Genomic DNA, 115,223 nt, shown 5'->3' with positions numbered 1-115,223 from the left:
TTACCACAAACAGAGCACTTCACATCACACTGAATATGCCATCGCTGCAGATTTACTGGTGTGGGAGGGGTATCAGAAGCAGCTCGCAGGATAAAGGAAAGGTGACCAGGATGACACCCCAACGAAAGTCTGTTCCAAGTTCTACGGCAAGATTCCAAACACACAGAGTCTTTAAGCTTACACTGAACAGACAGAGTATCCAAATGATCATCAGATCTAGGGGTTAGAGCGTTCATCAGCTGCTACCAGTTTCAGTCTTTGAAGCAGATACAAAGGATGAGCCATTGGAAAAGATGACAACTACAAATGAGCCTTGGATAAAAGTTGATAATCAGATACTTGCAATTGGGTCTGTAAATAAGCATCACCCAGATGAAGCTGTAGCCCTAACTGCTGGAGCTGGGGGTCTCCAGATGTGCTGATGCAAGACAGGAGACTAACTTGGCCTCTCTGGACACCACTGATACACTGGGACAGCAGACACCAGGGTAGTAAAGTAAGCCCCGGGAAACACACCTGGGAAGTTCCAACTACTTCTTAAGGTAGAGGGTAGCCAAATTCTCCAACTTATAATTACCAATAGCAGGCTTAGTATTAGCATCCACATGCAGACAAATGAAAACGTAGCTAATAATGAAACAATATAGTTCCTGTATAGCCATAGCTCATATTCACTGCGGATTGGTAGCGGGTCTGCACTATTCTTCCAGCAAATTTCTCGGGTAAGTTCGTGTATAGTTAAGTCATTGTAAACGACTATATAACCATGGCAGGGGCGGATCCAGGGGGGGGGGGGGGGGGGGGGGGCTTTGGGGGCTGAAGCCCCCCCTTTCATATTTAGGCTTTACTTGATCAATATGCTGAGTATTATAATGAAATTTTGTCTTAGCATAATTATATGATCACTAATAATACAAATACTCATAAAACCACCTTATAAACATCTTTCCAAGGTATTATCAGTGGATTTATGCTAAAGTTTATGTAACAAGGACCCGGATCAGCATTGGAGGTGTACAAGATCGAGATACTCTAATAGAGCAGTCAGCTAACTACTCTAATAGAACATTCACTGGAAACATGTAGTTGGTTCTGTTATGGAATTTTTCCAAATCTGCCTGCACCTATGCATATATACAATGAAGTGCATTGGTTTGTTTAAAGGGCTTCATTCATCCACTTGTGTAGTTAATATATATGGCAATACTTAATTCAGGTACACAATTTTCATTGAAAATGCTCTCAGATTCAATCTTGTATTGTTCAAATTTCAAAATTTTCCACGTTCAACATTATATTATTCTAACATGCACGTATTCGGTGTTGTGCAATTGTGAGAGGGGTGCATCGTGTACTTGGTTGTCTGTACCTACCCAAACATTTTGATTAGCGAAATGCTTTAGAAAGCCATACCTATAATCTAAAGGCAGTATATGAAATATCTACAGGCAGAAAATATTATGTGGAAATGTTTCCAAATTGCAGTATTTTAGTATCTATTTTTCAAAAATTTCCTGGGGGGGCATGCCCCCAGACCCCCCTAGTTCCCGCTTTGCACACCTCTACCCAACAGATTAGTACCTTGAGTTAGCCCCCCCCCCCCCCCCTTTTATAAATCCTAGATCCGCCCCTGATAACTACCGTCGTATTTTTAGACAGGAATCTCCCATGCCATAGTAGCTTCCTGGGATTATATACTATGCTTGTGCATGTCAAGGGGGTGTCACTCAGACTCTTGCTGTAGGTCGATCTGCGACCGCGGTCAAACTCTAAGTCAACGATCAAGGCCACAAAATAGCTCTTACAGTGGATCAAGGGTCAAGACGATACGGAAGATTTGAAACCCACAATCGAAAACTATACGTAGCTACTATCAAGTTTACGGAATTATACGTAACTCACAAGAAGTAAGGATCTCCAAGAAGATGTTTTATTGTAATTATAATGATTTTTCTCTCCCAGCTGCTGGTAGCACACACTAAGAAAGTATCATACTAGGTTACAAGTGCTGGTGCGTATAGGAAAATAGAGAGTGGAGGTCAAAAGTTCAACAAGAAACGCTCCAGTCACGATGATAAATGCTGCAAGTCAAAGATCAAGGTGAAAATTGGTCAAGACTTTGACCACGGTCGCAGATCTACCTACAGCATGAGCCGACGTGACACCCCCTTCCAGAGCCTCATAGCTGGCTTGTTCTAGCTGCGTGGGTCAGACCGCGAACAAGTTGAGCTGAACCCTGAGAAAACAGCTAAAAATGAATGAGGATATTTTCTCAACATTTCAACCAACCAAGATGGTTGGTTGGTGATGACAACAAAGATGTCAAGAGCAAACAAGTGCTTCCACCAACAGTTCAGGAAAGGTATAGGCTATATCCTATAATGTATGGTGAAAACTTTGGCTATAAATAATGTGTCAGGCATTTGAATGATTAGCGGGTAAGTCAATACTACAAATGAGTTAATATTTTTGAGGACTCAGCTCAATGCGTACATACAGTAGGCCATAATTACTATGCATCAATTGATTGATGTGATAATAATATAAACAGATCTGAGACAACCATGGACCCTACTATATAGTAACTGGGCAGATATATAGAGTTATGTATACTCTGATATAATTGTTGAGTGTTGTAGTTTGCCAATAGTCAAAGCTAAATGAACCATTTTAGACAGCTTTTTGTGATGTTGAAGGTGTCAGGCCAACTCCAGTTAGGGGCAGGCAATAAAAGATTATTTTTTTAAAGCAGGAGAGGAACATGCTTAGGCCCGCAAGGTACAGGCTTAATCTACTTACCCCAGTAGATGCACCATATTATATATAATGCACATATCAATGTATTTCCCTACTAACCCCCCTCCCATCGGGCATATATAGGGCTATAGTGGGCACAACCGAATGTTAAATGCCCCATGGTAGGCAAACCTATTGTGTCAAATCCCCACCATTGGCTCCAGTTGCAATGTGGGGGATTTGACATAGCGTAGAAAAAATACTTGGGTGTTTAATGAATGATTGTCAAATGCCCCATAGTGAAGCAGCAGTTTCATGTCAATTCGCCTTGTAAAGCCCCACTTACAGGCATTACATCCAAGGGGAGAACACATTGGTAGGTGCATAATGAGTTTACATGTTAAAATTTAGTCTGTCTTGCTTTTTTCATGCTTATAGCAGCTAATGTGCTTATTCTCAAACAATCAGGACTGGAAATACTACAAATGGTCTTCTATACTTTTATCTATCAACTATCCAATCTCTGCTAGTTTAATTAAAATTTCCTTTGCTGTTGTGTAACTTGTTTACCATTATGCTATAACCATTAGTCCCTCCTAGTTTATATGTCTCCTAGCAACAAAAATTGTTATGTCAACAATGTAGGTGAGAACCACAAAACAAAGTCAAGTAATATATTCCAAAATTGGGTCATCAACTGCTGCAGTATGCTGAATACATCTTGGGAATGGCTATGTGGGATGCTCACTTTCACAATAATCATAAAAAAGTGGAATTAAGTGTTTGTTGACATGTTAATCTGACTATATGATTACATGGTTTTAGTTGCTGTGCCTTACCATACTGTATCCCTTTCTGTATATGCAGGGTGGATACTGATGTTGTGACTGTTGGTGGGTGAGTTTATGATCAATGAACAAATCACGCAAATGGTGAAGAAAAATTAATATGTGGTAGCTACCAAGACCCCACTACTATATTATGAACTCTTGGTAGTACTTCATATAGCCAAACGCTAGTGTATCTGGCTTCTTGTGCTATTGTAGTCATTTTTTAAATTTTATGGGATCATCATAATGTAATTGTTTACTATTACAGTATATTCATGCTAGCTATCATTAAAGAGTTTCGGTCTATACTGAATTGTGGGTTACTGAAAAGTGATGCGCCGATGCTGGCTTTTTAAGTGAACACTGAAGTTTCACAGGCACTGAAGGGCTGGGGCGGGATTAAAGACGTGCACGGGTAATGTAGCAGTAAGTTACTTCTGGCTATAGCTATGTACGGTCCTGCATGGGCAGGAGTCACGCTATAACGAGTCAGTGGAAGCATACCGTGGTGAATTTAAAACAAATCAGTGACTGGACTCACAATAACCAAGAGTTGACAGCACAATGAAATCAGCCAGCTCGCTATGGCTAACCACTTCCACACTGTTTGGGTTTGGGAATTTAGGCGGGCGCCCCACATCTCGACGTCATGGCGGCAGGTTTGAATCTTCAAAGAGCACAAAAGCGATCTCATAAACCAACGAACAACTCTTAGCGAAATTAAATGTACAGATACATTGTGTAAAAAGCCCCTGATAGCCGCAGCCTTTTTACAATACGACTTCATGGTTGAAAGAAAATCGCTCCAATGGGATGCGATGACGAACTGGAAAATGAAAAAAAGAACGATGCGCATTTGAATGAATAATTTCATTAATGCATTGTAAATGGGTGGGCGATGGAACAAACCACTCCAACAATTCGCCTGACTTTCCGTGTAGTAGTTACTCATTATACAAAGGTTACATGCCCTTGGTTTCAAGGTGGAATCTATTAGTAAGGCTGAGATTTCGCCATGCGGATTTTAAAGGATTGCGTAATCAATCCCTCATGTAAATGACTCACAGTAGTGGTCGCGTGTTTATTGTTTTGTGGGCGCGCGCTTCGTGGCCTCGCGACTCACTACCGTGAGTCTTTGTATTACGTAATATTAGACTCGTTACAGTAACTTTATTACTTAGGTAACGCGTTACATTTGTAAGTAAAGCAACTTGAGTTATATTACCCATTTTTATAGCGTATTTCGTTATATTACCAAAAGTAATAATTAACGCGTTACTTATGTAATGTAACGCGTTACTCCCAACCGGCACTGCTTAGGACTAAGCTACTCGTCTAGTTGTCGTTTCATGGTCTGCTCAATGATTGACACGCCCCTGTACAGTGGGTAGAATATGCATCCACGAATCACCCAAGCAATTATTTTACAGATCATTCATCTTGGAATGTAGTTTTAATAGTTACTGTCAAATAATCTAAAATTAGCAACTGCACTGAGCCTTGCCTAACGTGTAAACTAAAACCCACAATAAAATACTCTGTAGTGCTATAATATACCACTTTAGCGTGGGCGTTCAAAAGCACCGCTCAGAGTTTAACTCTCATATTGGGGTTTAACTTGCATATTCACCATGCAATATCTAGATATTACCCAGGAAATATCATGGTAACGTGGTTTGCTCATGGCTTTGATGCCCAATCAGTTCAAAGATACGAAATGCTTTGACTCATTTTACTGAGCAAAATGAAACATTTTATTGTGGGTTTTAGTTTACACATTAGGCAAGGCTCGGTGTAGTTGCTAAGTTTAGATGATTTGACAGCTAGTAACTGAACTACATTCTAAGATGAATGCTCTGTAAAACAATCGTTTAGGCAATGCGTGGATGCGTATTTCTACCCACTGCGCGGAGGGCATATCAGCCATTGAGTGACCATGAAACAAGAATGTATTAACTTACTGTACTTACAGCGAAGGTTTCCTGTAGTATTAAAAACTTTACACCCGAAAACTCAATCCCACAATCAAAAGTTCCTGGTGTGTGTTGAAACATAATGACATAGGAATTGTATGAAAGAAATAGGGAGAGTGATCTGTAGTTCTCATAGGCTGCTCCAGGATTTTTGGTGACTGGTTTCTGATCAAGAGCTTAGGTAAAGACCAAAAAAAAAAACTGCCGGCTGAGAATAACTGCCCTCCACTAACTATGTAATAATATCACTGATAAAGTACATAACATCCTTATTTATACCTACATTGGCTTGCTACACTGCTGTTTAGAATACCATGACTGCTTTATTAGGGTGATTGACTGCTCTATTAGAATATCTTGATATAAACGTGACCAGTTTCCAGAAACCTCAGGGAGCCACCCCTGGTTCTTTCACCTATCATGTGAGTGTGCCCTGAGTTACATATATCACTTATACCATGGCTGTTTCGGGATTTTGCTGATATTTAACACCTTATTTACCCCTCGGGCCTGTGAACCTTAGGGTTTGGATGTATCATATCAGCAAATCTCTCACAGCCATGTTATAATTATTACTTATATGGACTAGTACTGTAAAGTGAAAGTGATTTTTAAATTGCATAAGATGTCACTAGGATGGTTTTCAAGGCGGATTTTTGGCAGAATGCAATTTTTTTTTCTACTTAAATGGTACTACTGTACCGTTTGATAATTAGATTTCCTTAATAATTCAAAGTGCAATAGTAACACAGCAAAAATGGTGTTCCAATACTACATATTCTAACCCCGTTTTTATTCAGTATTGGAACAACTATTTTAAAGAACTCCTTATAACGATACAAAATGAACCTCAAATCTATAAATGACTCTAATGTTATTAACTATTGGGGGCTGTGTTCTGTTTTTGTTTGAGCCAAGGTAGAATATTTGGACTATTAGTTCCAACACTTAAACATAGATGGAATAAAGTCAGTCAGTATTTGTGTATGAATTATGCTGTGTAAGTTTAAATGAAATTGCATAAGTAATTATGAAAACTTTAATATCAGATATAATTATGAATGTGCATCGTACGAGTGGTAATTTTTTCCTGAAATCTCTTTTGCTAAGGAAAACTTTTTTCAGCAAATTTTATATTTTTATCACCTGCAGCTGCATGCGTACACTAACTTTCTGTAATCAAAATACACTATAATAAAATTATTATTATTATAAGTAGTTTTATAGCATGAAAGCCTGCATGTTTATCCTTACTGCTTACTGTAAAAACTGTAACTAGCTATCGCACATGAACTATACAGTGGAACCTAAAAGTTTGTACCTCTGTGTACTATGTTATACAAACTATTAGGCCTGCGCCTATTATGCTCAAAATTTTACCTATTATTTCTTCCAGAATTTCCCAAAATATTCTCCTATTATTCTTTTTTTTATTCTTGTATCTTTCCTATTATTCCATAATAATTCTCATTGGCTAGTCGCTTAGTTTTCAAGACGCCAGAATTAGGGGGCATCTCCAAACTGATTTTGGTATGCTTAACGTCATAATGATGTTAAGGGGGGGTTCAGCCCATGACATTATTAAAGCAGTTATTAGGCACCGGCCAATTATGCTGGCATAATTTAAAGCATAATAGGTGACCAAAAGCATCAAGCATAATGCCAGCATAATAGGAACAATATTTGAAAATTTAATTAAAATGCGCTATACGCGTAGCTACCTGAAAGAAAGCAAATATTCACTACCAATAGTATTATTAGTACATTTCATATTTAAAAACACGTAATATAACTTATTAAACCGTTTCTTTGTTGGTTATTCACACTTTGCAGAAATAAGATCGAGATACTCTAATAGAGCAGTCACTTGCTCTAATACAGCAGTCAGGAAAGGCTGATATACTCTAATAAAACAGTCAGTTCTAGAGCATAATCTTGATTTTGAAAGCATAATTTTGAGCATAATAGGCTTAATTTTTGAGCAATGCTCAAAAGCATAATAGGTAGCATAATAGACCGGAGCCTAGCAGTTATAGTGTAAACAGCTAGGAATAGAGGAAATGATGTGATCAAGTAGCTATACTGTTTGTAGACAATGTTTTCAGGTAAAGAATATAATGTTTTGTGCTTCTATTGCCAATGCATTGTCTTCATAGTGTGACTGAAGTTTGCATCATTATGACGTTAAGCATACCAAAATCAGTTTGGAGATGCCCCCTTAATCAATAGCCATACATGAAGAATTCCATCTTACACATCATTTTTCTAGCCAAAAGTATAGACTTAGAATAGCTATGTCTTGATTAATAATTCAATAAAATTAATAGTGTAGCTATTAAAGCTACATGCTAAGGATAGATAATGATATCAAAGACTTGAAGAAGATGTATAAGGTGTATAGGTTTCAGAATTGCAGATAATCATGCAGTTATATCCCAGATGCTGGCTGCAGATTGTTAATCTGACTGCTCTATTAGAGTATCTGATCGCTCTATTACAGTAGCTTAACTCTTTCTTCTAGCTAATCAAGAATAGACACACACCTTAATTACCCAATTGTTCCCATAGACATCCAATAATTCTAAAATTATACTTGTAACCATCCTATTATATTCTCACGAAATTGGTGACTTATTATTCTCAAGGTTATGCCGGCATAATAGGCGCAGGCCTACAAACTATTCATTTTCTACTATGCATTGTCAGTTACCATTATAAAACAGCCAAATTGAGCCAATAGAATTTTAACATTCAGTTTACCAACTGAGGTTCCAATGTACAGATAATTCACCTGTGCATGAGTAGTCACTAGTCACATGTTGCTGACTTTGTTGCGTTTATAGTGACCCACCTATACTGGATCGTAGTGAAGAGCATAGGATAATCAAAGCAATGATGAAAGCAGATGCTGTTCAAGTACTCAGTGATGATCCAATATATTTAAAATATTTCACTGTAAAATTAGGTGCTCATTTCAATTGTAAAAAGTGCACCCAGCAATGGTCCTCACACCATGTGACTATCAAAATTGATCTCTTTCTCCAACATGTCCAGAAAAAATACAAACAGGCATGTATACAATGTAAAGGAAAGCCACGCACATGGGTTACTCCACTATTAACTAGTGTGCAATTCAAGACTATCATTAAAAGAGTTATTCAACACTATCATGAGAGAAAAGCAGCAGGAGAAGCACAACCTATCATCAACGATGCAAGTCATAAAGATAAATCCAAACCCCATCCACAAGGGCTTTGTGAAAGATACTTAGAACTTAAGAGACATGGAGGTGAACGCCAGAGCTGTGTGGGATATTTAGATGTATGCAAAAGAATATACTGGTACATGTAATTTTGTTGATAGCATAGAATTACTATAATTTTGAGCTATATAAAAAATATTTTTTCGTAAGTATACCAACTGAAACTGTTTACACTTAGAAAGTTTTGGCAATATACATGGCTACTCTTTATTGCACTATACAGATATTCTATGACAGCAGATGATGACATGGTACACAAAACTATCACTCACTGTGTAAGCTAGTTACCTAGTAGCCAAAATATTAATATTATTTTGTATTAGTAAACAGGTGGGTTATCCGTAAACTTCTCACTGAGGTGCTTTCCAATGCATATCCATTCTATTCTCTCCTCTGTAATGGTCAGTCTGATACAACATCCTGTCTGCAACAGTTTAAATTTATAGAAACCTCAGTTATCTGAACCCCCTGGGACCAGGGGTGGTCTGTAAGTCTAATAACTGTAAAATAGAAAATTAAATTACCCTAATAGAACAGTCACTGCTCTAATAGAGCAATCATTTCCATAGTTCAGTTAACCAAGAATCCAGGTAATTGAGGTTCCACTGTATATACAAATAAGATGTGCAGATATAACTATATATACAATACAGATTACTATTACACACAAGGAGAATTTCAACAAGTTCATCAAAAATATACAAGAGTTAAGGTACATAGCTATGCAGGTGTACTGAGGTATGTCTGAATTCCTGGAAGGCCACCTGGTGTTGAGACCTAATAGAACATGTAACTAAACAAGTCAACCTCAACTATTCTAATAGAACAACGATTCAGATTATATGATCAAGGTTAGTTGACATTCTATATTGATCAGCTAATACAATCATGGTCTGTATACAGCAATACATAGTACATATTAAATCATGGTAATTTATGAGCCAATATACAAAAAAGAAATCTGCTAAACTATAGGACCACATTGTGCCCAGATACAACCGGTGACATTGCAGGTATGGACCCACCAATGGTATTAGTAACAGCAGTAATGTCTCTTGACTGTAGCACAGTCTTCCCATTCAGTTCCATGGCTATTTCACTAAATGGGGGAAGGGTACGTGGCAGTGGTACACCAACTTGGGAATTTGCCATAAAACTACCACTGATGCCCGTTGATGGCTCCAATGACACCAGGTTTCCTATTAGTATAGAGCTATGTGGTGTGGACCCTTCAGAATACTTAGATACTGGGAATACTGGTGGTCCTATCACTGATACACTGCCTGGCATTGCTACTGGGTTTCCTTTTGACTGGTGGTGGTGGTGGTGCAGCTTAGCAGACTGCTTTTGATGTTTCATAGTTCTCTGCTTCTTCTTTTCTGCAGAAGGTTGCTCCTTTGGTTTAACACTTTCAACTGCAGTAATAACCAGTCTGCTGCTCCCAGATGATGTGCTACTAGCTGTACATGTAGGCAAACTCAATACATCAGCATTAGAAGCTTGCACCAGTACACTACTAAGACCAGAAGTGGTAGCACCAGTAGTAGCAGCAATTATAAAACTAGAACTGTATGTAACATTGGAGGTAGTTGGGTTAAAGTCAGTTGAGGATATAATACTCGACGTAGATGTGGTTGTTGGAAGATTCGGTACACTATCACTAGACTCAAGTTGCATACCGTAAGATGGCTCAGTAATGCCATTGGTTGTGTGCTGTTGTTGGTTCTGAGATTCAGTTATGATGCTGCCTAACTGTGAGTTGGTGGCAAGAAGGAACTCTCTTTGGGCGGCTAGGTTAGTGATGCGTTCCTGCATCTGCTGGTTCTCTGTTTGAAGTTGATACAATCGAGACAGCATTGTGCCAGCTACAAGAGATAACCACCCATTACAGTCATACAAGATATGTGGGTACAACCTTACCATTACTCTGCCGTGATGACTGGTCCATTACAAACTGTGCTGTCTGTTCCCACTGTCTCTCCAACAACTCTGTCAAGCTTGTGGGAGGTGGCAGTGTCTGCTGCCTATAAATAGTAATTATAAACATGTTATTCCAAATATGGATAACGTACTGTGATTGCTGTCTTGATGAGTTCTTCTTTGATCCCTTGTTTTGAGAAGATGAAGCGTTTCTTTGTTTAACAGTGCTTCTTCTCCGAGGCACACCAGACCCACCATCTCTTTTAGACATCCCTGCTGTGGATTTTCTCTTGCCCCGTTGAGAGGCTGGTTTCTTACTAGGAGCAGGTGTTTCCTGCTTCACTACCATAGTACTACTATCATCTACGATAGCTTCTTCAATACAGTCAGCTGTGACAACTTCTTGTTCTACTGGGGGTACACTTTCTTCCCTAACTGATATAGTCTCTTCAGTTTCAATCACCGTTGTCTTTTCTTCTACCTCTACTAGCTGAGTATTAGACTCGACTGATTTAGGACTTAAGATAGGAAGGTCTTTTTCATCCTTCTCAATAGTAGATATGGATGGGTTACGGCTATTAGTGGTACTAGAGCCACTGGCATTGTTACTACTACTTGTAACCACACTTAATTCTTCAGTACTTAGTCCTAATGGCTGTTTGACCGAATCAGTATCTTCTACACTGTCAGCAGCTGGTGCAAAATCTTCTGACACATTACTTTCTGTCGACGATGACAGCTTCCGTCTTTTTGCCCTTCTTCGAGGTGGAGGAGGTTCGTTGGCATCTCTATCTCTCTTGGCAGAGGTCTTGCTGGTAGTTTTTAATGATGGTACATTGGAATCTTTCTTGGTAGGAGGAAAAGGGCTAAGCACCGGCGATGCAGGAGCTGGTGATGATAAGTTCTGAGATAATGACTGCCTTCTCAAGTTGCTGTAATTATGCTTATCCTATAATATACATTTAAAAAAATTTTTTTTATATTATACTTTGACACTGTTGACATACCAGTTTACTGCGATGATGCGGACAATATCCAACATAGAGGACATTGTTGGGATCTCTGGGGTCCTCCTCTTCACTTAACAAACGTGCCTTCTGGGCACTGAGAAAACAAAATTAACAACATATAAGAACATGATAACGCAGAAGTATATGTCGCCTGTTAAATGCCAAGTGAACAATAAGTCACTCTACATAATTATTTGCTTTGTTCAATAGTGGTCTAATTAGAGTAGGGAGAAATATATTCCTTCTACAGGTGTGTCTTCTTAGACAATCACCGTGGCTTGGAGTTGATCACAAAAGCAAGAATGTAAGATAATGGCTGCATAAAGTTGCTATACCAATAAAGCCACACTAAACATGCCTTAAACTTGATGTAGGACAATAGGATAGCCGGGTTTCTGAACTGCTGTTAGCCTGTAGAAATGTCCTAACACTTACCACCCTGTGAAGGTACAAGTTCAGCCAAAGATAAGTTCAGCCAAAGATAAGTTCAGCCAAAGATAAGTTCAGCCAAAGATATGTTCAGCCAAAGATAAGTTCAGCCAAAGATAAGTTCAGCCAAAGATAAGTTCAGCCAAAGATAAGTTCAGCCAAAGATAAGGTCAGTTTGAACAATTAAATACCACAATATCTTTTGAATAATCTAACGCATACCATCAAACACAAAAAACCTGAAAGATTTGTAAAATAACATGCAGCCTATATTCATCACAAACCAGAAGCCTTCAACTTCACTTGGGCACAGACTCAACTATACACATGCCACACAGTAATGATCTCAGGAAACAGCTAAACTAGTTAGAACAACTTGATGTACAGGTAACTTTGATACACAATCCTCATTGGGTAGTTGTACTGAAATTACTTGTCTTACAGGTGACAGCTTAATCAAGTGATCTTCAGTGAAAATTATTAACACATAACTGCACACTGCTTCGTAAATGAAGAGGGAGTGGATAAAACTTAATAACTTCACTTAACCCTTAAACCCACAGAGAACTTTTAGGCAATGCATGTTTACACAATATAGGCATGCATGGTGACAATAGTTAACTCCTATAGTACACATTTATCAAAAGTCTGTTCACTGACTACTTGGTGAAGTTTAAAAAAAAACACTATAACTACAGTAGCTTACTTGTTACAAAGCAACGCGACTCTGTGTTTCAAAATTTTTGCTATGTGTTTAATTTAGATTGGTGGTTTAATCATGTAGGTCATATATGGCCTGATAGAAAATTTAATTGTGAAGCAAATGGAACTTTTGCAAGTTGATAGGAGCAACCATCATTGAGTTATGGATCATGTTAGGGTTTGCATGTTTCCTTACTGAAAATTTACTTACACGACTAGTTTTGGCTTCACCATTTAGCGTTAGGGTAAAACCCTAGGTATCATTTTAATCCATGTTACATCACAAGTAGAATGATGTAAATTGTGTAGCCAAGCCATAGGACATATGCTCAATTCATAAGTTACGGCACTGTGTAAGACACACGTATTTGTTAAGTTTAGATCCAGTTTTCTGGTTCAAGGGTTAAATTAAAGCTCCCCTAATAAGAACAGTCACAACAAGTCTGTTTCAAATTGATTGTCACACTAGGCATGGCTGCACTGTTTGTGCTATGCTGTATCACAATTTAACTTATTGGTTCAGTCTTAGCTAATTCAATGACATACACCATCAGCTTACCAAGTAACATGAAATGCCATCTTACAATGTGGCTTGTTACATGTCATACAAGCACCGATTGTTGCCTGGTTCTCTGATCCATGCTCTTCACAAATACAGCACACCTGTATGCACACAAAAGTTGTATAACAAACAATTCTTGCTCTACAGAATGACTACATCATTAATAGCACCACCTCTTTGTAGTGGTCACCTCTTAATTTCAATATATTCAAGGGATCTCCCTTTACTGATGGCTATATACAATATTAAATCCTTTATATGGAGATGACCATAAAATAATAAAAACATGGTGTAGTTAGTTTAAAGGTATAGAAAAAATACTTGCATTGTACTGCACTACAGTGCATGTAAATATAACAGTGTACTACATTTACTTCAAAGGAATAATTATGCACATAACTCATGTACATCATACACTCATAGACATGGGAACAAAACTCAGAGGGGCTAGGAAGTTACAAATTGGCTTGTAACTGCTTGTTTGAGTTATAAGCACTACTAGTAAGTACAGTTCATGGCATAAATACTTTTCATTGTCATGAACACTGGCAACCCTAACGGCTTACATAACATTATGTATGTCCATATTTCCACAAAATCATCATAACAAGTATAAGAAAAATTAGGAATTTTAAACTATAGTAGGGACAATGTAGTACCACTGCAATAAAAAGTACTAAAACAAACTGAATTGGAGTAGTACGTAATGTCCAGATACTGTAAAACAAGAAGTGAATATCCCTACTGTGCATTTTGATTGTAGAATCTCCATAGCACAGAAGGGATATTCACTTCTTATTGTTTTACAGTATCTGGACATACGTACTTACTCCAATCCAGCTTGTTTCAGTACTTTTATTACAACGGTACTACACTGTCCCTACTCTAGTTTAAAAACATTGTCCTGTACCTTAGAAAATCGATCCTTTGGGATCTTAGAGACAATGATGGGTTCCATGGAGCTATTGTTGCCAAAAGATGCCTCAGGGATGTATAATGCACACACAACATGCGCCCAACCTGCTGATGATTCAGCACATAATGAACATGTAGTTGGTGAATGTGCTTACCGCTAGTGTCCGTCCGCTTGAAGGCTCCATCTTTCTTGGGACAGAGATCACATTTCTAAGAGGTAAGATACATACCGTTAAAATTTCCAACTTGCATAAATCTCATATGTACTACATACAGCTACTGGCATATCCAGTTGCTGTTCTTCACAACATGTTACATACAATATGTGACCAAATTTTAGAAATGTCTGCACGTTTTTCAAAATTTATTTTATTGGTTCTCTGTTATCTATAGGTACAATGGTATAAACTGGCTAAGTTTCAGCCTATCTTAAGTTGTGAGTAATGTGGAAGATATAGCACTGGATAGCCAGACGATCTTATTGAAAAAAATAATGTACAGGTTGTTAAATAAACAATCATAACTTATTGATGTAACGGTGTACGAATTGAAACTTGGCTCATTGTGTTTGCCGTGAATTTGTGAATTTACCAAAGTAAACAAACACATGTAACTTAGAAATCCATCTGTATACAGAAATAAAACAAAGATTATCAAACTCCCCATAAGCAGGCAAACAAGGAATGGAGTGTTAATTCACTATGACTAGTGAAGCAATAAAAGCTACATTGTTTCTTTTTGTGGAACTTGCATTTTTACCCATTGCTTTTAAACACAATTTATCAAAACTACTATTGTGCAATGTGCATACATCAATGATTTTCTAAAATTTGGTCGCATATACACACTATGCTGTATATATCACACAACACACATGAAAGGAAATGAGCACAAGCATACCTGCACATGTAAAAAATTTATTTCCTAGACTTGAGCTAACATCTGCCATAAATATACTGGCACACCACACTTCCAAGACACAACATACATACATTCTACACTACACATACATACACACTTCACTACACACACCCACACACTACAGATACAAACACACAACCAACGCACATACCACTCTGGCTGCTCTCTCTTGTGATTCACACTTCCGACAGTACCATACTCCTGAGGTAGGTGGACTAACAATCCCATAACAAGCTACAGATAACAAAGCAACCACTGTGTACCACAGGACTTGCTATTAGTCTGACACATACAACCACAAATACTTAATGGATGGATAATCATGTGTACCACACAATAACTAAGCAGCCTATCTAGTTTGCAGTGTATACAGATAATTTCTTTGAATGTTAAGTTACATCTTTTCTATCACATTATACAATACCTTAATGAAATAATTTCTTAGAATGATAAGTTAACAAACTATTAGTACACATAACCAGAACCTACTATTCTTTAACATAACACAAATGTAGTCACTGTACCAAACCAACAGCTACTGTAACTGATTTTAGCACTCACAATCCATGAATTAACAGATTCATCCATTGCTATCTTGTAATGCACCTATCAATGTTAAGCCCCACTACCCCCCTCCCGGGCTTACTAAGGGATTAGTGGGGGATTTTCGCCAATTTGATCAGAAATTTTGCCCCACTAGTGGGGCATTTGACCGTTCGAAATTTTAGGCGTTTGATTTAGCTTGCGAGCTATAAGAATTGATCTGTTTCCTAAAGTTTATTCCAGCGATACTACATGGAGATTTGACCACTAGTTGTTCCCCAGTGGGTGGAGAATTTGATTTTTCAAAAAGTCAAATCTCCACCATTTCCCCCACTACGCCCGGGAGGGGGGAGGTGGGGGATAACATTGATAGGTGCATAAGCATATGCACTCACCACGCAGTACATGATTAATTGACTTTGGTGCTACAATATACTCACAAGGAAAGTTCATATCACAACTAATGATGTCAGTTGTGACTTACTTTTGCGCGAGTTAGTTCAAATCGATGAAATTCTAAATAATGCCCACTATAACAATTGAGCATCCTATTGCAGCTAAACAATAACCGAAAAGCCAAACAACGAATTTACTTACACTGCTGTTACAACACTACACGTACAGGTGTGATTTTAACACTTTACGGTCAACTAACCTTGGTGTACTCCAACATGACAGCCTCTTCCTTCGCAAATAAAGAGCGAATTTTCAGGACTGTTAAATCCTTCTCCACATACTGAACACACTTTATTCATTTCTATTCGCGCCGAAAACAGCTTTACTTGTTCATTCTAATAAATGCCCAGCACCTGGACTTTTTTTTTTTGTTCGGATTTGTGCGTAATCCCCTGCGTAATCAGTCATAACATCAAGAAGACTCGACTTGTTTTGGCGAGGACTGGACGAGAGCTCTAATTCAACTGGTATGGTGTGTTGTGTATAACGTGTGCTGTAGGAAATATAGATCATCATTTGGGTATGCCGGCCTGTAACTCAGCTGGTAATAAAACTTTTCCTAGTTTGTAGATGATCGGGTGTGCTTTTAATATAGGTTTTGCGTGTGTATGCAACACGAGGCATTTACTATTCACAGGTTTGTATGATTGATTGATTGATGGTTTGTTTATGATTGCAGGTTATTTTGCTTGCTTTGTCCACTTGGGGAAAGCATTATGGCCAGTCCAGAAAGAGTGAACTCAAACTCTGGAGATCGAGTGAATGTCGATCTCCCACCGTTCTCAAGAGCTTTTGTTGTTTGCAGCAAGAACAACACTGAGGAAGAAATCCGTGCTTGTTTTGCTCCATACGGTTTTATAGAGGACATCTGGATGGTAAAAGACCGCATGACAAAGGAAAACAAGGGGATTTGTTATGTTAAATATGACAAAGCTTCTTCAGCTGCTCTTGCGATCGAGAATTTGGATGGGAAGGTCCTGGGTACTGATCAAAAGCCAATAAAGGTATGTAGTATAGTGTATGGTTTCTCCCATAAAGTTCTTGTATGCTGTTGCTCTGAACAAATATTCTTGAAATAGTTGGGGTTAGAAGTAATATAGTTTTAATGGGACCATTTTGTAAGAATCACTGCGACTGGCCATTGGGCAATAGCTGTAGTTCCTTGTATTGTTAATTTGAGATATGGTGTGTACATGTGTACATGTTAGTTAAATGGGATATTTATTTGTGGTTGTATCCACACAATAGGTGTAAACACAATAATGGGTTTGTCTCTGTGTCTTGCACCTTTACATTTCACTTGTGGTGAAGTCACACAAATTTTACTTTCAAAAATTAGGACTAAGTTTAACTCCATATGCTAGTGGATTAAATTAGACTCGCTGACAAGTACTGGTGGCTTTATAAGGCAGACGTGGTCAGATATTCATTACCAATTTGTTGTTTTGTGATACTGTTCAAATTACTTCTATTAGACTTTAACCCAAGTGTGTGTGTGCATGTAATAAATATACCCTTTACTTACCATAATTATTATTATGTTTGTGTCTGGCTGGTCTTCGGTCTATTATTTTTATGCTACCATATTCAGTATACTAATTATAATGTTATTTCTGCAGGTTATGATTGCGTCTGCAAAGAACGCTGTTGTCAAGACAGATTACAGTGAGGAGAGTACAAGAACAAGATTATTTGTGGTTGTTCCTAAAGACTACACTGAGGATGATTTGAGAGCCAAGTTTGAGCCTCATGGAGACTTTGAGTATTGCAATATTGTTAGGGATCGTAGCACAGGAGAGAACAAAGGCTTCGGCTATGTGAAGTTTTCGAAGGCATCAACTGCTGCTGTAGCTATGGAGAATTGTGACAAGAGCTTTAAGGCTATTCTCGCTGAACCAAAGTCTGCCAAGTTTGCTAGAGAAGCTGCTTATCAGGCTGCTCGAGAGCGAAGGAGTCTGCAGGACAACTATGCAATGATGAGTGGTGGTAGTAGCCCCACACACAGCACAATGGATCTCCTACAGAGCTATGCCGCCAGTGATGGAGGTGTCAGCACAAGGCTGTTCGTTACAGTAGCCCCTAGTGTCACTCAGGAACAATTGATCAGATTATTCGATTTAGTTCCTGGTATGGACTACTGTGATTTAAAGCATAACCATATTACAGGAGACTCCAGAGGTTTTGCATTTGTTACTTACAGCTCAATTGCCTCTGCCATGTATGCTAAGGAGAAGTTGAATGGTTTTGAATATCCACCTGGCTATAAGATTTTAGTGAAATATGCTGAAGATCCTCCCGGGACTAAGTACGGCCCTGGATCTCCAACTGAGCTAGCAGCTCATTTTCATTCTGCTCCACACTCACCAGTCCGTTCTCCTGTAAGATCTTTGTCTCCCGTACGTCCGATGGTCACACGTCAACGACGACACTCAATTAGTTCAGAGTTGGACACTCGAGTCTTCTTCATATGTCATCCCAACCCTCCAGCTGAGCATGTACTCAGAGATATCTTTGGGAGGTTTGGTATTCTCACCGATGTATGGGTGGTGAGAGGTAAAAATTATGGTTATGCAAAGTTTACCAATCGAGCTTCTGCTGAGGCTGCAATTACTGCATTACATGGAATGGAAGTGTTTGGTGTGAAGCTTCGTGTGATGCTTGCTGATCCACCACCGCAAGATCAGTCACGTAAACGGCAACGGACGTGAAAACAGACAACATGACAGAGACAAATAACACTGTACTACATAGTATATATGACAAGTGACGACAACTCAATTTATAAAATTAGCTACTATATTAATGCATGTATGCATTCTGTATAGACCTGCACGTTTGCTGCACCAGTAGTGTCAGAAGGGAAGAGTGAGATGTTCACTTCATGTACAGACTGTGTTGTTCAATGCTGACTACTAAATAATTCGTGGTTTTAAAGAATCCATTGTGCTATCTGTATCACACAAAATCAAACCACGTAATTGTAATTACATATGAAAGTCTTGGTGAATCTTCATTACGTTCAGTCTGGTCGCAGTACGTCAGCACTGATTGCTTCAACAGTAGTACTAGTTACCAATCACTGCACCTCCGTCCATATCCTTCCCCACCACTCCCATTGTCCTTTTCAGTAGCCGTCCGTGACTGTAGCTTGTTACATTAGAACCTCGATTAGAAGGCTGTGTAGACTAGTCTCCCAGCCCACATTTGTGGGCGAAACTATGTGTAGACTACAGTTGCGTGTTACTGTACGAGCTACATCAGACCTATAATTTTAAAAAAAGTAACTGACTTAGGAAAAACCCTCCCATAGTTTTTTTTTTCCAAGTCTATAAAACCATAGTATATATTATCTATGATAAAACAAAGAGGCGTTGATATACCCCCATGATCGAACAGGCTCGCAGACGTCGACCTGGCAAGTGGCAATTTGGATCCGAGTGCATGATCACGTGTATAAACACGACTGGTTTGATTGCATTGTGGTACAGTAAATTGCAAGACAGTTGTCAGTTACAATTCCTTTCACTGGTAATATCACGTGAAAAACAGCCAATCAGATATTTCGTAAGAATTTGAAAAAGTCTGGCCACCTATCGTTGGTTGGTTTTCACGTGAGTCCCATCAGAATTTTTGTACAACTGACAACCGACATGTAATCACTGTACACTGTATTTACAGTAGTTTATCAACGACATCAACATCACATGTGTAGCTGACGTTAAACGCTAGACCTATTTTCTCAAACCCATGATGTAGTGTTAGGACTAGCTACATATCTCCATGCCCAGTTCACCTCATTGGCTGAACACAAGTGCCTAACATGTTCCAAACTAAATAAGAAGCCAAAACTTTAAGATGTGGCAAGTTTTTCCTTAAAACACAGCAAATTTTCTGTGAAATTTTACCCTTGTGTAAGAAGCACATATCATGGTTCCTCAGTACACGTGCAGGGCAACATTAAGAAATTTTGTAGGAAATATTCCCGCACTGTTGAATTTTGTAAGAAAGATTCCTACACATGACATATTGTGTAGGAATAATTCCTACAAGTGTAGGAATTATTCCTACATTTGTAAGAACAATTCCTACACTTGTAGGAATGATTCCTACACTTGTGGGAATTATTCCTACACTGTAAGAAGATGTCTCACACTTTGTGCCATGTGTAGGAATCTTTCTTACAAAATTCAACAGAGTGGGAATAGCTATTTCTTATTCTGCAAAAATTCTCAAAAAAGCTCTACACATGTAGGAATCATGCTTCCTACAAAAGTGTAAAATTCCTTCCAGCACTTTACCTCAAAATTATGATTTCTTATTTAATTTGGAATATGTTGTGTTGAACTATGAGGAAAAGAAGACTTGTGTCAGAGTTATTCGGAAAACTGTGTACATCCTAGGCTATGTTCAGTAGTTTCAAAGTCTAGATAGCTCTCTGGTAGCTAACACCTATAAACTTTAAAATTATAAAAGTAATTAAAAACTTCAAAATAATGAAAAAGGCTTTGTATATGTTTGGCACATGCTGTGTTTTTTTTGTGTCTGTACATAGCTAACTTTTACATGTCTTTTCTGTTTGCTTTTCTCCCTACTGAAAGTTGCAGCAGCTAGCTACATCCTTGACACACCTTACACCTTAGCTAGCTTGGGTTGCCGGGAAAGCACTTCAGTACTCCTGGCCAGTGTGTCTAGACTCTACATGATCTGAGTGTACAATTACAATCTCTCAACAAGAGACATGTCATAGGGGATGCCCCTTAATTTAACTACCAAAACACTGGGGCATTCTGAAGATCCACTTTGTACCAGCAGTGGTAACTAATCTGCAGAACTCATCAGGATACACTACCTCTCACAAAGAGCTGGGTAACACAGTTATAAATTTACTCATATGCAGCTACAGGAGCTATATATAGTGAAGTAACCACTCACTGGTCTATTTTTTCACTGATGCATGTTGTTTTTCCACACAGCTGCTCTAGAGCATCACTGTCTCTACCAGTGATGGTGCATTAGTGAGCCCTAATGACAGCTCTTGCAGCTGATGGTGAACAGATAATGGTTCTTATCAGTGCACGTGAAATCTGCCACACACATGGGCTAATAGCAGGGGCGGATCCAGGGAGGGTTCAAAGGGTTCCATGGAACCCCCCTTTTGAAAGAGCCTCTCTTACTCGAGATACACTAATAGAGCAGTTAAATCGAGATACTCTAATAGAGCAGTCACAGTAGTCTTTCGAGAAGCAGTGTAGGAAACTATGTATCTAGTTATAAATAAGGAAATATAGTTGGTTAGGGACAGCTATTGTCAGCAGGTGGTGACCTTTTTTTTTTTTGGTCTTCAACTTACAGCTAGGCTGAAGTTGCAATTCCAAAGTGGAACCCCCCTTTTTATCCCCCCCTGAATAGCCCACTTTCATTTCTCTGATTATTGGGAAAAGTAGCAGCAAGTTACCTCACTCTCACTAATCAACATTGCAGTGTCTCTGAGTGTGGGCCCCTCACCTTACTATATGGTACAGTGTCCCCTAGCTACCATACAAAAATGTCACTAATGGGTGGCAATATATAGATGGGAGGCCAGTACCTTAAAATATACATGCATATATATATAGTTTGATAGCCAGTGTGTTGATGTGCTTTGCTTTGATGTGTTTTTTACAATAAAAGTCCAAGCCTTGGTGGGTCTAGAGCATGTCATAGAGTAATCATTGATACCATATTAATTTTGATGTCAAATACAGTAAAAATGTTAGTCACATGTCCCTAAACGAGAAGAGACTATGAAAACATTTACATGCGGCAATTGCAAGTTCAGTACAGAAGATTTCACATGATCAGGAATCGAATTTTTTGAAATTTTGATGCAAGTCATTTGATCTTTTATCATTCATATTGCTCACCATCTAATGAATTCAATTAATTTTATAATTAAGTTGCACCTTGCCAATAAAAACCTGTTTCAGTGAAAATTTCCACTGCAAGTATATAAACACGCATGACTTTATTGGCACATTTCAGCTGGCTAGGTAGTGTAATTGAAATTCACTCTGCATGGAATGCCACAAATTATTTTGAAAGACATAAATAGAAATCGAGCTTGAATTCTGTATATCCTAATAAAACAGTCATCTTCCCATCCTAACAATCCACATGCAGCATTATAATTATATAAGCAATCTTGTTTTAGCAGCATACGCATAATTACATTGTTTGTTGTTTAACTATAGCTGTACCTATATAATGCAGGGCCGCCCACAGGGGGGGGGGGGGGGGGGCAACTTGGGCATTTTTCCCCGGGCCCCATGCAGCCTGAAAGGGGCCCCATGCCAGGGGCTCAATCAAGGGCCCCTTGAATACCTGTTTAAAAAATCGATATACTCTAATAGAGCAGTCAAGATCTATAGATACTCTAATAGAGCAGTCATAGTATTCTTCAGAGGAGCAGTGTGACAAGCTTATAAATAAGGAGATATAGTTGGTGAGGGGCAGCTATTGTCATTGTCTGGACGTAATGACCTTTTTTTTGGTCTTCAACTTACAGCTAGGCTGAACATGTGATTCAGAGTGGAACCCTCCTTGCCCCTGGGACCCCACTTTAACTCTTTGCCCTGGGCCCCTTAATTTTTTCTGGGCAGCCCTGATATAATGTGAATAATAATTATTACAGCTGCCCTATGTGACAGGTGACAAGGATTGCATTGAGAGATTAATTATTAAGCACAATTTTATAAACAGATGGGTGGTAACTTTGTACACATGCAGCCATATTATGGCTGCATGAATTACACACGCTTCAGTACTGTGTGGTACCTAGCTAGTTATACTCTTGTGTCATTCAGCATCATATTTAAACTGTGATCATGCAGACAGTATGGTACTGTGGTGACTAGTAATCAATTTCAAAACTACATATACCTGCTTATCTATAAACCTAAAATAAGAAATTATTTAGGCAGACCTTCTCTACAGTCTGCATCACCAAGTTGTTGCTTCTCTGGCCTGTATACTGACTGTATCATGATATGCATGCCCATTCATTCATTATTACCAGCTATTATGTATTCTGACATAATTAGAGGAATATATTATTGTTTATCGTGTACAAGACTCTGCCATAAAAGTTATACGTTTTCCTATGCAAAAATTAATAGTAATGTCTAGTAAATTATGGCAGTGTAGCATATAATTTTATCTACGTATGTATGTTAGTGTTGTTTTTGTAGAGTTGCAATTAGTGTTCACTACAAAATTACCAGTTTCTGGCAAAACCATATTGTGTACATCACCATCTAAATTTATCATCTTTGCAGTACCAAAGGCTCAGAGGAGATCTACTATTTTTGTACCAAATGATCAACAATTTCTATAGCATAAATACAGAGAACTTTTTGTCATTTTCCACCATCATTACAACAAGAGGACACAACATGAAATTATTCAAGCCACATACAAATAGTGTTGGGCCAGTTACTTTTTAAAGTAACTAGTTACATATTACTTGCAACTGAACTATTTAGTTACAGTTACATATTACCCATAAAATAAAGTAACTATAATAATATTACATATTATATTACTTTGTGTCCACAGCCTTAAGCTGTCACATGTGAAACTACCACCTTATCACGTGACATGATTTCGTTGTTGGCCGGGCAATGTGCAAATCTTGGTTATAAGTAAGAAGCTGGTGAATAAGCTTCATTCAGTAGGCTTCAATGCTTTGTTGTGGCTAGGCGTTACTCAGTGGATAATATTAGACTCATTACAGTAACTATATTACTTAGGTAAAGCGTTACATTTGTAAGTAAAGCAACTTGAGTTATATTACCTGTTTTTATAGCATATTTCGTTATATTACCTAGGTACCACAAAAGTAATAATATTACGTAGCGCGTTATTCCCAACACTGCTTATCAAGATCATCCTTCTTTACAGTTAGAGTGATTAACGATTGGAATTCTTTACCCCAATCAGTGATTGACTCCAACTCCCCTAATCAATTTAAGAATCTGCTGGACAGACACTATAGCAATATAATGTATGATTTTTAATGGGTATAGCTGCTTTTTGTGTGTGTGTGTATGATTTGGATGTACAGGCTACGCCTCTATCCAAAATTTACAATTACAATCATGTGGCACAACAGTATGTCAAATTTCTACAGCATTGCTAGTATTGTCAACTATAATAATACCACTACAAACACGCTCAATAGAAAATTTGCAGTAAAGATGATGTGAATTAGTCAGATTGACTTCATTTATTTGATTGAAAATGCTATCCAACATCTGCTAACAATTATATTGGTGTAACACTACAATCAATGATTTAATATTGATTTCTTGAATGAACAATTACAAAAAAAATTAAACACAATTACTACACTACAAAAACACAACAGGATTGAAAAAAGTATTACATCAATTGTCACAGTTGTCTGTTAATTAATTATCATACTAAAAACGTTACTGTCTTTGATGTGTGTGTATGTGTGTGTGTGTAGACTATGTTCGTAAGAATGACCATAAGGTACACAATAACACTATCAAGACATCTGCTGTAATAAAAGTGATGTAAGATTGTGTTGTATGGCTTGCTTAGACTTCAGTGCTTATTGCTGGTTGTCTATGGGAAGGAAAAAAACACAAATAAACAATCATATTATTAGTAAACAACACACAATACAAATTGTGGGGCTCGTAGGATTTTTAATAATTACAAAGTTGAGCAATTCAATACTACACCATAGCTGGGGTTTGCCATTTTACACATTGGCTATCATAAATCTGTTGGAATTTAAAATTACATATACTATTATGCTATTGAAATTTCTACAATCAGTGCAGTATTTATAGTTGGGCAATTATACATACTGTTTAGTGTCCATGCGTGAAGTGGTCAGGGAGACAGACTGAAGATTATTAATGGTCTCTTGTTCTCGTATTCTCAGCTCTGCTTCAGCGTGTGACATACTTAACAAAGTGGATGATTGCTGCAGACCTTTCCAATATGATGCTACATGGGAGAAGTGGTACATTATTATACTATATATACACAATACATGTTGCTTTCATATTGTGGATAATTTCCATGTTACCATAAAATAAAAGCGTAGGAGCGGAAAGCATCATGCTCTTTTGTTGTACCAACATTTCCTCAGAGTATATTATAAGGAAATGCACAGTAATTTTTTATATGGGGAAACACAATAAATTGTATTAGTCAGGCAAGAGCAAGGGTCTTCTCTAGACCAGTAATGGGGTTCACTGAAATCAACATCAGCCACATTATTCGGTTTAGCATACTATAACAATATACAATACTTCCTCTATTAAATTACTCACTATGTTAAAAAGGAGTTAAGCAAACAGATAGCAGACCTAATCATGTAAGATACTTTACAATATACTTACAGTGACAACGGATGGTTTGAGCAATGCTTTCACAGGCGGCCACATTAGGGGCCCTTTGTAGTGATGAACTGCTCAACTGGGGTAGCTATGAGAAGAAAAGTAACAGATAAAAATATTTATCACAAAAAGAGCACTGTATTATTAGGTGAACCCAAACAGGACATCCTGACTATCTGTACTATGGTAGCCCACTAACAACACTAGGATACACAATTAAGTATTAGATCATTGAGAACTAAGAGTGTCAGAGTGTAAAGTATATATACACATGTAGTGTGTGTAGTAGAGTGTGTGTGTGTGTGTGTGTGTGTGTGTGTGTGTGTGTGTGTGTGTGTGTGTGTGTGTGTGTGTGTGTGTGTGTGTGTGTGTGTGTGTGTGTGTGTGTGTGTGTGTGTGTGTGTGTGTGTGTGTAGGTAGTATGTGTAGTGTGTGTGCGTGTGTTGTGTAGCATGTGGCATTGTCCTTTGTAATTAAAGCCAGGACAAATGTCTTTTAAATTTTAAAGAGGCTGTCCACAATTCACTAGTGCCCTTAACCACTGTACAAACAAACAGTTGGCTAATCTTAACAGTGGGCAAGACAAGACACCACAAACAACGTGTACTCTAGACTTCCCAACCCAAAAAACGAAATCAGTTCACCAAATGAAAACAAGTTATCCCACTCACTAAATTGATTATAAAAATAATAGGAATAGGTAGTCACACAACAGCATCTCCACATGTTATCACATACCTCATCACCCAGTAAAGCTCTGAGACAGGACTCTGATGAAGCACACAGCGTGCGCAGCTCATAGCTACAGGAAATGGCAATAGATCACAATACAATCTGGTTACAGTAATTTGTCTACTTACCCTCCTTCTAAGGCCATAGCTACTCTTCCATTGCCAACATTCATCAGCATGCGTGTTAAGTGACCAAAACCTGTGTAGAAAAACCAACAATAGTGTCAAAATTAATCACAAGTACATAATGTATCTTCCCTCCTTCTAACAAATACAAAAGTCAAAAAACTCCATAATAACAAGGCCTCTGAGGGAGATAACAGGCACCAAAGCGTTCCCCCAAATTATAAGCAACTTACAGGCTGGAGTAACAGAGTATCCACCAAGAGTGTTCGGATGTCCCTCAGTGGCATTGAAGCCAGCTGACACCAGAATCATATCAGGATTAAACTCGTGAATGATTGGGAGTACTACACATCTAGACAAGGAAGGTAAACACCAATTAACACAGGTAATCTTCAGGTTACAAGTCTGATATAGCTGCATGAAGGAATTTATTAATACTAATTAAAAGAAATCCCAGATACAATCACTCCCCATAACCAAAACTGGAATACTAATATATACCGCATGTATGGCAACCTTATTCACTTAACACATACTACAAGTTTGGTGACATACAACAGCATACCAACCTGAATGCAGCCAAGTATTCAGCATCTCCACAGTTGGAAACTGTAGTAAAGAGAAACAAAGAAATATAATAATGCTAAGCCTTACAATGGCATCACACTTGAGGGTTGGTAAGCCTAACAAGTACATGAAACATAAAGTCCAAACACTAAAAATGGTATTTTGGTGCAGTTTGTGTTCACAAGTGGTCTGTGTTATATAAGACCTTCATTTTTCAATTGCGTTTACACGGACGCACGCACGCACACACACTGCTTACCTGGTGGTCTTTGCATTTGGCTCCCAGACAGTGCAATGTTGACATTGTAGCCTAGTCCAGTACCTGATCCTACCTATAAATTTTCAGACATGTACAATTATAATAACATGCAATATAATTTTTCAGACAGTATACAATTATCATTATATGTAATATAAATCTTATACCTCTTCTGGTCTTCCTGTGCCAGGAAAGAAGGTACCATTGTCATAGCGATGGATGGACATGGTCAACACTTTTGAATTATCATAAAACATCTGCTGAGTTCCGTTACCATGGTGAATATCCTATCAGTGATAAGATCAAACAAAATGAAATTACAGATCGTAATGTGTATGCTCGTGGTACATGCATGTATAATGTGTGTGTGTGTGTGTGTGTGTGTGTGTTGCGTGTGTGTGCATGCATACACATGTGACTTGTTCAACAACAAACAGGTGGGCTCTAGAGTTAAACAAGCTAGCAAATGTTTTAAGTGGCAAAATCATCAGAGCATTTATTTGGTGAATTCTAGCAAGGCATACAATTACCTTACAACAAGCCATAGACTACATACAACATACCACTACTTTAAAAGTGCTAACTTGGTTACAGGCCCACACACAGTTAGCAGGTGACAGGCTAAAACCACTTACCCAATCTAACACTAGAACAGTATCCACGTAAGGACTACTTGTAAGTGATTTAGCAGCCAGTGCAACATTGTTGAAATAGCAGAAGCCCCTATATACAGGAAATTATGGTATACTATGCAATATACTAGACAGTATCCTATCTTACATTGCTTGATTGGGTAAGGCATGGTGACCAGGAGGTCGAACGACCGCAAATCCATTTTGCACCTCGCCCTTAGCAACTTTGTCTGCTAGTTCAATAACTGAGCCGACTGCCTATAAGAGTAAAGCACATGTTGTTTACAGCTGTGCTAATGAGCTGGTCAAAGGTATACAACACAAGGTGGACAATTATCAACAAGTAAAGTTCCACTAACCATCTTAGCTGCATGTGAAGTATGCTGTTCATTCCAGTACGTATCAGCATCAATCTGAGTAATGCAACAAATACAATACATGGACAGAGTTTGCATATCATAAGCCCTATACTCAGCTTGGTCTAGCATACATGTACAGCTTCCTATGTACATTAGAGAAATCACATTACATTCTCTAGACTATGGTCTAATCTGTCAATTCAGTACCTGGCTGTGTAATAAATCATATCACCACCAGAAGCCTAACAACCAATGCCCATGGCTTAAAAACACCAGCACAGTCATACCTCAGGGCCTCCATAAACCACCACAAAAAAAAATGTTACAAATTATTAGGTAACTATGTATGCTAAACAATTGGAAGCTCTTTAAAACAGTGGCAGCAAGCACAGACAAAAATGTATGAAGCTGGGCCCAACGCTATAGCTGGATTTTTATCATTTTCACACACACAATTCCCTTTTAAGAGAATTCCTAATTTGTACTAGACAATATTATTTATGAGTGGCAGACTTACCCCAACTCCTCCACACTGCATGTGAACAAAACTTCTCATTGGTTGATCTGTAACAGTACGTACAACAAGTGGGTAACAATGGTGTAGATTACTGTAGCAATGGGAGTCATAATCTAATAGTTATCATGTATATCAACACATACTTCGCCTACACACATTAGAGTGTGTGCACTTTTACACCAGATCAGAGTTTAATGAATGATGTAATTATTTGTATATTCCCAAATAGCTCGCTCGCTCGCTCACTCATTCATATATACTCCATACACACCTTTCTTGTCTGTTGAACTCTTTCTACTGACGCTGTGCTTGCCGTAAAGGCGGACATGATTTTCACTGTGTAGAGTCTGCAATTCTTGGTGGTAGGCCTTTCTTGCTTTTAATCTCTGTACAGGACAAAGAAGTATCTATGAACACTTACACTTATGCAATAGTATTAGGTAACAGGTGATAACATGAAGCCTTGCAAGATAGTACCAGAGTTCTTGGAAAGGCTGTGTATACATAGTGTGCCCACTCTATAGCATCTGTTCTTACCTGGCACCTTTGTACTATGCCCATCTCATATAGTCTAGCCCAAATACTCTGCAGTCTTCCTTGGTGTTCGGGATGGGACCCTCCACAATTACACTGGTGTTTCAACATCATTGTATCGTACACAAACCCTGTACTACTGCCTTCTGATGATCCACCCAGGGTAAGGTTGGATACTGAACTTGCACTAGAGCTTGTGGAGCCGAGACTGCTGTGTGTAGCGACGCTAACTGTGCTCATTAGTGGGGTGATGCTCGTGTGTCCACCGGCCAATGATGATGCTGAAGATGTGTGGCCATTGCTATGTGAATGCTGGTAGTGATGCTTCTGGGCTGTAAATGCACTAGTTCCATTTGTTTCAACAGTTCCTGACTGTCTCACTGCTGCTTCTTCACTACTTCCTCCTACATTAACAGTTCCTTGCTTACCACTTGTTGAAATGGGTAACATTACTAAGTCACTGGGGGTGGGTGGTTGGGAGATTCTATGTAGGGGTATCAGATTTCGGTTCTTGACAGCTTGCTGTTGCATTTGAGTATTAATTTGTTGGTATTTCTGCATCTCTATCTGTCGGAATATTAATGCCTGGTGTTGTTGTTCCAGTTCTCTCAGCTGCTCCTGCTGTGCACGTCGTAACAACTCTTGCTGCTGTTCAAGCTGCTCTTGGTGTCGCTGATGCATCAATGCAATCCCTTGCAGTTGAACCTCAAAATGTTTCCTATCTTTAACCTGCTGCTGCATGATGGCTTGGTGTTGCTGGAGGTAGTGCTCATATAGTTTTTGCTGCTGCTGTAACAGATTTTGGTGTTGAAATTGGAACTGTTTTAATACTGTATCATACTGTGGTGCTTGTAGGCCCTGGGGTCCATTAGGTGCGGAGTTACTCTGGGTAACTGGCTTTCTACTGCTGCCCAAGTCAGTTGTACTGGAGTTTTCAGTAGATAATGATGGATAGTTTAGTGGGATGTTAGAAGTACTGCCAGGACTTGTAACTTTATTAGTGTTTGATAGTGGGCTTGTATTGCCCAGTAGCGATGCCATAGGTAGAAATGCTAGCTGGGCAGATTGTTGTTGTTGTTGAAGAGCATCAGTAGGTGATAACAATAAACGATTTTGCTGCATTAATTTGGCAGTGGCTTCAAGTTGAGCCTTCTGCATGGCCGCTTCTAATTGTGCCTTCTGCAATGCCTCAAGCTGTTCCCGTGTCGGCATGAAGCCAGCAGCACCAGCGACCAAGTTCCCAGCAGCTAGATTACCAGGTGTGAGACCAAGATTTCCAACATTCCCAGTAGCAAGATTTCCAGCTGCTAAAGCAGCTTGCAGATTCTGCATTGCTTGAAGATTCTGTAGCATCTCAAGTTGTTCCTTAGTTGGCATTAACCCTGCAGCCTGCTGGAAGATTGGCATGGCTTGCTGGGGCAGCCTGGCTGTGGAGCTAATCATAGGACTCGTAGCCTACAACACAAAAGAAGAACACAGAGTTTAAATACCCTGGGTGTGTGCGGTGAACGTATACAACACATTCAACCCCAGCCCACCACTGGAAGCTAAGTATGTACACATACTTAAACTGAAGACATAATGATAAAAAGGATTCTATTGAGCAAATGGTAGGCGTAGTGAAATAACATGTATCATTATAAGCAACCTAACTCAGCCCTTGTACAATTATACATGATATCTAAATGACATCACAAATTAATGGTATCAGATGTACAGTACACACAGAGATGTGTATGTACTGTTACAAGTGTCAGTGGCCAGTTAAAACAATACAATATTCATAGGAGAACCAAATGATTATTTTTGTGGGATATTCAGTCTTCAATAACAAATATAAAACACAGACTTTATGGTGCCAAAGTTGCCCACGATGAAACTAACTAAAGCTACCCACATCGAATAAAAACATTAGGAAAGCAAGGAGGAAGAAGTGTAAAAATCATAAGATTCACACGCAATACATGATGTAATTTTATGGGACAAGCTAACAAAGGAAAGTGCACTACTAATGTGATATTAATGCTACAAGTGATTTAAAAAAAAGTCATCGAGGGTACAAGAGTTGATATCACTGTGTAAGCTGAAGTGTGACTTAACTGAGTTATTTTAAAGTTGAAAGATAAATTATTTCTTTCCTGTGACTTAAATCATACCACCACTAAATTAAAGCACTTGTGTGGTCAGAAATAAAGGATTACTTCAACTCAACATCATTCAAGACAAAAGAAAGTGTTTTTGTAAAGCTAACAGCCACAAAGAATAAGCTACAACTCTTGTCAACACTAAATCAATCAGTACTGAAGTGTCACTCATTGAATCACTACTTAAAAAAAAAAAAGCACATCAATAACTTTGGATATGAATAAATTGAGCACATGATGGGTACTGGTAAAGATAAACAGATCAAATAGCATATGCCAGCTAATGTAACAGCCAATTCATCTATTCTATGATAATAATATCCATGGTAATGTTAGGAAAGGCTTCCTGGCTTTGGGAGTAGCTAAGGAAAACATCTGTCTTTAGTGTAAATAGTTGTGGGGTTGGCTAAATAGATAAAACCAGGTCTTAAATGGATTATCAATCACCATTCAGACCTGGTAAAAATATTTTTTCATTTTACCCACCCTGATATCCTAAGCTGGTATGACTACAAATAATCAGTTTAATGTATATATACAGTGACACAAACACTCACTTCAAAAGTGAGAACAAGTCATCCATAAATGGGTTAAACTTTAAAAGGCCAGCAGCACAAGGGACAATAAAAGCTTATGGTACACTCTCCAATATTTGTAGGGAAAGTTTACTTAAACTGTGCAATTCATTTATTTTCTTCACTGGCAAGTGTACCTTAATTAGAATATTAAATACCATATATGCAAATGGTACACAAGTACACACATACATACTAACACATGCATGCTCACACTACGCAACCACACACCTCTGACGACTCAGTTTTATTATTATCTGCTGACATGGCTGGGCTTGGTGGTTCCACAGTCTTCATAGCTATGGCAAACAAGTATACACAAATGATGACAGGCCATGTCTCCTTATACGACGATAACACACACAATAACATATACTGACTGTGTAGTATCACATTACAAGTCTGATAAGATTTCATAAAATTGTTTTAAAAGGAGCCACATTTAAATCCAAAGATCACACACATAATGTACATACATACATTTACACTATTATATTGCTCACTTTCAGTGGTTGAGGATGGCTGGTACTGTTGTGCTTTCCCAGTTGATGCAGCAGCCCCCTCGTTCTGCTGGCTATAAGGGCTGACATGATGGGTACTCTGTACCTGCCTACTCAAAGGCTTCATCTTGTAGTTTGGAGGCTCAGACACTATACAAATTGAAAAAACAGGAATTCAAACAACCTGCTATTCAGAGTTGAGGTAATTGGATTGGAGTTCGTTAGCAGTGAATGTACAACAACAAAGCAGAACTTACAAGTTTTTCTAAGTTCTCCAGCTGTCATCATGGTATGGCCAAAGACAGGATTAGTTCTGTTGTTTCTATTACAATCAGAGGAGCAGCATTAGTAACACACAAAACCACACTAGTATGCAAGCAGTGACACACACTCCCACCCACAAACTTACTGGCTGACACTAGTCGACTCCATAACTTGTACGTCATCGTCATCACTATCAACTACATCCATTGTACTGGAGCCTTCAATAAAGACACACACAATCAGAGCCAATAGTCACAATATAACCCACTTATGGTGGGTGGCTATTGAAGCTTTACTTGAATAGGTTTCAAACAATGACAGCTGTTTAGCACTATGCACGCAAATTTACCACATTAGGTCCCCACAAAGTGAAATGTAACTAATGTTATTGCTACAAATGGCCTATGCCCCCCAGCACAGGAGGCCTGGTAGTCAGTTGTTATCTGAATGTGTAGGAGGGTAATGTTAACAAACACATCCAGCTGTTGTTGACATGGTAACTATTATAAAATACTCTGTGAACAAATTGGTTTTCAACATCTCATAAAGACTGGCCCAGCCTAATAATGCCTTTTGGGGCTGTACAAAGCTAACTAGCACGGGAACAACATGGACGCAATTCCCAGGTTTTAAGCTAGTCAGAACATTTGTTTTACTCGTATATCTTACTTGACACATTACAATAGAGAAACTGTACCAGTTATTGTATGTATATGAGAGGACGGTCTTGGATCCATCTCCGTTCCGCTATCACTACTGTCATCGTCTTCCATTCGATCTGTACATTGAGACACAACAGAGTCTACATCAAACCCTCTGACTGTCAATGTTTATTCAGTCTCCCGTTTATTGCTTATATTAAAGATATCCCCTTCTATACTATTAACCCGTACACCTCGAGTACGATAAAGTAGCACTCCTATTTCCACACCAACTTACCGATTGCCACGCGAGGTACCGCCATTTCTAGCAAAATTTGCAACAGCCAGAATTCAGCTCGGGGATTAAATGGTTTCTAGACGAATCAAACTATATATAGCTGCTACGATGTGAGAATCTGAGCCGACGCAAATAACACACAAAACAAGTTTTCTATGTAATCAGAAAACCTACATCCGTAGGCGCCATCAACACCCCCGCTTGCTTTTGAAGCGTAGGCGCTACTCAATCATGTGGGCGCAAACATTACAACACATTTAAAAAGTAATATACAGTGAAATGAACATGTGTTTGAGCTGTAAATGTCCCCTAGTGAACTCATTTCTTCTTCTCGCACTTTGGACAGTACCTGAAGAAACAAACAGAGAAAAATCACAGTAAGTCATATAAATAACTTCAACCTATACCTAGTAGGCAAAATTCTTATCATTGTTCTATTATATACCATCTGAAACTACAAACACTGTATGTATTGTGTCTTTTACTAGGAACAAATTAATTACAATGAAGGCCAAATTATATAAATATTAACTATAATATTTCAGCCCACTAAACACAGAGCCATACACTGAAGATATATAACATGCACTCATGAAAGGATCTGGTTTTATTCAACCTGGCATTTCACGTTGCCTGCTGTTCACTCTCCTAAGTGACTATAAAAGATATTACTTTAACTAGACCACATCCTTTCATGTGTTTCATTACCACTGAAATTCTACAAGTTATGTAACTATACATATTTCATGTAAAGCAAAGAGTGGATCACTTGTAGGTTATAATCAAGACAACTAAATACTAGCCTAAAAACTTATGCCTGCATGCCCAAATCACACAGAAATATTTAACATGCACAAAGTCAATCAGACAGTCCCTTTGCCCACACATTGTTCCAAAAATATCTTCATGCCACACATGTACACAAATTGAAAAGGCCATGGAATGTCATTGAATTACTTTACTGTTACAAACTGCCAGCTGTGATAACAACACTAATAACACATCTTCTATGTTGTGCATACTATAGTTGAGTATTGGCACGATCATGACATTGTGGTCGATCATAGATTACAGTTCACAATGGGATGTTATTGTAAATTGTACTACAAAAGTGTCTCAAGATTTGTTTGCTATTTCACACACTGGCTACCCACATAGAGATGAGTTGAAAATAAATTTGTGACCAAACGGCTGAAACACCCAGTTTGATATACTCTTTAACTTCTATGAGGATGATTGAACAGGTAGCTTCTATTATGTAATCACCGCATGCAATCATTGATTTGCTTTATATTAATTTTTCTTAACATTTTTGTGAAGTGATGCAGAAAACACCTGCTCACAACCACCTACCATTTCCCTTTTGGCTTAGCTGCTAGCCCCACGCACTGAAAGTGGAACCACTCGATCGGACACTACATAGAATTCAAAATAACAAGTAAAAACATTCACAATCTTGCTAATATAAACATACATATATCAAACCACATCCCCTCTGGGAAGTTGTGGCATCTTTCATTCAATATCGTCACCTTGTATACAAACTAACTAACCCATGCCACATTCCTTGTTGACCAAAGAATGGTTTGATTGACCAATAACGTCCAGACTTATAACAACAAACACATTTTTTCGTAATTTTATTTTATCAGTTTTTAATTTTACAGTTCAATTCAAAGTTGATACAAAATCCTTTTGTTGAAGTTGTTGATTTTATTACAAATGATTTTTATCAAGAGTCCATATAATTCTTCTCCTGAACAAGTAAACAGATAGCACAGGATACATAATTATGACAGCTTGAAAGAAGTTCACCGAAGGTTAGGGTAAGGCATGCTTGTGTTTACACTACACTAGTGTTTTCTATTGTACTTCACTAATGCTATAGCCCAGTATTATGTACTAAACCAGTTACTGGTTGTAATATGACAAAGGATACACATATGTACTGTGCACATGTGGTCTATTGAATGTTCAATAACTTCATTGTGTATAAATTTTAACGTCTAAAAAACTAATAGTAAATAGTCGCAGGTGAAGTTGCAACATGCAATTGTATCTATACGTGTTGTTGGTTTGAATCATTATGTTTCCTTATAGCCAGTGAAGGGTAAATGAACTACCTAAAAAGAAATGGCCTTCTACAACCATTAATAAAAATGATGTATTCTTGGAAATCTCTATGAAATTCAAACTGTAACATTCTTGGAAGCTGTTATAAGTTGACACACACTATAATGTTTAAAATTACAATACCAGAGCATATGTCACATTTGGACAATAGAAATACTACAACTATAGACTAGCAGTATTAAATACTTAATAGGATATAAGTAAACATTTATTCTGCTATAGATTTGGTTAGTGGAATGTTCTCAAATTAGATCCTAGTAAGTAATTCCACCTATTTCATACACTAGTGAGCCCATTGTTTTGGATACACACAGAAACTGGATACAACAGCAATAATATTGTAGTGATTTAAGTCATCATATTTCTACCACATACTACCTTACACAAAGGCCACGGGTAAGCATACATAGTAGTACTCAACCCTATATGCTGCTAGTATCAAGCCATACTCTAAACTGAATGGTAATGTAGCTACATGTTGCAATTACTTTGTGTGAACATCATCAAGTCACTCTGTGAAGAATTTTCACAGTTATAACTGTTACCTGAGATTATGGATTATTACATATTATGTGCAGTTGCTTTTCTAAAAAAAGAAAGAACCTTTTCGTTGCGAAGACACCCAATTTGTTCTAAGTAACAAAATGAGTTTTAATGTCATGTATATAAGATGTGCTGCCTGTAGGTATCCAAAGAACTGAATGGTACTGGCTTGTATAGTAAAGAGTGAATGTAGTGTTGGTAGGAGCAGTTATACATCATTATTGGTATTCTTGGAAACTGTCAATCTGGTGATATCAATACACTTTCAAGACATATAAAATAGGCTCCAACTTTTTAAAAAATATATGAAGAAGTACACAGTTGTCCACATATTATATAAGTCTTAAGTCCTTAAACCATGTAAGTCATGTATTGTAGTTCTAAACCAGTGACAGAGGTCACTGATTTGTCAACATGGAAAAACAGACTGTTGATTTGATTATCATAATTTGTGAGGTAGTTACTCAGTACCTTCCCAATACATTCCTATAACCACACCTCAACAGCTGGCAACACACAGGTGTGCTGAAATTTTAAATCATTATATGTATGATCTTCACTTGTGTATGAGAGAAATGTGTTACAAAACAAGATTTTAAAAGATCATTTTGCATGTGTGTTTTGAGGGACGCCATTTAGTAGTCAAACTGAATAAGTTGTATACAATAAATATAGGCACCAGTAATAACTGGATTAGGACTGTAGCCCCATCAAGACCCTGTACTTTAACCTCTGTTGTTTACCGCCATAACCCACTCAAACATGGAGATCACTGTTAAACAGATACCCTGGTACTGTGTGCATACTTGAAAAATGGGATAGGACATTTAACTGTACTGTTATCACTTCACATTAGAAAGTGACAGATATCAAACATCTTTACCTCAGGATTATCACATCCGATCATCTCACCATATGATACCTAAAATACAACAAAAATATAATATAATATTGAAATATGTGGTGTTGCTCTGCAATAAAGTTATGAAGCCTTAGAAGGTTGGGGCTCTCCCAACATATCTTATCCATCAGTATTCTAAAGTAGAAAGTTCAACAGATATTTTTGGCAAGTAAGCAGACTAAAACCATTGAAATATTTATACCAGTTTCCTTATAGTATACCACACAAACAGAGCCCTCCAACAAGCCACATGGGAATTCTAAAAGTTTCATTCGAAGAAAAGCCAAGAGTCTACCTGAACTTAACAGTCTTTCAATCAAAACAAAATTTATGCATCACTTAAGAAACTATATTAGGGTTACATAAAAACCTTAAATTACTCAAATGGTCTATGCCATTTTATGTCACATTACGTTACAAGTGATTAAGAGCATCATCATATCTTGAGCTCATTGTGACCTCATTGACTATGTATTTCTATTAAATCAATTGAAGAATAAAGTTAACCCATGTATGCCAGTATAGGCAATGTATAGCCAACAAACCAACAACAACACTCACACGCGCATGCACACACACACACACACACACACACAAAGTATTTATATACATCACACACAGTAACATCCACTATTCCTCATGAATATAGCTGTGTTTGCATGAACACAAAAACATCTCAGCAGTTGGCTGAGTTAGGTGGCATCACCTAGACACTTAACACATAGAACCTAATCCTTCTATATATTGTTGTCCCAAGCACAAACACTCACACACAGTCACAGGTGCATGTAACATTTCTGATCACATCTGCACATACTTGCTATTCACTGACCTACTACCAATAGCCACACACATGCAATAACAACTCATCCAACACATTCAGGATTTATAGGACCACACAGTATAGGCTGTTTACAATATACACCCCCAAAATAGAGGATATTAAGTTAAGACAGAATAATAAACTATATAGCCAGTGTTATAAACTATCCATTGTGTGTGCACCTGTAACAAAGAGGAAAGACTGATAATAAGAATTCTTTTAATAATAATCTATTTTATTTACATTTATAACTGACGGGTTGCTATATATCACCCAAACAGTATTACACAATACTCTATTAGAACAACCAAGGTGTCTGTGTGGAGTTGAATAGTAAAATCTCAATGCTAAATATTTACAAGAGTTCATGATATATATATATAAGAGTATCCTACTCTCATAGAAGGGTGTATCGTAAAATTATGATGTAATGACAAGGTGTGGTTTGTGACGAATGAGCAGCCATAAGAGTAAAATAAATTATTAGCGTTTGCTACACTTGTGAGGTTCAGGAAAGCTAGCAGGAAAGTCATATTCGTGAATGGCCTGGCAAGAAATGCTTACGCAGTTGTCAAAACCCATGAAGGTACGCTTGTAGTTCAGTGAGAAATGCTGAGAGCTTGAGTTGGTTTGATTGCTAGCAAGGCACGCATTCAATCGATATTATGCTTAATTAATGACATCGTCAATTATACAAAGAGAAACGGGGAAAACTTTTACGTCATAACTTCATAATATGCCCTTCTACAGGGTATATGAGAGTATCTCCTCACAGTATATATATATACATAAATGAACTCTCTTGATATTAGGTATCTGGATATGCCTTAAAGGGTAATATTACAAGCAGTAGAAAGCATCGTACAACAGGTTATCAAAGTGGCAGATCGAGACTTCTGAACAAGGTGGTTCAACCATCATGCCTCACATAATCTTCTAGTACATGGTCTACAACTATGTACTAAGTTATCTGTGTGTGCAGTGGTGGAGTTGCAATGGTTTCAGCTGAAACCCCCTCTGAAAATATTGCGTGTGCCCCAAATTTATTTATGATTCGTTCGAGTAATTAAATCACTAACAGTTATACATAGTATATCAGATTGGGACTTTTACTACTGGCCAAACTTCACACTTTTGCCTTTGAAATCACTGATAATGCCACTACCGCGTTTAAGCGTGTTCAGCACCCCTAAAAATAATTATCACTTTAATGAGCACAAGTGCTGTTTTGCTTCAAAATTTTGTGTGAAGGCCTGGATTAGTAAGATTCAACTGCGAAACAGTGTTCAGGAGTGAATTTTACTGATTCATTGCTAAGCTGTAGATCTATGTAACTACAGACCACAGAGCTGAGTTAACATTCACACCAGCTGGACTATATACAATTCTCAGTCTGGGTCATAGTTATTAAAAACTTCCTGAACCTGAAACCCCCTCTGAAAATTCCTAGATCTGCCACTGGTGTGTGTCTGTGTGTCTGTACTTGTTTATAAATAGTGGTCATATCTCAAAAATTTCCAAAGTGTATCACACAACCTCATTGACCTCATTATAATGGTCTATCCCATAGGTGGCTCTATTAACATAACAAGGCATACACTTGCAATTTTGGGATGCATGCAATGCAGATAAGGTGTAAATAGGGGATAGCCAATGTAATGAATATAATGAGGTTAAAAAAGATTCCATAGCTTCCTCGTTCATGAATAAGAGTTATGTGTAAAACAAGGAAGAATCTGTAACGTGGTAACATTCATTGTGTAGTCAAATCAAATCCCAGCAGATTATAAATCGGCAGTTTGTAGTTGTGCTTCAACTTCAAGAGTATTGGTCGGTTTTACAAATTAAAGATTATTAGCAATAGCAGAAACAGAAAATTGACCTGTAACTGGCTTTGGCTGAGTCAGCTGAATTCAAATTAACACAAGCCTGTCACAATTACATGCTAACCAACACAATGGTCACCAGTCACCCACACACATGTGGTCTTCTATGGGATATCACTGAAGCCCTAACACATAGCAGGAAGCTATATTGTGATATCCTTAAAGGTGTGTGGCAATAAAATCACACCTTTGTCTAATCACTTTCTATTATTAAGTTACAATGAGTGCTCTAATCAAGTCTAAATTGTTCTACCATTCCAAACCACAGAAACATGGTCTAATATGTGACGCCTTTAAAGTATTGATTGGACACTACAATACAGATACAGTACATCATTCAATTTCAACATGTGTTCAAGATTGCACCCTGAACAGAGATGCAGTAAAACCTGGAATACGGAATAACGGAACAGCAGAATAATCAAACATTACATTCTAAATATTATACTATTATTTATGCTCTCTATAGCATTTATACACTCCTCACCTCAAAAAAGCTAAGCTAAACTACTTTCTAAGACACTTCAGTACACAATTGCTACAAAACTATAAGTTCTTTCTGCTATACTTGCTTATACCAGCTGTTCACACAATTAAGTGACTGCCCGAATTTATTAGAGTAATGCAACGGGAGTTTAAAGTAGTATTTGACTTCAGAATCTATTTTAAACATGTTTGGCGATGGTTGACTAACAGAGTTAAGAAATGTTAACTAAAGTAGATTACTCCAGGGTAGATTTTTTGGGATAGAATGTTTTGTCATTAATAAATTCAGGCAGTTACTCGTGTGTGACAGCTGGTATAACAGAAAGAATTTTCAATTTTGTAGCGATTGTGTTTTAGAAAGTAGTTAGTTTGTTCTACAGTTGATAGTTGTGTGCATTCTATTTAATGATTGTCCCGTAGCATTATTCTGCTATCACGACTGTGTTGTCAGCAGACTTGCTATGAAGTGAGGAGTGTAAAAACGCTATAGAAAAATTATCCGCTATTCTGGGTTTTATTGCTTCCCCCATGGACATATCTATTCATCGATGAGGTTCAACCTCCCACCAGTTAGGTGTGCTAACTGGACATGGGATAGTGTGACAGAAAATCTGTGCAATGTGTAGTAGTGATCTGGTTGAGTTGTGGCTATCAGGGTCCAGAGTATCACAGGACATGTATAGCAATATGGAAAGTGCAGATATGGTTTCAAGTAGCAAGAGTACAGCTTGTAATTAATAGGGAATTTCCAAGAATTACACCAAATCATATGAACCTCAAACCTGAGATGAGAATAATCCCTGCCATACATGAGGTATGTATGTAAAATGGATCAATAGACTATAAGAAACTTTCTGTAGCTAAGTATCATCTTGGTATAATGTACCTACTAGACATAAACAAGTAAAATACGGGGTAATCTTTCTATTCCATAGTAAAGTATGCTCAAACAAAAATGATCTATTAGTAATACAGTTAAAAACACTTCTTTTCTCATAGTTTTGATCCTCTAATTGTGTGTCCTGTGAATGTGAAGTTAGACTTTGGAATGTCTTATACAATGTTCAGACACAAAGGAGGTTGGAAGTGGCGTGCATGTGAGCTTGATGGGTTTGTACTGGTAAGCATAAAGAACAACTCTGGTTACCTGGATTAATGAAATATAATGAGTATATAACAGTGGCATGGTTAGTGTTGTACTGATAATTGGTTGAATGATCAGTAACAGCTGATATTAGCTAATTTTGCAAATGTCGGTATTGGTAACGAACCCAAAATAATTAGCCGATTAACTGAAAGTCACAATTAATCAGTAAAGATGGTAATAAACATGACAGAAAAGAAAGCACTGAACACAGTGGTCAATGGTAAAACATTTATTTGTTGTAACTGTTCTATAACTGTTTTGGCTTGTTTATCTGTGTAAAGTATGGTTGCAAGGGTTATTGGCCACCCACACAATTAGTCAATTGCTCATCTGGAATCCCACTAGAAAATATTGTTTGAAAAGCCAGCTTAGCTGTTAGTACTCGGCTTCCTTTTCCATGAAATGGGTTAGTGGCAAGCTGTAGCAGACACAGTTGCCCACACAATTAAATGCATTGTCATTACAAATGCAAACTTTAGCTACTCTTCCTCCCCTGTTCTGAAGAATTGAAGAATATCAGTTATAATATTGGCATATTGGTTACAGGAATGAGCAAATAATCGGTATCGGTAAATGTGAAAATATACATATCGATGCAACACTAGACATGATAAACCCTATTAAATACTGATTATCTCCAGTTCACTATAGATCATACAAGCCAGGTCATTAATGTCTTTGTTGGTGAACAAGAAAGATGAAGACGAGAGTCTTAATCAAGAAAATAAAGGAGTTCTCAGAATCTCCTATGCGCAAAGACAGCAGTTTTGTGTGTACAAGTAGGAGAGCACATGAAACTGGTCACTACAAAGACATGAGAACTAATGAGCCATACAACAATTGATTGCCACCAAGATGGTTAGAGAAATGAATCCCATGACTGACAATGCTGGCCACCCACCTTAAGAACATAATTTCCACGAATTTTATTTCATAGTACTTATTATGCTTCCGACCTTGTCTGGTTTAGACAGACACAAAGGAAACAGCTTGGAGGAAAGTGTTTAGAATCACTGCTTGACTCATCCAGTATTACTTAACTACACATATTATATCTCAAACAGAGCACTCCATTAGCTGAAACAAAATCCCCACATGGATGGACACTCCCATGAACCTGAAATAATATTGACAAGATTCCAGAGCCACCTGCATAGCCAGCAATATATACCTGACCTAGTTTAAAATTTTCTAGTTAACTAAAAACTACAATATTTATTCAAATCATGATATAACCATATAAACACATTGAATAGAAATGACAGGACTACCTTAACTATTTAATTAAACATCCATTAACAGTAAATATTTAGTACAACCCCAATCATTAGTAGTACTTTAACTCACATGTTTATAAAAACATTCTCTATATTGGGGTAGCAGGAAATATACAGAAGCCAGAGAGAGTATCCTGTAGGGATACGCATTTTCTGTCATTTGAGCTATAAGCTCCCACTGGTATGATGTAATGGAGAGAGTACGTGGGCTATAGTGTATATATCTAAGTTGTTAATAATTAAGTGTTTCTATCTAGCTGAGTGCTTTCTTTGCTTTGCTCTGTGTGTTAATTTGTCTGAGATTTCGACCGAGCCTGATGTTCCACCTACAGTGAAACAAGTTGGTGACCTGCTTACCAAGCTTCACCAATTGGCAGCCAATTGGCAGCCAATTGGCAGCCAATTGGCAGCACAAGATCGACCAGCTCCAGCAAAATGTTGCCTCAGAGCAGAATGACGCAGCACAGCTAGTGGTCAAAAAGTTTTTTAAAAAACAATTGAGGGGTCATCCTAAAGAAGAAGGCCACAAAGCCCAGTATCAATTTAACAACGATGCTGAAGACCACTTCGGCCACACCTTGACTGAATCCACGAAGCTCCCACTTAATGAACACACTAACAAAACAAAAGAAACACTTCAAGAGGAGCTAAGAGCAGGTATAAGAGCCATCACCAATACACAAAAGCTGATAAAGATTGCAGACCGCTCAGAGTTTGGCTGAGTGGTGGTGAAGCGACGGCCTGGCTAGCAACAGTGAGGACGAGAAGGGGATGAGCAAGGCAGAAAGGGATTCCAAGAACAAAATGGCGTAGACCTGCTGCATACCTTGAGTCATGCACTGGGACATGAAACCCTTCAGGCACATGTTTTAGCTAGCGTCATTGGCAAGATAATTTCCATGTCCATTGCTTTGGGACCTATAGCACATTTCGTGACCTGTAGCCTCTAATCATTAACAGTATGAAATTATGATGTAGCACAGTTCCCATCTCAGTAGAAGGCAGGTATAAGTTACACTTTTGGCTGGAAAATTTTATGGCTAAAACCTTTGGCGTAGCCCCTCAGCTGTGAGAGTAGTGTACTCTGATGCCAGTGCAACTGGCTTTGGTGGCTTACTGTTGAGCATGGCCCACATGTGGCACGAGCTTAGGGTAAAATGTTAGAATATTTTGCCCCCAAGTTAATAAATGAGTGGCTTAGATGGTTTACTGACAATCAAAATGTAGTACAGATACTTATAACTGGTAGTAAAAAAGCTTGCCTGCATGCTGAGGCACATTTTTTCAACTTGTTTGCACAACCAGATATCTTTTGAGCCTAAATTCCCAGAGAAGCTAATGAGAAGGCAGATTATATTAGCCGGATACTAGATCTAGATGATTGGAAACTTTGGCCTATTTTGTTTCCAGATGAAGTTAACCCAGCACACTTTGTACAGAGACTACGGGAGCTATAGCTGGCCATTCTTGCTCTTCCTTATTCATACAGTCACTATATTCTTATCAAATTTCAGATCAACAGGACGCAGGGTCAGAGAGCTCATCAAATCACAGAAAGCCTGCATAAGCCAACAGTGCTACAGGTGTTTATCTTTTTATGTTAGAAAGGGAACAGTGCTCATTGGCATCCTCAACTAGAGCTCTAAGCATCCCAGCTGTAATCTTGTATCTTGCAGCCATCTAGCTCTGCACCTTCAACACATTCCAGAGGCTACTAAATCAAAAGCTGCAGTGGGAGAAATAGCGAATGCTGTCTCAAGGATCCATGTGGCTGCAGGCTTCCCTCCCCGACTAGTAACCCCCTTATTGTATATTGATATTGAAGAGTGCTCATAGATTGGGTAGATGCCCAGCGTTTCCATCATTTAAAGGATCCCAGGTACTTCCCTGTGGTATTTGCAGCTCTACCCTTAAAAACTGCATTAAGAAGTTCCTCTGCAGCTCTGGGTCCTGGAGGTTGGCCAAGAGGGGCCACATACCATGAGGAGATAACTCTGCAAAGAAAGAAAAATAATACATGACAGAGTTAAGGGATTACACTAATACTGTCCTAATTATTGTCTCCCATGCATAATCATAGCAGCTGTCCCATGGCCAACAAGAGGCTAGCAATACTCACTAAACTGAGCAAGTTATGGTGGCTAACACCAGCAGTCAGCCCTGCTGGTGTGCTCAGGAATCACATATACACAATACATTAGGTACAATAATATGATTGGAGTCTAGTCATAAATAGATCAGTATCTGTAATTTTGATTGTATCAGTTGGTAGTATGTTCCAGTCTTTTATTGTTCTTGAGAAATAGCTGTTGTGGTATGCCATGGTGGATGAAGTAGGTAAGACATAGTGAAGTTGATGGTATTATATGAGACTACATCTACCACTTCATAGGGACATCAATATTAAGGATTTGGGTTATAGCTGCCAGTCCATGACCTGTGACCTTGAGGATGGCAGCCCCCCCCCCCCCTCATGGCTCAATACTCACATTAGAATACCGTATAAGTACATATTTTCGAGGGACATAACTTTCACAGATCAACAAATTTCAGTGGTTTTATTTTCAAAGATCACTCGTTTTTTCACTAAGTTAGAAAGCATAGAGCTAACCCATAATTCTTAATTTTCAAGGATGAAAATTTCGCAGAAAGCCAAGCAACCACGAAATCTGCAAAAAATATGTCCCTCAAAAATTCGTACATATACGGTACATCCATTTTGCTCAGCATCCCAATTGGCAGTAATCTAGCACAGAAGGCAATCAACGGCCATATCAACCAATTAAAACTGATTGACCTTAATTTACTTACTAGCTACTAGTTGTGTACAATTTACCACAAGGATATTAAATACTACATGATTCAAGTTACATGCTATTGTGAGATTCACTAACATACACATACTTCTGTGTTGTGCACTAAACGTGTGAGCTCACTTAACTATCATGCCTATCAGATGGACCACAATTGGTATGTAGGCCTTCATCTGCCTCAAAAATTATAAATATTGCCAGGACTTTGGCATTGAGAACTCCTGTAAAAAGGGCTATCACTGAGGTAATGTCAATCCCTTGATCAGTGGTGCAAAGGGAATGATGTTGTTTTTGCAAGAACCAATAATGTCACTTGCCCAGTGGGTATGCTGGAAAGGTATATGTCAATGGGCAATATTGATCCGCAGGATTCCCAACGGCTTTTTCATGGAATATCCCATTCCAAGTTTGGAGAGAAGCTGAGAGTATCTGGTGGTCTTTCCTATACCAGGATGTGGGAGCTCCTACGAGAGAAGTTGCAACAACTAGGCCACTCTCCCAATTTATTTGGTGTCCATAATCTTCGTGCTGGTGGCACAACTGCAGCAGCTAATGGTGGTGTCCAGGACCGCCTCTTCAAACGTCATGGTTGGCATTTTGAAGGAGCCATCCTATGTTGAGGATTCCCTGGATAGCCATCTTTCCGTGTCCAGGAAGTTGAGGGTGTGAGTTGTGTATACACTATGCACTGCTTGCTCTTTGTGATCTAATGAATGTTGAAATTTAATTACAATAGCCTGCACTAGTGGGAAGCTATGTCCTCAGTGCTGTATGGCTGATCGTGGGAGTGTTAGAGGTTTGGATTATGGTTACTGTAATGGAACATGGCATCATTGTAATGACATTTACGTGGGAGCTACAGGTACTATAGTCGAGAATAAATGCGCAACAATCCTGACGTCTATGAAAACAGTACCAGAGATACAAAATGGGATACTACAACATCCAAAAAGTTATTTGAAAACAGGCTATAGGTCCAACATACGGTAGAATTCTAGAAAGTTTAAATTATTGATTTTAAGAAATTGAATAACAATTATCCCTGTATAGCCTGTAGCTAGAAAGTGTTTCTTTTTATTGGGTGCTGTTGGCAGGAATGCATTATAGTTAAGGACCTATACAAATTGGATTCACTGGCATACAAAGCAAAGGCAATCATGTGCATTGAAGAATGTGGAGATGTACACAGAAAGGAAAAGCAGCCACAACTTTTGCAGAGCATACAACTAGATGATAAGTTGGTAACGGATTCGTTGCACAAGGCAGTTTAGTTCCATCAAGATATGGTCTTGTGTGTGTTTGCTATTCATATAGTGTAATTCAGTTTCCAGGCACTGTCAAATTCCACTAACCATAACTGCAATATATGGTGTACACATTCATGTACTTAACTACATACAGCAATTTACACACAAAAGCAAACACACACGCACACACTATACTACACACACACACACACGCACGCACGCACACACACTACTACTACTACTACTAGACACACACCTGATGACAGAGACAGTAGGTGGGCTCATTGGGGTCCACTGGCATATCCAACACATCAGTACCGGCAGTAGTGAATGTACCAACCGGGGGAGGAGTGGTGATACCTGAAGGACTACACACAACATGAAGAGCTACTGAACAACTACCTATAGTATATACCCAACAAACATTAATAGGACAAGCACTACTTAGATCCCTAAGTAGTGTATTGTGTACTCCATATTTTATCAACGTATCAGGTTGATGGTTGAACACTATTGATGAAGAAATTAAATATTCTGGTGTGTATGTACCATACATAAAAAAGAAGACGACTTTTGAGCCACCAATTAATCATGAGCCGGTTTGGATTCAATCATTCTTATGAGACCTATATATACTTAATATGTGCCTTGTGGTACAAGCCGATCTCACAGTTGATTTTATTTCTGAAATGTATGTTCACACTGGTGTATGCATGTGGTCTATTCAAGCCATAATCACATTACTGCAGTAAACCCTATATGATATGATATAGTTTTTGTTATACATAAGAGGCTGTTTCTCTCTCTAGTTTGTATGTCTAACTAGGCTTTAATACATTCACTCTATTGATGGACTTGAGGTGAATCTGACTCGCTACATGTGGCATAGTTGGCAGGATAGCAAGTAAAATTAGAGAGCAAACTAGAGAGAGTACCACACGTCAACAGATAAGCAGGCTTATGATATTTCGGAAGAGGGGTCCTACAAAAGTAGATCAATTTGAGAGCACAACAGAAATGTGGCTGACAGTTTGCATCACTAAGAGAGCTACAATGGCTTACAAGAAATTTCCTACTCTAGTGCATGGTTCCTTAAAGGAGTTTAGTGAGGATGTGACAGCATTGGTAGATAAAGCTCAGAGCAGTGTGGCTCAACAGCAACTGGCTTTACAAAGATGGATGGATAGAGCAGGTGACACACAGTGTTGTTGTGATTAACTACTACCTACACTGGATCTGGCTGGATCAAATATCACAGACTAAAGTTTGACCAGTTTTTGGTACAGCAGACACTTGGCTATCCATACCTCAATGGCCTCAAGCAATAATAATAAGTGTTCAGATAGTGCAGAAAATTGAAGCCCATTACATAGTTTCATTCAAATACTCTAATAGAACATACACTTACTCAAGACCAGTGATCGATTTCAAAAAAGCATAAAATCTCTCCAATCTGAATTCAATATAAAACTCCTTAACATCCACAATAACAAAATCAAGCAAAGGTACAAATTACATAATTTCTGGGATACTAGTTGGCAGTGGGTTTGAATTTGTTAACTGAAATTACACTGAAATTATTTACTTTGTCTGCAATATAGAGAAAAATTGACCAACTGCTCTATTAAATGATTTGCACAGCTAGTGCAGCAACAGTGTTCACCCAGTGGTATACCATACACACTTTACCAATATAGATATTAAACATTTATAATGTCATTGTAGCTTTGTATATAGTTGCAGGTCTTGTGTGATCATTCTGTTAGGATATGTGTGACATTAGGATATGTGTGACCGTAACACAACATAATCATTTTACAGTATAAAGCATTGTTTACAATGGGTGAAATGCACACGTATCATTAAAAAATTCTGTAAATTTTTTAAAATGCTTTGTTCTTTGTGAATGAAGGGACTAACGATAAAACCTTGACATCTTATTTGAAAGGAATCCAAAATTTCATTGCAGGTGGGAATGTAAGTTACAGGCATTTGTTTAGATCACATCAAAAAGATAGTATGCAATTGATCTTTCTTCAATATTTTCTATGGCAAAGAAAGACGATACAAGAAAAAACTTACCCAGCAATGGATTCACCTATTCATGACAAATACCATGGTGGAAGTCTGAACTCTGCACATCGCTACATTCGTAAGTTACAACCATCTTAGTAAGTGCCTGCAATTTATTTTCCTATACTTGCTGTATAAATCAATCTTTCTGTTGTTGTTATGTTGTAGGGCTGTAAAGTTCTTGGCATATAAGCCGAAACTTTACTAGAGCATACACTAGGCTAAATAGACTAGAATTTGTAGAATGCATGATTACGTAAGTCAGGTTTTCAGATCTGGTCAGATATGATCATTTCAGGAAGCACTGCTGATATACTAAACAGGGATGCAACCAATAATAGCTGATCCGATCATCAGCGCAACACATGGTATTCACTCACCCAGGCTCCTCTTCTTCACTGGGATTATCAGGAGTGCTGTGAGTGCTATTTCCTCTCTTTCTTCTCTTGGCTGATTTTGTTACGCTCGATGACCTCCGCTCTACATACCACAAACAAGCAGCCCAGTATGATGACCAACACACACTACACAATGAATCACTTACTGGATGATGTGGTTGTGTTCTGGTCTGTAGGGAAGTAAGAAAAATATTTATTATTGTATATGAAACCCTATTAAGTAGTTGCTTCTTTAATAAGACCACCTCATTAGAGTGGCCATGTCTCAAACATAACTAATAGGACCTCATTAATATATTAACGGTATCAAGTAGGTCTCAAACATCACTAACGCATACATATTTTGAGGTTCTGTATGTGGCCCTAATACTGTATACATATATAGGCTTTTTTTGTGTTTAATTTTTGTCATAATTTTATTTTGAATTTCTCCATGAAACTGAAAATAATTATTATACTTTTATCATTTCCAATTACTCTTAAAATCATTCATAATCCTTAACTTTCACCTCACTTTTGTAATCAGAATGTCAAAACTTGCTAAATCAATTGGCAAAAAAGATAGCAAGATGATTAGTCTTAACAGTGGCTGTAATAGAGTAATAATACAGTGGTCCCTCGATTATCCAGCCATTGATTATCCAAATTTTCGGTTATCCGAACTATGGATGTGACTGTTCTATTAGAGTATTTTGTCTAAAGTGTGTGTTCTATTAGAGTATTTGTACAGGACTCTGTATATAAATAAATGCATTATCCAAACTTTTTGATTATCTGAACACCCTCAGGGCCCAATGAGTTCGGATAATAGAGGGAGCACTGCAAACTATTCCATGTTCCATTAAGTGACTGCTGTATTAGAGTATCACAATCTTGTCAATGTATTTTTATGCTAACTATCAAATGGCTTTAAAATGCCTCTCTATTCTTTTACCCCATCATTATTCACTAGTTAGGCATAATTCCTAATACATACAGACTCTTACTGAGATTTAGAATGTAGCATACAGAGTAGAATATAGCCACCATCTTTCTTTAAATTTATCAAACAATCAGTTAAAAAGGGGATTCTCCACAAGTCTTTATCACAAACACAAATTTATACGTACAATAATGTGCCAGGTACATGGTATGTACCTATCTTTAGTGGACACAAACTTTACAGAAATTTACAATATGTTGTCCCTTTATCCATCCCAGCCTAGCAGCTGAGTGGTGCATGTATAATACCAAGAGTATATAATGGGGAGGGAGAGTGTCGAACTGCACTATACGCTGAGAAAAATGAGCCCGCAAAGTGCTATACGCTGAGAAAAATGAGCCCATAAAGTCCTTTGGCATCATTCAAACGACTCGGTAATTTGTGTTGACTGGTGACCAACTATAAGTGCAGTGGGTGCACTTTGTATGCAAGACCACTGAGTGAAAGAATGTGTACTTGAGAAAAGTATGGCACATCACACAGAGGAACTTACCATACAAAGAGAAAGACACAAAAAGCTAACCTGGAAAGCAAACATCAAGGTTTCATCATGGTCAAGATTTCATTCGAAATTTCACCATGGTCGAGATTTTATCATGGTTGAGATTTCATCATGGCCGCCATCCCCTGCCTTGACAGTTCTACTAGCAAAAGTGACACGATATGCAGACCAACTGTCAATTAAATCTGAGCAATCAACAGCGGTCTAGTTTACGAGAAGAAACGAAGGTATGGGGATTACTTTACGGGCTCACTTTTCACAGCCAATAGTGCAGTTTGACACTCTCCCTCCCCATTATATATAATACCTATGCACTTTGAAAACCCATATAGTGACAATGCAATATGATTTCAGCCTCTGTCAAGCATCCACTGTGTAACACACTTAGCCTATTTATACCATGTATATGAATTTGTGTAGGCACACAAACTGTGATGCATATTTTGTTTAAAAATAGTTTAGTTTTGAAGCATTACAGCACAATTTCCCTCCCCCTCATACATGGAGGGTCTCACATTCACTGTTAACCCTTTGGCCCCTAAAGCCAATATTTTGGCTTTGGTTCTTAAAAACGAAAGCTATTTTACGAAAAATACGCGTTTTGACATATAAATTTGGGCTCCTGTTACTCCATGTAGGAACACCCTATTCCTTCGTGGTTTGTATTAAACTACTCACAAAGGATAGATCTACAACATCATATAACTTTTACTAACCTTCTTTATTCCGTCTCTCCTTTATGACAGGTAGTATCGTAGCAATTATCGTCTTAAAAACGGCCGAAACTTCTTTCAAATGCATATTGGCCTTACTTCACACTCGATCGTGCTACAATGTTCGGATAAAGCTTAGGGTATTACCCATTAACCACAGAGTAGCGTGGTCCAAACCGTATATTAATAGGATATTTCGTTTACGAGATATGTGCGTTTCAATGCATGCGTGTAACAAAAGCCAATATATTGGCTTTCGCGTTTAACGGAACACTTTTTTTTATTAACATAGGGAACATCAGAAGTTAATGAAACACTACCTCAATATCTTCAAGCTCTTTATGCATCATATACTTGTTCTACCAAACAAACATCCATGAATTTGTGTAGACATGATGTGTACTTCCTTTCCATCAAAATATTTTACAGTTCAATAATTCTATAATTATAAAACAATTTATGTCCCTCAATCCCTCCTCTCTCCTTGCCATCCCTCCCCTCACCCCTCCCCAATCTCTCCTACACAAAACTCACACACTTTACACACGTACCAGACATGGAGGCTCTTCTTCCTGCTGTTTCCTTAAAATGAATCTCGGCCTCAAATCTTGCCAAATCTCCATCAAGTCTTCTAATATGTTTGTCGACCTGTACAGAACACCCACCAGCAATTAATGAACTGACAAATTTAAGAATGGCAACTTCTTAGCAACAACATTTACTACATACATTACACTTACATCTGTACATATGGCAAACTATTGACTGATACAGTTTTGGTGGGCATATAAAAAGTATTCAAATTCCTGCTGAAGCCTTGCGGGGAAAGTGTGAAGACTTCACTGGTGCCACTAGCTAAATACATCAGTATTTTATAACAGCTGAATATTTGTCAACTTCTATACATGTGACATTAGCTGTTGTTTGTCTAACAAGCCATTGAATTGTTATAAATCTAAGACAGAAGCAGTCTCCACTACAGGTGTACAGTAGACATGATATGGCCAGGTGTACACTGAGTTATACCTCAAGACAATCAGTAGGATTACAATAACATTGCTACACATTCGGTAACTGTTAAATGATCACACTTCAAACAATCCCAAATGCCAGAAGTGTACAGTGTATTACCACTACAAGTCGAACATTTATAAACTAGACAGATGCTAAAAGCACATCACGGGGCAAGACTTTTAAACATGACAGAGGCTTAGTTGAGTATATGTGAACTATTGTATACTATAACAGCTCAGTCAGACTCATATGCAGCTGTATCAACATCTAAAACGCCAGTGAAAGTTTAAACATTTGTGTGTTCGGCAGAAAGTGCAGCAAGAATGGTGCATGGATCTCTGCAAGGATCCTTTACATGTGATCTCAGTGAACATGAAAGTTTTGTGCTGTATTCTTCAATGTGTAGCTAGCTAGAATTGTGTAATATTTGTTGTGCTGATAAATTGATTGAACAATTTTTATCAGTATCTTTTTAACATTAAAAATTGTATTAATGTAGTGTGCCAACATGCAAGGAGCTCTGATGGTTAGCTATTAAAGTGTACAGAGTATTTGTAGGCTGGCAAACTTTGTACAGTGTTCTATGAAATTAGTACTCACCTTTCAACCAACCAAGTGTTAGCTGTCGTGCAAAGTGACTGCCATGTGCTTCCAGCAAGTCTTTCAACTGCCAAGTTGGTTTTGTGACAAATGGTAAATCGTTGGTTATTGTTTGTGTGACAAAGGTACATATAGGCCTTATATGGAAGCATTTGTAAGTCATCCATGTTTTCTTGTAATTGTCTGTGACCATGAGGTATGTACCATTGGCTCCCTAGTGTGAGACTTGCTCAGGCTCCCCCAATAATGCATACAACATATACTGGCCACACTGCTAAACATTTACTATCTAGTAAGTCACGTAAATAGTTACCATTTCATAAATTTGTACAGCAATCTGCACTTTGTTGTCTGTGTACTCTTTAGCCTTCTGGAACAAATCATCGATCTTTTTTAGCTGCTTCTCCCTCTCCTCTTGATCTATTTCAGCTACCTGCTCCTTATAAGCTTTCTTACAAGTGTCAATCTCTTTTAGTGTATCTACAACAATAACAACCACCACATTTAAAAGCTGTTCCATTGTATTCTCAGACCCCTTCCTCAAAAGACACCCTGAAATGTGAACATGTTGACTTGTCCATGGTCCCACGCACACACACTTTCACTACCTCTAACATCAGAATATTACAATAATCAGGATACCTTGTTAAGCCAAACACTTGTCACATTTAGACCCCTGTCATCAGGACACCTTTCTAACAAGGACACTTGGAAAGGTATCCTGTATAAATAATCAGTAAAAAATGAATTAGAGGTGTTGTACATACATGCAATTCAAACTTCAAACAGTGGGATTAAAATCATTCCATTTTACAATTAAGAAATAACAGGCCTGGGTAGTTTACAATAGAATATCACAGAAACTGCAATAAAATCCTACACTTCATGTATCCACTATATCTTTTGTAGCCAAAATATTGTTGCAATTTTCATGGCTTGTAAAAACATTATGAATGTTATTGCTGAGAGAATTTCAACAACATAGGAAAAAAGTCTTACTGTTTGTATCGCAACATTTATTACTGCCATAGTAGTCATAAAAATTCTGAGATACACGATACAGTGCTGCATGAACATCATTAAAACACTTATTAGGACATCATGTACATACAGCAGTAGCTCTAGGTCAGGTACAATTGATATAGTTCAGAGAGCTGAGTCATGATATTTAAACAAAATTTGTAACTTCCTACAATCTGCAGTATCAACAATGTGTATTGTGTGTAATTGCTAGTCATTGTTGAGAAATAACTTACTACTAACAATCTGATGATACGCTACGTCATATAACTTGCTATTAACAATCTGATGATACACAGCAGCAAATCACGAAGTCTAACAACTATTTATTAGCAGTATACTGGTAGTATTATAGCTTGTTAGCACTGGATGACAAACACAGAAGGCATAGTCTTTTCCACTAGCCTAGGAGCCTAAGCAAAAACCTATATATAAGGCAAATGTGAATGACTGTAAACAAAGCACTATAAATTTTGAAGTGTACTACCTATGGCTACATCATTCTACTCGTGATGTAATAAAATGATACCTAGGGTTTACTACAGCACGAGGCCAAAACTGCAGTGTAAGCAACTTTTTGTTGAATGAACACACAAACCCTTTACATACCTTTATAAAATGATCCATAACTTGATGGTGGGTGCTCCTATCAATTTATAATTAGTTTGATTCACCATTAAATTTTGAATCAGGTCATATAAGACCCATCTGACCAAACCCACAATCAAAGTTGAACATGTGGCAAGAAGATTGAATCACGGAAAACCTGATTGTTGTTGTTCATTGCTCCATAACAAGTGAGCCTCTGTAGTTACAGTGTTCATTTAAACTTCCTCAAGTAGCCCAGTAAATAGATTTCCATTTAATATGTAGTTTTAGGTTAAAGGAATTAAGCTACCCTACCTAATGTCACCATGTATACCTGTATTGTGTAAGGGTTAAACAGAAGAGAAGGGCCAACCCATCATGACTTGATCTGCAGGCCACCTGGATTCTGGCCAAGTGCTACACTTAGTGCCAACAAGGGAGGCCACCTACAATAATATAAGTAGCTAACTTAAGACTATGTATCCTTGTACAATGGAAACTTTCCTTATTGTGTTGACCATGTCAAGTAGGTCCCAAACATGGCTACCCTTTTAAAACCCCAAAATTAGAGAAGCTTCATTCTATGTACTCTCCATTACATACTTCATGAATTCTCATCACTCAGTATATTCACGTGGCTACTATAAACTGCCTGACATGTGCAACATGTGCGTGAGTAGGCGACAAAGAAGAAAAAATGACGTATAAAGTAATGAAATGTAGTAACACTTAACAAGCCTACTGGTGATAGTATGCCTACGGCTTATAATAATATGTCCACTACTTGTAATATAATGCCTTACTGATCAGAATGTAATGCCTCATATAGTTGAGTGGTACCAAACAGCTGTTGTACGCATGCAGTGTTTGTTTGTATGTTTGTTTGTATGTTTCCATAACAACACTACCAGACTGTTTCATCCTTACCAAGACAGACATCGGAACCTGTTAATGTGCATGCACAAAAAGAAGAGGACACCCAAACTGTTTCACAGGATGACAACAAAACTAAAAATTCTTGAACATACAGTATACTAGTATTCACATGGACATCATGTTTCAACACTGCCACCTATACCACCAGTATACACTGTTCATCTGCTAGTATATGTCAAATGTTATATATAGCAAGCAACTCAACCAGCTTAGCATTGATCATATTTTCATTAGCTAGGAGCAGTGAACTGAAAGGACTGGCCTCACCAGCCAGCCTGTAGTTTTTCTTTTCCCAACCAAATGACAACAAAAAAAATACAGGCTGGCTGGCAAGACTACATAACAATCACCCTTGTACATGTTCAGGGAATAGAAGGACAATAACTGTGACTATAACTGTGAAAATAAATATAACTGTGATGTATTCCACAGTCGTAACACCAACACTGGCCCCTTACATCTATCCTGTCCAAAAAGAGAAACTTTATACTCTTGATCTTTCCAAAACTTTTAATGGATCCATCCTGTGTTAATGAGTTATCAAATGTTATAACCAGACTTGAGTGTATGATTACTTGAGTGCATGTCCACTATGACAATCATCCCAAAATCTGAGAATTCTGGATCCTGGGCTGTGTGGCTCCTTAGACATTTGCCTAGACTACAAGTTGTCCAGGATTATGCTGTATTTCATTGTCCAGACTACGACTCCCTGTTATGGCCTTCTTGTGATGGATAGTAATTAATATACTTTCCAACTAAATGTGCCCTAATCATCAAGGCATCCTGATTTTCCAGGTCAGTTAAGAGCTACTTTTTGGGACCTAACTTGAGTATGCAGAGCTTGCTTATTTTATGTGACCATATTAACAGGTTCCTAAACATTTATATTATACATGTTTTAGATCAACAAATTAAGTGACAATTACTAGCATTTTGAGTTGTGATACTTGGAAATGTAGAAGTTAAATTACCTATGACACAATCTGGCTGACTCAACTGAAGTCATAATGTCATACCCATTTTGTCTCTTAACATTCTGAGAATTGTTTACTTGATGGTATTATAATACTCATGATGTAAATCAATGCCTGGAAACTAGTCCAAGAATGACTATAGAGTGGAAAAGATCTCTCATACAACTGCATTATATAGCAAGTACAGTATTAGATACATGAATGGTAGCACATCTGACTATTATTTAGCCTCTTGGGCCTGCTTTTCAGTCTCACTCTTCAAGCACCCTGGAACAGGAAAATCTATAAGGCTGGTAACTTTGACCAACAAACATCCAGTGTGGCTATACAAATATATCATTCGCAACTGGTAGCATATAGTATGTGGCAACAAGACTCCGATGGTATACTATACTTGTCTCAACCCTGCGTTGCATTGATTGACTATTTAGTGGTATCAGTTGATTGTGTATTTCTAGGAATGCCATTGTGACATTGGTGTGATTTAAATTTAATTTGCAAGGCAAAATTCACAGCTTGCTTGAGATACACCACACACAATGACAACATTGGCACAGACAACTGATTAAAAATGAAACCTTACATGGTAGCCTCCCTCTAGCAGAAGGTAGCCACACTAGTAGGTAATCTCAGATTCTTCACACCACAAACACCATAAGATTTCAGTACTCACAAGGGGCTCATGTGGCTACACTTACAAGTGCTACTAATCAGTACAAGAATGTAATAGGGATCTAAAAAATTACGAGAATTTGTGTTAGCTATTATTATTAGGGCTTCAGTACATATTATGTATTTCCTTTTTTAGTCATCCTACATTGAAGCTATAGGAGAGTAAATACACACCAGTTGGTATGAGGCCTTCATACCTATCATTCAACTATAACAGAAATTTGTGTGTGTGTGTGATGTGTGTGTGTTGTATGTGTGTGTGTGTTGTATGTGTGTGTGTGTTGTATGTGTGTGTGTGTGTTGTGTATGTGTGTGTGGTGTGTGTGCACATCTTGGATGGCCTTCACTGGCTTGGTCAACTTGGTCAAGTGAGTGATGAAAGGCTGCCTAAACTACAGTATTGCAGAAGCAACCTTTCCATGGTACCAAGAAACAATGGTATGATGGTATTGGTATTGCATGTGGTATATGAGTGGACTCATTTTGTAAGATACAGATATGTGAAGTTGCACAATCAAGGAGGCAAAACACCTGCGCTGTGAATTCTCTTTCACAAGGACTATTTAATTGCTCATGTGGTCACCAGTTCCACTGAAAAGGTGATTTGACCTGTGGGAACAAGGAACCGTTTGTCACTGGTCCAGGATAGGACCTAATCTGGCAATGCCCACCCCTTCACAAAAAGTAAGGGTCTAGTAAAACACATCTCTTTTTTTTTAGCACAGGAATTCCACACTAGCCAATTAATGCATGCCAATGACATTATCAAACACATTGCCTTGGCAACATAATGCTTTTATTCGAATTAGAGGGCAATCATTTGCAGTTATGTACACTGTCTAACTGAATTACTTTGAAATGATATGGGACCTAGTATTACTTTTTGCAAAGGGACTGGCGGTGCCAGTGACCCTGCTATCACTAAACTTGGCTTTGGAGGGCAGCACCAAGAGGTCAAGAAGTGTGCGTATGCGTGCTTAATACTGTCATAGCCAGCTAATTGTCTGGATGAGTAAACACAATGCCTGTCTTCTAAGTCTGTGTGGCCAGATAAGAGGAGTTGAGCTTCAAAGCAATGTACTTTCAAGAGTATATATAATAGTAACCAAGAGTATCGGACAGGTGTATTACCCCATGATTAATGATTGCGTGAAGTAACATGGATATTTCAGTAATTGTTTGTTTATATTGCCATTAAAGGTTGCTGTATTTAGCCCAATTTGGCCACTAAACCAAGTGAAAACATAATAGCGTTAAAGGAAATGGCTAATGTTAAAGTTCTGGCACTGCCAAGTGGATCCCTGAAGGCAAGGCAAGGCAACGTGCTCATTTGTGCAACCGTTTTTTAGCGAGCTGGAATTATCTTGGGTCCATACTACACCTTCCTTGTGCAAAAACTGTTGAATACTTGGTTGAAGAAAACTGGCAAACAGAGACCCATTGCTACGTATGCATTTCAAATTATCATTTTGCAATAATGAACATTTACTGAAATATCCATGTTATTTTACACAATCATTAATCACAGGCTAATTGTACTATTCGACACTATTATATACTCTGGGTACTTTGAATAGCTGGTTTCAAAATTACTGTTTCACATGCTTACCAAGGGCTCTTTCAAAGTACACTGCCTCAAAAAAAGCACGGTCATGTCTACCAAGCCCCTACTGCTTGCTAGTTGTGTATTGCTAGTTGTGTATTGCTAGTTGTGTATTGCTAGTTGTGTATTGCTAGTTGTGTATTGCTAGTTGTGTATTGCTAGTTGTGTATTGCTAGTTGTGTATTGCTAGTTGTGTATTGCTACCATGAAAAATTACCATTCAGAAATATGTATGCACTTGTTACTTTTGTATGTGGGTGCTCTACCTCTACACAAAAGAAGAAAATCTGTCTGGTTATACAGGATAAATGTCTGCTAATGTCATTTATTATAGAGTGATTTCAGAAACACAAGGCACACCACACAGCTTACTTGTGATGTACATTAGATTTTTCCCACTAAGAACCTGTACATGCAGAAAGTCAGAATATTGTTATTTAAACCAGACAGTGACTTGATTTCAAACAGTAGGAAAGCCTTTTATACAGTAGTACAAACCACTGGAATAGTTTTGCAGCCAACTTGTAAAGAAGAGTTCAACTTGAAGCATCCATTCATTCTTTTTTCAGTAGATATCCATTATACTGGGATATACTTTATACTATTGAAAAATTTGGAATTTTCAACTAGAGTAGGGACCATAGCATATTGACAAAATGTACTGAAACAAGTTGGAGTAGTGCACGATATTAAATCACGGTAAAACAATAAGAAGTGTTATATCCCTACTTGAGCACAGTAGGGATATAACACTTCTTATTGTTTTACTGTGATTTAATATCATGCCTACTCCAACTTGTTTCAGTACTTTTTATCGATGTGCTATGGTCCCTACTCTAGTCGAAAATTCCAAATTTTTCTGTATACTTGTTTGTTAACTTTTTTTTGTAAATAATTCTTATGACTGGTGAACCCACGCATACCACATCTGAAATGGTGCTGCGCGCCCCAGCTATATCAATTATCGTCTAAAACGTGAAGTATCCATTACGCTTCATTGTCAGCTTTGTTCAACCGGTTACACAGCAGTTCGGATAAAGAACTGTTCGAAAAGCACCTCTGCAATCCACGCATATACTAAAAGAAAGAAATGGTGCCGCGCCCCAGTTATATTAATTATCGTCTGAAAAGTGAAGTATCCATTACACTTTGTTGTCTGCTATGTTCAACCCGTTACACAGCACTACGAATCAATAACTGTCCAAAAAGCACCTCTGCAATCAAAATAGCCACTACGAAAAATACAGAAGATTTCCATTACGAAGCGAAGCCATCACATGCTACCACCAAATCGACACTTTTCGCTGTCAGCAAAGATGAATGGGACACTGGTAAGTCCATGAAGAATGCATTGTACCTACTGCAGTATGCCGAAAGGCACCAGTTGGGCTGAAGTGACGTCAAACAGTGAAAAAATCAAGCCCGTAGCCTTAGCCGTTATCGAGTCACGCTTGTCTTAAGGCATCAGGCAGTCAGGCAGTCAGTAGAAAATTCCGTTAAATAAATTATTTTTAAATTCCGTAATAACTTGTTGAAAGCATTTCGGGTCGATCTGAAAGCTTGTTTGGGCTTAGTTTTACCTAACCAATACTGCCTCATCGTCGTCAGGGAAAATTGAGGCTGGTTTTTGGGTGATATTATTCCATGGGCCATGCCTACTCCTTTGTGGTCCCTACTATACAGTAACTATCGTACTGTATGATAAAAGTTCTGCAGTGAAAGCTTATTTTATACAGGGAGTGTTTGTGAGTGTTTGTACACAAATAGTGCGATGATAGGCTAGTTACAGTACCTACTATATTCATCCTTTTAAAATTTGTACCTATGTGTGTGTGCGTGCGCACGCACAAACAGCATAGCCAAGTGGCTAGAGCATCAGCCTGGTAATCGAAAGGTTGCCAGGTTATGCCAAGTTGGTGTTATTGTTTCTTTGAGCAAGAAACACATTGTACTTAGCTATATAATGGGGACCTGACTCAGGAGCCTGCCACTCAATAGGTTACCCTGCCATTGAGGGTTGGGGTAGGGTACGCCATACTACACAGAAAAAAAAGATGACAAGCTTGCAGTAAAAAGTTCAGTTCACTACAAATACACCCTTTGATTTCACACCTCTACACGTCGTATGGCCTGTGCATACGTAGATAAGTACACACATACTTTCAATAAAAACCCACTTGCCATCCATACAATTAGTAGACTTCACCACACTACAAATAGTGCGCCTCTAATGATACATCTGCCAACGCAGATCCACTCACTACACATTAACTGATGATTTATGTGGGATGATAGAACCAAAATAAAAATCCACAGTACTATATACACCCCCATTACAAAGACAAATGCAGTAATGGAAAACAGCTATCAAGTTACTCAATGTTAAACAGTTAAAAGTATGACCAATCGTAGCCTTGCATTCGCCATGTGCTCATTCGCCATGTGCTCATTCACCATGTGCTACATTAGAAACTTAGTGTTTTTCGCCTGTTCCCTTTAAGTATTGTGCTTTCTTCTCCAGGTAAATCATCTTTTCACCCACCCATTGTCCTGTATCTGCTGAATGTAGAACAGTTTATATCAAAATAGAACTGCAGCTGTGTAAACCATTCAATACAGTAGATATAACACTCTTTCACTTTGATCCTCCCATGCAAAAAAAAAAAAATATCTTTAACTAATATTTTAAAAAATGCACCCAAGTAAGACTGGATACATAAAATGCTCACTCATCATCAGTACAGAGATCATTACGCTACAAATTTATTGATTCATGACAGTCCGACTTCCCATACATGATTACAACATCCTCCAATAAGATATACACAGACAGAACTGGATAAAGTGTAATTGGGAAACCTTGCTAGCACACAAGTCTTTCACTTATCTCTGCTAATTGTTCTACATTAAATCACATCACCAGTGTAATACACCAGCCAGTATATGAGACAGCACCAGGAGGATTCTGGTGATCTCATCAGCTACAGAACACTCACAATGTAGCTGAAGATGCCAGCTATGATATATCTCATTTCCTTACAAGGGAGACTAAGCTGTATCAGTGGTCAGCATTGAAAGGTGTGTTTTGATAACAACACCATCAGCTGTAGTCCTTATATAGCAAAATCTTCCTGTATAGGAACTTGGGATTAATCTTCATATACATGGCGGATGCTGTCAGTGATTCTTATTATACCACAAATACTCCTCCATTTTGTTTGTATATAGGTACATGTGTTTACAAATGTGTTGTCTATCACTTGAAACAGGTAAACAATCTCAGTGTACGATAAATGCTACCTTTAAAATAATCTATATCTGTAGTTTGTGTGCACACTACACCAGTATGTATGTGCAAATATGTGTATATGCAACACCATAATATTATCACGTGTGTGTGTGTGTGTGTGTGTGTGTGTGTGTGTGTGTGTGTGTGTGTGTGTGTGTGTGTGTGTGTGTGCCATGCGCACATCCCATTACATATCTGGGTTGGTTCCTTGCTGCTACATTTGATTGTTAAGAGATTGATGCATTATAGTAATACACCTCCCCTAGCCATTAAATTGTGTTATTCGCCTCTTACAGTACTTCAATACAACAGGCAACACTGAAGAATGACCAGTAGAAAAAAAAACTATCAAACAAACTGCTCCAAATAATTAATCTTGGCCATTGGCCAGATGTACAGCAAATGTCAGTTAATATCACAGACAAACACTAAATGCTCGTAACTATCAATTAATTAACTAATCAAATGATGAGATAACAATGAGACAAATGAAAGTATTTCACAGTGGGGGCACGAGAACCAAGACACCTTGTTAATGTGAATATTACTACAAGCCTATGTACATACTGTATATGTCCTGGACTACTAAAATAATATACTATACATATATTGTACCTACATACGTATGCATACCCATCAAATGGACAGTAAAATGTGGTAAGTGTTGGGGAGTCTTCTAGTTAACAGTAAGGAAATGTGCACATTCTACCAAGTAAAATATGAAGACAATATTATCAGATTAACATGTAGGTGCTGCCAGTAGGCTTGCAGAGGCTTCCTGTATTGAGATGATTGTTTATTTATTTTCAAAACATGCTTAGGTGGTTTTCTCCACATTAAAATGAGCTCAGAGAATATAAAGGACTTCTAGAGGAACCCTCAAATACTTAAGTAATGAACAGTAAAAGCAGAAAAAACATGTTACTGAATAACTCATTATTGCTCAAAACGAAATGGAAATAGGATACATTAGTTGGATCAAGAGTTCACAATACCATTTGTACAACAAATACATAAACACTTGTCATACTTTAGGGCTATCTATCTATACATATGCAGTTCAAACGTTACACGTTTAATTTACCATACCACCTTTTACAGTACCTGGTTAATAATAAACTTGGTCACACACAACACTCCCTACAATGTCTGATAATCCACCAACAATGGAATCACGTGTTTATTAGCTACTAAAAAGCAATGCATGGCCAATAACTAAGCACTGAAAACAATTAATGTATTGTGGTGAGGGAGGTTTGTTAAGGTCACTGGGATGCATACTTTGTGCATTACAAAGCACGGCTAGGTGCCAATATTGAATTACGAATTACTTCAACGTTTCTTTTGAGACCACAAGATGAATAATAACGTGTGACCAACCTCCAAGATGGTCGATAAAAAACTTTCTGAACAAATTTTATTATACAGACAGGTTCAAAGATCCATCATCCTTAAACCACGGACACAAATAAGATTTTTATGGCAAAACTGAAAGCCAATGAATGTCATATAAGGCATTAGTGTCTGCTGTATACATCTGTCAGACAGGTGACAGGCAAAGAGTGATCTTCAGAATCATATGAAACAGTCTGTAGTCAAACTAATTATCACAATCACCACAATAGATTAAAAGGTTGGGATCATATTTCACCTGCAAAAACAGCATAGACCTATTAATTAGTCAGCAACAAAGAAAAACTTTTTAAATCATGAGGCGAAGCATTAGAACAGGAGAACGAAACATTATAAACTGTAAACACACTTGTAAGGTTCAACGACAGTCACACCCACAACTTGTCATATCATAAACACAGGTATACACTATCTACTGTGAAATACATGACAACTAGATTACCATGACATCTTGTACTGAGAGTTCAAGAATGTACTTGCTACAGAAGAATGTTCTCTTTACAAAACAAATTATGTCAGATAATTCAGTGAACAGCTTTCAATCACAAAGTCTGTACCTTGATATTCACACACTGACAGGAGACATATATATATCAACTTCTCACAAGCCATACTGACACTACATGGTTCCTAAAAGTTGTACGTTACCAGGAGCTTATGTACAAGCTCTTGATGTCACTAAGTAAGATTTTTGTATCCTTACCTCCTAAGAACTAAATTTATATTAAATGTACCATTAACATTCTTGCATCACAAATACGTATGCAAAAACTTGTGATTTAAAACTTTTAGTTAAGGGGAACTGATGATTTTGTATGTTGAATCACAAGTAAGCCAGTGTGAAAGACAATGTGATGGAAACTTCTTCCAGTGAACTCTTCATGTGTTCCGAGAAGATTTATAGTAGTTGGAAATACCTTTACAAAGAGAAAACTACACAAGATTGCCTTATAACAAGGGTTAGTACTATATATCTGATGTCAAATGGGAAGACAGAAAATATCAATTGAGTCACAGAAGGATCATACACAAGAAGAGGTTACACATTGAGCTAAGCAATAGTGAGGTCACACACTCTAGAAAGAGATCAATGGATAACAAGTCTGCTTTCTCACTGATGTGATCTGTCAGTCAGTCCAATGAAACAATAATGAACTTGAGAAAATGCTTCCAAGCATGTCTTCCCAGTATACTGGGATAACCATATCATGGTCTATATGAATACTATTTCCCCACTGTATTGTTCTATACTGTAACATATTTGTGATCAATATGAACACTATACATGTTGGCCCCATATCATGAATACTAGTGGTATTTCCTCTATCAAAAAGGTCATACAGGTTGGAAGTTGAACACTGTACAGGATAAACAGGTTTAAGAGGGTCAGAGGCTAATGACAGCCAAGTACGAATTACTACCCTATAAGTGCTTCTACACTATTATTATGTTGTGGTAGTACTTCTTGTGTTTAGAACAGAGTTTCCTTACAATGTAGTGTATAATTTCGTTGGCTATTTTACTTCTTACAAAATGTATGGTATGTAGCTGGCAACATTGGATGGTACTTACAGTGTAAAACTTTGTGAGAACTACATGATGGCAGACACCTTCTCTCCTTAACTTCACTTAGAAGTATTGTAAATATACACATTCATTAGGTCATTATGAGCTCATTTTACATTACGTATTACTGTAATATAGCAGCATCACAAGACACAATTTAATTAAAACCATATTGCTTTAGGGCATGCATCCAGCACAGTTAAGAATGTAATGCATGTGGGACCTTACAACAGAACTGGTTTCCATCTACATGTTCAAGTACATACAGTGTCATACATACCAAAGTACTAATCATACCAGAAACCATTTCCAGCAAAACATAAGCATTGTAAAGCTGGGCAAGTTAACAACAAACGCACTGATAGAAAAAAGGGATCTTGCTTTCATTACAACCATATATGGGTAGCATATTAACTCAACTTTGATAGCAAGTAAGAAGCACATGTGAGCAAATACTATGTGGTGCTTGTTTGGAGAACAAGAAGATTACTGAAGTCCACTCCAGAAAACTAAGTCAAGCATGTAATGTAGCCAAGTACTGTACTACACTGCCACTGTCATTTTGTACAAAAGAGAGAAGATTAAACAATAGAGCCAATCAAATTATAGCACTCAGTTTGAATAATTGTAGCCTGCAAATGTCACTATCAATGACATCAGTCACAACAATCAAATTTAAACTGGTAATATAGCAAAGCAGCTAATGTTCTGTGTCCATACTGAGAACAGAAGTTTCAGAGGTACCATATTTGACCAGTTAATAGCTGCCCCCAGATAGCAGCCACTCCACAACCTAGAATTGTTGTCATAAGAGCTGCCCTTGGATAAGTGCCACAGCTTGTATCCGAATATATGTTGATCGGATGCCACCTTCGCATAGTAGCCACATGATTTTCCTTGCTATAAGTTATAGTAGCTACGGCTATTATCCGATCAAATAAAGTATACACTGCTTTGCTACAAACCAGAATAATTCTCCAACTGATATTTGTGGTATACACTCATCAGTAAACTCAAGCAGCTGACAAAAACTAGATAAGAAGATTACATGCTGCAAATGGTGTAAAATATAAGATTCATCACATTTCACCTCTGCACTTGGGTTAACAATACAACACAACATTTAGTCTATTTGTATAATTGTCTGCATGCATGCACCATAACCCGGCAATTAAATTTTACTGCTAGCCTAGGTTAAGTAGGTCCCTTAATATACAGTTAAGAACTAAATTTCACAGCAGTAACCAAATGCAATATAGCCAGATTAAAACACTGGAGTTTGCCTGTTATACACTAAACAGTATGCCCTTGGTATTAGCTGGCAAACAAAGTGCAGGACTTGAATAATGCCAAAAAAACACATAGTTCCTTCTATGCTCTCAAGAACAGGAAAGCAATTATATCTGTGCATGCACTTACGCAAATCTACACCAAATTAGAAATTTTGTTGTAAAATTACTAGCTTTTTTTTTTAAATACACAGGATAATCATTGCATTTTTAATGTGCTAGATATATTCTAAGTAATCTTTCTAATTATAAGTGGAAGGGAAGTTTACAAATCAGTTAGACCTTGCTCTATACTGTTTGTTCTCTAACACATTGTATGACGCATGTCATGCACTGTTTTCAAAACAGTGTAATTGCAAGTGCTCCATACAGTACAGTACACTCTCCATGAATCATACTTGACAATATTTAGCACAAAACCAATGAAAATTTTGCTGCAGGTAGCACCACTACCTATTAATTAATTAAAACACACTTAGTACTACTTAGTGGCAAACACTACCATGCAAACACTGATACAAGTGTGCAATTCTATGTAATTTATACACAAGCTATGTTATCACATTTTAATACTTATAAGCTAATACCAGTAATGCTTAAACACACTCAGCACTGAATATCAAAGGAGGGTAGGACATGCGTTGCACCACTCATTTTAATTGCATATTACTATCACATGCAGGCAAACAATGGGGTTCACTGGATATTTAGATAGCACTTCACTTCAGACATGAACTTGAAGACTATGTATTTTGTAATGGCCCCTGGATTTTTTTGGCGAAATAATGAAAATTCACTGTTTCGTGTGCTTAACAGGGGCTTTTCAATCTTGAAGCTTATGTAATTTCGCACCTACAGGTGGGGGATTTTGTAATTTTCATGGAATTTTAAAATCAGTCATGTTTTGAACTTTTCAGCAGACTGTGGCAATTGTAAGCTAGTACCCATTAATGGATGCTACACAAACTCCCCATGTTCTTCCAGGGTGGTGGGTACATCTAACATGGAGTATTGTAAAAAAAAATTGCCAAGGAGTGAGTCTTTTGTCCTATTTATTGTGCAAATCCCCACCTACACCGAGGAGGGGTGGGACAGGGATTTACATTGAGTGCTTCATACAGTTTTACACGTGCACACTACTACACAATCAACTACCAGTTAAAATACTTTACCTTGAGCTCTTTGGTCGAGATCACCTATCAAAGCAAAGTTTCGTTTCATTTCAGGTGGCAGATATTCAATACCTGCAGAAATAACGATACACTGTGCTCGTAAGGTGTATGATTCTATATATTGCCCACCCAAAGTTAAGTGTGATAAAAAGTCAACTTACTTTCAAGAAAGTTCTCTAAATATAGTGCCGAGGCCATGATAGACTAATAAAATTAATATAAGTGGTACAAAGACGCTAGAACTTGTCTGAGTAAAATTTCGAGCAAATTCTCATAGTAAACGTCTAAATCACTAATGCGCATGCGTCACAATTTGAATTTTCTTAATGGCGGCATTTGTTTTATCGGTCTCGGAAGTTGGTGTCTTTTAAATACGGATAGTATGGATTCACTGGCAGCAGATATCGCTGATGTAAATGTCTCGTTCGTCGCATCCCCGCATGTGAAAAAGAAACAAGGGCCTGAGCAGATGAGCTTATGGTAAGCAGCTAACAAGTGATGTTCGCTCCGCCTTTGATAAGTAACTGATTTTATAATTCACATCAATTTACTTTGCGGGTTTGTTCGGTTTAAATATTGATGTATGCTAGAAGGGTATGTCATCGAAGGTACTTACAGCATTGCAGTGTTATTTCTTTAAATTTAATCAACGCTTTGTGTTAAGAATGTTGTGATTGAAGAACTGATGATATGTTAAGTTGAACTGTATATTCTGCAGCGAATTTCCTACAAGTGGCTCTTACAGTGAAAACTTTTATTCTCATCAGGTATGTTAATGGTTTAATAAACATACAGTAGTGCAATTACGTTTTGGTAGGCGTCTAGAAAGCGATCAAGAGAGCTCATGCAAGAACTAGATACTCAAAGTGTAGACATTGCTTTGCATGTAAGTTATACTCCATTGATGCTAACACAGGAGATAGTGTGTATTGTGTTTACAGTCTTCAAAGAAAAAAGCTCGTCGTCCGTTGTCTCGAGTGGTGTCATTTGCCAATATGATAATGGAATCACCTGGAAAAGCAGGAAAAGTTTTGCATGTGAGTTGTAGCTAAAACTACTGCATCACAATTTCATATTCTATTCAATAACCAGCGGTCAATAAGTTTAAAGGAAAACAAGGATAGGCCAGCTTCACCTGCTGCAAAGTATCGCCTTCCTACTAAGAGCCCTCAGAGGTCTTCACTTCGAAGAAGAACTACACTGAGACCTCAAATTCCTTTGGTAAGGTGTTAGCCATGGCAGCCATGGAGACACAGATGTGGGAATTAACTGCTCCACCTTGTTTTAATTTAATTTTCCACATGTAACTTCCTCTGTTTGTTATGCTGTTATCGCTTTATTTGTTTGTGGTTGGCTGGGGTCAGCTGCATTTTGAATTACAATGGCCATATCATTTGGGTATCTAGTCCACTATCTGTGTCAGCTCTATAGTTTCTGTACACAAGAAGTCTTGGGAGTAACTGTGAAATCACATTACAGGAACACCTTCATACAGTAATTGTGTATTTTGTAGGCTTGCGTGTTTCTTTGTATGGGCCACCATCGATTCATAGTATGACTAGATCCATTCAAGTGATGGACCATAGTAATAAAGGTTAATAATATTAATGGTTTTGGAGACAAAGTATTTGGGTGATAATGTGTTGTGTCAGCTGTTGCATATTTTTTTGTTGTAGAATGTTGATGCTATAAATAGTTTTCCTCTATTTTTCCAGAATTGGGTGGATGTTATTACCCCAGAAGCAGAAAAGTTATTCACAAAAGAGGAAACAAAAAGACATGAGGTGTGTGTGTGTGTGTGTGTGTGTGTGTGTGTGTGTGTGTGTGTGTGTGTGTGTGTGTGTGTGTGTTTATAGCCTCGCATACATGTGTGTCTTCAGTTGACATGTATTCAAAAGTGTGAAGTCCAGAAATTGTCTTCCAAAAGTGAATCAATTTAGTCATCACATGATATCATTTCTCATTCTGACTTTAAGGCTTTACTTAAATTTTAATACTTCAATGCACATTTACCACTTATTTATGTGTGCTTTTGTTCAGGCAATTTACACTGTACTGCGTACGGAAATGGAGCTCATTGAAGATCTCAAAATGGTCATATCGGTAAGTGGAAATGTCTGCAGCTATAAACTTATGGGCATGCAAGCTCAAATATTTCAACATGTGCTCTCTGTCATGTAGATATTTCTTCAACCCATGCTCCGATTGGAGTTAATTTCTGAAGAAGATCACAGCAGAGTATTTGGAAATATACAGTCCATTCTCCCTTTACATCAAGGTGTGTGTTTCTATATTAGTGTCTATATAGTATATCTTGTGTTTGACCATATATAACTTTTATACCTCTCAACTTTTGAAGTTAAATTAACTTATCATTGAGCAACTAATCACATGTGTAAATGGTCTTTGAATTGGTTCATGACTTGTGAAGACACTGAAGAAATTTATTTAATATGACAATGGAGACAATTAGCTTTTCTTTACAAACTAGGATAAAAGAAGCTGTAGTCAATCCACCTGTCTTTTGTGAATATTAAGTGTTGGTACTTTGTAGCTACAACCTTGATATGTGGTTTAATGTGGGTACACATTAAAGAGGAGTTAGTTACAGTTTGGTTTTTACAAAACACTATTGTCTTGTAAGTGTGTAATTGATAGCAGATGATTTCATATCGCAGTTGGCACCAGTTGTATGTGCTACTCCAACATCCTCCAGTGTCCCACTAGTTAATTGTAGTGTTATTAGTAGTAAGTCATGTGATTCTCTGTCATCATTAGTGACATCATTTCCTGTCTGGAAACTGGTCATTATAGTGTACAGTGCAAGGATTAGTTAATATAATCGTTGCACGGTCATCAGTATTACTTTTCTTGTTGGCATATAGTAGGCCTCTTGCGTCCTGTAGTTTTACATTGGCCATCAACCTTCATGTTTGTGCCGCCGTCTTTCAATGAAATGATTTCAATAACAAGTATTATGTGAAACATGTCGCATATTAAACTATTGTGGCTGTTCGGTGTGTGCTTTTGTAACATTATACATGCTTGTTTTCAGTTTTATTCTTGCTTCATTTGCCAAAACAGCTCTATTTATTTCCCAGACTGCTATGCATACCAGTGTGTGGTGCTTCAGTGTGATATTTATACCTAGCACATCAAGTTGCAACCATTATGCTTTCATTTCGGGGAATGTTTTTAAATTTGCCATGTCATTGTCAGGGTTTAAATGCTTTTAGTCAGTGTACCTAGCTAATCTGATTACTGATGTGTTAAGTGCCCTTAGCATACATTGTGGATAATAGTATGATGTGAGTGGAATGTTAATTCACATAACACCATGGTTACTGGGGTTGTAGTTAGGTGTTACTTATCATCATGCCAAGTTCTACTTGTCTATTTTGCATACTTTATGAATGGATGATTTGTCATGGCTAAAAAGGTTTTCTGAGAAATTTTTATTTAAAATTTCTATTGTCCTTTTGTCTTTCTGGTTAGCAGACATTCATTCTGAGTCTCGTAGCAGCATCTGTGTGGGTATTGTGAGTGTGAGTAAACTGATACAGCATCTTAAGTTTTTGTGTGTAAGGTACCTTGAGTAATTTGTTTCTTTGAGGATCACAATGCTAATATACATATGCCTGCATTGCTGCGGTTTGATGGAAGTATATCTTGGAAAGTTGCCAACATTATTCTGAACTTTTTTCATTGTTCTTATAAGTAATAGTCATTTGTACATTATATGTTGAGACATTGGCTGGAACCCTCTCCCAAAAGAACCTTAATGAACGTGCAATTACACTTCTAGAAAGCAAACTTCAGTGGTTCTGATGTTACGGTACTCATCATGGTCATATAAAAAGTGTTGTTGACTGTGAAGACAATATTTTGAACTGAACACTTGTGCTTGCTTGCATTAAGAAAATGCTTCCATTTGAAATTTTAAAAAGAAACATGCTCCTGTAATCCTACACTTTTCCTGGCTATGTTTATAGCATTGAATACAGAATCCTGACCAATGAAGTGGGTGGTTGAGCTATTGACACCTTGACAGACAAGCCTACCATATGTATGTATGTATGTGTGTGGGGGTATTGCATCCTATGAGCTATATGATCAAAGTGTACTTGTAACCTAAATGGTGTCAAGTGTACACACTTGGGTCCCTGTCTCTGTTTATAATACTTTATGTTAATATCTCTACAGTGTGGAACCTTTAAGGACACCTTTATATGGTTGTCAACAAATTTCCATATTTGTGTGGTTGATCAGCTTACTGAATGTACACACACACACACACACACACGCGCGCGCGCACACACACACAAAGCTAAATTTCTTGTGTTTGGTATGGGAATTAAGATTCACTATAGGTTAATTGAGTGTTTGCGTGTGTATGGTATTTTTGTTGAAATGGTGGTGATATTGTTTATGCTTGTTTTAGATCTGGCAGCTCGCTTGCAGGAGCTCAAGAAAGATGATGAAACAATTGATGGGTTTGGCAAGGCAATGAAAGACTGGGTGAGACATTTTAGATTCTGTGTACATAGTTTGCATATACACAGAAAATTGAAAAGTGAATGGTTCAGTTATAGCAACTATTTTCTATATATTATGCCACTACCTTTAGTGTGCTATTGTAGCAGTAAATCTAGAAGGAAGTTGAAAATTTAATGGACAACCTCAAGTTTATTTGCTTTGAAAAAAGAGTATGGCCACACGTGCTTGTTTGTAGTATATGTTGTGATTATAATGTATGTATGTGTGTTACTGTGTTGTTGCTATGTATTAGGTTACTAAGCTGGTTCCATATGCGGACTATTGTGCTAATCTGGTCATTGCCAAGCACACATTAGAGCAAATAAAACAAAATCCTGGTGTGCAGGATTTCCTACAAGTGAGTGCATGTCTAATAACTAGTGTGTCGGTCCCCTGTTGAGTTGCTGAGTTTTGTGTAATATATAACTATATCTTTTATTAATGGAATTTGTCATATCATAGAGATGCTTGGACTCTGAGTTTTCACGGAAGATTGATCTTTGGACATTTTTAGGTACGTGTTTGTAGTACCATATAGCTGGTAATTTTTGAAGGGTTTTTATTTTTGGATATTTCGAAGAGGCCCTTCTATTCAAAAATAGATTCCCACGTCCAGTTGTTCTTTGAAAATAAATTCCCACATCCAGTTGTTCTTTGAAAATAAATTCCCACAAGTGAAAGCAATGATCCAACTTTCGGTGATTCGCTTATGTATTCCTCGAGTTTTAGTTCAGTATTATGGGTAAACTGTATCATTACTGTGTCAACGACCAGAAAACAGGTAATCCACAATGGAAATTGATGCCGTCTGCTCTAGAATCTATGGTAGATTTAGCTATAGCTACGATCGAGCGCGATCAGTCAAGCCAGTAAATTTGCTCCACTTGAGACTCCCCCAGTCTTCCTCTCCAGTGCACAGGGATAGGCTTCTTCAGTAAGTCAGTTCATAGATAGTATATTCTACGTACCACGTAGAATATACTATCTATGGTCACTTATGGCAAACATTCACGTATCTTCATATTTGTGATGCAAATTTACGTTTATTTGAAATACACCCGGATTTCAAAATATGCACTCTTCGAAATTAGAATCCTTCGAAATCGAAATTTTCTGCTTTGAAAATAAACCGCTATACTGTATATTTGTTATTATAAGCTGTAGATGAATAGCTAGCTTTTGTATATGACACACTCTTACTTTTTTTATATCCATCCTGTAGATTCACCTCGTTCTAGAATTATGAAATATCCTGTTCTGTTGAAAGAAGTCAAGAAACAGGTATGTGTGTGTTTGTTGGTGGCTGCATGCATGCAATGGCACCTCATTGTTTCATTAGTTGGGAGTTATATTGTCATGTGTTGTTAACAGACACCTCTGGATCATGAGGATCAACCTTACCTATCAGATGCTGTAAGTTGTGTTGTGTGTATGTAGTGTGCGTGCATGCGTAGTGTGTTTGTATATATTTATTGCTTTTTTTGGTATTTGTTCACATTTTACCTTGTCAACATCTCTCACCTCAGTTGTTTGAAATTGATTCACTGTTGAAGGAAGTTGATAGGAGGACTGGTATAGCAAAGTGCCGTGATGTCATCATGAGATTGGATTATCTCAGTGATGATCAGGTACTGTTATGTAATTATGCTGTGTAATTGTAATTACTGTTTGTGTAGAGGTGTGCAGCAATTGATGAATCTCAATTCATTATGTGTAGTGGAACCCTGAAGAACAAAAATGGATCGGTAAGCCTGTTGTCATATGTACAGCTTCCTTGCTTATTTTATTAGGACATATAGAAGTGTTGGTGGTTGTTGTATTAGAGTAGTTTGTCATTATAAGTTTTGCCTGCAATACAATATGCTTCTAATTTCTGAATACATGTAATTATCTGTTGTTTTTCTTTTAACCTTAGAAACTACAAGTATTTCTGTTTGATAAAGCCCTGGTTCTAACAAGGACCACTACCAGAAGAAATTATCTTACCTATCAAGTGTACCGAAATGTAAGTCACCACCTTTATTGTATGGAACACATAATCACTACACCATAATTCTTCTATAGCCTATACCAATTGAACACCTATTACTAGAAGACATTGCTGATGGTGATGCAAGAATTGGGGGCTCATTTAGAGGTGCTCTGAGTATGGCGAGTGCTAATAGTAAGTTTCATGCATTACAATAGACAAATATATGAATAATTTGTTACACAGCATCCAAGTACCTCATCAAAGTCAGTTGTTCAATACCAGAAATCAGCCGTCACTCACACACACTACAAGCTTGCAGTGATTACAACAAGAAGGCGTGGCTGGATGCATTCAGCCTGGCCAAGTCTCAAATAGTAAAGCAGCAACATCAGATAACTCCATCACCATCAATGACTAGTTTATTATCAGCATGTAGTAACACCTCTGTGTAATAGGATCATCACATCTCATAATGTAACTTTTTAATAGTATATCATCCATCGGTATTTTATTATTTTTGTTGTGTATATAATGTATGACAAGTATTTTAATAAACACGTTAATTAATATTGGTGCGGTTTGATGCATATGGAAATTTGTGAGACTGCTTCTGGCTGTAATCCCATGACTTTGGCATTAATCTCAATGAAGGGGAGGAAATCAAATTTTGATCTCTAGAGGATAATATTTGTAAAATTATTTGTGGGACAGTTAGCAGGCTAATAATAAATTCCATTAATTGTATTTTAATTGGCACATGGCATGGTATATTAATGAACAGTGGTGCCAATGTGCATGTGGAAAGTTTGTCTTGATTATAATATAAGTTTAGGATGTTTACCTGTATAAAGTCATGTATTCATAAGCTTTAGTACTCCAATGATAACTACTTTGCATTTATGGAAACAAATTATTAATACCTCTAGCAGTGAACATTTTAGAGAAAAAAAGTTTGCAGAACACACAACAACTTTCACAAGCGTTAATTGGGAGCATCATGCAGTACGGTGGTTACCAACAAGGTTTTTAACTTCTTAACGGAGACAGAAAACAAGCAAGTACCTCTACCATCAGTGAGTCCTGGGAAATTCTCTTCCTTTCTGCTACTATATTTTTTCATTAAGTTCTAAATGTTGTCTTGGAGCTTCTAAAATCTTTTCCCAGATTCCCAATTTCCCAGAGTATATCACTATCAATGACATTTGTCAGTCTGTCGTATGCTTCAAATTCCATTGTGTATAACTTTCATTGCCCAAGTTGGCCCTACTGACTTACCTCCCCTGATTTTATTCTACTGTGGTCATTGTTAGTTTAGATGGAGTAGACAGCAGAGGGTGTGCATCCTCAACTAAAAATAATGTCACTGGTCTTATTTTAGTTATATAGCTATTACTGCAAACTTCTAAACATATTATACAAAGTTACTGGTAGGATAGCTATAAGATTTCATACAACACGAAGAGATTTTCAGAAGATCAAATGTCACAAATGTGGTTTATATTTAATGAAATGCAAATGAAAGGAGCTAAAATGAATTATCATAATTGAATTTGTCATGCTTAATTACAATTACAATCTTGTAATCTCTACCAATCCTTTACCTTTTAAGAGTTTAGTGCGACGAATTGTGCCTCTTTCATAATGTCTGTGCTGACAAGATTGCAAAATATCTTGTAGTAAGAACACGCACTGGCCACTTAAAACATGATAATGTAAAAGGCATCATGATCAGAAGTACACTTAACATGTACTGCATTCCTTTGCATGGCTATAACAGGACTGCATATTAGATCTACCTGCTTGCCACTGCAAATCATACATAGTACTGCAAGAGCACCTTGAGGTAAGATTAATGGATCTTTTGTGTTATAAGTTATATATATATATATATTGTAAATGGAGATGACCATAGTACTACCAGTTAAATAAAAAAATCTAAGACTTTATACAACTACACATTTAGCGGCTATAGATCTTTCACTACCTATTCGGATACTAGTAATCGAGTATGTTTTGACTATAGCAATTTCGATCCTGATAGAAGCTGCACATTTTACATTCTGTACCCATGCTACACTGTTCCAGTTAATTATCCCATTTTCATTTACTTTAATAACTGCAATTGTACTTAATCACCCATGGATGCCAGCACCAGTTGCTGCATGGCATGTGTATATATACTAATTGATTACATGACTTGTATGTGCATGCTGTAAAGCCAATAAATAAACCAATACATAATAGCTTATAACCTGATTGCATATTGCTACCATCACTGTGAAAAATGAAGTGTGACACACCAAAAATGTCGCAATATACACACCATGTGAAAAACTGTGTCTATTGCAACATTTTTTGGTGTGTCAAACACACTTTGAGTATGTCTGACACATATATAAATTCTGCTGAACATAAAACAATTTGTGGTGCATAAAACAATTTCTTAAAGTTCATATATATGCAGTCAGGGAGTACAATTGGACGCGTGGTATACACAAAGTAGCACTATACCTGTCATGTAATGTCAAACACCATATAAGTTAACTTTAATGAACTACTGCTTATAGTAATTGCAAGGTCTTTTTAGTGCTTTACACCTTTCACAAAGCCTTCGTGGATGTCTACCAGTATGACCACTAGTAATGACTTTACAGTATCTTCTAATTGCCTTTCTCTTCTTGCAGCATTTCAAGACTCTAGTAATGACACTTTCAAACCGATCTTTTGTGAACTGTGGAGTGGCCCAGTACCTACATTTTTTGCATCTTTGCTTGTATTTTCGTTGGACACATTTAGAAATGAGATTAACTTTAATGGTTGCATTGTGTGAGGACCATCGACTCGAAATGCCACAATCATTACAGAAGAATAAAGCTTCTCCATAAGCAACAAAGTGTTTCAAGTACTTTGGTACATTATCATACATTTCAATATTCTTCTGTTTCATCATTGTTATAATCATATCACATTCTCCATCTTGATCCAGTAGAACTGGCAAGTCTCTGCCATGAACAATATTTAAAATAAAAATGTACAAGCTGTTTATATAACACACACATGCACATTTCTTATAGAACTTTGCATGGGAGAGATCAAAGGAAAAAGTGTACTTTAAATTTCATAAAGTACACTTTAGGGCAAACAGTGCTTTATTTCCACAAAGAGTGCTTCATTGCACCACAAAGAGTGCTTTAATCATACAATAAAGCACTCTTTGCGGTACAATGAGGCACTCTTTGTGGGCAATAAAGCACGTGTTATAGTGCAGGCTAATAGCCTGCGGCGCTCATGCCAGTACGACTAATCACCCAAGCCAGTGAAGGCTGATAGCCCTCGCCGCACTGAGTGGTAAATCACCCCAGCCAATACAAGTTTGGCTGCTGGATTGCTTTTATAGACATACCTAAATGCTTTGATGATGGGTGGGAGAAGGTAATGTTGATGTTACGTTTGTTAATGTAAATGGACAAGTCCTGGAGATATCATGGAAATACTTCACCATGTGTCACAATAGAATCAATTGTGGGTTGTGACCAAAACCTGCCAAATACATGATGAATGTCTACTATGCCAAACTATGGTGAACTATGCGTGAGTTACTTTGTTAAACCAGTTTGTGTGCATTCAGGCTGATAATAATTCGTGCAATGCGTGTTAACTACAAGTCCTAGTGTATGGTGAAGCTACACGACTAGAAAGTTCCATAAATCATTTAAACATTGCCTTGCTCGTGCTATACAAAAAATAAAGCGCTTGGCCTTGATGCTAATAAAGCACTCGGCTTCGCCTCGTGCTTTATTAGCATCTCGACTACGTTATTTTTCATATTGCACTCGCGACAATGCTTTAACATATACATAATTATAACTACATAGTTATAGAGACTGGAGTTTCTATATATAGAGCATTATGTATTGTAAGGACACGTGATTGTATTATGATTTAGCCACGCTGTTGTATCGTATTGTCATAGTCATTTAATCCTTCAAATCCTAAGCACAATAGTTAGCCTGCTAAATAATGTATATGATCGTGAAATAAAGGTAGTGAAATGCCTAAATGACCAAGTAACCGTATTATTAGCTAAGTGCATGCAGCAGCCATGATTAGGGAACAATTATTATTAAATTGCTTACCATGCAGTTGATTGAGCCTGACCAGTTAGTTCAGCTAGACCAGGCATATTTTGAATGGTACATGCACCCAGACCAATTATTTTGTTACAGTACTGCCTATAACACATTTTTAAAAATATGCATGCAAAGAATACTACAAAAAGTAGACTTGGTCTTCAGCTGCATGTATCAGTCTACCTGATTTGACTGCAGTATATATACCCTTGGTTAAGTTGTGGACAAACATCAGATAGCTAAGACATGTAAAATTATATAAGACGAGCTAAGAATACTAATGATTAGATACAAAAGCTGATCAAGGGAGGTGTGCATCCAAGTCAATAAGCTGTAATCTTAAGAAGCACAGATGACTACACTGCATGAAGCCATAGATGTATGATATATTGGTATTTATTATGCCTGTACTTTTACAGTGAAATATTAACACCTTCAGAAGTGCAACTAAAATTCTCACCTGTAATATTGAAAAATTAATGCTTTGTAAGGCAAAAGTAGGCTTGTGTCATAGGGGAGTAGCCAGACTTTTGGTGATGCCAGGGCCTAGCTATAGGGTAACTGCCTGCTGACAATAGCTGCCCTCCCACCAACTATATCCTTATTTATAACTACACATACGTAGCTTGCTACCCTGCTTTTCTGAATACTATGACTGCTCTATTAGAGTATCTCAAATTATTGATGCCCAGGCCTGGACCTGGGTGGCCTGGGTTCTGGTTACACCTCTGCTGTGTCGAACATGCAAGCACAATGAAAAGTATAAAAGGTTGAAATGCTATGCCAGCATAATGCTAGCATATTAGGCGGATATTTCAAACGGTGAAGCTGAATTCCATGAAAATAAATTGATACTCCCTAATAGAGCAGTCAGTGAAAGCTGCAACTTCACTCAAATGCATTGTACATTGCTTGATAGAACAGTCATTTTGTAGTGAAATATTAACAGGCATTCACTGATTAAAATGTTCCAAGATAATTGTAAGAAATGTTGTTAATCTAGGAGCATAATGATGCAAGCATAACTAACTAACTATCAATGACAAAATGCAAATTTTAAAATTTCATTCTTCATTACTTTCTGTTTTATTTTCCAAAGCCCCTTTATACTAAGATGATTCTCTTTTTTAATATTCTAAAAGACTCCTTCATCCCAACTAACTTCCAACTTAACAATACTTTTTATCTCTAGTCTCAATTTAAGGAAATTCTGAACACATTTTGGGGCAAAATTTTGAGTATATTTGACACAGGGGGGTAGGACAAGCCCACGTGAATTTGTAATTATATTGCATAAACACTCAAAGAATTTCACATGAGCCAATAATCTCTGTACAAAAAGTAGAGGAAGGGGCACATCAGGGCGCGATACATATTCTACTTTGTTTGTTGTTTCCAATGGTGTGATTCTCGATCAAAAAAACCCAGCCGTTATGGAGAAATGGGGCTTATAGTGATGACAATGCATGGCAGTCACGGGTTTCAAGCCAACGGTAATAGTGATTATAGATGATCCCAACAGGATCGTTGATGTATGATCTGGTACTTTCAACAGGTAGTGTCACTGCGTTTAATAAAAATATTTTAACTAGCACTTCACAGTGCATGTGGGCTTGAACACGTCATGACCTACCCCTGTATTTGACTCAGACCTAGACGAAAGGCCTTTTAAAATACACTTGTATGGCTTCATGATCAGGGTCTGTCACCTCCAGTGTACGGAGAAATTAAAAATTATTATTTGAGTATAGATTTCATTGAAATACATCAAGGGAGGTCATCTACACCTGTAGCTGTACTAGTGCAGATTTGATTCCCACTCCAGTAATACAGCCTGGTAAGCAGGGATTAAACACCCAATGGTATAGCTAGTTGCAGGTGTAGATGAGCTCCCTTGTTTCATTTCTATGATCCCTACCTCAAATGTAAAATTTTCCTTACACTTGTATGTTTACAACATAATTCATTACTAGTGAACTATCTCACACTGCATCACATCATCATCAAAGGAAAGAATGGCACCAGAGACCCATTAGAAAAGAATTGAATGTGCCCCCGACAAGTAATTACAAAACATGAAGGGCCATTCTACTTCATTATCAGGCTTGTTCCACCCATTATACATGGCCTTACAATGAAGAAAAGTATGGGAAGTACCTCTGCAATCAATCCACTCACTACAAAAATTGTGTGCCCTGACTATGATTTACTGGAAAGCGATGTGGCCATTCTGCTTCATTTTCAAGTTTGTTCTACCCCATTATGCAATGTTACACACGAGCAACAGTATGGAAATTATGAACAATTTCATGATAGCCAGCTGTACTAAATCCATCACGGGTTAACGTTACCATGAATCAACACCTACACAGTAGTGGGGAAAGAAATTTGATACAAAGGAGGACAAAGTTAAGTCCATGATGCATGCACTGGAGCTGCTGCGGTTGGTGAAGAGGAATGTCTTGGGCCAAAGCAACATGAATAGTGAAGAAATCAAGCCTATAGCTTTATTCATTGTGGAGTTATGTTTGGCTGGCTGGCTGGCAGGCAGGCAGGCAGGCAGGCAGGCAGGCAGGCAGGCAGGCAGGCAGGCAGGCAGGCAGGCAGGCAGGCAGGCAGGCAGGCAGGCAGGCAGGCAGGCAGGCAGGCAGGCAGGCAGGCAGGCAGGCAGGCAGGCAGGCAGGCAGGCAGGCAGGCAGGCAGGCAGGCAGGCAGGCAGGCAGGCAGGCAGGCAGGCAGGCAGGCAGGCAGGCAGGCAGGCAGGCAGGCAGGCAGGCAGGCAGGCAGGCAGGCAGGCAGGCAGGCAGGCAGGCAGGCAGGCAGGCAGGCAGGCAGGCAGGCAGGCAGGCAGGCAGGCAGGCAGGCAGGCAGGCAGGCAGGCAGGCAGGCAGGCAGGCAGGCAGGCAGCATTTGATGAATGTAATAAACAATGGTGACCACAGGTTACTAACTATTTAGTAACCCCGCCACAGGTTTCTATTGGATATTAGTCCAGCGCCTAAGCCAAATATTCGTTCACTTTTTGATAAAAGCACCAATTTTTTTACAGAGTATATGGAGCATGCACTAAGTGTTTTAAGAAGGGGAGGCACGTAAAAAGTCCTCAGGAACACCCCTTTTTGCACCCTGACAAGAAAACTATTTGTTGCTATTAAAAATCAATCATGTTTCTATCAAGTTAACTGCTGGGCCTAGTATCATAGTAGTACAAAGCATACAGCTGGAACATAATAGCCTATTAGTAATCTATAAAAAAACAAATAGTTTTCTCACCTAGGCAGTAAACAAAATCACTAAAATTTCCATTTACAGGGATTCTGTTAAAGTTTTGGACCTTCAATGCTGACGATTGTGTAGTACTATGTACAAGGATCATCCTGATGTGTATTGTTTCTTTATTGAAGGGGTATAACAAAAGTTATTTAATGCTAAAGTCACAGGTGGATAGCTCAACAAAAAACCATGAACTACAGCAGTTCAATTATCAAGTACAGAGCTTGAAGAAAAGGTCTCTTGTCCTTACACTGGGCACCATATGAAAGGTGATTAAATTTTTAGTTTAATGAAGGCAGTTGCAAGTTGTTTCAACATCTTGTTCTCAAGTTACAGCGTTTTCAATTCAGTGTAATATAGCATAAGCAAGAAAAGCACATGGATGCGTCAAAAGGTACTTCTTAGTGCTCAAAATCTCACTTCATTGGAACCCAGCTCCTTTATACTTATTTTGAGTGTTATCACAGCACTAAGAAATACCTTAATACTCATCTGTGTGCTTTTCTTGCTTATGCTATATTACACTGAATTGAAAGCGCTGTAACTTGAGAACAAGATGTTGAAACAACTTGCAACTGCCTTCATTAAACTAGAAATTTAATTACCTTTCATATGGTGCCCAGTATAAGGACAAGGGACCTTTTGTTCAAGCTCTGTGCTTGATAATTGAACTGCTGTAGTTCATGGTTTTTTGTTGAGCTATCCACCTGTGACTTTAGCATTAAATAACTTTTGTTATACCCCTTCAATAAAGAAATGATACACATCAGGATGATCCTTGTATATAGTACTACACAATCGTCAGCATTGAAGGTCCAAAACTTTAACAGAATCCCTGCAAATGGAAATTTTAGTGATTTTGTTTACTGCCTAGGTGAGAAAACTATTTGTTTTTTTATAGATTACTAATAGGCTATTATGTTCCAGCTGTATGCTTTGTACTACTATGATACTAGGCCCAGCAGTTAACTTGATAGAAACATGATTGATTTTTAATAGTAACAAATAGTTTTCTTGTCAGGGTGCAAAAAGGGGTGTTCCTGAGGACTTTTTACGTGCCTCCCCTTCTTAAAACACTTAGTGCACGCTCCATATACCCTGTAAAAAAATTGGTGCTTTTATCAAAAAGTGAACAATTATGTCAATTTTAAGGGCTTATGTACTGCACTATATAGTAATCTCAGACACCAAAGGAAATATTACATAAACTTCCTAATAATTATAATTAAGCCCAAATGTGTTTTCAGTGTAGTTCAAAATACTTCTGGTAAGTTGCCACAAAATTTCGAAGTTTGATCTACTGACTGACTGACTGACTGACTAACTAGCTAGCTAGCTAACTAACTAACTACCTAACTAACTAACTAAATAAATAAATAAATAACTACCTACCTACCTACCTAACTAACTAGCTAAACAACTAACTAACTAACTAACCAACACTGATGCTTTCAGACAAGTACAACGGTAATGCTACAGGTTTGATATTTTATTGTTAGATGTTGCTTTAGCTCAACAGGTGCCATTTGGCAGGTACAATGCAGCCATTACCTTTGTCCTTCTTTGTGTCTCATTTCTTTTCAGTTGCAGTGCATAGGCATCAATTTGTGAGTAGTGTGTCAATGGCTTTGTGTGTTTATCATGTAAGAATAAATGTCCACGATTTTCGCATTACAGTCGAAGTAAGCAGATCAATTCTATATAGACTGGCTTTGCGTATTGTTCTCAGGTGTAGGGTTGTATATCAGGCAAAACATAGCCAAAACTAAGTACATGTACATATCAAAATAGATTATCAAGACACATGGTAGTGTGTTGTACAGCCCAAGAAGCCGGCGCGCCACACCGTGAGTATATTAACAGGAAGAAAGAAAACGCAATTTTCACACCTATGTAGCTCTGTAATTCCTAATCCGATTGGAACCAAATTTGCTAGAGAAGTGCCGGCCAGTTAGGGGAGTCTACATACCAAATTTGAAGAAAATCGCTCCAGCCATTTCCGAGATACGAGCGAACAAAATTTCGTTTTAATTTCTTCTTCATTTCGCACACTTCGCAAAATCCGCCATAAGACACAAATGCATGCTTAGATCGGGCTGAAATTTGGCACACGTAAAGGGCTCATTAAGGCGGATCTCAGTACCAACTTAGGTAGGAATCCAATGAATATTCACGGAGTTATGATTGATTATTTGCGTAAAATAAGGTCGAAGGTCTGTCACGCCTACAGTGTAAACCCCTTGGAGGAATAAAATTGATATGTAGATGGAGCAACCATTGTAGGAGAGTCTTTTTGTGGTTTGAAAGGAATCGGGATAAAGACCATGGAGATATGACACAAAACCCAACCTGTGTCAAAATTATGCGATCGATTTTTATGAATAATAAACTATAGAGGTTATGCAGTGGGCGTGACAACCCCACGTCACGTATCATTAACTCGCATAGGCGCGCGCATCGCTATTTTGAGTAGAAACGTTCCTAGTGAAGTACAGTGGCATTCTAGTATTCTAAGTACTTCCGTGAGCTTAAAGACGAAGAAAAGAAGATATATAAGGATAAAATGAATACTGTGGGATGTGCCAAAGATGCTTTAGTTTTACAATAACTCAGTGGATGAAGAACTGATTGAGGAGTAGGTGGATTTTGAACCAATGGACACCTTCTAATACACTGTAACATTTTCATGTGAGACAGAAGCAACAAAGTTCCTTTGGTATGGTCCTAGCATAGTTACGAACGTGGAATGCACAGTAAAAAGGTACCTCTAAAGAATATTAACTGGACAGGCTGTACTGTAAAGCCTTACTATAAATAAGATATCAAAGGAGGCAAGTTGGCATAAATGACAAACTATAGTTGCTCATGGAGCAACTGCTGAGGTGAAACTCCTACTCTGTGTACTAGAGGGAAGTAACATGACTGATCTGAATGAGATGGAGATTGATGTTTCGCACCAACTGCTACACATTGTCAGAGTTCATGTTGAGCAAGTCATTGGAAAAATCACTCAGTCTGTATTACTGATACAGTGATACAGTATATCAGATCATGTGTGAGAGAATGATTTTTTCGGTAGTGGATAAAATAGTTTTTTGTGTATTGTATGGCTAATCATTGTGATTCTGTTATACCATTCCGTTAAGTATATATATATATAGTATGTGAGTATGTATATTATTGTTTACGTGTAACCTGCATGTGTGGTGCCAAACAATCTGGTACATTCAATGGCTGATTCTCAGAATCTGCTTTATCTCGATGTGATAGTCTCATGACTGCGGTCACTGATCATGTGACTATCACACATCACAATCCTGAAGTTATACAGTACATACTATAGTACGTACAGCAATAAAAATAACAATAATGTGCAGTTAAAATGGATAGTAAATTGAACAGAAGTCAACAAATTCAAGTACAGGGTATAACAAACACTTCTTCTTGCCCCTTGACTGACATCTTAGCTTGATTTATGGCAGTCTGGACAACACCATAATGTACCTGTTCAGTAATTGGCTCATTGCTACTTGTGGTCTCACAGCATGACAAATGAACCGTTTTATTTTATGACCAGGGACAACTGGTTAATCTGTTTTCTGTTGGCAATAACACCAGAGTCTATTGTCTTAGATACCTGATCACTGTCTCCATCAAGCTTGCAAAGTACTTTGAGTGTGCTAGGGTAAGTAGCTATATCATTGTTAGATTACTGCACGTGGCACTAACAGTACTAGTATTATTGGCTTCAGTCAGTGAAGAATCAAGTTCAACAGAGGATCCATCTTAAAAAGTTTTTGCACTGTCCAGACTGTACATTACATAGCTATAATATAGTGAGAGTATTGGTCTGGGCAGCAAAGAGGGCAACAGCTATACAGCAAACCCACATCTAACCCAGCTATGCATCAGCATGTACAATGCCATAGTACGTGTATACTCCTTTTTAGCAGACCTTCAGTGGTATCAAGCCATCAAAGACAAGCTTTGAGAATGCTAAATAGAAGACAAAAACAAGTGATTCTTCTCCCAATGTTCAGTTGTGGCTACTGCTGATAATACCAGGCCATTTAGCTACCAAAAATTTAAACCCATCTAAACCTCTCAGTTTTCTCCATTGTACAAGTTGATGGTTAGAACCAGTTAATTTTTCACGTCTGAATACATTGCAGCAGAGTGAACTGACCAATCAGTCCATTCAACACGAGACCGGATTCCGTGACTACCTTGGCTGAGTATTGAGCAGTACCTAGTCTGGCGCGGCCACCCCTTCGCAAACAGGAAGGGTCTGGGGACTCTAGCACCAGGGCATAGCTGAAAAACAGCCTTTTTGGCTAATGCTATTTTTCCTGATTAAATAAATAAAAAATAAAAAAGCATTGTGTACTTGTACGAACTTACCAAAAACTGGTGCGTCCAATCAAATCGCTTGCCTGCTCATTTAGTGACATGGATATCCGTTTTGGCCAACTTGATAGGCGGCAAACTGTGGTTTCTGGTTTGCCTGCCTTGAGTCTTGTCCAATTTGAACAATTTATTGTGAAGGAATAAGGATGGCATATTTAAAAAGTACAAAGAGTACGCGTTAAGTAGTGTTGTAAGTTAGAAGCGGTGAGTTTTTTTAGCGCTCCACTGGATATGAATATCGCAATGACTAACGATAATGATGCAATCTAATTACGGAAAACCACGTCTCTCCCACTAATTACATTCCATTCGCACAAGTACACTATGCTAGAGTCTCCAGACCCTTCCTGTTTGCGAAGGGGCGGCCGCGCCAGACTAAGCAGTACTAGTCTGGCAGCGCCCGCCCCTTTGCTTTTACAGTAAGGGTCTGGTAACTGTAGTATAGGGTACTTGTGTTACTACCACTATAGTGGTAGAGCCAATCAAATCGCAGTATCCAGTTTAAATAAGTATTTGTGACGTAAAATGTGTAGTTTGTGCCATGAATAACACAATAACCATAGTGACTGAATTCGGAATAGTTGGAAAGCAGCTGGTACTCTCAGAGCGAGACTCCGAGATACACACGCCGTAGACCTACATTGAGAAATATGAAGTTTTGTGCTTTCTTCACCGAGTTATAAAGGCTTAAAAACAGGTAATTTATTACGTCATGTGCAATTTGAAACCACATTTGACTTCCGGTAGCACAAGTACCGTATACCATAGTATACTACGGTAACCAGACCCTTACTCTAAAAGCGAAGGGGCGGGCGCTGCCAGACTAAAGCAGTACTAGCAACAAGGGGTTCGACACATTTGCAAATCTGTACGTGATTTGAAATCATTTTGTGATTTGAAACCTGATTTGTAATTTGAAAATTGATTTGAAACTTAACTTGTGATTGCCGTAGTGTGATTTGTGATGTTATTACTGTGTTCTGAAGGACAGTAATTCATGATTAAAACTAGTATTGTATCACTGTGAGCTTGTATTGTTTAGAAATATGTTTTTGAGAGTAATTTTCAAGCAGTTTTAATTATTTGCGTGGGCAAAACCGCTCGAGATTTTTTTGATTTGTGATTTGGTAGCTGAAGGGCGTACGTGATTTGGAGAGGTGTCGTACCCCTTGATCAGCAATGTCACAGCAGTACAACTCTTTGGCACACCCCAAAAATTTTATTTTATCCTCATATCTCCTTTTCTTCATCTTTAAGCTTTAAGTCCAGGGGAGTACCTATAGAATACTAGAACACCACTGTACTTCACTAGGAACCAGAGGAGGGTGGACACGATATAAGCGCTACTGAAAACTATTACCGTTAATAGATGAATTTCATAATAAAGCCGCATGCGCGAGACGGGGCAAAAAGAACGGCGCTTGTATCTAGGTCACAATTACTTTGACAGTTGTGGTGATATCTAATGCAGTAATGCCTAGTCACGATCATTGTTGTGTACCGTTTTGCCAAAACAGAAGAAGTAAGACTCCATTTTTGTTGTTTCATATGTTTCTTAAAGATATTTCATTGAAAAAGAAATGGATAGCTGCCATTAAGCGAGCTGAAGGACCAGAATTTTGTGTCACAAATACGACAGTAATTTGTAGTGAGCATTTTGTAGAAACAGACTGTAACCGCCAGGGGAGCACAACATCACCAGACTTGGACAAATTCAAAGCACTTTTAGAAAATTACTTATTTAACTAATCACTTGCATGTTTACATGTACCATATACTCAATTCTGAGTCCTGTACATTACAAATAAATAAATAAAAAATAAATAAACTAGACCATCAAGGAGCAGGAAAATGTTAAGGTGTTTGAAGAAAAATGCTGTGCCAACTGTGTTTTCTTTTCGTCCTTTGCCTCAGTGCAGACGAGAGCCTACTGTGCGTGTTTACTTAGATACTACCCTGCTACCAAGGTATGGGCCACCCACATACACACAATGGCTAGAAGGTGAACTGAAAGCAACAAAAGATCTATTAGCCACAAGATTAGCTAAAGAGTCATCCAAAACACTAGACAAATTTTGTCATATGAAAATTTAGTGGAACAAGAAAAGTTGTTTAAAGGAAGTAACAAGAAAGGTATTCCTGATTTAGAATATTATACTGGATTTAACAATGAAGAGTTTCTACAATGCTTAAATTTTCTTCAGCCTGAACAGATTCAGTCGAAAGAACAAAGTACTGATCTTCAACGAAGTATTGGGTCTGGCCCAAAACTTTTACTTAGTTATGAAGATCAGCTTCTCTTGGTTTTGATGCGGCTAAGATTGGGTCTACTTGAACGGGATCTTGCTACACGTTTTGGTATTAGTGAAGCTACTGCAAGTAGAACATTTGTCCGTTGGATCAACTATATGTACCTGCGATTAGGGTCACTCCCAGTATGGCTTTCTAGTGAGTCTGTGCAAAGGTACATGCCAACTGTATTTAAAGAAACATATCCAACCACTTTTTGTATTATTGATGCAACTGAGATTGTGTGTGAAGTACCAGCATCACTTTCATTACAATCACAGTGCTATTCTTCGTATAAATCTCACACAACAATGAAAGGATTATTGGCTGTGGCACCTAATGGTGCTATTATTTTTGTCAGTGAACTATTCACAGGTTCTATTAGTGACAGACAGCTAACTATACAAAGTGGCATTGTAGAAATGTTAAAAGATGTTCCTCCAGGTAAATCAATTATGGCAGACAAGGGTTTTGACATTCAAGACTTATTGGTGAAGTATGGTTTACTTCTAAACATTCCTCCTTTCAAGGGAGTCACAGCATTACACCTATCTATGTGAAGAAGACTCAAACTATAGCAAAAGTACGCATTCATATAGAGCGTGTGATTGGACAAGTGAAGAAACGTTATCATATACTGCGTGGCGTTGTACCGCTTACAACCACTGGATCTATCAACTAAATATGGTCGGTGTGCTGTATGTTGACGAATTTCCGCAGGAAACTAATCAATGAAGATGGAACAGATATTGATTGATTTAACCATGCATACTTTGTAAGTACACTTGTTACAAAAGTTATAATGTATTTGTAGCTGTTGTTAATGTACTATGTTTTTTTGTTCCTGTACTTGTAGATATGTATAAGCATGATTAAAATAAACTGATGTAGGGTAGGTAATACTGATGTTTCCCAGAATGAGGTGTCGTAGGGTATTCGCTGAATATGAATCTGATCTGGTTTGTCACCAAGCCATACTACAAAATCACACCATTCGATACCAGTGATGGCCAACTGTCCCTGTATCTGATAGTAATATTCATTATTCATGTTCATGTTTCAAACTTGGAGTACCATTGGAAATATCACAACAGAAATTAGGGTGTTGGCATGCTTCTTTGATGGACCTGCTAAACACAGAATAAGGACATTTGATTTCTGCTAAGCCTAACATGTCATTCTCTTCTACCAACCGATCAGGACTAGCTCCTAAAAATCTGTATTCTGTGTGTAGTACTAACCCACACTCTCTGATTTTAAAGTCCTTCACCAGTGCCGATTTCAAACCTTTGTAAGCATTTGCAGCAATCTGTTCAAATTGTCTTCCATGTTGAACAGCTGGTATGTGGCTAATGTCTGGGGGGTGAAACAACCACCGTATGAAGTTGTCAGTAACTTCTCTACGCTTGCAAATAATTTTAAAGTTAGAGGAAGTGATTGTTCTTGTGTGGTACTCCTTCCACACCACAGATGTATGTTGTCTTATTGTTGCTTGTTCAATTTGTTGAGATTCTTCCAGTGAAATCCTTTTAGTAGGGGTGAGCGTACCACTGACATGTTTTCTAAGGGGGAGTTTCTGAACTATAGTGCCACTATCGCTAGCATCATTTCGAAGTTGTGCTTCAAGCCATGCATTATACTGTGAATCAGGAATATCATAACCCTCTTCTTGTCGACGTTTGTACAAAGCTATGGTCTCTGGAGGAAGTGATAATGTTGGCTTTTGTTTCTTAGATATCCTGCATGTTTGATTTTCTGGTTTTCTTTTCAGTGACAACTGATATGACAACAAACTTCCTTTTGGTGCTGTTCCATAAGAAGTTTCAACATACTCTATTTCAGCACAATCATCTGGTAGAACACTGAAAAGACGACATTCACCATGCAATAATCTTTTAAAGGTAATTATATCAGCTCCACTCGTATTCTTAGCCACATCACTTCTTGCTTCATATAGTGTGCACTTCAGTGGTAACTTTCTACGTTCTTCACTTTCTTTGGCACTTTCAACTGTGGTATTCATCACTGTCTTTGGTGTAACATCTCTTTTTCTATGTCCCCAAGTTTTCTTTTCTGATGTGCAAGATTGAGGTCCGGGTAAATTACTTTCACTTTCTGCTGGCTTTGGGGAGTATCTTTCAAGTACTAATAAGAGAGCAAATATGTGTTGGCACAGTCCACCATTAGTTCCAGCAGGGCAGGGAACACAGGGTGCATAATCGACAACAAGCTGGTCATCCCTATTAACAAGTGTTAATTTCTGCTGGTACTTTGTGCTTTTGTGTTGTGAAGCCCAACAGTATGACTGAATAAACCAAATTCCACCACAATGTTGGAGTTCAACTTGGTGAATGTAACCCCAAAAGAAAAACTCATAGCCTCTTTTTAGGGGTTTCTGCACCACAACTGTATCCTCTGAACCGGGAATCTGTTTCCCGGTCTTCAGCAGGTGACGTAGTATGACTGTTGATGAAATTACAGGGAAACACTCAGGAGAATCCTGCCATCCACTTGCTGACCAAGACCTTATGATACATGGGTTGTCACTAGATTTACAGCTGTAGCTCTTCCCTTTTCCGCCTGCCTCACTGTTCTCCTGGTAAAACTTAGCCCTACCAACATAAATTAAATATTATACACACTGTGACAATTAGTACAGTATAGCTAGTAGCTACATAGTGACCGTTCAATTAGAGTATTTTTGAGTCGTAAAAAAATGGGTTCTATTAGATAGGGCGCTTTATAAATTACTTTACACCAGTCTTGACAATATCTAGTTTAGTAATTTGCCTATCAACTATTATAAACTCAATTAAGTTCGTGCTTCGCGAGCGTAACTAAGGCAAACCTTTCTATTAAAGCAGCCTTTATACTGCTTACTCTCCCTCCACGTCTTCGTAAATATTCTTTTAAATCTTCTACCGTCCATTTATCATCAATAGCTTCAACTCTATCATAGCTATTCTCGCCTGTCTCACTATGCGAATCACTTCCGTTAGTAGCCATGCCCCGTCTGGGCGGCACGTGACTTATTATGAAATTCATCTATTGAATATTTCCATAGATATTATACTGAGGATTTCCAAATCTTTGCAACACTAAAGCGCAATGCGTTCACGTGCATGTCTATCACATGAAATTTAAAATTCCTATAACACGCCATGCGACCAGTGAAACACTGACACACGAGTATAAAATCTATCAACAAGCGACTTGGTTGAATCACAACCGTTGGTCCGGTCTAAAGGGTCTAAACCGTTGATTGGGTAAGAGGCAGGAAGTGACGTACTGGATCACGTTTTTCCGCTTTGCGTTTCAGACGTGTTGCAAAGATTTGGAAATCCTCAGTATCGCGGATTGTGCATCCGTTGTCATATATTTTTTTTGGATTCGACCAAATAGCCAATCAAATGTGAGGACTTCCATTCAAATTTTGTTCTCATTGGCCCATTTTCACGTGACACCATAGACATCGGTGACTACAGATGTGCAATCTGCGATAACACCTGGATTGGAAACGGTTTTCGCGGACCCAATACACACTGTAGTTATGATGTAGGCACTCTTGAAACAATCCCTGTTATCCGCGCTAGGGAAAAATAATTACCTTTGGACGCTGAAAAGTCACTCAAGAATCTGAAAACTGATGAGTTATTGACGTGGTTAGTCATATTATAACATGCGGTACGTGCTAGTCTAGTTTTTGTACAAAAAAAGTGCATATTCACGTTTTGAAAAAAATACGCCATTTTTGCTTCCTCTCTCTTTCTCTGGAAAATTCTAAAGTGATTTATGTCATGAATTTATGCTGTATTGACGTGCTATTTAATAGTGATACTGTGCTGTGAGTTTAGAGGTGTTATTGTAACAAATTTGCGACTTGTGCCAAATTTTAGCCAGTGGTATCTTTTTGCCTGTTTCACAAATGGGCGTGAAACTAACCAGACAAGCATCTTTTGATCGTTTTGAGTCGCCAAGGTGATTGTCTGTGATAAAATACATCACTTAGGCTATATTTTGAGTTGGTATCTGTAGTAGATTAAGAACAACGGACCATCCATTAGTTTCATGCCAACAATCTTTGCTTCCTTGTGTATGGGCCCTAAATGTGAGTCATTCTTCTAGATACAAGTTTAGTTTTAATGGTGCCACAATATCTAAGGATGTGAGGTAATGAGTATTAATCATGTTAAGTTGTTAGTTCAAAATTTCATTGTAACCAACCTGGTGTAAATTTGAAGGTGACAACGATTATTTGGTTAGTGTACCATCGTTACTACTGTAAATATGCACAAATAAGAAGGGTAAGGAATAGTTGCACTGTTGTGAATGTTGAAGTGCTGATCATTTGGTACATTTGTTTGCCATTGTTCTGAAAATTTGTGGCACTATCGTGTTCACAGTAATTTAGTATACTAAGGTCATACCATGTGTTTCACGGATTGTTTGCCCTCTAGTAGTGAGGCGGCAGGTTTTGTTAGAGTTATATGACTGCTTTATTAGAGTATCTCAATCTTGACAGGTGCAAATGCTGAAGTCCTTCCATAATAAAGTGACGGAGCTCCATTTCCTTCCCCTTGGCTACTGCACCTGTTACTGCTTGCATAATATTTTATTTTTGAGTTTGCCAAAACATTGACCCACTGCATCCGCATCCATGAAACATAAAATTAATTTGTCATGGCCTAAGCTGATCACTGGTTTTATATTTTTGTTGTATAGTTGTACTGCACAAAAAAACTTGAGCTGTGAAAAGGGTTCCAGCCTTCGAAAGCCTGGGTGAATAAAGCTGTGCACCAAGAGAAATTAAAGTAAAGTAGTGCTGACCCTGTCTGGGTGGTAAAAGCTTTAGCTCCATTGGTTGTACAGTAAATAGTTAGTTGTTAGTTTGCCGGGTTAATTTTCAACTATGTTTGAATATGTAGTAGTGTAAGGGACTGTAAGTCCACACTTTTTACATCGCCACTCGTAACTGGCCTTGTGCAACGGTTTTCAAAAATTGATAATAACAAGCCAAAAAGAAAGCAAACCATACAGTGCCATGACATCACATATTTTACCCCATCAAACAGGACCTGAGGACACTAGGCACCATCTGTAAATTTACGCATTTTGAAGGCCCGTATCACGTAGAAGTGATAACCGCATCACTTATTGTGGTGCATGACTTACATACGGTCCCTCACACTATTATGCTGACGTAGTACACTACAAATACCATACAAAGTACGTGTTGTGTTCTTGTGTATTTATTAATCAACTCATTATTGTATTTAGTGAATAATTGTGTATTACATTTAATGCAGTATATGATTGTGCTTGTGTCAGCAAGTACATGGAGAAGTGTCAGCAAGGAAAGGATATAACGTTAAGTCATCATCAGCTTGATTGATTCTGTGGTGTGTACTTAATGGAGATGGACTAAGATGTTCAGTAATGATTTGGATAGCAACTGCAGTTGTCAGAAGAAAATGTCTTCTCCATAATTAGATTGTTATGACTCCCCTTGTGGGAAGTGTGTTTGTGGTTGTGTATGCCTGTGTGATAAACTATACTATTGTTACTAATATTAGGATAGTGCATGAATTGACTAGGACCAATTTTCCGAAACAGTCATCGAGACCGTTCATTTAGTCAGAGGTGTAATGAAGTGACTCTTAATACAACATACTCTATTCTATTAGAACGCACAGTTGGTGACAATGTTCAGTCATTAATCTTCCTGGTTGTGTAGCGCGGCTGGTTTCCCATATGTACTCGAATCGACTGGCTTCCCAATGAAATTGTGCACCTAAGGCTAAGTAATGAACCCTTTCATTCCTTCGCCAACACATAAAATAGCCGTGTATTCGGTCTTTCCTGAAGCTTGACCTCCACACTTCCGGTAACACGGAGTGTTTCAGCGCGCGAACTCCATTTCCAATACCGGTCTTTTACAGGTTTTTGCAATTGAATTCGTCGCCTTTGCAATTGAATTCGTCGGTATTGCAATTGAATTCGTCGGTATTGCAATTGAATTCGTCCCGTTTGCAATTGAATTCGTCGGTTTTGCAATTGAATTCGTCGCTTTTGCAGTTGAATTAGTCGGTATTGCAATTGAATTCGTCGCGTTTGCATTACAATTCGTCATAAACAAAACGGCTCCAAGAAACCAACCCGTTCATTAAGAGATGAACTATTTATGCCTTGGAGAGTTACACTTGAGACACTAGAAGGTAATTGAAGCTGGTAGTACGCGAAGCTGATAGCTGTCCGACAAGTTAATTAGCTTGCTCGCGAGTGACCACACCCATCGCGAATGGCGCAGTAGAGTTTGGAATGTTGTTGGAGAGGCTGTAGAGGAAGAATTATTGCCTTATAAAGAGTTGTTTACTACTGTTGTACTTGAACAAGTTCTTGTAGCAGCTGCTACATCATGTTTTCATGTTTGCTCCAGCTGCCATTCTTATTATGGACGAATTTAACTGCAAAAGCGACGAATTCAATTGCAAAAGCGACGAATTCAATTGCAAACGGGACGAATTCAATTGCAAACGGGACGAATTCAATTGCAAAAGCGACGAACTCAATTGCAAACGGGACGAATTCAATTGCAAAGTCGCCGAATTCAATTGCAAAAACCTGTAAGGTTACGGAATAGTTTTAAATGCGTGGGCGGAACAAATTACAAAACCTGCTTTAAACCAAGCAGGGATAAATAATTTCAACAACTGTGTTGTGTTAACGATACAACTATTTGTGCTTGTTTGTTTTTACTACAGAACAACGACTGTTCTTGGGTGTGTGGTCTACAATAGAGCGATGTTTTATAAAAACGCGCCGCCAAAAACCAGACTAACAGATTACTGAATCCTTATAATTTCAACACAAGTGGCTAAACAACTAAAATATCTAGGTCCTGTGGAAGCGATTTTTAAGTTACTGGTAGTATAGACGTTTTATCGAACTTTTAGTAGTTTTTCGGGTGAAACAAGCTCTTTGAAGGCTTGTATCCGAGTCACTGGGGAGAAACATGCCAAAAACGCTTCCACAGGACCTAACAAATTTAATATACAGTATCACTATGCCCCAGAAAAGCCAATAGAGCCTACAGCTTTTGCTGTATTTGGCGGCGGAAAAACATGGTAGTGACAGCTGGAGCTGAGCGATGTACGGGCTGGCTTACTTGTGTTACAACAAATTGTAGTGTTCCACCTGCCTCAAACTACACTGTAGCTACATAAAAACATTAAATATGAAGGGCTTCACCTTCATTTAAAACTTTTCACACTGCTAGACTGGTTTTATGGGCTTCTCAAAAAGTATCGATAGGCATTCAAAATTTTGAATGATTGCCCGTGACTATACCGTAACCATTTTCTAATAGACCTTATTCACTGAATTAATTTCATAGCGCTTATAACTCGTTGCGAAGGAGTTGTCCGCCAATATTTGCCATTTGCAGTACCAAAACCATAGTAACATCACAATTCTCCACCAAATTTGCCATTTGCAGTACCATAACTATGGTAACATCAAGAGTTAATAATAGTAGGGACCTACTATTATTAACTCTTGGTAACATGATAGCAACCGTTGTGCTTGCCCAGTTTTAGAACTCAAAATGGCGTCCGAAAAGCTATCACCATGGTAAATATGGATCCTTGTGTGGCTTCGCATGACATCAGGGGGCGCTTACTGTTCTAAATGAATAAGGTCTATACCAAGACTAAAATGAAGTGATTAAAACTGTTTAGCAACAGCCAGACTAATTTATCTTGTGCTTCTTGTGACAAACGAAAGAAATGAGTACAAAGGTGTCTTATTTCCTGCTTGATTCTCCATGAGGACACGCTAGTGGCATCCTCTTTCCTTTCTTTAATTCCATGGGAGTATGGATAGTATGATGAGAGCAAGCATAGGAGGCTTATTGTGTATCATAATACCTTCTTAGACGATTTTTGGGCTCGAATACAAGCTTATAAGGTGTTTGTAGAGTGCAACACATTGATTCCACCGACAAACTTACTGCACACGTGATCCTCTATATATATTCAAGAGCGATTTACATGCCCGGAATAGCGGGGAAGAGTGAGGCAGACCAGCTAAATATACTAAACGTCAAGCACACTTTCGATTGGTGATTATTTAAACTTTGCTGAAGGCTTAGTTATACTTTTAATACAAATGTATGTATCTGGAATAATCATCATAGAAAGTCCTTGCAGTAGTACAGAAGAATCGGATTACAGACCACTGAGTTATGATTCGAAAGCCAACTACGTGTAGCAAATGCGAGATTGAAATACTCTAATAGAACAGTCACCCTAATAGAGCATTCAGCTGCGTTTATAATTTACTCAATTATATTACATTGCAAGTTATTCGGTAGGGAATTCAGCTACAAACAAGTCACCCTGTAGTCAGATCAGCTAGAAGAAGGTACCTAATAGAGAGTTCAGCTACAAAGAAACCATCATGTAGCTAGAAACAAGTCACCCTGTAGAGAGTTCAACTAGAAGAAGTTACATTGTAGAGAGTTCAGCTACAAAGAAACTACCATGTAGAGAGTTCAGCTGCAAACAAATCATCCTGTAGAGAGTTCAGCTACAAACAAATTGCCCTGTAGAGAGATCAGCTAGAAGAAGTTACCTTGTAGAGAGTTCAGGTACAAAGAAACCATCATGTAGAGAGTTCAGCTACAAACAAATCACCCAGTAGAAAGTTCAGCTATAAACAGATCACCCTGTAGAGAGTTCAGTTAGAAACAAGTCATCCTGTAGAGAGATCAGTTATAGAAGAAGTCACCTTGTAGAGAGTTCAGCTACAAAGAAACCACCATGTAAGAGAGTTCAGCTGCAAACAAATCACCTGTAGAGAGCTCAGCTAGAAACAAGTCACCCTGTAGAGAGTTCAGCTAGAAACAAGTCATCCTGTAGAGAGATCAGCTAGAAGGATCACCTTGTAGAGAGTTCAGCTACAAAGAAATCACCCTGCATGATAGTTCAGCTACAAACAAGTCATCCTGTAGAGAGATCAGCTAGAAGGATCATCCTGTAGAGAGTTCAGCTACAAAAACAAATCACCCTTTAGAGAGATAAGCCAGACAAAGTAACCCTGCAGAGATAGTGTATCAGTAAGAAACAAATCACCTTGTAGAGAGTTCAGCTACAAACAAAATCACCCTGTAGAGAGTTCAGCTACATTTCAAGTCACCAGTAGAGAGATCAGCTGCAAACAAGTTATCTATAGAAAATAATTGACATTTAATAAAATGTGTGTATTTGTATTATAGTAATTTGTACATTTACTGATAAAATCTGAAATAGTTAAAGTATTTAAAATCTGCTTCATCTTGTTCTTTTTCCTGTGGTAAAGAAAAAATGATAGGTTAAAAGCCCTAAAGCTGGCCATAGGCCGGCTTTGGGGTATACAAATACAAAAAGAAGTGAAATCTAATCCAAAACAGCCGAGCTGTAAAAAAAAGAGTGCGGCCTTCAGAAAGGCTACGGTGAAAACAGATGTGAAATCCAAGGTGGCGGCCAAGAAATGGCTGTGATGGTAGGTTAACGGTAAAAATTTTAATAACAACAATTCAGGTGAATTTGGTGCCGCTTGATCTTGGCACAAAATTCACCTGAATTGTTGTTATTAAAATTTTTACCATTAACCTACCATCACAGCCATTTCTTGGCCGCCACCTTTGATTTCACATCTTTTTTTTACCATAGCCTTTCTGAGGGCTGCACTCTTTTTTTTACAGCTTGGCTGTTTTGGATTAGATTAGAAATTACTTAAAGCCCTGAGTTTTAATGTCGATTATATACATTAAATCTACTCTATGTTCTTTTCATAACTCAAACAAAATCTCGTCAACAGCCATTATTCTTTTCCCTATGGAAATACATGTATTTACATTATATTCATGTATTTACATTATATTCAAAAATTCAAAAGTGCACCCATTAGAATCCATAATTTGTCCAACACATCATACGTACATAAAAACAAAGCCCTTGAATTCCTCTATACAATGGCATCTGAACTTTTACTGTAATGTTTTATAGTGGCAGATATTCGCTGCAGACTCTGCCATAATGTGTGTTTCATACAATTTTCTATTGGGATAATCAGTACGCAAACCTCAAAAGTGCACCATGTTTCCCTCAGCCAAATTCACTAAACTTGGTCTTATTCTATTTGTTGAAGTGTACTGATAAAAAAACCATTTGAATTTTGGCTATTTTACAAAGATATATCACAAAACATATGAAAAGCAAGGTTAATCGTACCTGGATGTGTAAATTTGCCATATAAGGGTCTTTCCTCTCCTTTTCCTTAGTCACTATGCATATCATGTGACTCACATTTTATTAAGGATTCTAATAAACTAAACCCCTTTTCCGAGTAGCGTAAGTTATGAATTATCAGCTTCATCCATTATCAGCAAAAAGTGCATGAATTATCGTCACAGTAATATTCGTGATTTTACAGCAGTTCACTGAGTTAGGTATCACCCGCGCCACCTCGTGTATGCTGAATCCATCGGAATTAACCTTCACAGTGTATGTTAAACTTTTTCTATTTATGTTTACGTGTATTTTTACTATATAGACAATGCATAAAACTGATTGCAGAAGGAAACGTCGCTTGCGCCATTCACAGTCGGCACCTGCTTTATTACACTCACTTCATATAAAGCAAGAAGAAAGAAGTGGATTGATAGCCAAATGAGGGCAGCCATAGATGCTGTTAAGAAAGAATGAGTGTGAAAAGAGCTGCAGAAAAGCACGCAGTACCCAGGTCCACACTACAAGACAGAATACTAGGAAATGCAGTCCATGGAACTAAGCCTGGTGCTAAACAGTACTTAAATCAAGGAACTTAGTGAGTATATAGTTACTGTAGGAAAGATAGGCTTTGGCAAAACATGCAAACAAATCAAAAATATTGCAGAAAAAGTTGTAGTAGAGAAAGAAGTGCTAAGAAAAGACAAGATAACCAATGGCTGGGTTGCCAGCTTCATGAAGAGACATCCAGAATTGTCATTGCGGAAAGGGGATTGTACTTTATTATTATTAAATGCTAGGGACCTGTGAGAAGACTACAGGGAGTCAGAAACATGTTCTCAGACACGTATGAATGCCATAGACAATAGATATGCTATTGAACAATATTTTGCTGTTTTGAAAGAATGTTTGGAGAAGCATGTCTTGATGGAAAAACCAAGCCAACTTTACAATTTTGATGAAGATGGTGTACCTTTGGATCACACCCCCCAGACCACCGCACGTTATTGTCAAAAAAGGTGCATTACCATTCATCTGGTAACAAGAATTAAGTCACTGTTGTTGCATGTGTTAATGCTATTGGAAGTGCCATGCCACCGTATGTTATATTTGATGCTAAAAACTTGAACATGGATTGGACAGAAGAAGAACTACCAGGAACTACTTATGGTTTGAGTAGTAATAGCTGGATAGACATGGAACTGTTTTGCTTGTGGTTACCAAACACTTTCTTCAACACGCAATATCTACCAGACCTTTACTTTTATTAATGGATGGACACAGCTCTCACTACAGTCCAGAAACAATCTGTTATGCAAAAGATCATGATGTTATCTTTCACACTCCAACCCCATACCACTCATGAAATGCAGCCATTTGATATGGCTGTCTTTTCATCACTCAAAACACGCTGGCAAGATGTGTGCCACGATGGTCTACAAAAGTATCCTGGCAGAATCACTATCAAATATCATTTTAGTGGTTTGTTTTCAGAGGCATGAGGAAAAGCATTGGTGCCACTGTCATTCATAAATGGCTTCAAATACACTGGAGTTTACCCATTTAACCCACAGATAGTTCTAGACAAGTTTCCTAGTGCAGATAAAAATGACACACCTGCTGTAACTGTGACTGATGATGGTAAACCCTGAAAAGAGTGCTAACAAGTGCAGGAGGCTTGACTCTACTAAAAGAAAAAGAAGGGAAGGTGAAGAAATCTCAAGAAATAGAACAAAGACAAAAGGAGAGAGAAAACAAGAAGAAGGAAAAGGAAAGGTTAGGAAGATAAAAGGGTGATGAAAAGCAGAAAAAGAAGGCTGCTGCTGTTGCTGTTGCTGCATTGTACAACCTCTGTTTTATGCAACAATAACCAACTCATGCATGAAATATACTAATATCCATACACCCTGTTGTGCTTTTACCTTTCACCTCCAATTGTTATTATTATCATAATCAGCATGTCAGGAACCTTACCCAGATGTGATTTTCATCCATGACTGAATTAGAGATTAAATGTCCACTAGTACACTGTATATACATATCTTTAGGTATAAGCAACCTCCCTTGTTTTACTACTTTTTATTCTTTGATTCCTAAATTTCCAACATTATTATGACTGGTAAACCCATGCATACCACATTAGAAGAAAGAATGGTGCCAGGCTTATTGTTTTTGTCTACATGCGTGCCCAAATAAACCTCTGTAATCAATCCAGTCTCAACGAAAAGCTTGGGTGATTCCCCACAAACATAGGGAAGCCATCACATACTACCATGAATAAACTGTCAGCAAAGGTAAATGGGACACAAGGTAAGTCCATGAAGCATGCATTGTACATACTGCTGTATGCCAAAAGGCACCTGTTAGGCTGAAGCAACATTGCACTGTGAAAAAATCAAGCCCATAGCATTAGCCATTGTCAACTAACGCTTGTCTAAAGGCATCAGTCAAGCAGTCAGTCAGTAGAAAATTCCACTATATAAAAAAAATTGTAGCAACTTTTTAAGAAGCATTTTGGTTTGCACTGAGGGTACTTTTTGGCTTGCTGCAAAGGCACCATGAGGCTAGTTTTAGGGTACAAGAAAAGCCCAAACCTTCATGATCCTTAATATACAGCTATCTGTCTGAAGGCATCAGTATGCAACTTAGCCAGTTGAGTAGAAAATATTATTTTGTACGTTGCCAAGACAAGCGTAATTCAATATAGCTTGGGGCCATTTCTTTCTCCACTATACCATATAGACATTCATATATATATGTAGCACATCAATGGCTTCTTGTACTGATGCACCTGTCAATGTCAAGCCCCACCTCCACCCTAGGGTCCCCATCTGCTAACTGGGGATTTGACATCTACATCTTGTCTATCCTCTGGGGCTTTAATCAACAACAATTTGGTCAGGCATGAACTATTTTTATAGGTCGATCAAATCCCTTAAAAACCCTTATTAGGAGAAGGGACATAGTGGGAATTAGATAAACTTCTTTTCCCCCAATACAGAGAAATTAGACATTAGGATTTGTCAAATCTCCTGTATTGCCCCATACTACCTGGGGTGGGGATGGAGCATGAGATTGATAGGTGAATTGCTATATAGTGACTGGATTGATTTCAGAGACACTACATTTGTAATGGTTGTAATATGTAGAACATGGCTGGAAACAAATGGACTCAGAAATGACAACTTTGATTTTCAGTAATCAATATGCAGTTAGGGCACACGATCAGATGATATGTAAAATTAATAATATGATATGTCTACATATAAGGAGCCCAGTAGAGAGTTCAGCTACATAATTACCTGGTGAGACAAACAAGTCATCCAGTAGAGAGTTGAGCTACAAACAAAATCACAAACACATCTGACACCATTCTTTCCTTTGATGTGGGTTCAAAGCATAGGCGGTGGAAGGGGGGGGGGGGCTAGGGGGCTGAAGCCCCCCTGAGAATGATATCACACCGAAATTATCTTTCTTGGAGTGGGGCTGAAAACCGTGATAAAGATCGAGATACTCTAATAGAGCAGTCACTCTAATAAAGTAGTCAGTGTGTAGCGGGCTATGTAAGGATTTTTATGTAGTTTATCAGCTAGAAATGGTAGCTGGTGAGGTGGAAAGCTCTTGTCAGTTGGTTGTGACCTTTTTTTTTTTTTTTTTGGTCTCACCTTACCAAACTGTAGAAATAAGTCTGGGTCAGCCCAGTCCCCCCTCATATCAACTACTTCCTCCGCTGCTGGTTCAAAGCAAACAAACAAATGCAAGGTGGCTCATAAAAATGAAACAAGAGAGGTCATCTACACATGCAGCTATACTAGTGGACATTTAATTTCTTACAATACCCATGCATACAAAAATATGCAATGACCTATACAACATTTTCAGAGAAGAGCATCTCATTCAAGTATAGATCAGACACAACAAAAATGCCATGTTTACCCTTCCAGAAAAGTTCTATCACTGTAGTCATCATCATAATCATATTTATCATCATCATCATAATCACATATATCATAACCATCACCATCATCATCATCATCATCACAATCATAATCATCATCATCGTTATCATCATAATCATCATCATTGTTATCATCATAATCATCACTGCTGGTCCCCGATAGTGTAAACAAGTGTTGATCACGTTTTGGATCTAAACCTTGATCAGCCTCTTTATTATCTTGAACATTCTTTGGCATTATTCAATGTTATAGTTTCTTGATCATCCTTAGTGTCCGGACTAAACACAACAGAACGTTTTACAATTGGTGGCTGCTCCACACTGTTCTCTTGACTGGAAGGAACATCTCTGCTATGACTGGGTGACACTACATTGTTGTCATTTGTAGGAGGAGACTTGTCAGCACCAAATTCAAATGTGTCAGGACTAAACAAAATATGACGTATTATGGTGTTGACCACACACCGTCTACCTGTTGGCTTGATTCTTTGACTTACACCTATTATCATCAACATTGATCTGCATGTTAGACTCCTACAATTGCTACTATTACACAGTGATATTGTCTGAGATGATCTAACCTTGCTATCTTTAACTGGTATTGGTGATACTTCATTTGTAGTCTTCTTGTTCATTGAAGGTGGATCAGCTGTTCCTTGACATCTACATCACACTACATACTAGACTAGCTGTACACCAAACAACTCACTGACTTGCAACAAGCTTTGCCTCCCTCAACTTTCACTAGGTAAAAATGTGATGTCTTACTACCTAAGATCTTCCGTGGTTGGTGCTTGTATTCACAGCAGGTACTCAATCGACAGTCAAACATATGGTCCAGAAAAATACTTACTCCAAATGGGCAGTCTAGATGTCGACGTGAAGTGAATGTGAACTGGCCCTTTAGTTTCACTTTACCATCGAACACACACACAGTATCCCCAAAACAAGGTTGCTGCATTATCACAACATCTACTGTGTCATGTTTCACACTCCCTTCTAGGTGGACACTCTGTCCCAAATAACGCAGAGTAACATGTACCCCGGACCTCATCGGATAACAATGAGTAGTGTACATAGTCTGAACACTAGGTAATGTCTGTAAGATAAACCTCTTAATAATTATTACACATAGTAGGGATGTTTGTGTAAAGAAGTTAGCTTACAAATTAACATACATGCTGTTACTTATGATAGATGGTAGTTACCACATCATAATTGAATATAATAAAGAATATTTTCAGAATCGGCTCACTATCTAAAGTGTGATGAAAGTTTACCTGTGATCTTTTATGAGAAGATTTTGGTTGTAATGGTAGAGGTTTACATGTGCTGAATGACCTGGAGAGGTAAGGACTGTGCGGAATTCTTCCTATGATCGTCTTCGTCTGAGTCAACTGAGCAGTAGTGTGTGATTGGTTGGCCAATATCTTGCATGATCAATACAATCATTAATGCAATATCAAGAATCAATTAATTTACCATTACACACAAATTCTAATAATTGGGATTAGAGTTGGGCAATATACCAGTATTATAAGTAAACTGTGATAGTTAAGTCATACCGGTTTTGATACCGCCATACCATCTGGGTAGTATGGCCTTTCTGTGGGCATGTTTCATCTCATATTTACACACTATCTGTAGGATATCCAGAAAGATTTAGTTCAGGATATCCGGATAGTAAAATTGCTATCCATTTCAGCTCTACTACAAATATTGTCACATGTTGTGTGACATCATTACTTACTATAAAAACACGACATATTTTTCCATAAACCCACTTGCTATAGGGTCATTCCATGTCAAATCAACAAGGAATTTAGGGTCACCTCTCGGATTTTGACAAAACTTGGTGTGTTTGTAGTGGTGCTTATCACTCATGCAAATTGTTAGCGACATATTTTTCCATAAACCCACTTGCTATATACTGATAATTTAGATCAGAAACAAGCATAATATTTGTACAATGATTAGGATTGTGGTATGATAATCAGTGCAAAGGCTTTGTATCAAACAAAATTATCATGAAATTGCTTTTAAAAATTATCCTAATCGTTTCAAATTACGTACTAACCGGATATTGAAATACTATCTGGATACCAGATAATGATATATATATATTATCTGTTTCAGCTCTAGTTTGTATAGGCAGGTGCTAAATGATGTAGATAACCAAACTATGTAAACAAGTTTGTCTGGTAATTTTTACCTGAGGCTTGCTGAGCTACCATGGGTATTTGGTGCTTTTATTGAGGTAAATTTAATACTAATGGCTTTTAGTGACACTTTTACAGAGGTATACTGTTTACTATTTTTCAATACCGCCAGCTCCAAAGTCCAAGATTTTTTTTCAAAGAAATAGATTTTGACCTTAGCAGCAATTTAGCACCTTAGTTTAACGATTTTAGTACCTTAGCAATTTTATTGATTATAAAACACAAAGAAAACATTGACAACAATTTTCCTGATAACAATTAGCCAACTTCAACACAAAATTATCACTGATTACACAAAAATATGCATATCAAGAAGTTTGCAGACATTTGCTATACTTTTGTCCATGGCAAAAATGCCAGCTGGAACAGACATGTCCAATACATTTCGATTGAAAAACCATAAAAAATTAAATTAATTATTGTGTACTGCTTACCTCGAGTCTGTTTAGTAACTTTCCCAATATGATACGTGTAGAACAACTCTCTGCGAGTACAATGATACTAAAAGAAGTCCAATTCACGGAAATTTTGGCACATCAAAATGGCCTAAACTGACCGGGTGTAGCAAATTTCCCCATACATTTTGTATTGGGTGTTTCGGGGGCATGCAATAAAAGGCGTAATAACCTGCGACATGTGATAGATACCTCAGATTCCGAACCAGATTTGGAAAGAGCAGTGAATAGCAATTAAGATGAGCTATAGCAGAAGGAAATCAGAGGAAATTTAAGCACGTCATTTTAAGGTAGAAAATCACTTACATCTTCTATGGTGAATTAAATGGAGGATATTTGGAAGGGAAGGCTCTGAGCTATTTTGATGTCTTGACAGCCATTAACCTTCACTACATTAGTGTTACAATGAAACAAAAGCACTGTGAATTAGTTCTGCAGATTAGTTTGCGAAAATAACAGTGTTCCGTGATTAAGCCAAATTATGTCCATGCCATGTAGCAAACTTCTTCATATGAAGCACTGTAAGGCCACTTTAACTAAATCTCTTGTTTCTCGGGCCCAACCGACCCCAACATTTATGTTAATCACATGATCACCCTGCAAGCAGCAAAAAATACCACAAAGGGGTTGCAAAGTTACCTTTAAGCTGTCAGAAATACTCAATATCTAATCATAGAGCTGCCTATATACTCACATGTGATACAGCAATAATAATGTAGCTTAGCCACTGTTTGACTCGCAAAATCACTCTTTGGTTGGCAAAAATTAATTTTTTTTTTAATTTTACCAACCTACCAACCCTGTATATGACTTGAGAAACAAGATTTAGATAAAGTGGCCTAAGATAAAACATCCAAATGCAACACTCAGTGACACGAACAACATGTAGACTGGCCACTTTACACAATACCTTAATTCTATATACAACAGTCTAACAATAAAAAGGATACAGCCTTAATTAAAAAAGCAATTAAGGCCAATCAGAAGACTGACCAAGACTTCATAAAGTATAGGCTACCTTATTCACAACAGCAAAAAATGTATGACAGTACCCTTGGTTGACACAATAAATGTTGCAGGTTAATTGTGTAACCTGGTAAACTTGTAATAAATTATGGCCTTTTAATTTTATATTTATATTTTGAACGTTAACAATGATACATCATTATACAGATAGGCTAAGGTTATTGACAATGACTATACTGATGGTGGCCAGTTCATAAGGTAGCCCTATATAGCTACATGTTTCGTTTCATTGAAAATTGGTAATGGTCTGGTAACTCTGAAACTAGCTGAGACTACAACAATTAATGCATACTTTAGCTTTAACAGCTTTGCTTCCAGGTAAATCTATTGAGCCATTAGCCAGAGCAGGCCTTTTCTGCTGTTTTAAGGCATTCTTCAATCGTAACGTAGTGTCATTAACAATGTACCCTTCCTTGGTGATCTGTTGCCACACATAAGCATATAACACAAGCTACTATCATGTTCTTACCAGTCCCGCCCCAATCAAGTGCCTCAGCCTTTGTGGGTGATCAGAAGAATAGAACTCCGTCAAGTGTTTGTCTTGCAAGCTATTGTAACTGGCCAACAACCTTCAGAAACCAGTTCAGTATATTTAACTTATGACACTACCGTACCTACCCATGATGAGACAACTGCATTTTCTATGCTTCCCCTTTGATGATCATCGCTTTCTTTGACCTAGCGCCACACCCCATTGACCACACCTCTAACGGGCGTGCGCCGGTGTCCTCTGGCCCTGCCACAAGGGTCGTACAGACAATGACTTTAAAAGGGGGAAAATCCCACGTCTTATACATGAGACCATAGATATTACTGATCGTGTGGGCGAATTACGGCTGTAGCCATTTTGAGTCCATATAAGTGCCTATAAGCGCTTTTATAAAAATAATTAATCAGAGATTACTGTGCGCCTATTATTTATTTTTTTATTTTTTTTTTCAATTTATTTAAACAGGGAAGGTAGCATCAGCAAAGCTGTTTTTCAGCTACGCCCTGTATACAGCATACATGTATAAAACTACATACATTTACAAATTAATATTAACTACAATTATATTGTTCTAAATAGCTACTCCTGAATTGAAATAAAGTTGATGCGTGATACAAAGCAGCTGGCAGAGCGTTCCACAATATAGTACCTCTGTAATATAGGCTTCTTTTCCCATAATTAGTCCGTAGCTGTGGAACAAACAAGCGATGAGCATTTCTGCTGATACGTCCCGTAACATTAACAGCATATTCAAATATGCCATGGAGATAATCTGGAGCCAACTTGTGCAATACTTTGTAAGTTTGTAGAATGGTATGAAACTTGCGTCGTTCAGTAAGGGACTGTCCTGAGATAGATGAGTCATTACAAAGAGAAATATACTTAGAGTGAAATCTTTCTAAACGTCTAGTTTGGCTTGCATTTGTTGGTTGCTACACCACATCACAATATTCTAGAATGGGCAGAAGATACACTTGGTACAGTAACTTCCTGACAGTAGGAGGAGGTTTTAGGCGATTAATAGAGTAGATTTTTCCCCTCACTCTTTTCAAAACATAATCTATATGATTTTGCCACGTTAAATATTGATCTATAAACAAACCTAGATACTTGGTTGATGTCACTTGCTTCAACATACTGTCATTAAGTGACAAGCATAAAGTCCCACCACTAACTCTTTGTCGTGTACCAATCAACATACAAACTGATTTATCAATGTTCAATTTAAATCCATTCACTGACATCCAGTTAGAAACCTCCTCAAGGCCATTCTGAAGTACTTGCTCCACTCTTTCCAGTTGACTGCTACTATAGTGCAACTCTGTGTCATCAGCATACATGTTAACATCACACAAAGTAATTGAATTTGGCAAATCATTCACATATATTGAAAACAGCAGAGGTCCCAAGATAGACCCCTGAGGAACTCCAATAGTAACAAGTCCCTTGGATGAAAGGGCATCTTTTACACTTACTTGCTGTGTTCTGTTACATAAAAAACTTTCAATCCACTCATACGCACCTCCTCTAATGCCGTAGCAGTCCAACTTCTGTAACAGGATATTATGATTTACACAATCAAAAGCCTTAGTCAGGTCCAAAAAGATGGCACCCACATACTGTCCAACATCAATTGCCCGGAGCCATGATTCACTGGCCTATAATACGAGATGCACGTGTCTGACGTGGACACACAGACAAGTCAACTTCCGAGGTCAACTTCTGAACTTTCAGGATGTAAGGTACGTTACTGTTTTGTACACTGCACAGTACTTTACCCTGGGTGCATTATTTGAATACTGTGACAGAAATTCCTTTTGTAGTCATGGTTTATCTTGAACGATTTGCCTTGGCTTACTAGTCTCGCGTGGCCAGACCCTTTCCGCGCGGCCGCTTATCGATTAGAGGTTATAAGCGGCCCCGCGGAAAGGGTCTGGCCACGCGAGACTATTGGCTTACAGGTGTGATCAACTTTAATAGGGGCTTGGCTAAAAGAAGTGTAGTAATGTCTATGAGTTTGGCATAATAAAGCAGGCGATGATTCTAAGGTCATCAATGGCACGTACACAATTTTAATGTTATCATACTATATACATGCATAAATGGTAGTTGGAAGTCTTCCAATTGCCATAAGCAGGCTGTGGTGTGTCTAACCTTGTGTACCCATACCGCTTTTTTCTCTCTTTGTCATTGAGTTGTAGTATCTGGTACCAAGGTTACTAGAGGTGTACCAATAATCGGATCGGTGATCAGATCAGCTGCCAATATGGCCATATCGGTAATCGGCACAAATGCTCTGAGAACCGATATCGCTACCAATAGTTTGCATGGCAAATATCAGCAAAGCAATGAAAAGCCTTTTTTCTCACTACAAACAAATAGAAAGTCTCTCTATACTATGTTATTAAAATGCTAAGTTACGAGAAGCCTTATGACTGTGCGTGCAAGTACTGCTATTTGTGTTAGAATATTCTTACCCAGATCTTCTGAAAATGGTAGTTGTTGTACTTTAAGAATAAAGAACTGCAGCACAGGAAAGCTGAATTGATAATCTGTGTATAGTAGGGGGCATCTTCGAAAACTAACACGGAGTAATCCGGACAAAGGAGCATGTATTAAATTAGAAAGCAGCATGAATAATTCTCTTTTGATGTTGACACAGTTAATGAGGTTATTAATACCAGTTAGAGACCTGAGGTGAGGGCTCTAAGTTTCATTTAGAGACCTGTTGTCACGTGAGACTGTTATGGTAAATTCAACAACACTTCAAAGAGTTTTCTATGTTACTGATTTAATTAGTGGTTGTATGGTTAGTGAGATTTGGGTTTTTACCTTCATCAGCCATACCAGCACTTGACAAAGCTAGCAACCGAACAAGCCAGATGCATATTACAGTTACCCCAACAATGTTCCATATTCACAACTATCTAGCCATCAGTGAAACTACTGGTGTTGCTGAGTTTACAGCAAGCATATTTGCGTTCATCTACTTGTCAGCACTGTTGCCATTAGACCATCAACACACTTCAGCTGTGTTATTGCACCTGTTTGTAATTTTGTCACTTTGTGGCCAGTTGTAATAAATCTTGTCCCTTCTGGCCAGCTTGTATTAGCTAGTAAACAAGCCTTGGAACTAAATAACAGCTACTAAACAACACTAACCTGACCACTAAGCTGCCGGCACATGCAAACAATGCAAACAACGCTGTAAAGACCTTACCTAGCATGACTCTGTGCTTCTTTTGTCAGTGCTGGTAACGAGCTGCTTTCTAAATAGGTTAGATACCCACTGTCATTTTTTAGTAGGTTGAAGCCCTCATGCTTGGATTGGCACCTTGGCAAATTAATGCCATGCCTCGGTGACCAAACCGCACCCTCGGGTTTTCAACCCTACTAAAAAACCTCCAGTGGGCATCTAACATACACATATTTGTGGTGCCTAATTGTCTGGGTTGTGTATTAGAGGCAACATCACCATAGGTAACCAGGTATTGCTGTGCCTTATAGTTACATCACTTCTGTTTTCTCGAAAAATCATTAGAATAATATACGTCATGCAGTAGCTACACCTGTAGTTCTATTTGATTTACATTTTACAGAGTATACACTAATCGGATCAGTATAATCGGTATTGGCTTTTTTAGGTACAGATTAATCAGATATTGATACAACTGAAAAATCCTTATCGGTACACCTCTATTACCTGCATGGTTACCTTAATTTGGTTGGTATGGCCTCTGTTACACAGCCCAGACAATTATGCACCCCATAAATATCTTAATACATGCTTCGTTTGTCTGGTATCACAGGCTTTTTTTGTCTTCTTTTCTTTAATAATAAAACATGATATGCCACGTGGCAGGCATTAAATAAAAATTTTGAGAGTGCAATTTCTATCATGCCTATAAGTAGAGGGAAACGAACTCCAGCACAATTCTAGTCACTGTGTGATAGTTGGAAATGATGCAAAATCCGTCTCAAACTATTTTTCTACTTGACTTACCCCCCCCTCCCCCTCAATTGGTTCCATTCCATTCTGGCTTTTAGCACTACCCGTTTCAGCAATGGTAAGCTGCAAACTTTAATTTGAGAAAGTATTCCATTCCATAGTTTAGTTCCGTTCCTTAGAATAGACCCCACCCATTTTTACTGTGTACTGTGACAAAAACAAGCAACTTTTACATTATAGGTGTAGCAACCCCAGGGGGCAGCAAGGGGGGCTGACCCCTTGCGATTTTCTGATCATAAAAAAAGATCGAGATACTCTAATAGAGCAGTCGGTTACTCCAATAAGCAGCCACAGTATGCAGAGAAACAGTGTAGCAAAGTATGAAATTGTGTATAAAGATTTTATGTGCTTTATCAGTGATACAATCTACATTGTTTAGTGAAGGACAGCCATTCTTACGGCCTTGTTTTTGCTCTTCAACACCAAACTAGAGTCCCTTATTTAAAAGTATCTTGCTACACCTATGTACATATACAAAGGAACTTTTATTAGGGTAATTGGCTGCTGTATTAGTATTTCAATCTGAACCTTTAATTGCCAGTACCACAACGACCACAGAGACCACCAATGGTCACTTCTGCTAGTAAGCTTTGTGTATTGTACATAAGTGTACAGATTATAGCAATAGAATGTATAACCTGAATGATTAAATTTATGACTTATCTGCAGTGCTCCCTCAATTATCCAACCTCCTGTATACATGTTGAGATAACTATAAATTGCAAGAAGCTCAGATGAAGATGATGGTGAGTAATCCATGCATATCTTGTACATTAATTGCTGAGCATGTGACTGATGAGTAACGAAAAATCACTTTTAGGACATACTTATCATAAGTAGGGACCACAAAGGAGTAGGCGTGGCCCACAAAATAACACCCCCCAAAAAAACAGCCTCAATTTTCCCAGATGATGATGAGGCAGTATTGGTTAGGTAAACCTAAGCCCAAACAAGCTTTCAGATCAACCCGAAACGCTTTCAACAAGTTGCTACGGAATTTTTAATTTTTTTTATTCAACGGAATTTTCTACTGACTGCCTGACTGACTGACTGCCTGATGCCTTTAGACAAGCGTAACTCGATAACGGCTAAGGCTACGGGCTTGATTTTTTCACTGTTCTACGTCGCTTCAGCCCAAGAGGTGCCTTTTGGCATACTGCAGTACGTACAATGCATTTTTCATGGACTTACCAGTGTCCTCCTTTGTGTCCCATTCATCTTTGCTGACAGCAAAAAGAGAAATGTCAATTTGGTGGTAGCACATGATGGCTTCCCTTCGTAATGAAAATCATCCGTACTTTTCATGTGGCTACTTCAATTACAGAGTTGTGTTTAAAACAGTTTTTGATTCGTACTGCTGTGTAACGGGTTGAGCATAGCCAACAGTGAAGCGTAATTTCACTTTTCAGACAATAATTTATGTAACTGGGGCTCGGCACCAACCCTTTCTTTCGGTATACGTGGGTTGTGGAGATGCTTTTTGAACAGCGCTTGATTCATACTTCTGTGTAACAGGTTGAACATAGCTGACAACAAAGCATAATGGATACTTCACTTTTCAGACGATATAGCTGGGGCGCACGGCACCATTTCAAATGCAGTATGCGTCACCAATCATAATAAAATTATTTACAAAAAAAGTTAAACAAATATTTCAAAAAATTTGGAATTTATAACTAGAGTAGGGACCATAGCACATCGATAAAAAGTACTGTGATTTAATATCGTGCACTACTTCAGCTTGTTTCAGTACTTTTTATCGACCCTACTCTAGTTATAAATTCCAAATTGTTTGAAATGCTTGTTATAATCTAACTTGGCTGAATGTTTACCTACTAGGCACTAGTGATTACTTGATGAGCACTAGTAACACGATCATGCAGAAAGCATGGCACTACTTTAATAATGTACTTTCCATGTCCAGTAAAAATGCACATGGGTACACAAGTGGCTATTCCACATACATGTCGTTGTAATTGCCACTTCTACTTGCTTACACCCCTTCCCCTCTTATCTCCCCCGTCAGCTTGTACTCAGCTAAACTGACGACCAGCCTTCTGAAGAACAAAGTATATCAGGTGGAGTGGATATGCTGAAGGCTCTATGGGAGAAGTGGTGAATGATGAAGGTGGCTTTGTGGATGAGTCAACAAGTAAAAGTGCTGGAGTATACACTTTCAAGGAGTGTGGTCTCTTAGATATTATAATTTGAGTCTTCTTTACTGAAGAAGTTAAAACATGTGTAAAATTGTTTATGTAGTACGCACTATTATTCAATGTATTTCAATGGCATTTATCTAAAAGCAAAATTTGCAATAAGTTGGATTTTCACTCAGCCGGTCACATATTTTATTTGACACAAATATATAATCAAAACATACCAGTAGTAGGTGGTGCTGGAGTGGATGAACCTAGTAAAACAATTGCAAACTCAATATATGCAAATTTAAAAAAAAGCTATACAAAGTTTCAATAAATGAAGAATGCATAAATACATACTAGTGGTTTGGGATTGGTCACTTAGTAAACATCAACAAATCATAAATATTTTATTAGATGCTTGCCTTGAGACATACACCAGGTACTCACTCTAATGTACCTGTATTGGACAGTACACCATACCAATATCCTATATCATTTAAAATGTTTTTTTTTGCACCTTTATTACATGTGTGTGTTAAGTATTACATTACATGCACATGAGTGAAAGCATTAAGCAGACAGTATGTGAGAAATAAAAGCTGTGTAAAGCCTGCAGTAGTAAACTTTCTTTGTGCTAAGGCTTACCTGGCTGAAATACAGGTGTGGTGACTCCCTAGTCCCTATAGACTTCATGTGTTGCTTCTAATTACACGATATTGGCCTTTAATGACTTAAAAACAATGAAGCTAGCTTGCCTCTTAAACCAAAGGAAGAAAACTGTACCAGTAACTCAGTGACAAAATCACTAAGCATTAAACTTTGTGCTGATATGCATATATAGCTATATATATATATATATATATATATATATAATTGTGGCAAAACAGGGGCAGAGGAGGCATGCACTTTTTTAAGGGGGCTGCATGCATGGGATGTAGCTAGGCTTCATTATCCAAGGGGTGACATGCCTTACTGTGCAAATAATGCCAACATAGGGCGGTCTGGGGCATGCCCTTCCCCCCCCCCCCCCCACACACACACACACACTCCAGGAAATTTTATTTATGGTAGTAACTACGCACTTGTTTAGCTAGCTATTTGGTACATTCAGCTCAATTGTTTGGTGACAACCGTGACAGCCAGAAATAATTTAGAAGGACATCTAGCTCTTTGACAGGGGCTACAGCCCCCTTGTTCCCCTCCCCCCCTTGATTCAAAATGGCTGTGGGGGAGCTACTGGCACAGCATGATCTAGTCTGTCATCTATATGTACCCTGTACATCTTTCCTATATGTAAGTATCATCAACTTGCTTAATAGCGAGCTAATAATTAGTGACCGGCATTAAAAAAAAAAAAACACTAAAAGTGTCAGTGTTTTAAAATGGTATAAGTGATGAAAGTTACACACAGTGAAAAAGAAATGTATTTATGTCCAGAATGCAGGGGCGGATCCAGACTTTGAGGGGTTCTCCTTGGAACACAGTCATGATCTACTATAGCTTCAGTCTAGCTACCTATATATAGCAGTCAAGTAATACAATCGCTCTTCAGAAATGTGTTTCAATGATAAATCTTACCATTAGGCCTTTGCAACTTAAGCCTTTTTTAGAAGTCATTGTTGTAGCTTTAAAACATCAAAAAGGTGTAGTGGCACTTGGAGTATATGAAACTGCTGGTATACACTAATTTTACTGTAAAAGAAGTCCTTTTGCAGGCAGGCAGGGTAATATATAGACAGTGAAGCCAAGGGTTAATATAAGGATGAGAGGTACGTATTATTAACTGTTTGGTAAAACTTACAAAGCACTTGGTGTTTTTAAAAAGGTGTGTGCACAATAAGAGATAAAAGTTTCACAGTAAGACTGATGACATTATTTTATAATGCCACTGCTGACTTTCTTTGGCAACCTTTACAGTTGTTTTTTTTGCATTGAAAATTTGTCATTTCTGTCTTTCATTTCCCTGAGGCAATATTTTACACTGTTAAACAACCCTTTCAATTAAAGGTGTTGTTCTTAGAAACAATATGACTTTTGTTTGAAGTGAACCTGCAAAGTTATGATTACTTTAAAATTTGCAGGACTTATTTGCCTTTGGAGTATAAATTACTATTGGGCAGTAAACTTCATAGAATTTCATGGCTAATATTACAACTTTGAATGAAATC

The 115,223-nt window shown here is 37.9% G+C and overlaps 6 protein-coding genes and 2 long non-coding RNA genes across 11 annotated transcripts; 4 read left to right on the top strand and 4 right to left on the bottom strand.

Annotated features, from left to right (window-relative positions):
- Window positions 1–9,401: 9,401 nt before the first annotated feature.
- LOC136249878 (protein AF-10-like) lies at window positions 9,402–16,624 on the bottom strand. Of its 2 annotated transcripts, none has more exons than XM_066042005.1 (9): window positions 16,459–16,624; window positions 15,412–15,494; window positions 14,495–14,549; window positions 14,335–14,447; window positions 13,422–13,525; window positions 11,729–11,825; window positions 10,874–11,670; window positions 10,722–10,825; window positions 9,402–10,666 (listed from the first exon to the last, which is right to left on the bottom strand). In XM_066042005.1, exons 1-9 carry the CDS (start codon window positions 16,556–16,558, stop codon window positions 9,771–9,773), a joined length of 2,349 nt encoding a protein of 782 aa, XP_065898077.1. In that variant the 5' UTR covers window positions 16,559–16,624; the 3' UTR covers window positions 9,402–9,770. The 2 variants fall into 2 exon arrangements, with proteins under 2 accessions (XP_065898077.1, XP_065898078.1); XM_066042006.1 differs by having other exon boundaries at window positions 14,335–14,444.
- On the top strand, window positions 16,599–19,272 carry LOC136249879 (RNA-binding protein 45-like). The gene is made up of 3 exons (XM_066042007.1): window positions 16,599–16,726; window positions 16,939–17,263; window positions 17,879–19,272. The coding sequence occupies exons 2-3, from the start codon at window positions 16,976–16,978 to the stop codon at window positions 18,965–18,967; spliced, it is 1,377 nt and encodes a 458-aa protein (XP_065898079.1). The 5' UTR covers window positions 16,599–16,726; window positions 16,939–16,975; the 3' UTR covers window positions 18,968–19,272.
- Window positions 19,273–24,571: 5,299 nt separating this feature from the next.
- Window positions 24,572–33,988, bottom strand: LOC136249873 (histone deacetylase 5-like). Its single transcript, XM_066042002.1, has 21 exons — window positions 33,820–33,988; window positions 33,578–33,658; window positions 33,026–33,098; window positions 32,874–32,938; window positions 32,620–32,766; window positions 32,348–32,415; window positions 29,401–30,852; window positions 29,135–29,249; window positions 28,864–28,910; window positions 28,347–28,400; window positions 28,136–28,245; window positions 27,991–28,078; window positions 27,523–27,642; window positions 27,356–27,428; window positions 27,099–27,138; window positions 26,763–26,881; window positions 26,533–26,602; window positions 26,411–26,474; window positions 25,676–25,760; window positions 25,136–25,277; window positions 24,572–24,887 (listed from the first exon to the last, which is right to left on the bottom strand). The coding sequence occupies exons 1-21, from the start codon at window positions 33,842–33,844 to the stop codon at window positions 24,860–24,862; spliced, it is 3,066 nt and encodes a 1,021-aa protein (XP_065898074.1). The 5' UTR covers window positions 33,845–33,988; the 3' UTR covers window positions 24,572–24,859.
- A 65-nt stretch (window positions 33,989–34,053) lies between these two features.
- Window positions 34,054–68,186, bottom strand: LOC136249875 (inhibitor of growth protein 5-like). The gene is made up of 10 exons (XM_066042004.1): window positions 68,044–68,186; window positions 67,883–67,954; window positions 53,671–53,837; window positions 52,295–52,391; window positions 49,693–49,716; window positions 49,529–49,628; window positions 47,332–47,443; window positions 37,379–37,417; window positions 35,173–35,234; window positions 34,054–34,168 (listed from the first exon to the last, which is right to left on the bottom strand). The coding sequence occupies exons 1-10, from the start codon at window positions 68,078–68,080 to the stop codon at window positions 34,138–34,140; spliced, it is 741 nt and encodes a 246-aa protein (XP_065898076.1). The 5' UTR covers window positions 68,081–68,186; the 3' UTR covers window positions 34,054–34,137.
- LOC136249877 (uncharacterized) lies at window positions 34,064–36,121 on the top strand. Its single transcript, XR_010698366.1, has 3 exons — window positions 34,064–34,196; window positions 35,487–35,645; window positions 35,920–36,121. It is a non-coding gene; the product is annotated as an uncharacterized lncRNA (long non-coding RNA).
- LOC136249874 (neuroepithelial cell-transforming gene 1 protein-like) lies at window positions 68,181–74,953 on the top strand. Its single transcript, XM_066042003.1, has 18 exons — window positions 68,181–68,362; window positions 68,601–68,649; window positions 68,700–68,768; window positions 68,824–68,919; window positions 68,975–69,103; window positions 69,598–69,666; window positions 69,923–69,985; window positions 70,064–70,160; window positions 72,324–72,400; window positions 72,672–72,776; window positions 72,881–72,932; window positions 73,641–73,699; window positions 73,790–73,831; window positions 73,945–74,046; window positions 74,095–74,163; window positions 74,334–74,423; window positions 74,483–74,582; window positions 74,634–74,953. The coding sequence occupies exons 1-18, from the start codon at window positions 68,184–68,186 to the stop codon at window positions 74,840–74,842; spliced, it is 1,656 nt and encodes a 551-aa protein (XP_065898075.1). The 5' UTR covers window positions 68,181–68,183; the 3' UTR covers window positions 74,843–74,953.
- A 1,827-nt stretch (window positions 74,954–76,780) lies between these two features.
- LOC136251801 (uncharacterized) lies at window positions 76,781–107,181 on the bottom strand. Of its 3 annotated transcripts, XM_066044207.1 has the most exons (10): window positions 107,034–107,181; window positions 106,885–106,984; window positions 106,708–106,836; window positions 103,996–104,145; window positions 103,634–103,814; window positions 103,429–103,582; window positions 103,297–103,378; window positions 103,188–103,249; window positions 102,694–103,141; window positions 76,781–77,392 (listed from the first exon to the last, which is right to left on the bottom strand). In XM_066044207.1, exons 1-9 carry the CDS (start codon window positions 107,051–107,053, stop codon window positions 102,931–102,933), a joined length of 1,089 nt encoding a protein of 362 aa, XP_065900279.1. In that variant the 5' UTR covers window positions 107,054–107,181; the 3' UTR covers window positions 76,781–77,392; window positions 102,694–102,930. The 3 variants fall into 3 exon arrangements, with proteins under 3 accessions (XP_065900279.1, XP_065900277.1, XP_065900278.1); XM_066044205.1 differs by having other exon boundaries at window positions 103,429–103,814; XM_066044206.1 differs by having other exon boundaries at window positions 103,429–103,814; window positions 106,885–106,972; window positions 107,030–107,150.
- Window positions 107,182–108,561: 1,380 nt separating this feature from the next.
- Window positions 108,562–113,216, top strand: LOC136251800 (uncharacterized). Its single transcript, XR_010699203.1, has 3 exons — window positions 108,562–108,647; window positions 111,584–111,660; window positions 112,941–113,216. It is a non-coding gene; the product is annotated as an uncharacterized lncRNA (long non-coding RNA).
- The last annotated feature ends 2,007 nt before the right edge of the window (window positions 113,217–115,223 follow it).

The sequence above is a fragment of the Dysidea avara genome, chromosome 3 (genome assembly GCF_963678975.1).
Source record: "Dysidea avara chromosome 3, odDysAvar1.4, whole genome shotgun sequence".
NCBI lineage: Eukaryota > Metazoa > Porifera > Demospongiae > Dictyoceratida > Dysideidae > Dysidea > Dysidea avara.
This window is presented reverse-complemented; position numbering and strand designations above follow the sequence as displayed.

Coding starts and splice junctions, on each gene's coding strand:
- LOC136249879 (XM_066042007.1), top strand. CDS start 16,976: ATGGCCAGTCCAGAAAGAGTGAACTCAAACTCTGGAGATCGAGTGAAT. Junction 17,264..17,878: donor CTGATCAAAAGCCAATAAAG/GTATGTAGTATA, acceptor TTATTTCTGCAG/GTTATGATTGCGTCTGCAAA.
- LOC136249878 (XM_066042005.1), bottom strand. CDS start 16,558: ATGAATAAAGTGTGTTCAGTATGTGGAGAAGGATTTAACAGTCCTGAA. Junction 13,526..14,334: donor CAAAGGATCGATTTTCTAAG/GTACAGGACAAT, acceptor GTGTGCATACAG/GTGTGCTGTATTTGTGAAGA. Junction 11,826..13,421: donor ATGGCATTTCATGTTACTTG/GTAAGCTGATGG, acceptor TTGTTTTCTCAG/TGCCCAGAAGGCACGTTTGT.
- LOC136249873 (XM_066042002.1), bottom strand. CDS start 33,844: ATGGCGGTACCTCGCGTGGCAATCG. Junction 26,882..27,098: donor GAATACTTGGCTGCATTCAG/GTTGGTATGCTG, acceptor TTCCTTGTCTAG/ATGTGTAGTACTCCCAATCA. Junction 26,603..26,762: donor ATACTCTGTTACTCCAGCCT/GTAAGTTGCTTA, acceptor TTTTCTACACAG/GTTTTGGTCACTTAACACGC.
- LOC136251801 (XM_066044205.1), bottom strand. CDS start 107,053: ATGCAGTTGTCTCATCATGG. Junction 106,837..106,884: donor ACTTGATTGGGGCGGGACTG/GTAAGAACATGA, acceptor GTGTGGCAACAG/ATCACCAAGGAAGGGTACAT. Junction 103,379..103,428: donor GGAGGCAAAGCTTGTTGCAA/GTCAGTGAGTTG, acceptor AGTGTGATGTAG/ATGTCAAGGAACAGCTGATC.
- LOC136249874 (XM_066042003.1), top strand. CDS start 68,184: ATGCGTCACAATTTGAATTTTCTTAATGGCGGCATTTGTTTTATCGGT. Junction 70,161..72,323: donor CATTCTCCCTTTACATCAAG/GTGTGTGTTTCT, acceptor TGCTTGTTTTAG/ATCTGGCAGCTCGCTTGCAG. Junction 74,164..74,333: donor TGAAGAACAAAAATGGATCG/GTAAGCCTGTTG, acceptor TTTTAACCTTAG/AAACTACAAGTATTTCTGTT.
- LOC136249875 (XM_066042004.1), bottom strand. CDS start 68,080: ATGGCCTCGGCACTATATTTAGAGAACTTTCTTGAAA. Junction 52,392..53,670: donor CTGTACAAATTTATGAAATG/GTAACTATTTAC, acceptor TGTTCTGTACAG/GTCGACAAACATATTAGAAG. Junction 37,418..47,331: donor CCTACTGTCTCTGTCATCAG/GTGTGTGTCTAG, acceptor GTTGTATTTTAG/GTATCATATGGTGAGATGAT.